General features: G+C 46.1%; 3 protein-coding genes across 6 annotated transcripts; all 3 read left to right on the top strand.

The window, feature by feature from the left end:
- The first annotated feature begins 16,731 nt into the window (after positions 1–16,731).
- On the top strand, positions 16,732–18,481 carry LOC137420881 (uncharacterized). Its single transcript, XM_068106392.2, has one exon. The coding sequence runs from the start codon at positions 16,732–16,734 to the stop codon at positions 17,794–17,796; it is 1,065 nt and encodes a 354-aa protein (XP_067962493.1). The 3' UTR covers positions 17,797–18,481.
- Positions 18,482–30,921: 12,440 nt separating this feature from the next.
- On the top strand, positions 30,922–106,512 carry AUH (AU RNA binding methylglutaconyl-CoA hydratase). 3 transcript variants are annotated; one of them, XM_078771410.1, is made up of 11 exons: positions 30,927–31,343; positions 49,826–49,893; positions 56,294–56,381; positions 66,243–66,329; positions 67,223–67,315; positions 69,501–69,557; positions 94,564–94,751; positions 97,075–97,125; positions 97,899–97,946; positions 105,648–105,728; positions 105,953–106,512. In XM_078771410.1, the coding sequence occupies exons 1-10, from the start codon at positions 31,184–31,186 to the stop codon at positions 105,723–105,725; spliced, it is 918 nt and encodes a 305-aa protein (XP_078627536.1). In that variant the 5' UTR covers positions 30,927–31,183; the 3' UTR covers positions 105,726–105,728; positions 105,953–106,512. The 3 variants fall into 3 exon arrangements, with proteins under 3 accessions (XP_067966968.1, XP_078627536.1, XP_067966976.1); XM_068110875.2 differs by having other exon boundaries at positions 31,083–31,343; positions 105,648–105,761; XM_068110867.2 differs by having other exon boundaries at positions 30,922–31,343; positions 105,648–106,512.
- Positions 106,513–107,109: 597 nt separating this feature from the next.
- Positions 107,110–131,533, top strand: FDX2 (ferredoxin 2). 2 transcript variants are annotated; one of them, XM_068110894.2, is made up of 5 exons: positions 107,110–107,443; positions 126,100–126,151; positions 128,687–128,793; positions 129,036–129,123; positions 130,784–131,533. In XM_068110894.2, the coding sequence occupies exons 1-5, from the start codon at positions 107,335–107,337 to the stop codon at positions 130,938–130,940; spliced, it is 513 nt and encodes a 170-aa protein (XP_067966995.1). In that variant the 5' UTR covers positions 107,110–107,334; the 3' UTR covers positions 130,941–131,533. The 2 variants fall into 2 exon arrangements, with proteins under 2 accessions (XP_067966995.1, XP_067966986.2); XM_068110885.2 differs by having other exon boundaries at positions 107,131–107,474.
- The last annotated feature ends 12,646 nt before the right edge of the window (positions 131,534–144,179 follow it).

The following is a 144,179-nucleotide window of genomic DNA, read 5'->3' as shown; positions in this document are numbered from 1 at the left end:
ATTGGCAAATTTTTGATTTGTTGAAATTTGACGTGCAAAATTGGTAGTGAGCGATGGGCCCGGTGGGTAAGGGTGGCATCCCTGCCACCCTTCCCATATGTGGGGCAAATGCGCTATAGTTTATGGGGTGTATGGCAGTGAAAACTAGCCCGGGTGGGTTAGGATATATCGTGTGTAGGGCCCTAGAAGATGACATTAGGTGACGATAAGGTTAGGTAGTGACTGATACCTGTAGTGGGGACGCAGGTAGTTTAGTGTGGATTATAATGACGAGGGAGCGCAATAGTTTAAAGGGACGACTGGGAAGCGCAAGTTTCAGAGGGGAATAGTTAGATGAGATGATGCTGTGTGAGAACTGGACAGGTGTGTGGAGCAGTGTATGAGTAGTGAGTGTGTGGATCAGCGCGAATGCGCTTCGGGGAGAGAAGGGTGCAGGTGGCACCAGGTGTGAGAGCACAGGTGTGCAAGTAAAAGTGGTGTGGAGAGAGTTGGAGTAAGTGGTACGGAGTGGTGTGCATGGTGCGAAGGTGTGGATGGGGGAAGAGTGGACCCCTTTCACGAGTACCCGGGGCGGGTAGTGTAAGTGTTAGGTAGAGGGTATAGGTAAATTGTGGTTGGATATTGGCATTTGTGGTGCGGTTGCAGAATGGTATTGTGGATGGGTGCATTAGTGTTGTGGAAATGGCTGGGCGTGTAGCCTGTTAGTGTGTGTAGTTGGTTGGGCACTCCACCACTGTGAGGATGTCGGCCAGGTGAGGCCGCAGGTGGGCTCTGGGAGCCGTTAGTGTCAGTGGGGCCCGAGGATCCGGAGGACGGACCCGGGTAGCCCAGTGCCAGAGAGGGCACCGAGTGGGGAGAGCGCCAGAGGGCCTTCCCCAGGTAGTTAGGTTAGGGTAAGGAGCAGGTAAGCTCGGAGGCAACTGCAGTGGTGGAGGTGTGCAGGTGGGTAGACCTGCTGGGAGAGCTACACGTCGCGGCCCAGAAATTGTGCGAGGGCACCGGGAGATGAATCGGGGGAGTGAGACCCCAAATTGAAAAGCACCACAGTTTGGTCAATGGGAATTGGTTTTTAGAACCCATAGTGTAAGTTGGCCAATTGATTGGCAGGGAAAGACCCCGGGTAATGTAAAGTTGTTAAAGTCATTTAGGAAATAGTTAGGATTGATGAACCTGTCGCACCATACGCAGCCACTTACCTGAGGTGGTGATGATGACTCCACACCTGTGTTTCTTTGTTCTGTGTGCAGGAAATGAGAATTGTTGTGTGGATTGGTGAGACGCATCACGACGTGGATGAGACGTTGGGGTGATTCCATCTCTCCCTCCTTAGGAGGGACTGATGATGAATTGGTGATGGCAAATTATGATGTTGAGTTGGAGATGGCAAATTTTGATGAGAGTTGAAAATGGCAAATTTGATTGGTTAGGAGGGAGAGAAGACGAATTTGGTTTATGGGAGGAACGGGGAAGACAGTAGGGACGTTTGTTGATTTGTAAAGTAGATGTTTATGGGTAGTGTTGTGTTTTGTGGAAACAGTAAGGGGTAAGGGAGGGGCAATGTAGGTTACCTGGTGGGGGGGGGGGGCGTACGGTAGGAACGTACCTGTCTCACCTGGTTCCCATGTGCCCCTAGTGTGCATTACCTAATGTTGCGTGCACTTTTGCGCCCTTACCACCTTACTCACTTGTTTTCTTCTTTTGTCTCCCACCTCCGAGGATCTGGCTTTGGGGCAGAGAGAGAGGAGAGAGAGGTGCTGGCTCCGCAGTTGTGGGCCTGCACTTTCGCTGCTTGCTGCCGGGATCGATACACCATATGGACCGCAATGTTTGTGGCCGCCCACCATGGACCGCAGTCTTTTGCGGGCAAGCACCACCCGTTGATGGACCTATTGGTCAACGTGGCACCTATGCCATACAGGTGAACCACTAATAGTTGGCCCCCTGACGGCCACAATACAGAAATGGACGCGGTTGGTGCCTTTCTTTATTTTTGAAAGAAGCAAGAAGGCCAAGGCACCACATGAAGGCAAGACCAGCGGCAGAGCATCGGCCGGCTGCGACACCACCGGTGATTTATGAACGCTTTATTGGTGCACCGGATGGTGCTGACTGTATGTATGGGGTGGTGCTTTTGGTGCTTGGATGGGGTGCTCTGCACATTATTAAAGGCCGTAGGGCCACAGAGCACTCGTGGGTTGGTGTATCGATGCTGGCATGCGTGCTCTCTCTATGCATAACATCTGCATGTGTTCCTCCAAAAACAGGTCCTGGATCGTAGTGTAAATATCAGTGTAGTCTTATGTAAATAATGCTCCCTACCGGCTGTATGTTTAGTTTGAGAATTCTTTCTGCGATTCGGTTATCCTGTGGGTGTGTTTCTGTGAGAAGAAGGGTGCAACGTCGCAGGGGGACATATCTACTCATTTGTGAACATCTGTAAAACTGTCGCACTCAGGGTAGAGTTAATAGTAGAGGGAACTACATCTGAGTGCCACACTAACGTAGGTAAAGATTTATCGGGTCGGGACGGCCCGAGGTAGAGAAGGGTGCAATGTTGCGGATATGGGATTTGGCCTCCATCCATATCCGCTTGTAAATATTCCTCTATTTCCCCAATACTCCCCAACTATCCCCAATTCCCTAGTCCCATTGTCTGTAAACAACACTCTGTAGAACCGACCTTCCCCTTTTTCCCCCATTAAATGTCGTGCCCAGGTTCACCGCATCTCACGTAGACAACTATAGGACATCTTGCTAGTTATTCTTAGGCTATGTCAGTTAAGGACTCGTTTCCATTAATTCTGACTCTTCGTTGCACCAGAATGTGATTGTATGGCACCAGTAGTGAGTTTAGGACCTCCCAATACCTCCCCACAACCTCATCTCCGCATCCTCCCATCATCTCATGGAACTACAACAACAACAACAACTACAACCACAGCGGGGGCGGCGCGGCGGCAGTGCGGGGAGTGGGCGTCCTCACTCCGGCTCGGTTAGCCGCCATTGCCCATGTGCTCCAGGTTACCTCCAGGTTACGGGGTTACCACGAAGGGGCTGACTGTCAGCTCCTCGTCAAGGGCGGAGCCCGGTAACCCCCCCGCACCCAATAAGAAGCGGCGGGCCGATTCCATCTGGGGCGGAGCTAACGAGCCGAGGGCGTGTCACTCCCCGCTGGATATACGCAGCCACTTACCGGAGGTGACGTCAGATGCGCCCCGAGCTTGAAGAGAAACAGACGCCACCTCCAGCGCGACGATACCTACCCGCATCTCTGGACCGGATCGAGTCGATTCTGCCCCTGAGCCAAGGTGCACCTTGAGCCATCGACTGCCTGCCCCTTCCTTGCCATCAATCCCTGTGTGAGTCAGTCTTGTCCCGTTTATCTGTGGTCTGTCGGGGCTAAGATAAGACCGTGTTTAAGTGCCCACCTTCCTGTGCTGTACCTCTTGTCGGTGTAATCTAAAACGTTCTGCATACAAATATTATAACCTCCTCCGGAGGTCTTGAGAACTGTACCCCTGGTGTCGTGTCATTTAACCCAGCCGTTGTGTCCTTTCCTTCATTGATCTAGCATAGCGCGATTCGGCCAACGTTCGAGTGTAATCGGGTAAACTGTGCAGACGCGGTCATACCAAACCGCTCGGTAAACTAACATCCAAAACCGCGTCTGTAACAATATATATATACTGTATATATATATATATATATATATATATAGTATACAGTGCATTCAGAAAGTATTCAGACCCCTTCACTTTTTCACATTTTGTTATGTTGCAGCCTTATGCTGAAATCGTTTAAATTCATTTTTTCCCCTCATCAATCCACACTCAATACCCCATAATGACAAAGAGAAAACAGGATTTTAGAAAGTTTTGCAAATTTATTAAAAAGAAAAAACTGAAATATCACATTGACATAAGTATTCATACCCTTTGCTATGACACTTGAAATTTAGCTCAGGTGCCTCCCATTTCTCTTGATCATCTGAGATGTTTCTACACCTTGATTGGAGTCCACCTGTGGTAAATTCAATTGATTGGACATGATTTGGAAAGGCACACACCTGTCTATATAAGATCTCACAGCTGACAATGCATATCAGAGCAAAAAACAAGCCGTGAGGTCGAAGGAACTGCCTGCAGAGCTAAAGAGACAGGATTGTGTCGAGGCACAGATCTGGGGAAGCTTACAAAAAAATCTCTGCTGCATTGAAGGTTCCCAAGACCACAGTGGCCTCCATAATTCTTAAATGGAAGAAGTTTGGAACAACCAGGACAACCAGGCTTCCCCAGATCTGTGCTTCGACACATTCCTTCCTCTGAGCTCTGCAGGCAGTTCCTTCGACCTCACGGCTTGGTTTTTGCTCTGATGTGCATTGTCAGCTGTGAGACCTTATATAGACAGGTGTGTGCCTTTCCAAATCATGTCCAATCAATTGAATTTACCACAGGTGGACTCCAATCAAGGTGTAGAAACATCTCAGATTATCAAGAGAAATGGGAGGCACCTGAGCTAAATTTCAAGTGTCATAGCAAAGGGTCTGAATACTTATGTCAATGTGATATTTCAGTTTTTTCTTTTTAATAAATTTGCAAAACTTTCTAAAATCCTGTTTTCTCTTTGTCATTATGGGGTGTTGAGTGTAGATTGATGAGGGGAAAAATTAATTTAAACGATTTCAGCATAAGGATGCAACATAACAAAATGTGAAAAAAGTGAAGGGGTCTGAATACTTTCTGAATGCACTGTATATTTGCTCGTATTGGATATGGAATTTTCATCTCAAGTCCATTTTGTGCCCGGGATTTTTCAACGATGCAGGGGCCCTTTGTTAACCAAATACATGAAACGGTAGCTTGCTTCTGGCTCCGATTTCATAGGGCCATGTAGGTCAGAAGGTAATACTTTCAACTGCACAATCAATTACTACCTTTTGTTTTGTAGAACCAATTAAATTTGCATATTTCTTTTTTTCTTTTTTTTTGTACACAAGATCGAGGCTCGTTTAAGAGCTAACATTAATCACAAAAAAAACAACGGACACACAAAACATATAATGAAGGGAGCGGGAGACAAGATGGGAGAGAGAGGGAAGCATAAAAGTACAACAGCAGGGAACAGGGACATTGGGAGATCTGTGGGAGTTAGAGGGCTTGGGGGAAGGAAGCATGGGAAGGGAGGTGGGGTGGGGATGGGAGAGGAATAAAACACATGGACACAGCTAGAACTTCCAGGAAAGAAGTCGGGATTTCAAAAAGTGGATCTGGGGTGAATTAACGGGGGTAGAAAAGATCAAGGTTTTGGATGGGGGAAGATAAGAGATGGTGGTGAATAGGCTGGGCCAAATTGGAGGTGATTTTCCTAATTCAATGTAATTTACCTAAAAGTTGTGAGTGAGTATCAGGAACAAAATCATGAAAAAAAAATTCAAAAATATTGACGTTTTACGGTCAGACAGCCCGTTACCATAGCAACAGTTACAGACGACTCAAAAAATGCCTAAATTGACGATTTCTCAAGCTGTGTTTGACCCCCAGAGTTGATTCTGGTACCAAAAGATGCAGAATTGAAAGCCAAGGATGATTGGATAGCTTAACAATGTCTGTGACACAATTCAATACCACTTTTATCCAAAAAACTGATTTTTGTCTGAAATTTCAAGCATATTTATGGAAAAAAATTGAAAATTTTGCTTTTTAATCATAGGATAACCATTAATCAGATTAAATTTACTTTAAATTGTCTTTTACAACCTTGTATTGTCCAGTTTTTATAACTGTTATAACGTTGTTTAAATTTGGCCATCTTCATTTCAATAAAAAAAAGTTAACAAAAGCAGCTTACAATCATTAATTTTAATGCCTGCTTTCGGTTGTTACTGTAACCATTCATCAGGCAAGTATGCTGTTTTTGTTTACTTTTCTCATTCAAACATTATATTAATAATTGTTTTTTTTATTGCAGTGCATCACATAGGCAATTAGGCATGGATACAAAAGCCAAGACCGTGTTGTGGCTCTTCGAAAAGTGTCCCCCCATCTTCAATCTACCAGGAAACTAGGGATTCACTGGCTCATTCTTGCTCAATAGTGTATGGCCCCACCACAGGACCTAATGAACAGCTGTTCAAGCGACTGCTCAACACTTGGAGTGAATTGGACAAGGGCAACTACACATTGGTTGAGGTGTCTGCTCAACAGAGAGAGCTGGCTGGCCATGTATATGCCACCATCACCTTCCTTCAGACGTGGATGGAGAATAGCACAAAGGAGACTCTTCGACACGACTACCTGGAGCTGGCACACCTCACACTGCTGTTTCTTGGAGGGACTGTCCCTGATGGTATGAGGACCATCACTATCAAAGCTCCTGGGGCATTCCACCACGCCCGTTGGATGAGCAAGACTTTATACACTATAAAGGTGGCACTCTTCCGTCGGCAGCTGGGAGATATCTACACACCCGAAGAGCTGGAAGACATAACCAGTCTCGCTGCATTCATGTCAGTCTTCTACACTAAAGCGTGGTTGACATGTACCAGTGCTGCAGATGCACCATCTAACGACCTGTACCTGATGAAGAACCTCCTCAAGGCTGAGGCCAGTATCGCAAAGAATCCAACAAAGTGACCTGCCAAATTTCTGTCCTTTGTGACTGTGGCCTGAGAGAAGCTACAAAACCATTTGTGGTACCTCTCAGAGAGATTGGTCTCTTTGGCACTCTTCTCGGACAGAACGTCATCTGACAAGCAGACTATGAGAAGGGCTATGCTCAGGTACCATGGGACTGCACATAACATGATACAGGAGATGCCAGCCTCACAGCAATTGGGGAGTAAAGCCCTCAAAGACTTTGTTGGTTACGACTCTTGGAGCATGTTTGAACTCTTGGGTATTGACTCCAGTTTTGTCAAGCTCCCCGTTGCACAGTGGCCCACCTCAGACAGCTATCGTCATGGCAAGGAAGTTGTGGCCAAACTCCCAGTTGTCAATGACGCAGCAGAGCGGACACTTGGACTCGCCACAGATTTGAACACTAACAAGGCCCCCAAATCTGAGGCGCAGCTCCAGGCTCTATACAGGGTTGTGAAGGGCGTCAGGGAGAAGCTGCATGGACTGGCAACATCCACTGAGGTTGTGACTAAGAAGTCATTGGCCTCCATTGATTACAATTGGGACTAGGTTTTTTATTTTGTTATCAATGTTCAATGTCAGACCTTAAATTTGAGACAAAAAAGCTTAATCAATGACAAAAGTTAATTTAAAGTACATTTAATTTGACTATAGCTCTGATTAATGATTATCCTATGATTAAAAAGCAAAATTTTCATTTTTTTTTCAAACAAATGCCTTAAATTTGAGATAAAAATGAGTTTTTGGGATAAAAGTTGTGTTGAATTGTGTCACAGACATTGTTAAGCTATCCAATCATCCTTGGCTTTCAATTCTGAATCTTTTGGTACCAGAATCAACTCTGGGGGTCACACACAGCCTGAGAAATCATCGATTTTAAGGATTTTCTGAGTCGTCTGTAACGGTTGCTATGGTAACGGGCTGTTTTACCGTAAGACGTCAATATTTTTGAAAACAAATTTCATGGTTTTGTTTCTGTTACCCAGCCACAACTTTTAGGTAAATTACAACCTTGTAGTATGAAAAATTGAAAATCACCCCTGATTTGGCCCAGCCTAGACTGGTGAACAGCTGTTTTAAAGACCTGGAGGGAGGAGTGGGATTGAAGAGAGTGAGGGAGTTTGTTCCAGAGGCGGGAGTAAAGAGGAATGAAAGAGTGAAGGTGAGCAGAGAGTCTTGATTTTGGCAGTTTAACCACAAGAGGGTTGCTGACAGATCTTGTGCGACCTGTAAGAATTTTTTTTTTTTTTTACCAATTCAGCTTTTGTCAACAAATCTTCAACAAACCTTTATTATGAGAATATGGAGAAGACAAATTAATAAAATGTACAATTTTTTAAACTGTCGTTTACGTCAAGTTTAGTTCAAATACAAAGCGGACGCGGACGGCCTTTGCATTTTTAGTTGTTTTCTAGTTCTCTATTTATATTGTGCAGTGTTGCAGTAAATTTTTGCAAACTTGCTTTACCTTTGCACGCTTGTCCTTTTGAGTGACAGTCTAGTTTGTCAATACTGTTTTTTGGGAGTTATCTCCATTTTTCTGTCCCATGTGCCTCTTCCTCTCTTTCCGCCTCACCGTTGTTGTTTGGGTTCAGTTGTGGTTGCTTGGTAACAACATTCTGCAAGGTCCATTAAGTAACATCACAGAGATGTGCCCAAATGGCAATGCGGTGAAATTTAATGTGACATTGAGAAAGCCCAAAGACAGAGGGCAATTTGAAGCAGTATAAAAGGCCCAGCACAAATCGAGCAGGGTTTTAGTCCTGAAATAGGACAATAAAAGCTTCTCCATGAGGACATATGGTAAGTTCTCTGCAGGGCTGTCGTATCACGAGATTTACTCTTCTTTCACTACTGAAAATTTCTCACTAATGAGGATGCTTCATATTTGACCTGGACTTTTGCTGATACTTGTAACTATGAGCTCGCACCGATATTACAGAAATTATACTTCTGAAGGTATTTTCCTGCTGTGGACACAACGCGTTCCATTGGAGTGAAACCTTTCCTGTGCTATCAGTATACAATTCTTTAGGACGAATACGCAGCCAGTGCAGGGAATCATTCTTAATAGCCTTGTACATTCATTGTCCCCAAGATGCTTTTAAACACTCATGTCCTTGACAGTCAATCATCAGCAAAATGTGTAGAGATAATCATCTGTAAATTTCAACAACCTTGATAATTTTGTTCACCAGATATTTCACATTTATTTGCTCCTCCGCTCTCAGCACGAAACGCCATTATTGGTATTGGTTAACAATGGTATGAAGAGAAATTCACTGAGAATTATTAATGTACTTCCATTCCTCGATATTTAACAAAACTAAGTCAGAGATCGAATTTGAAACGCCCCCAAATTTTTATCCACAGAAGAGATGTTTAAATAACTTTTGATGGAGTTTCTCGAAGATTATTTCAAGAAGACTCTGCTGATTGCATAATCACAAGACTTTCCATGGAATTAAATGATAACTGCTGGCTTAGCAACAGTATAGCTGCCCCAAAAGAGAGGGTTTGTAGCTTTGCATCATCCATCTGGGAAATCCTTCCAGTTACATCGATTACATCACCTCCAAACTATATCAGGATTGCATATTCTTTCTGAAAACTCCTCTGGGTTACATATAAAAAATGCATTGTCAATCTGCAAATTCCGCTATGTTAAAAGGAAAGTTAAAAAGATTATACGAACAAGATACTCACAATCGAGCAGAACATGTCAAAAACGTATGACGAAGTGTGTGTGTGTGTGTGTGTGTGTGTGAGTGTATGTGTGTGTGTGTGTGTGTGTGTGTGTGTGTGTGTGTGTGTGTGTGTGTGTGTGTGTGTGTGTGTGTGTGTGTGTGTGTGTGTGTGTGTGCGCGCGTATATGTGGATGTATCACATCTTGTTTTTTCTGGTACTCACAATTTTGTCCCTCTCTTTCTCACACACACACACACACACACACACACACACACACACACACACACACACACACACACACACACACACACACACACACACGCACATACACACACACACATATACATACACACACATACACACATACACGCATAAACAAACACACATACATACACACACACACACATATACACACACATACACATTCATCCACACTCATCCACAAACACATACACATACACACATACACATACAATTACACACACATACAATTACACACACATACAATTACACACACATACATACATGCTGTCGTGTTCCTGGCGATTAAAATCTTTCTCAGGAAGAATAGCCGAGTAAGCTTTAACTCGAGGCATTGATCAAACTAGGGCATGCCCGTACTATATATATATCTAAAATTATATCCCCCCCCTCTATTTACATGAAATGGTTTGGTCCATGAAATGTTTTGGTCCATTCGCAACGCCAAAGCGAACGGCGAACGCTTTACATGAAATGGTTTGGTTCATGAAATGTTTTGGTCCATTCGCAACGCCAAAGCGAACGGCGAACGGCTTGCGAGTACAGTGACAATCCCCCCCCCTCTATTTACATGAAATGGTTTTAATTAGTTTTAAAACATAGTTTAACGCCAACATATGGCATGCCCGTACCCGTACTATCCGTAATGGCGCACGCTCTCACAGGAGCTCCGGAAGGTCGCATATCGCAGGAAAGCGAAAGAATCGCAAATTAGTTTTAATTAGTTTTAAAACATAGTTTAACGCCAACATAGCGCCAACATAGTTTGCCGACGGGAAATAAATGAATACGCTCTCAAATGTGCCATCCGAGGCAGAGTCTGTTCGCCACGTTCGGCACACGTGATAGCTCGCTGCTCTCTGATTGGTTGAATCGTTTTTTGGACATAGCTCGGTAACTACTTCTGCGATTAATTTAAAACCTTGAAAAGGCACATCCTCGGGTCCCCAGCAATATACCTGGCAAGTTTCAAGTATATCGGACCGGTAGTTGTCGAGAAACAGCGGTCACAGACAAACATACAAACATACAAACATACAAACATACAAACAAACATACACACAGAGATTACTGGAATTATAGATAGATGAGGATTTAATATATGCAGGGGAAGAAAGGGGAGTGGAGGGATGAAGGGTCTTACCTGTGGTCCGCTGGCAGTTCCCAAACCTGCAAAAAATAACTCACACGAAAACGGATTTTAAAATGTACAAAAATAACAAAAGGATTTATTGAAAGAAAATACCGATGACAAGAAAAGCGCGATGGTAAAACTAAATTCCTATGGGATCCTTTACACCAGACTTCAACACAGACAAAGGGATAAAATAACATTAGATAAAATAAAGATGTGTGGTTGTTTAGTGGAACCTATCTCAGTTCGGCTCGTACGGTCTCGTCAGTCTGCGAACTGGTCCCGGGGCGTGCAGGCCCGACGCCGCTTCTGCCTTGGCAGGAAGAAGGCCTCGATGCGCCCTTGTTCACTAGGCCTCGATGAAGGCCTCCCACGCGAGGCGAACGAGCAGGCGTGCAGCCCGCTTCCCAGCCGTGCCTGTCCTCACGAATTTGGCACGGAAACTGCGGCTCTTCGTTATTGGCGCTCTGCCTCTTTACGACCACCAGTAACATCCCGGAACACGGCCACTGCGATGAGGCCCAATGAAGAGAGAAATGTCAGCGCACAGCCGTCTCCCACCAAAGTCCGGAACCAAGCAGGCAAAAGTCCGCCTTCGTGACGCAGTCCGCCAGTCAATCAACACCCTGACCAATGGTGTCTCCTCAAGGTGTGGCCTTTTGGCCTGTCTGACCCTGTGGTGATGTAGCTGGTTGCCGTGCCATCGGCAGTGCTCAGAACTGGCTTCCTGTTGGTTTTTGTTGTTATTTAAAGCAGTTAATGGGCAATTCCTGCTCTACGTGTCTAATGCGGTGCCATAAGGGACAAGGGATGTAAATTACAGAGGTGTGACGAACAAGGCAGTAGTTAACATAATCCCCACAACTAGTTAACACAAGGGTCATCCTCGTATGGCCACAATTGTTCACTCTTACGCGACAAAACGGCTAAACCAAATCCCTAATTATTACATGGTGGTGGTTCTTCTTCTTCACAATATTCGGAGCATGCTAATTTATACATTCTACCTGTACTACAGTAATCACTACGCCACAAACATAACAATACATACACACACATACATATACACACACACACACACACACACACACACACACACACACATGCATACACACACACACACATACACACACACACACACACACATACACACACATACTGTCACACCCCCGGGGTTAAGACCCCTGGGTGACGGATGTCGGAAACGAGCTTTAACTCCGAGACATACTTTGAACTTGGCGGGATTATCTTTTCGTGCACATGGTAAGGTCCAAAGCCTTATCTAATCGGGAACACATGGGTTAATCCGAACCCACAGAACAAAGAAACGATAACAGGACAGAAAAAGTAAAATTCAACAAATATAAATTTATTTACAGTAATGTAAAAGACAATGAAAGGTGAGGTAAAAAAAAAAACTATTTCCTAATGTGAGACATCGCCAGCTCCCCCGAAAGACACCACAGTCCAACAACATCCCCCTCCTCCAACGTTGCAAAAACTCCACAATGCTCCGAAGGTTCTCTGCACGATCGCGCACGAGAGGAGCAACCTTCCGCCACGCAGCCAGGACCAGAAGAAAAAGACCAAGATGGCGAGATGGCGTCTTTTTCCTTCAGCTCTCGCGACGCTGAAATCACACTCTGTCCAATCACCGAGCGCTATTCCATCATCCATCAATCCGACCAATCACTAAGCTTGGGGCGTGGTCTCCCCTTCACGAGTCGTGGGGGCCAGAGTCTAGTTTCTGTTCGGGAATGTTCGGATGACGTCGGGGTTTCCTTACCAATCGGCAAATGCTGTTTCTGTCGGTCCTGGCGGCGTTGTGAGCGAATGAGTCCACTACATCACTGTTGTTGTTTGACGGGATTTTAATTGTAATAAAGACAGAGGGAAGATCACAGGCGGCAAACTACACACTAGGGAATTAATCTTTAAGACCTAGAATAAATTAACACAAAAACCACGCCTCTTATGGCGACATGCAAACACTCTTAACCTGAACATTTACCCTGCTTATGTACATCGAGATGGGTTTCTCATTCTTCGCGTTACACGGCTCATACTAAAACCTACGCATTCTGACTTCCCTAATGTATTTCTTCACCTACTCTCCTCCCCCCCCCACCCCCTCCCTCCCCCTCCCCCAGAAACGTAACAATACTTTCTGCTTTAGTCTCGTCTTCAGCAATTGATACACATGCTCCGTTGGATTTAAATCAGGATGTTGACTTGGCCAGTCTAAAATCTTCCACTTTTTCCCCTGATGAACTCCTTGGGTGCGTTGTCAGTGTGTTTTGGGTCATTGCCTTGCTGCATGGTGAAACCCCACCCAATGAGTTTGGAGAAATTTTCTTCAACATAGGTAGACAAATATTTCTGTACACTTCCGAATTCATTCTGCTGCCATCATTAGTTCCATCATCAATAAAGACGAACGAGCCAGATCCAAAGACAACCATGAAAGCCCAAGCCATGATACTACCTCCACCATGCTTCACAGATGTGGTCGTGTGCTTTGGATCATATGCAGTTCCTTCCTTTCTCCACACTTTCACCTTTCCATCGCTTTGGTAAAGGTTTATTTATCTTGGTCTCATTTGTCCATAAAACCTTGTTCCAGAACTCACTGGCTCACCTCTACTTCTTGGCAAATTCGAATGTGGCCTTTTTATTTTAGTGCTGATGAGACTTTGTAATTCTGCTGTCGATGTGTTCTGCGAGCGGTACATTATGATACTTTCACACCTGCCCTCTGGGGGTTGTTGGTGATGTCACTGACAGTTGTTTTATGGTTTTTCTTCACAGCTCTGATGATTTGTCTGTCATCAACTGCAGTTGTTTTCCTTGACCGACCTGGCCGTTGTCTATTGCTAACTCCACTAGTGGTTTCTTTCTTTTACAAGATATTCCAAATTGTTGTATTTGCTGTGCCCGATTTTGTCCTATGATTCCAGTTGAAATATTCTGGTCTTTCAGAATTCCAAATTGCTTGCTTTTCTTTCATGGACAGGTATCTGGTCTTCATGTTGGCCTATGCCTCCAAAGGCAGACTCACAAGGTAAAATCAAAGGTTAAAACCAACACTACACATTCACAGCTCTTTTATGTGTGACCAATCAATGCAAGAAGAAACACCTGTCAATCATCTGTTCCAATACTTAATGGAGGGCACTGTGTCTATATATTCGGAATATGCAATCTAGAATGCAGCAATCCAGAGCACCACAATGACTTGGTTTTCAATTGAAATAAAACCCCCAAATGATTGATGACAGCACCAGTGGGAGTGGGAGCCACGAAAAAGCAAACGGACATTGCAGAGTAAAAAGAGTGCAAACTGTTATCAACAAGATAAAACGACAATGAAGAATTGTGACTTTAAAATAACGATTACTAGTCCGGCAGCTAAATAGGGATGTATATACTGTACATGCAAAGGAAGTATAAGGAGATCATTTAAGTATGAATGTATGTTCTGTGTGTTTGTGTGTCATCGGTTGTTAATATCTCTATATGCTGGTTTCACAAGGTGGAATGGAGCCCTCCCAGCTCTCGAAGTATCCAACTTCGTGTGTGTGTGTGTGTGTGTGTGTGTGTGTGTGTGTGTGTGTGTGTGTGTGTGTGTGTGTGTGTGTGTGTGTATGAGTGTGTGCACATATGTGTGTGCGTGCAAGTTGTTGTTAGCTGCTATCTCCACACATGGGTGGGTTTCAGGAGATGGAATGGAGACTACCAGGTCTTAAAGTATCCACCTCCATTGTGCAATCGCATTAGAAGCTTATGGTGTGTGTATCTATGTTGTTTGTGTGTGTGTGTGTGTGTGTGTGTTTGTGTGTGGTGTGTGTATGTATGTTTGTGTGTGTGTGTGTGTGTGTGTGTGTGTGTTTCTGTGTGGTGTGTGTGTTTTTATGTGATGTGTGTGTGTATGTTGTTTGTGTGTGTGTGTGTGTGTGTGTGTGTGTGTTTTGGTGTGGTGTGTGTGTTTTGGCGTGGTGTGTGTGTTTTTATGTGGTGTGTGTATGTTGTTTGTGTTTGTGTGTGGTGTGTGTGTTTTGGTGTGGTGTGTGTATGTATGTTGTCTGTGTGTGTGTGTGTGTGTTTCCATGTGGTGTGTGTGTTGTTATGTGGTGTGTGTATGTATGTTGTTTGTGTGTGTTTGTGCTTGCGTGTGGTGTGTATGTTTTTGTGTGGTGTGTGTATGTATGTTGTTTGTGTGTGCGTGTGTTTGTGTGTGGTGTGTGTGTTTTTTTGTGTGGTGTGTATGTTGTTTGTGTGTGTGTCTCTGTGTGTGTATGTATGTTGTTTGTGTGTGTGTGTGTGTATGTTGTTTGTGTGTGTGTGTTTGTGTGTGGTTTGTGTGATGTGTGTATGTTGTTTGTGTGTGTGTGTGGTTTGTGTTTTTGTGTGGTGTGTGTGTATGTATGTATGTTCTTTTTGTGTGCTTTTTTGTGGTGTGTGTATGTATCTTGTGTGAGTGTGTTTGTGAGTGGTGTGTGTATGCATGTTGTTTGTGTGGTGTGTGTGTATGCATGTATGTTGTGTGTGTGTGTGTGTATTTGTGTGTGGTGTGTGTATGTATGTTGTTTGTGTGGAGCGTGTGTTTGTGCATGGTGTGTGTGTATGCACGTATGTTGTGTGTGTTTGTGTGCGCCTCTTTGTGTGTGGGTGTCTTGGACAGAGAATGGATTGAGTGAATGGCACGAGTGGGAGAACAGATGGGCGGAGAGAGTGTAATGGGGCTTCAGATTTGTGATGTAAGAGGGTTGGCTTTATAAAGAGAGCAGCTCACGTAGATAACCAGGCAGTTTGATTGTCCAAGTCATTTCGCCTCGTACAAGCAGATACTGTACAACAATATAACCAGGTAATTTTATGTTCACACATCTGCTATTCCGTTTTGATCATCTCTTGGTTGATCCAATTGTGACATCTTCTTGCCTATTTTATTGCTTATTTATAAAGCCTCATTCCACCCTCCCTTATTTGTGTTTTCTCTCTCTTTCAGCTTATAGATACCTGTATATGTATATTTATATGATACCTGTATATGATACCTGTATATATGTATACCTGTATATGATACCTGTATATGATACCTGTATATGATTATAGATACCTGCATATGTATATTCTTTCAGCTTATAGATACCTGTATATGTATATGATTAGTAGGGAAATATATAAACGCTGCTTATTTGCTTGTCTATAAACTATAAACTCGTCTATAAACTCGTCTATAAACTATAATTGTGTCTTTCAGTGAACGTTTCGAACGATCCACTTGTGTTTATTCGAATGAATTTCTGTTTCATCCTGCCGTATATATGCTCTGTCGTGTTTCTTCAAGTTTCCGTGTTCTATCCACCGTTCTCTTGTAGCTCGAATGTTATAAACCTGTAATTATACTCTTAACTCATTAATTACTGCAAAATCTTTCTTGTTTCAACAAATTGTTGTAGGATGTAAAGTTTAGAGACAGACTGCACCATTAGCAAGACTTGTGAAAGTTTCATGGCAGGATCATATTATTGAACAACTTGATCAGTAAGTCTGTGGATTGCCATATAAATAGGGATGAATTAAAGGTCAATTTAGTTTAAATTGTAAAATTTTCGTCGATATTCTACGCCAGGCCATGTATTTACTGATCACAGTTTATAATATTGCTGTTCTGGAGGAAAAGTAAATAGTCTTTCTGTAATTGTAAATTTGCGTTGTGCATAGTGTGGTTGAAGCTTGGTTTTCAATAGGGTCATATATTTATTACGTACGCACATGAGGAGGGGTAAGGGGTTGGAGGAGCGGCTCAGGCCTGTCCATACAGGGGACAGGTACACACTAAGGGGTCAAAATCCCACATTTGCACATGTTTGATCAAGGCCCCCTTCAATCTTCAGCAATATTAATTTTCCTGCATCATAAAAATTTGTTGGAATCCTTAAAAGTATTTTTTGTTTTTTTTTGAAGAAGCTAACATTTTTTTTCCTTCTGATTTGGCAGTCAGTCGATATGGATATGCAAAGTCCTGAGGTCGCTGACACCTGCAGTCAAAGCCGACGAAGTGTGATTGGCCAAGGCTGGGACGCCACGTGGGATGTTCTTCACTCACCAAGCCCGGGAAAAGGAGGTGTTGGAGGAAGACGGAAACGAGAGTTTATCCCAGACGATATGAAGGACATTTCATACTGGGACAAGCGTCGGAAGAACAATGAAGCAGCAAAGCGGTCAAGGGAAAAGCGTCGCCTAAATGACCTCGTTCTTGAGGGTCGGGTTGTTGGCCTCCTTGAAGAAAATTCCTCCCTTAGGGCCGAGCTTTCTGCCCTGAGATTCAGATTTGGTTTGGCACAAGCCTCACCTGAACCACCACCAGCACGCCCAACAAGCCTGACATTTGCAGTGACACAGCAACCTCGTGACTCCTTAAACACTAGAGGTGAAGAGTACGCTTCTGCGAGAAGCCCCTGGAGAAGTCTTAGTCCAGTGTACCTTTTTGGAGACGATCGAGGAAGCCATGATGTTGCTGGCACAGGAAATAATGAACCAAACTCGCCGACAACTTCCAATGATTCGGCTTATGGCAGCTCAGCTTCCGAGGGCTCACCGATCGGAATGGCGTCGCCTCCATCATCAATCGCTAACGCAGCGATGGCCGCCCAAGTGTCTGTATTGCGACAGACAAGCGGAAGAGGCCGCTGCTGCAGCCCTGATGGAGGCAAGAAGATGTCTTTGCCACATAAGCTACGGTTCAAAATGGCCACAACTTGCGATCCTCCCGCTTCAAGACCTCGCGACACAGAGATGGCGATAACTGGCCCTATATTGCCGCAAATGGAGATTGGCGGATCACGGTCAGTGAATCTCCAATGTGGCAGGAATCAGGCGAGGAATGGAGTTAGTGGGGTGAATGAGAGATCGAGTAGGGTGAATGAGAAACTGAACCACAGTGCAGTGACAATCAATGAAAACGAGACGCTTCGGAGTGAACTGGATACACTCTCAGCAGAAGTGGCTCAACTGAAATGGCTTTTCACTGAAGGCAGGAGTACAACCACCACTTGCCGTGCTTTGTCTTGACTTTGTTGTACCTCTGAGTTTTAGTTCTACAACATATTTTGGAAGAAAATGACTCTATCGTCTCCAATGGTTCAACCAATTGAGTGTACCTGCTATGTGATGACGATGAGTCATGACACCTTATGTCACTGTTTTCATTCACCAGAAAACTCTACAAACCGTTGCTAATCAGAAATGCAACTTGGACTGGTGGAAGGCTAAAGGTTCTTGGTCACAATAAATGTATGCTCAAGGTCAGCTTGCATCTTGATGGATATTCCTTTCAATGATTCAAAACCTGTGGTTTGAATACCTTAAGTCCATACGTATAAAGAGATATGTATATATTTCTGGCTCTTATGCTTTGGTAAAGTACAATCTTACCAACGCTTAATGCAAACATCTGTATACTAAAAATCATGCCTGAACAATGATTTATGAGGACAAAGTTGCTTGATGTGTATTGCTTGGTCAAAAGATGAAGGATTGGGGTTATCCTCATATTACGTACACAATGAAGCACGAGAGGCGGGGAAGTGGTGGTAATAGAGAGGGTGAGGTAGTGGTGGGAGGGTGATTTTGGCATACACAGAGCGAGGTGCAAAGCATTCTCGTACTTTTATGGATGTAATTTGTAGATGGCTCCTTACAGACCGATATATATATATATATATATTTGGAGCTAAGTGGATATATATATATATATATATATATATATATATATATATATATATATATATATATATATATATATATCCCCTTGTGAAGCGGAGTTGCGTAGAGGGGTATGTTGAATAAGGGGTGGTTTTACTGCACTTTACAATGCACTGAGCTTGTGCACATTTTATTTTGATTGTGCAGTGAGTGGGATGGACCCTTATCTAGTACTTAAGCTAATGCTATTTGGCTTGGAACTTAAACTCAGCAGTGGGACCACCTGCGGGACGATGTTAGGGTCAGTGCAGTACACTCTCCCTGCATGTTAACACATTAATATCACAGTGAGAAACACAAGCCAACAACTCAATGACACTCATCAGATCATTGGGAGGATACTGTTCCACATGCGATGCTAAAACTCAGTTAAACCCCCTCTCCCCACCCCCAGTCCCCCACCCACCCACACTTCCTTCCTTTTGGAAATTTTGAATATGCATCTGAGTTGCCAATATTTTTTAGCATTCAAAATGCAGCCTTAGTGCTTATCATTTATGAGTGTGCAATGTAATAAACATGCTCATTGTTCTTAATTATTACGCGTGATGGTCCATGGGGAGGATTCATTTGCAGTGTACGTGCCTGCTGCTTTACATCATTTCTGGAAGCATGGCTGTGACACTGATCCAGCGCCTCCTGTCGGTTGGAGCAGGAATTTCATTTGTTCAGGATTTCCGGAGATAACTCACCTCCTCGCCGCAAAAGACGTCCACCGTCCACCGAAAAGACAAAAGACGGGATTTTTAACGTCCACCAACCAATCCCAGCAGATGGGACACCCGGTTGAACGTCCATCCAATGGACGTCGCACGCACACACTTCACTGATGACTCGCCCTGCTTGCAAAACACCAGAATGGGCAGTTTTCACTGGGCCAACAAACGAACCAAGGAGCAAATTGGGACATGACACCAATACCATTATCATGTTTCAAAACTCCAGACTGCTAATACATCAAAATTACCATAGGTGGTAGATTGTGGTAATTAGAGTCAATTTTTACCTTGCTAGAAAGGTAGGTGCAAGTATTAGACATACCTCATTTGTTGTGTGTACAGAAAGATTTCTCCAAAAGCCCAAACTGAATATTTATATATATATATATATAATTATCAGTGTAAGTCATCACAAGGCTTATATGGCTGATATAAGACTTCTTAAGATTTTGGAGCTAAGTGGAATTACCATATCCAATTACCAATTGTCAGAGAAAACCCAGCTGGCTCATTAATGACCTGCAGGATGGGAGGGATTCTGTCTTTCCCATCTGTTCTGGTCTACGACATTAGACTTCAGTACACACACTGTGGTTATAGCAACAATGAACCTTGATGCAGGAGGAGGCCATTTGGCTCATCATAACATGGTTTTGGAATGGAGAATGGAGATGATCTTAGATGGTGGTGAACAGCTGTCCTGAAGACCTGGAGGAAAGAATGACATTGAAGGGAATCGAGAAGTTGATCAGGTGGATGGCGGACCGTGTGCATACTGCAGAAACCTGGGGGGAAGGATAGGGAGGGGGGGGGGGAGGTGGGGGAACAATGCATAGAAAGAGCAGGAATACATTTGAATGTCAGGAATACCTGCACAACATGTACAAATGAAAATTCACTGGTTGTAAAAGTATTCAGCCCCCTAGGTCAGTACTTGGTGGAAGTTCCTTTTGCAGCAATGACTGCTATGAGTCTTTCTTGGGATTGTCGATGGACTGCAATCTTTAAGTCTCACCATAAATGTTTAATTGGGTTCAAGTCAGGGCTTTGACTGGGCCACTCCAGAACATCTATTTTCTTCTTATTCAGCCACCCCAGTGCGTCTTTAGCTTTGTGTTCGGATCATTGTCCTGCTGAAATGTAAATCTCCTACCCAGTTTCAGATTCATGGCTGACTCGAGCAGGTTTTCATCAAGGATTCTCCTGTACTTTGCACCATCCATTGTCCCTTTTATCCTGACAAGCTTGCCAGTCCCTGCTGATGAATATCAGCCCCATAACATGATGCTGCCACCCTCCATGATTGACAGTAGGGACGTGTAAAGTATCTCGACAAACTACCATCAATTGTCGTACACGTTTATTCACTCTGCCGATACAGGCCCGATTCACCTCAGCGCCATCCGAGCTCTGGCGTAGGGATACAATGCGGTCGCAGTGTAGGGATACAATGCGGTCACGGTGTAGGGATACAACGGTGAATATTTGCACTTCATACATGACATCCTCCCCTTTAAGTCCAAAATTACCAAGAGCAATACGTGCTAGATTTCAAGAATTGACATTTCAAAAGCAACATTTCCAAAACATGTGAAAATATGTGTGCAAACGGTTATGAGAATAATGAAAATACTTGAAAATAGAACATGTGTCACCGTGAAAATAGAACATGTGTCACCGTGAAAAAAAAACTTCTTCAAAGATTCAACCAGTCGGGTGCTTTTCTCTCACGCATTGAGCGTCGCGGTGTACCAGTGGATACAGAGTCCGAGGTGATTCCTTTGGTCTCCACGAAGGGTGTAGCGTTCGCAGAGGTTTTCGGGGCATCCGAGCCGGTTGGAGCGGCCACGACGATCTCCGGCAGTGGTGGGTCGACGAATCACACAGGACAGTGGACCTGGCTTCTCGATGATGTCCCCCGGTAGCCACGTCGCACCTGCACCAAAATTTCGGGCAAACACTGGATCTCCAATGTTGATACATCGACTGTTGGACGTCTTATCGTGCACCAACTTTTGATTAAGCTGGCTCTGATAAACATTTGATGATATGTCTGGTTTGAGATTGTCAAGTGTCGATCTCAAGTGTCGTTTCATCAATAACTCAGACGGAGCTGCACCGGTTGTTGATTGTGGCGTGATGCGGTATTTGAACAGGAGACGAGAAAGCTTTGTTTCCAGGGTTCCCTCCTGAAGTTTCTGCAATCCGGATTTGATGATTCCCACGGATCGTTCGGCCAAGCCATTTGAAGCCTGGTGATGTGGGCTGACAAACTTATGTTTGATGCCGTTCCGACGTGTGAACTCGGCAAACTCGGAACTGGAAAAACACGAACCGTTATCACTCACGATCATCCTGGGCAGACCATGAGTGGCGAAACAGCGTCTGAGTCTTTCGATGACAATGGCTGACGTAGTACCATGCGTCACATCGGCATCGATCCATTTTGTGTGCGCGTCCGTAATTATTAGAATCATGCTGCCGTTAATAGGCCCCGCATAATCGAGATGTAGGCGATGCCACGGTTCGCTGGGCCATTCCCAGGGATGCAGTGGCGCTTTCGCAGGTGTATTCCGGGTGCTCTGGCAGGGGTAACAATGTCGAACATGATGATGTTCGATATCAGCATCAAGATTCGGCCACCACACATAGTTTCTGGCGAGTGACTTCATCTTCACAATCCCGGGGTGACAGTCATGGATTTCATCCATGACCCTGGAACGCAGATTTTTCAGGATCACGACATGACATCCCCAGAGTAGGCAACCATTTTCCACGCTGAGTTCGTTTTTACGTGCTTTAAAAGTCGCAAAATCTGGGTCACCCTCAGGTAGCAAATGCCATCCAAGCTGTACAGCCTGGACAGTTCTGGACAGAACGGGGTCTCGTCGAGTATGAGTGCGGATCTGGCCGGAATCGACAGCACAATCTTCCAGATGATCCATCAGTGCAATAATGGATCCTGGTGTAGGCGAATCATCAACGGATTCTGGAAGGGGTAACCGACTCATGGCATCTGCATTTGTGATAGACGAACCGGGCTTATAACATATGGTGTAGTCATAAGCAGCGAGAAACAGGGACCAGCGGATGATCCTGGGCGGTAGTGTGTCAGATGTCGCCTTAGTTGGACCAAACAGACTGATCAGCGGCTTGTGATCGGTGCGAATCGTGAAATGATGTCCAAGAAGGTACTGGCGAAATTTGCTGACGCCGAAAACGATTCCCAATCCTTCCTTGTCAAGTTGGGAATAGTTCTTCTCTGCCGGGGACAACGTTCTGGATGCAAATGCAACCGGTCTTTCCGTACCATCAGGCATCACGTGTGATAATACATTCCCCACTCCATACCGACAGGCATCGCATGTCAGCACAAGATCCTTCTCTGGATCAAAATGAACGAGAACATTGGACGATTTGAGCAGATCCTTAGAGGTCTGGAATGCTGATTGTTCAGTGGATCCCCAGCTCCAGGAGACTCCTTTCCTCAAAAGCCGATAAAGGGGGCCCAAAACGTCGGTCACATTCGGGATGTAACGACCATAGAACTGAAGCAAACCAAGGTATGACTTCAATTCGGTCACGTCTCATGGAGCAGGAGCATCCTTGATAGCTTGGACTTTCTCATCTGTCGGGTGTAGACCCTCGGCATCAATCGTATGACCCAGGTACGTGACTGATGGCACCATAAATTTGCACTTGTCTCGATGCAAATGTAGGCCGGAGTCCGAAATCTTCTTCAGAACTCTCTCCAGGTTTTGTAGATGTTCCGCGTCCGTACGATCAGTAACCAGAATATCATCCTGGTAACAAAGGACGTTGCGTTCGGCGGCAAACAAACTGTGCATGACACGCTGATAAATTCCAGGTGCAGATTTCACTCCAAAACTAAGTCGGTGGTACCTGTACAACCCACTATGCGTGTTGATGGTAAGATACTGTTTCGAATTCTCGTCCAAGCAGAGCTGTAGATCGGCGGATTTGAGATCGAGTTTCGTAAAAGTCTTGCCTCCCGTGAGACGAACATAAAGGTCTTCGATCCTTGGGATTGGATATTTATCCAATGAAGAACTCTTGTTCACGGTCATTTTATAATCTCCACATATGCAGATGGACTGGTCCGATTTTATGACCGGAACGATGGGCGCCGCCCATTCGGCATACTGGATTTGCTCGATGATCCCCAGATTTTCAAGATGATCCAGTTCCTTGTCAATCCGCTCCCGCAGGGCGAAAGGGACTGGGCGAGCTCTGCAAAATATAGGATTGGCATCCCGGTCAACCCTGAGATTAGCCGTATGTCCTTACAAGGTTCCAAGCTCATCCTTGAAGACATCTGGGTTCGTATCCAGCACATTTTTGAGTGTGCATGCTGCGGTAGGAGAAACGTTGGCTGCCCGGAGTTGATGAATGCTTTTCGAATTCAGTTGAATTATGCTCAACCAGTTCCTGCCGAGTAAGGAAGGGCCCTTTCCAGGAATGACGATCAGGGGTAGGTGAAACTCACGGTTATCGTAGCCCACCGTGACGTCACATGTACCGCAGGGAACAATCTTCTCACTTGTATAGGTGGAGAGTCCATAGGTAGTAGGTTTCAGATGGGGTCGGTCAGCATCACTCCACAGGTTTGTGAAAACAGCATGGCTGATGAGCGAGACGGCCGCACCAGTGTCGACCTCCATTTGCAATGGTCGATTGTTGACAACAGTGGAAAGAAGAGGGTCCCGCTTATGGTGAGAATCAATATGAAGCAGGTCATACGATTCTGAGTTGTCGGAAACAGAGCTCACCTGGTCAAGCTCAGGTTCCTCCGAACCGATAAACTGATGAATCTTCTTGTCAGCAGCTTTCTCTTTTCCCGATTTGCGAGTGATGCAAGCTGGAGCAATATGGCCAGTTTTCGAACAGAAATGGCAGGTGGCATCTTTGAACCGACACGTCTCCAGAGGGTGCTTTCTGTTGCACCGAAAGCATTTGTTGTGGGTTTGAGACTGCACTGGCTTCTGACGAGGAGCCTTGTTCCAACGTTTTGGCTGAACATGATCCAACCGATTCACAGCAGGGCTGGTACCAGACGAGCGAGTGGCACCGATGTTTGTAGCATTGCGTTCAGCACTTTCCATAGAAATGGCGGTGTCTCTGGCAATTTGGAACGTCAGTCTTCTCTCAGCAAGCAGGCGTCTACGAGTGCGGTCATCGGACATGCCAACCACCGGCAAATCACGGAGCATGTCATCGATCGTGTCCCCAAACTCACACAGATGTGACAGTTTTTTGAGGTGTGCAATGAAGTCTGCTATCGACTGACCTTGCTGCTGTCTGCACATGTAAAAATTAAACCGACACAGGATGACTGAAGGAGATGGATTGCAATGTTCCTTCAAAGCGGCCTTGAGCTCTGCATACGTGAGCTCCTGGATTGTCCGAGGCCGAATCAGGCTTTTAACGAGTGTGAACGTCTCACCTCCGCAAACGGACAGGAAGACGGCCTTCATCCGGACTTCGGTCTTCATCCACCTGCCCATATAGGCAAGCTTTGTGAAGGGAACAGGATGTTGTTGATTGATGAACCCTGACTCTCATCTCGGATATAGAGCCTTGCAGAACTTTCAGTCATTGTTGAATTTACAGTGACATCCCAAACTAGTTTCCTGCTTATCCGGCTGCTGAGTTTGGATGGGCGACCTGATCTGGGTAGAGTTTGGGTGGTATGATACGTCTTCCACTTCTTAATGACCGTAATCACCGTAATCAAAGGGATAATGAGTGACTGAAATCTTCTTATAACCCTCTCCTGAATGGTGCTTCTCCACCACTTAATGTATGACTTACTTGGAAAGCTCATTGGTCTTCATGTTTGCCTTGTTGGTTGATCAAGTGAGTTGCACCTTAAAACTCCTTGGATAAATGGGGGAGATTAATTTTTAAGTTAAACCACTGATTACTTGCAGATGAAACCTATTACACTTATTTTGTAACATTTCAAACAAATAATTTGCTCCTGAAGTAATTTTGGGATAATTAGGCAAAGAGTTTGAATGCTTATGTAACAAAGAATCATCTGATTTTCTCTGTTGATCTCACTTATTCACGTTTTATCTGCATTTTTTAGCTTTTCACTTTGGAGTAGTTTGTGAAGACTCTATATATTAAATTTGATTTGAAACTATCATGGAATATCAGCCCGGTATTGGCTTAGCGGTCAGGGTGCTGGCCTGGGATCTTATGGTCCTGGGTTCGAATCCCAGTCGATCGCTGAATTAACACCAGGGGGGTTGACTCAGCCTGTCATCCTTCCGAGGTCGGCACATTTGAGTACCAGCTTGCTGGGATGAATGATCCCGGTGTGTACCCCGGTTTAGAATAGGTGCACCGTATCCCTGTGCATCGTAAAAGGTGACTAAAGGATGGCGTCAGGAAAGGCATCCGGCCATAAAAACATTGCCTCAACCAGGGAACCATGATTGTCATGGGGCCCACAAGGCTAACCCCTGCTCTTGCAGGGGAAAATGGGCTTAAAACGATCATTCATTCATGGAATAAGCTCAGTTTTCATCATCAAAATGTGAAAACTTTGGAGGGGGTGAATAGTTTCGCAGGCCACCGCAATGGTCGTCTTGTTCTTTTATATGCAGCGCAAGACTGCGGAGTAGCATCATTGGCTGAAGGCACGGCTGTGCCACAGTCGCAGTGCCCTCTGATCGTTTGGGCAGGAATTTCTAACTTGTTCACGGCGCCTGTGATTGCTCGCCTACTCTTTGAGAATGACACCATGGGATCAATTTAACGTCCACCAACAAATGCCGGCAGACGCTATGCACGTTCAACGTCCATCTGAAGAACGGCACACACATTCAATCACCATGCATGTGAAACACCGGGATGCCAGTTTATAGATGGGTCGGGATTCGAACCCGGGCTAGACAGCTCAGAGGCGAGCATGCATACCTTGAGTGATGGTGTTGTCACTTGTTGTCACTTGTGTACTCCCGATGAATCCAGTTTTCGGCAATGTACGCCTGGAGGTCACACGCTGCAGATTGAGAAGACCAATGAAAAGGAATCCAATGTCTTCCATTCACAGTCTAGTATGGAGGTGGGGGTACGGGGTAGTATAGCATGAAAAGTGATTTGTATGGGTCAATGATTTATGGTATTTGTTGAAGGGTGCCTCAATTATTTTGGGTACATCTGTTTTAAAGCCATCGACCATTCCACGGCAGGTATTTGATACTCATATTAGATTCAATTTTGATATCGAAATCACTATTTTTAATTTTTTAATTATTTTTTTGTATACAAGATCGAGGCTCGTGTAAGAGCTAACATCAATCACAAAAAACAACAACAACAAACGGACACACAAAACATACAATAAAGGGAGCGGGAGACAATATGGGAGGAGAGAGAGAAGGGAGCACACAAGTACAACAGCAGAGAACAGGGACAACGGAAGATCTGTGGGAGGGAGAGGGCTTGGGGGGGGAGGCATGGGAAGGTGGAGGGTGGGGGTGGCGGGGAGGGGGTGGGGGGGGGAGAGGTAAAAAAAACACATGGACCCTGCTAGAACTTCCAGGAAAGAAACATCTATCTGGATGGAGATGAAACATTCCTCGTTTCCTGGATTTTCTAAAGGCCAGATCGTAATCACAACAAACACCATTGAGGGCATCTGGATTGTCAGCTGGCAGAAACTTATCAACCCACCAATCTGATGAAATTTCAGGAGTGATTGGGGTAGGCTCGGACCAGGACCAGACGTGAAATAATTTTATTATTGTAAAATAAAGCCATTTTTGTAATAATATTTTCAAACATTATTTATGACAAATATATTGGAGACCATCCATTTATTACATACACACCTGGTACGACGCTCACGTTGAGAAAATAAAAATCGAAAAGAGGAATAGAAAGAAGGAGAGGACAAGACAAGAGAGAAAGAACGTCGGTTTAGGGGATTGTGGGAGATTAAACGTTTCATCCTGGACACCTGATGCACCACAATTGGATCGACACTATTACTATATATTAGTATTAGTATTACCTACTACAAACTATATATCGTTTCGTCAGTGGCACTGAATACCATTTTATTTTTTTATTTTTTTTGTATACTGAATCGAGGCTCGTGAAAGAGCTGACAACCGTGAAGGAAAGACAGCACAGGGGGACCGCGAGGGAAAGACAGCACAGGGGGACCGCGAGCGAAAGACAGCACAGGGGGACCGCGAGGGAAAGACAGCACAGGGGGACCGCGAGGGAAAGACAGCACAGAGGGACCGCGAGGGAAAGACAGCACAGAGGGACCGCGAGGGAAAGACAGCACAGGGGGACCGCGAGGGAAAGACAGCACAGGGGGACCGCGAGGGAAAGACAGCAGAGGGGGACCGCGAGGGAAAGACAGCACAGGGGGACCGCGAGGGAAAGACAGCACAGGGGGACCGCGAGGGAAAGACAGCACAGGGGGACCGCGAGGGAAAGACAGCACAGGGGGACCGCGAGGGAAAGACAGCACAGGGGGACCGCGAGGGAAAGACAGCACAGGGGGACCGCGAGGGAAAGACAGCACAGGGGGACCGCGAGGGAAAGACAGCACAGGGGGACCGCGAGGGAAAGACAGCACAGGGGGACCGCGAGGGAAAGACAGCACAGGGGGACCGCGAGGGAAAGACAGCACAGGGGGACCGCGAGGGAAAGACAGCACAGGGGGACCGCGAGGGAAAGACAGCACAGGGGGACCGCGAGGGAAAGACAGCACAGGGGGACCGCGAGGGAAAGACAGCACAGGGGGACCGCGAGGGAAAGACAGCACAGGGGGACCGCGAGGGAAAGACAGCACAGGGGGACCGTGAGGGAAAGACAACACAGGGGGACCGCGAGGGAAAGACAGCACAGGGGGACCGCGAGGGAAAGACAGCACAGGGGGACCGCGAGGGAAAGACAGCACAGGGGGGCCGCGAGGGAAAGACAGCACAGGGGGACCGCGAGGGAAAGACAGTACAGGGGGACCGCGAGGGAAAGACAGCACAGGGGGACCGCGAGGGAAAGACAGCACAGGGGGACCGCGAGGGAAAGACAGCACAGGGGGACCGCGAGGGAAAGACAGCACAGGGGGCCCGCGAGGGAAAGACAGCACAGGGGGACCGCGAGGGAAAGACAGCACAGGGGGACCGCGAGGGAAAGACAGCACAGGGGGACCGCGAGGGAAAGACAGCACAGGGGGACCGCGAGGGAAAGACAGCACAGGGGGACCGCGAGGGAAAGACAGCACAGGGGACTGCGAGGGAAAGACAGCACAGGGGGACCGCGAGGGAAAGACAGCACAGGGGACCACGAGGGAAAGACAGCACAGGGGGACCGCGAGGGAAAGACAGCACAAGGGGACCGGGAGGGAAAGACAGCACAGGGGGACCGCGAGGGAAAGACAGCACAAGGGGACCGTGAGGGAAAGACAGCACAAGGGGACCGCGAGGGAAAGACAGCATAGGGGGACCGCAAGGGAAAGACAGCACAGGGGGACCGCGAGGGAAAGACAGCACGGGGGGACCGCGAGGGAAAGACAGCACAGGGGGACCGTGAGGGAAAGACAGCACAGGGGGACCGCGAGGGAAAGACAGCACAGGGGGACCGTGAGGGAAAGACAGCACAAGGGGACCGCGAGGGAAAGACAGCACAGGGGGACCGCGAGGGAAAGACAGCACGGGGGGACCGCGAGGGAAAGACAGCACGGGGGGACCGCGAGGGAAAGACAGCACCGGGGGACCGCGAGGGAAAGACAGCACAGGGGGACCGCGAGGGAAAGACAGCACGGGGGACCGCGAGGGAAAGACAGCACAGGGGGACCGCGAGGGAAAGACAGCACAGGGGGACCGTGAGGGAAAGACAGCACAGGGGGACCGCGAGGGAAAGACAGCACAGGGGGACCGCGAGGGAAAGACAGCACAGGGGGACCGCGAGGGAAAGACAGCACAGGGGGACCATGAGGGAAAGACAGCACAGGGGGACCGCGAGGGAAAGGCAGCACAGGGGGACCGCGAGGGAAAGGCAGCACAGGGGGACCGCGAGGGAAAGGCAGCACAGGGGGACCGCGAGGGAAAGGCAGCACAGGGGGACCGCGAGGGAAAGACAGCACAGGGGGACCGCGAGGGAAAGACAGCACAGGGGGACCGTGAGGGAAAGACAGCACAGGGGGACCGCGAGGGAAAGACAGCACAGGGGGACCGCGAGGGAAAGACAGCACAGGGGGACCGCGAGGGAAAGACAGCACAGGGGGACCGTGAGGGAAAGACAGCACAGGGGGACCGCGAGGGAAAGGCAGCACAGGGGGACCGCGAGGGAAAGGCAGCACAGGGGGACCGCGAGGGAAAGGCAGCACAGGGGGACCGTGAGGGAAAGACAGCACAGGGGGACCGTGAGGGAAAGACAGCACAGGGGGACCACGAGGGAAAGACAGCACAGGGGGACCGCGAGGGAAAGACAGCACAGGGGGACCGCGAGGGAAAGACAGCACAGGGGTACCGCGAGGGAAAGACAGCACAGGGGACCGCGAGGGAAAGACAGCACAGGGGGACCGCGAGGGAAAGACAGCACAGGGGACCGCGAGGGAAAGACAGCACAGGGGGACCGCGAGGGAAAGACAGCACAGGGGGACCGCGAGGGAAAGACAGCACAGGGGGACCGCGAGGGAAAGGCAGCACAGGGGGACCGCGAGGGAAAGACAGCACAGGGGGACCGCGAGGGAAAGGCGGCACAGGGGGACCGCGAGGGAAAGGCGGCACAGGGGGACCGCAAGGGAAAGGCGGCACAGGGGGACCGCGAGGGAAAGGCGGCACAGGGGGACCGCGAGGGAAAGGCAGCACAGGGGGACCGCGAGGGAAAGACAGCACAGGGGGACCGCGAGGGAAAGGCAGCACAGGGGGACCGCGAGGGAAAGACAGCACAGGGGGACCGCGAGGGAAAGACAGCACAGGGGACCATGAGGGAAAGACAGCACAGGGGGACCGCGAGGGAAAGACAGCACAGGGGGACCGCGAGGGAAAGACAGCACAAGGGGACCGGGAGGGAAAGACAGCACAGGGGGACCGCGAGGGAAGGACAGCACAAGGGGACCGTGAGGGAAAGACAGCAGAAGGGGACCGCGAGGGAAAGACAGCACAGGGGGACCGCGAGGGAAAGACAGCACAGGGGGACCGCGAGGGAAGAACATTAATAATATTCGAGAAACAAAACTTGCTTTCCCCTTCAAAAGATGTATATCAACCTTTTGAATAGCTCGGTTGATGCATCTCCTTCAAAAGATGTATATCAACCTTTTGAATAGCTCGGTTGATGCTTCCCTTTCAAAAGATGTATATCAACCTTTTGAATAGCTCGGTTGATGCTTTCCCCTTCAAATGCTGTATTAAACTGAATTTTGTTTGATTCTTCGACACATTTAAGTGCATGAGAGCAAAGAAAACACGAGAAATAAATGAATATTCAATTTATATTTGGATGTATATTGGTCTTTTAAATAGTGCAGTTGATGCATCTCCTTCAAAAGATGTATATCAACCTTTTGAATAGCTCGGTTGACACTATGTTCTTTTCCTCTTCTCACGTGTTGGGATTAAATGTCGTCAAAGGAAAGTTAAATTTGTAAATAATACTTAAATATTAATGAGATTACAAAATATAATATTGTTTTAACAAAGTTCATGCAGATATTTGCGCCAAATGACAGTGATAGCCTCCAACATGGCGTGACCGGAAACGAAATGCAGTATTTACAAACCATCATAACCGACTAATCGAGAGCATTTGTGAGGTAAAAGATAAATTTATAATACAACATCGATAATAGTTTCGGGTAAAATTTCACGCCAATAACAACAACAACAACAACCACGAAGTTATCTGGCGTGCTTTGATCGGTTCGGTTCACGTTGTTGTGTGAATAGTGTAGTTGGTTTGGGGTGCTGATCGCCAACACTATGTTCAAGTTGGTTCGGGTGGCGGGTGCAGCCCGCGTCGCGTTTGCAGAGTCGACCAGGCGTGCGGCGGCCGCGGTTCCGTGCCGCTGGTGCAGCGAGAATCCGGCCGTTGACCCGGGAACCGAGTTTGCTGTGCGGCGTCTGGACGGTGATGATCAGGGTGAGTGCACCCGGCTCGGGTCGTTGCCTTTCGCACACCCGGCTCGGGTCGTTGCCTTTCGCACACCCGGCTCGGGTCGTTGCCTTTCGCACACCCGGCTCGGGTCGTTGCCTTTCGCACACCCGGCTTGCCATCTGATCCACAATGACCTTGAATAGTTGAATGTGAACAGGCGATGTCCTGTGGTTGCGTTGGGGTTGTACATGCGGGACTAAAGAAAGTAAATATTTTGCTAAATTGTTGTTTGGTTTCCTATGGAGAGCTTGACCTGATATGACCTTTCCGTCCGACCGTCCGAAAGCAATAACACGTAATAAGCACGTCTGCACGTGATTTAAAATGGCGCTTGTTATATTGTTACACACAGATACACACTTATTTGTGGGATGGGGAACACTTGCTTCCGGATGAAGGAGGAATTCTTGGATCCGAACATCCGGGTACTTTCACCGGAAGCGACCGGTCTATAATCCACTGGGTGAAAACATCTGCGTAGTAACACATAGCAACGAATGCGTTCAGTGTTAGGAAGTGTCGCGTGCCGTGCCGTGCCGTAGCTTTCTTTCCTGTGTTGTCCAATACAAACCACTAAAAATGCCGAAAAGTTGCTGTGCTGTTGGTTGCCACAATCATAATATTGTAGCGGCTGCCGCTGGGGTTACACAATCGCCTTGCACCTATCAAGGACGCGGAGCGATCACCAGGCCGGGCTCGTCCAGGACGCCCGGGCAGGCCCGCGCTCGACTTGCCAGGCCTCGGTCGGGACGCCCGGGCAGGCTCGCCCTCAACTTGCCAGGCCGCAGCCGGGACGCGGGGCCACGCCCCCTGGCGCCAGGCCTGGGCAAACCCCCTGGCGGAATAGATATATATTGCTGACCGTAAAACGTTTTTCCCAGAGTGCCTGAGTGTTTGATTCGAATAAAGCAGCTCAGATGAATTCAAGCTTTTTGTCGCGTCCATTCTTTCGATCGACGTGGGAGCCACAGCTCCTTCATTGGTGACCTACCGACATGGACACGGCAGTGACGCTTAAACTGCCTACCTTCTGGGAGGCTCACGCGGCTGTTTGGTTCGCTCAGGCGGACTCTCAGTTCGCCCTGCGAGGCATCACCGCGGACGACACCCGCTTCCACCATGTTGTGGCGGCGCTTGGTTCCGCCACCGCGGCCCGCGCCTTGAGCCTCCTCGAGCACCCGCCGGCTGCTGACAAATACGGCGCGATTAAGAAGCTTCTCCTCGATGCTTTCGCCCTCCCAGCGGCGGAACGCGCACGGCGCCTGCTCGATTTGCCTGAGCTCGGCGACACGCGCCCTTCCGAGCGAATGGACTACATGCTTTCGCTGCTCGGCGAGCACTCTCCGGCATTCCTGTTCCGGGAGCTGTTCCTCCGTCTGCTGCCTAACCCGGTACGCCTCGCCCTGGCAAGCACGACGATCACAGATCCCCGGGCCCTTGCCAGAGAAGCCGACAAAATCTCCGCCGCGGGACAGCGCATCGCAGCGGCGACATGGGACCCGCCGCCGCCTGATGCACCATCCATGGCGCCCGAGCACCCGGCGCGTTCGACGGCCGAACTGCCGACGCAATTGGCGGCCGCTATACCGAGCCGACCACGTCCAGCACGACGTCCGAAGCCTCCACCCGACCAAGCGTGGTGTTCCTATCATGCCAGGTTCGGACAGAAGGCCCGGACATGCCGACCCCCGTGCACCTTCGGCGGGTCGGGAAACGGCCAGGCCGGCGTTCATTACCTGCCATGAGCGCCGGCCACAGTCACACGGGCAACTTACTGTTCATCACGGACAAAGCGTCCGGACGGCGCTTCCTGTGCGACACCGGCGCCCAACTGAGCGTCATGCCCGCCTCTGACCAGGACAGGCAATCCGCGGTTTGCGGCCCCTCCTTGGTTGCGGCCAACGGATCGACTATCCGCACCTTCGGCCCGCGCAACGTCACCCTCTGCTTCGGCGGCCAACGCTTTGCTTGGACGTTTGTAACCGCCAACGTGCCCATGGCTCTGCTAGGCGCCGACTTCCTCTGCGCACACGGACTGCTGGTGGACGTCCAACGGCGTCGTTTAATCAACGCTGAAACCTTCAGCTCCCTGGTATGCACATTAAGCAGCTCCGCGCCGACCGAGCTGGCATGCGCCGTCCCGGCGGCGAACGAGTTTGCTCGCCTGCTCGCGGAGTTCCCGGCCCTCACGCGGCCGACGTTTTCGGCCGTCGCAGTACGGCATGGGATCGAGCACCACATACCAACCACGGGCCCGCCGGTCTACGCCAGGGCCCGCCGCCTCGACCCAGCCAAGCTTGCCGTTGCGAAGGCCGAATTCGACGCGTTGGAGCACCTCGGCATCGTGCGGCGCTCCGATAGCGCGTGGGCCTCGCCACTGCACATCGTGCCAAAGCCGGGGGGTGGATGGCGCCCGTGTGGCGACTACCGCCGTCTTAATGACGCTACAACACCCGACAGGTACCCGATCCCGCATATCCAAGACTTCTCCGCCCGTCTGGCGGGACGGGTCATTTTTTCGAAAATTGATCTCATACGGGGATATCACCAGGTACCTGTCAGGGCGGCCGACGTCCCTAAAACGGCAGTCATCACGCCGTTCGGCTTATTCGAGTTCTTGCGGATGCCGTTTGGTCTCAAGAACGCGGCTCAGGCGTTCCAGCGCTTGATGGACGGCGTGCTGCGTGACCTGCCGTTCCTTTTCGTTTACCTGGACGACATCCTCGTCGCCAGCACGTCCCGGGCCGAGCACCTCCTCCACCTCCGAACACTGTTCGGGCGCCTCAGCGAGCACGGCCTCATCGTCAACCCGGCCAAATGCCACTTCGGCACGACGGCCGTTGATTTTTTGGGCCACCACATCACCAAGAACGGGGCTGTGCCGCTGCCAACCAAGGTCGAGGCCATCACCACTTTCCCGCGTCCCCGCACCATAAAGGCCCTGCAGGAATTCCTGGGAATGGTGAATTTTTATCACCGCTTCGTGCCCCGCGCTGCTCAACTCATGCGGCCCCTCTACGAAGCCCTCCGGGGCAAGCCGGCCAAGCACGACATCGCCTGGTCCGCAGCAATGGATGCGGCCTTCCAAAGCTCAAAGCGGGCCCTCGCCGACGCAACACTGCTCGCTCACCCGGTGCTCAACGCTCCCATCGCCCTCACCACGGATGCCTCCGACTACGCGGTGGGCGCCGTACATGAGCAATGGGTGAACGGGGTTTGGCAGCCACTCGCTTTTTTCAGCCGGCAGCTCCGGCCGAACGAGCTCAAATACAGCACGTTTGACCGGGAGCTCCTCGGTCTACACCTGGCCGTCCGCCATTTCCGCCACCTCCTGGAGGGCCGACCTTTCACGGCGTTCGTCGACCACAAGCCGTTGGTTTACGCCATGGCCAAGGTCACGGAGCCATGGTCGGCCCGCCAACAGCGCCACCTCTCCGCCGTGTCGGAGTTTACCACGGACATCCGGCACGTCGCCGGCAAAAACAACGCCGTGGCCGATTGTCTTTCCCGGGCCAGCGCGAACGCGGTCCACCTGGGCGTGGATTTTGCACTTATGGCGGCGGACCAAACCACCGACACCACGGTGCAAGCCCTCCGGGCGGCGGACACGGGCCTCCGCCTGGCCGACATCCCCTGCGCGGACACTGTCCTGCTCTGCGACGTCTCCCAAGGCCGGCCTCGCCCCATCGTGCCCGTCACCTGGCAACGCCGCATCTTCGCCTCCCTCCACGGCCTTTCCCACCCGGGCCGGAAAGCTTCCCAGAAGCTGGTGTCGGCGCGTTTCGTCTGGCACGGCCTTCGTCGGGACGTCCGCGATTGGACCAGCGCCTGCACCGCCTGCCAACGGGCCAAGGTCCACCGACACACCCAGGCCCCGCTGGCACCTTTCACCGTGCCCGAACGACGTTTCGACCACGTCAACGTGGATCTGGTGGGCCCCCTTCCCCCATCACGAGGGTTCACACACCTGCTCACCATGGTGGACAGGACCACCAGGTGGCCGGAGGCCGTTCCCCTCGTCTCCACCACCACCGCCGACGTGGCGCAGGCCTTCATCGCCACCTGGGTCGCCCGCTTCGGCGCACCGGCGGACATCTCGTCAGACCGCGGACCACAGTTCACCTCCGAGCTGTGGGGCGCGGTCGCCCGCAACCTGGGGGTCAAGCTCCACCGTACTACGGCCTACCACCCCCAAGCAAACGGGTTGTGCGAGCGATTCCACCGCTCCATGAAGGCCGCGCTCATGGCCGGCCTTCAAGACGGCGGTTGGGCCGACCGGCTGCCGTGGGTCCTTTTGGGCCTTCGCACGGCCCCCAAGGAGGACCTCCAGGCATCCACCGCCGAGCTGGTCTATGGCCAGGTGCTACGCGTCCCGGGCGAATTCGTGCCCGATGCTACCAGCCCCTGGTCCGCAGCTCGCCAGCGCTCGGACCTCCAGGAGGCCGCCCGACGGTTTGCCCCCGTGCCGACATCCCACCACGGTGACCCCCAGTCCTACGTCCCCCCAGCACTCCGCACCGCGGAGTATGTTTTTGTGCGTCACGACGCACATCGGCGGCCACTCCAGCCGCCGTACGACGGGCCCTTCCGGGTGCTGCGACGGGACGACAAGTCGTTCGTCATCGACATCGGCGGCAGGTCGGACCGGATTGCAGTGGACCGCCTCAAGCCGGCGCACGTGGACGTCGACCACCCACCACGGGTGGCCCTCCCGCCGCGGCGAGGCCGCCCCCCGTCCACGGTGCCCCCCACTCGACCGCCCACCACCTCACCGGACCCCCTCCCACGACCCGCCAGGGGTCGCTTCGGCCGGGTCATCAGGACCCCCCTCAAGTTGACCCTGCCGGTGCAAGTCGATTCTGGGGGGACGTGTGTAGCGGCTGCCGCTGGGGTTACACAATCGCCTTGCACCTATCAAGGACGCGGAGCGATCACCAGGCCGGGCTCGTCCAGGACGCCCGGGCAGGCCCGCGCTCGACTTGCCAGGCCTCGGTCGGGACGCCCGGGCAGGCTCGCCCTCAACTTGCCAGGCCGCAGCCGGGACGCGGGGCCACGCCCCCTGGCGCCAGGCCTGGGCAAACCCCCTGGCGGAATAGATATATATTGCTGACCGTAAAACGTTTTTCCCAGAGTGCCTGAGTGTTTGATTCGAATAAAGCAGCTCAGATGAATTCAAGCTTTTTGTCGCGTCCATTCTTTCGATCGACGTGGGAGCCACAGCTCCTTCAATATGATGGTGGGGAAATCACTCATTTTGCATATTTCCCGATCGTGTGAAATGCCGCGAAAGATGGGGGAAATGGGTTAACGCCGTCAGGGGGAGGGGGGGGGGGGGGGGGGGGGAGGAAATGGGTTAACGCCGTCGGTAGGAAAAATCCAGACACCAACAAGCGGTGGGAGCCTTCATCAAAATACACCTACGTTTGTTCTGAACATTTCATTTCAGGTATGAATCCATGAGAGTCTGATCATTATTTGCCATGTTCACAGATTCAATAAAATATGAAATTCCGCCAGAAATATCCGAAATGACGTCAGAAACTCAAGTGCATATTAATGACACGTGGTGGGACTGACCCTCTACCTCCCCTCTACCTCTCAACACTGACGGACAAACTACCACAACTACTGTCTCGGATCCCCAGCTACCTCTCAACACAGACAGACAAACTACCCCAACTACTGTCTCAGATTCCCATCTACCTCTCAACACAGACGAACAAACTACCCCAACTACTGTCTCAGATTCCCCTCTACCTCTCAACACAGACGGACAAACTACCCCAACTACTGTCTCAGATTCCCCTCTACCTCTCAACACAGACGAACAAACTACCCCAACTACTGTCTCAGATTCCCAGCTACCTCTCAACACAGACGGACAAACTACCCCAACTACTGTCTCGGATTCCCATCTACCTCTCAACACAGACGGACAAACTACCCCAACCCAGACCCACGGCACGGAGTTTCTCCTCGTTCCGCTCACGAGCGACAGTATCCAATTCGTCTGCATCATTATACGCCATAATATGTGGTATCAAACTTTGTTGGTCCCAGAATGTTACACTCTTGATTAAAATATACAATGTCTTAGCAACAAGCGATCAAAACACGAAACAGAAGCTAAAAACCGAGGTGAACCAACTGCAGCGCTGACGCAATCAATACAGCGGAGAGTTTTGTTTTCACCCACACCGAGCGTCACTGGGTCGTATCCAGGGCCAATGCCAGGAAGTGATGTCACATCGGATCCGAGAATAAAACGAATCTTGTGTAAAATTCATTCGATTCTCATTCACCATTTTATTACCTCTGTGACCGAATGTGGGCGGAGCTATTGGGCCCAGTGCCATAAAGCATCCTTCAGGAAAAATTTGAGGATTTCCATAACTTTTCCCTTAAGGACATCCTTAAGTTGAGGATGGTTGCATATATGAATATCCTTCAAAAAAATTTCCTGTAGTTTTTTTTCCCTTCCCTAAGTTTTTCCTTAAATCCTTCCTTAAGTTTTACCTCCAAATCCTTCCTTGAGTTTTTCCCTAAATCCTTCCTTAAAAATTTCCTTAAATCCTTCCTTAAGTTTTTCCATAAATCCTAAGGTTTTTCCCTAAATCCTTCCTTAAAGGAGATGCTCCCACCCACTACCCTACCACCCTCTACCCCCACCCTCACCCTGTACCCTCCCACCCAACCCCCCTCCACCCCCCCCCCCCCCCACACCATGCCCCCACCTTACCCCTCCCACCATCCTTAAACACTAACCTTTGATTTTCCAAATGCGGATCTTCACTGTAATCAGTCACAAAGAGGATGATTATCGAAGTGCAACGTCAGAGACTGATACACAAAAACTTTCATAATTTTCACTCTTTAATGACATCCATAATATTTGGGGCAGGGGTGACTTAAGGAATATTCGTATGTCCAACCATCCTCAACTGAAGGATGTCCTTAAGGGGAAAGTGAAGGAAATACTTAAGAAGTAAATACTCAAAACTTTTCTTAAGGATGGTTTATGCAACCGGGCCATTGATCTGGAGGGCTCGCTTATCAGCACACTGGTCGTTGGTGGATATTAAAGATTCCACGGTGTCCTTTGCAAAGAGAAGATAAGTTATCAAATGCACCTGCCCTGACTGACTGTTGGGAAGGCAACAGCAAACCACCCAGCATAAACGAACCACCATGCATCCCAAAAACATCCAGTGTTTGTACCGGAGCAATCCAGCGTGTCTATATGAGCCACCCGGCGTGCATACCTGAGCCACCTGAGCCACCTGCCCGTGCGTACCAGAGCCACCTGGCGTGTGTGTGTGTGTGTGTGTGAGAGAGCTCCATTACGAGTCTTAGACCATGTGATTAAAAAAAGAAAAGTTATTTTGTTTTTTATTCATTGCAATCCCAAAACTTGTATACAACATGCTCTCACACTTAAGAAGTTGTTTTCTCATTTGTGGTTTTGTGGTTTTAAACTTTCCAAGAAGATATCTCAACACAGTGACAGAGAGCCATCCTGAAAGCCCCATCAATTGGATTCAGTACCAGCTATCATTCCCATCGGTTCGGAACTTGAGAAAGTTCCAAAGAGCAGATGTCTGATAATCATTCGTAAAGAACAACACCATTTGCCGTTTTTGTAAAATAAATAACTAAATAATAATCTTACTATAATTCACTAAATGTCCGTCCGTCCGTTCGAAGGTACCGCAAAAACGGCTCAACCGATCGCAACGATATTTTGGGTGGGTATTCCTGGGACCCCTGGGAGTAAAATAGGCTATATTTTTTTCAAAGTTTTCCAGTTTTTCCAAACACGATGGAATAATATATACCGATATGAACAGTGATATATGGCTTTTGTTGAAATTCTACAAATACTGTTTATTCTACGTACCAGGAGAGAGTAGATTGACTCCTGACGAACTCTTCCTATATAAACGTGCGGCTCCGAAGTAACATGGCAGCGTGTGCAAAGCGACTGAGAAACAGGTGTTGCGGCTACTTCCGTGTTGCAGATTCGGCGCGCACTCTTCACACATAAACATGCGACTGAGAAAGACGTGTTGCGGCCGCTTCCGTTTTCCAGAACTCAATCTTTTTTCAAAATGGGCGCCATGTACTGTTTAGCTTTTGATGATTTGCGTGTGATATGAATCGTTTAAAATAAAAAAAGCCTTCAATTTTGATATTTTGCCTTTTAATTTGGGCCTCCCAACTGAAGCCCCACCCATAGGGCAGGGTACCGTTGCTAGTAAACAAAACAAGATAAACAAGAAAGAGCAATCAGAGATTGCGGACCCTTGCCAGGACGTGTTTTAGTGTTTTTTTTAAAGGCTTTTGTGTTAAAACAATTATGGCGGCCGAACCACGTGACCGATTGTCTTCTTTTTTTTTTTTTCTCCACCAATTTATCCTGAGATGACGATCAATAAATTTCATCTTGATTGGATGAAGTTTTGTACTTGTCAAATGATGATGTCATAATGGAGGCACTCAAAACTTGTATACAACATGCTCTCACACTTGAAAAGTTGTTTTCTCATTTGTGGTTTTGTGTTTGTAAACTTTACAAGAAGATATCTCAACACAGTGACAAGAAGATATCCTGTAAGCCCCATCAATTGGATTCAGTACCAGCTATCATTCCCATGGGTTCGGATTCATTGCCATCACATTCCCACCGGTTCACATCAACATTACCCATATGTTATTCCCCATGGAGAGTAGTTTACAATGAGCCATGACTAGAAAGCATTTGAAAATGTAAAGCCCGTCCGCATCTGCTTTGTAATCAGACGTCTTCTTCTTCTTCCATATGCTAAACATGAGAAAAACAGCTAAAAAAAGACAAAATTAAAATGAACAATTTTTTTTGCAACCTTGACCTTTGGCCGTTTGATTGAAAAAAATTTTTAAAAGTTTTTGATTGGTGAATCGATTCAGTAACCTAATATGCAAATTCTTAAAATTTCAGGTCAATTGGATGAAAATTGACGATTTTATGTGATGCTGACCTAATGACCTATGACCTTTGAAAAAACCTTTTCCATATGACCTTTTCCTATGACCTTTTCCATATTCTCATAATAAAGCTTTGTTAAAAATTTGATGACAAAAGCTCAAATGGTAAAACGGTCACAACTCTGACATACACACAGACACGTGCAGATAGAGACGCACCGACAAACACGCACAGACAGACATGCACAGAGAAGTGATTGCAAAACCCTGTTTCCCACTGCGGGCAGAGGGGCTAATTATAACTTTCACTACATAATTACCCTCGCCAGAGGAGAGGGTATTGCATTTGAGTCCGTTTGTTTGTCTGTCTGTCTGTCTGTCTGTTTGTCCGCACAAAATAAATATGATTTTCTCTGCAACCCTTGGTCCGATTGACAGGAAATTTTCACCATAGGTGCAACTCCATGTGTATAATTTTTTAATGATAATTATGACGTCATAGGTCCGGTATGATTCCGCTTCCGGTCCGGTATGAAGAGGACGCAGGCGTCACATGCTCGCCGCTTCTTCAACCGGGCCACTGTCAGTTGCTTTCTTTTTTGGTGGTCGTGCGGATTGGCCATTGAGTCTGCCCTCTGCATAGCCCCGGCTCTGCTCCCTGCTTCGCCTGCCCCGCTCCTTCGCCTGCTCGCTGTTTCCTCGGGCACGCTCTCGTGGGTTGTGACCATCGCAGCGGTTTGGTGGCGGTTTCCCGCCGTGATCTAGATTTGTAGCGGCGGCGGTCGATTGCCGCTGCATTTGCCGCTTTGCCGTGATCAACCTTGGCCTCGTGATCGTCTCTTTGCTCCTGCCTGCCCTCTGCTTGGTCCTGGCTCTGCTCCTGGCTTCACCTACCTGGCTCCTTCGTTTCCTCGGGCCCGCTCTCGTGGGTTGGGACCATTGTTTCACCTCCTCAACCTTGGCCTCGTCTCGTCTCTCCGCTACTGCCTGGCATGGCTCTGCGGTACTCCGCCGCAAGGCTCCTTCTGCTCAATACCCGCTCCACCCCATCATGCATCTCTGCCATCAAATCAAATGGACTCCTCCGACGACCCAGGTACATTCACCGTGGCTCCGGTCGTAAGTTTGTTTATTTGCAATCGGGTCACTCCATCCCCGTCCTCTGGTCGGCTCAGCGCCCTCTCAATCTTCGTCCCAGCGCACCTGGTCACAGCAACGCACACGGTCGCACCTCCTGCCTACGAACCCTGGCTAAATCACCTGAATTCATCCCTGCTGTTCAAAACAACATCAAGCTCACCCTGTTCAACACCCGGTCCCTCAACAACAAATGCCTCATCCTGAACGAATACATCCTGGATAACAAACTGGACTTTCTCTGTCTCACCGAAACCTGGCAACAACCTCTGGACTACTACACACTCAACCTCACCACACCCAATGGATATTCCTACGTCAATAAACCACGCTCGGAGGGCCGAGGTGGTGGAATTGCCGTTATCCACCGTCAAGACATCAAGACCAACCTCATCTCCATCTCATCTGCTCCATCATTTGAACACCTGGCTTTTAAACTCTCTGGTCGCACGCAGTCAGTCATGGCTGTCGTCTACCGCCCTCCCAAACCACACCCATCATTCCTGTCTGACTTCTCCTACTTTCTGACCCAGCTATGTTCCCTCTCCCCCTCAATCCTCCTCCTTGGTGATTTCAATATCCACATGGACTCAACTGACTCCACAATAACCACTGACTTCACTGATTTACTCACCTGCTTTAACCTCACTCAACATGTCGACTTTCCTACCCATATCCATGGTCACATTTTGGACCTTGTCTGCTCCACTGGATTAAATTTGCACCATCTCTCTGGCTCCGACCTCACCCTCTCTGACCACTTAGCCATCACTCTGACCATCAACATCCCCGCCCCAACACCAAGGCATTATCGCACTATCAACTCCCGTAAGCTAAACGCTCTTTCACCTACCTCATTCTCATCCACCCTCTCTGAAAAAATGTCCACTTCTCCCTTCATTGACCTCCACACCCCTTCCGACCTCACTGACTACTACAACCACACTCTCTCCTGCCTTGACGAACTTGCGCCTATAAAAACCAAAACAGTTGCTTTCACCCATTCTGCTCCCTGGTTTACCCCTGAACTCCGCCTGATGAAAACTCGTGCTCGCCAACTTGAAAGACTCCGCAATAAAACAGGTCTTACAGTTCACTCCCAAGCCTACAAGGACCACCTACAACACTACAAAGATGCCCTCTCCCGCGCCCGCTCCGCCTACTACTCTCAAATTATCCACTCTGGCTCCGGAAACCCAAAAGCACTCTTCTCGACAATAAACAAACTCCTCCGCCCCCTGAACACCACCACCCAGTCATTCACAGTAGACAACTGCATCTCCTTCCTCTCTTTCTTCCAACGCAAAATTGACAACATCTACAACAGCTTGACCACCGCCGCACCCGCTCCCCCTCCAACCACCTGCCCCCCCTTGTCCTGCCATCCCCTGTCTCGGTTCTCCCCAATCTCCCCTACTGACCTCTCTGAACTCCTCATAGGAATGAAAACTGCCACCTGCACTCTTGACCCCATCCCCTCCAGCTTTGTCAAGGCCTCCCTCCCTGCTCTCTCTCCACTTATCATTGCAACAATAAACTCCTCCCTATCTACAGGCATCGTCCCACCTTCCCTCAAAATTGCTGCTGTTACCCCCATTCTAAAAAAACCTGGTCTAAACCCTGACACCCTAAAGAACTTCAGACCCATCTCCAACCTACCCTTTCTGTCAAAGGTTTTGGAACGCGCTGTAGCCACTCAACTCAAACATCATCTCTCTGCCAATAACCTGTATGAAACATTCCAATCCGGATTCCGCTCCAACTACAGTACTGAAACTGCTCTCCTCAAAATCACCAACGACCTTCTCCTCTCCTCTGACGCTGGCAACCTCAACATTCTCGTCCTCCTCGACCTCAGCGCTGCCTTTGACACCATCGATCACACCATCCTCCTCACCCGACTTGAATCCACCTTTAACGTTACCGGCACTGCCCTCTCTTGGATTAAATCATACCTCTCTGACAGACGCCAGTTCATCTCCATCAATAACTGCAAATCCCCCACTGCTCCCCTCCCCCAAGGTGTCCCCCAAGGTTCAGTTATTGGCCCCCTCCTCTTCATCCTTTACCTGTCCCCCCTCGGTCACTTAATCCGCCGTCATGGTCTCCAATTCCACTGCTTCGCCGATGACATCCAGCTTTTCATCTCCACCAAGTCCGTCTCCACCGACACCCACTCTATCCTGACAAACTGCATCACTGAAATAAAATCCTGGCTTCAAATCAACTTCCTCAAGCTTAACTGTGATAAATCTGAAATAATCATCATTGGCCCAAAAACGCTCACAAAATCAACCCATAACTTTGCCCTCAACATCGACGGTATCCCAGTATCTACCTCCCCTCACATCCGGAATCTTGGCGTCATCTTTGACCAAACCCTTTCCTTCGACAAATACACTAAACAGATCACAAAGTCAGCCTTCTTTCACCTGAAAAACATTGCCCGTCTCCGCTCATCCCTCCTCCACGGCTGCAGAAACCCTCATCCACGCCTTCATCACCTCCCGTCTGGACTACTGCAATAGCCTCCTCTATGGTTCACCCTCAAAAATCACCAATAAACTCCAATACATTCAGAACTCCGCTGCCCGTCTACTCACCCATTCCCGGACCCGTGACCACATCACCCCCGTCCTTTACAAGCTTCACTGGCTCCCCATCCCCCAGAGAATCCAGTACAAAATCCTCCTCTTGACATACAAAGCCCTCCATAACCTGGCACCATCCTACCTGGCTGACCTCCTCTCCAGACACACTCCCACCCGCAACCTCCGCTCTGCTGGTACCAACCTCCTGACCCCCTCCATCCGGACCAAATTCAGATCCTGGGGGGACAGGGCCTTCTCCATCGCTGCTCCCACCCTCTGGAACTCACTACCTCACACCATCAGAGACTCCTCCTCACTCACCACATTCAAAACATCACTAAAGACCCACCTGTTCAACACTGCATTCAACATTCAACCCACAGCATTTAACCCCTGACTATCTCTTCTCCTTCTCCCTCCTTTTGCTTTAAATATTTCCCTATTGATTCTTGTCTTTTTGCAATTGTTCTTTTCATGTATTGTTATGCATTATGTTTTCCACTCTGTCAAAGCACCTTTGGGCTTCTGGAAAAGCACTATACAAAATAAATGAATTATTATTATTATTATTATAGGTCACGTGGTTTGGCCGCCATCTTGGTAAAACCGAAAAAATTTGCACCTCTATATCTCCAAAAGCGCTGAATAGAAAAAATTGAGACATGGCTCATTGTAAAGAACTCTCCATGGGGAATAAAATATGTTAATGAGGATGTCATAGGTGTCTCCATTATGACGTCATAATTCGACAAGTACAAAACTTCATCCAATCAAGATGCATTTTCTTGAGCGCCATGTCGGCATAAACTGGTGGAGGGGAAAAAAAGATGACGTCATCAGTCACGTGGTTCGGCCGCCATCTTGGAAAAACCGAAAAATGTTGCACCTCTATATCTCCGAAAGGGCGGGATAGAAAAAATTGAGACATGGCTCATTGTAAAGAACTTTCCATGGGGAATAAAATATGTTAATGAGGATGTCATAGGTGCCTCCATTATGACATCATAATTCGACAAGTATAAAACTTCATCCAATCAAGATTAAATTTCTTGAGCATAATCTAGGAATAAATTAGTTTAGGAAAAAAATGATGTCATCGGTCACGTGGTTCGGCCCCCATATTTGTTTTAACACAAAAGCCTTTAAAAAACCACTGAAAATACATCCTGGCGAGGGTTTGCAATCTCTGATTGCTCTTTTTCTTGTTAAACATTGTAATGTAGGAGATTGGATAGTTGTTCAACACGATGGTAAATTTCCAGGAGAAGTTTTGCTTTTTGTTTGTGAAGACACAATGGAGACTGAAATGAAGTCTCTCCACCATGTTCTCTGGGCTCCAGTGGCTGATGCCACCGACTACAAGCCAGTAAATGTTCTCTCAAATAGATCTGTCGGTGTCGGTTTGTTTAGCAACAGCTGAGTATGTTCCATCGCTGGAACGTAACCATTACAAATCCATCGCTGGAATGTAACCTAATTGATGCCATGTAGCACAAGTGACACCCTCTGATCTGTTATTGAAATGCTTTTCTGAAATAATTTTTTATTATGCTTGTCCCAGGTCATTACGGTACCTTTTCTTGTGAGAGTAGGTAAAACCTGAAGAAAGCAACTTAAGTACCATATGTCTACATAGGTAGACAATGCCGTACATGTAATGGTGAACAGCAAAAACAATAAACCAGCTTTATATATGCATTTAACAAACGTTTAATTTTTCGTCATGTATGTTGTGTGTACCACCACTGTGTTGACTTGATCTGCACGGTGAAGCATATAAATTGTGCAAAAGCCCTTGTGTTGACATTGAATTGGATTCCAACAAGACGTTATTATGGTTCCCGGAGGGAGGCATTAAGTGTTTCGTCTTGGTATCCGTGGTGCCCATGTTTTGAAGAATATTTTTTTCGATTTTCAATTATTTCATTTCCAATTGCTTAATTTTCTCCATGTTTCAATTTTCTTTCAATTTTCAATTCTTTGAAAATGACGGTGTTGCCTGGTGTTGACGTAATACACACACAATTGTGTGTTGGTGTTGACCTGGTGTTGACGTAAAATGACGGCATAATACACACACACACACACACACACACACACACACACACACGTAATACACACACACACACGTAATACACACACGAGCCTGGTGTTGGGCTAGAGCCTGGTGTTGGGCTAGCGGCTAGGGTGCCGGCTTAGGATCCTAGGATCCTGGGTTCGAATCCCGGTCGATCGCTGTATTAACGCCAGGGGGGTTGACTCAGCCTGTCATCCTTCCGAGGTCGGCTAATTGAGTACCAGTTCACTGGTAATTCCCTGTTTGTCGTAAAAAGGCGACAAAAAGGGTTGGCGGCAGGAAGGGCATCCGGCCGTAAAACATTGCTTCAAAAAGGGGACCAAAAAAACAACAACAACCACGGTCCCCGAAAAAGGCCAACCCCCGCTTGCGGGGAAAAATGGCCTCTAAAGGTGGGTTTTCAATTCTTTAATTTTTCAATTTAATTTTCAAATATTTAATTTTTTATTATTTTAATATTTCTTTTTTAATTTTTCAATTTTCATTTATTTAATTTTTTTTCATTTCTTTTTCCTATTTTTGATTATTTAATTTGTCCATTATTTCATTATTATTATTATTATTATTATTATTATTATTATGGTTACCAGAGGGAGGCATTAAGTGTTTAGTCTTTATGTTTGTGGTGCCCGTGTTTTGAAGAAGAATTTTTTCGATTTTCCATTATTTCATTTCCAATTGCTTAATTTTCTCCATGTTTCAATTTTTTTTAATTTTTCAATTCTTTAATTTTTCAATTTAATTTTCAAAGATTTCATTATTTATGATTTTAATATTTCTTTTTTGAATTTTTCAATTTTCATTTATTTCATTTTCATTTATTTCATTTTTTGATTATTTAATTTGTCCATTATTATTATTATTTTTTATTATTATTATTATTATGGTTACCAGAGGGATACATTAAGTGTTTAGTCTTGGTGTCTGTGGTGTCCCACTTTTTGGGGGAAAAAAACAAAAAACGTTTGTTTTCATTATGAGGCAGAATTTCAAGGTATAACTAGAACGGGCACTCGGTAGAGCGCATACCTTCGCCGCAGCTACTGTTCTGTACTTGGCATGGGAGTGTAGGGAACAGAACAGTGAACAGTTTGGTGCTGATTTCATGCAAATCGGATAAGAATTGACCGAGTTATGACAAAAAACGCACATTTTGCAAGGTCGTGACCCCCCTGACCTTTGACCCCCAACCGCTAACAAGGGTAATGTCTTCACTGGGTCATGTCGTATATCACAAGATCGGGCATTGAATTCTGAACATTTTGGCATTAGTTGCATGCCATTTGGATAAAAATTGACCGCGCTATGGTAAAAATACGATTTTGACCTTTTCGTGACCTTGACCTTGACCTTTGACCCGATTGCTCCCAAAATCTAATCAAATGTGTCCCGTATAATAACCAATCATCCCACCAAATTTCATGCAATTCGGTTGAATACTTTTTGAGTTATGCGAATAACATACACACACACACACACACAGACATACAAATAAATACACAGCGATCAAAACATAACCTTCCGCTTTTGCGAAGGTAATAACTAATATTGTGAGTTGGCTATACCGGGAACCATTAGTGATCTCTGGTCGCAGCCCTCTAATTTAATTAGTTCTTTATAAGGATAAAATTTATTTTTTAGCCAGGAGCAAGTGTTGAATATTTAGAGTACTTTGTATTCCTTACACGGTGTGGTATTCGAGTAGGTAAAATTTAACGGCAGTGATGTAATCAGGCAGAGATAATGCAATTTCAAGAACCTTGAATGTGTGATTATGAGGTAAAATAAATAGCACCGCAAAGCGGGCGTAACCCCTCAGCCCATGCATGGTGGAAACCAATTTCAAGATGGTTGCCATGGTGGCCATATTGAAAATCGCAGCGTGCCCATTTTCGAAAGGAACCTTCCTCGACTCAACCCCAACACATACTGCAAAAATGGATTTAATCGGACAAGACATTCTCCTCGAAATTGATGGAAACCAATTTCACGATGGCTGCCGTGGCGGCCATATTGAAAATCTCAGTGCACCCATGAACCTTCCTCTACTCAACCCCAACACACACTACAAAAATGGATTTAATCGGACAAGCGGTTCTGCTAAAAATTGACGGAAACCAATTTCAAGATGGCTGCCGTGGCGGCCATATTGAAAATCGCAACGCGCCCATTTTCGAAAGGAACCTTCCTTGACTCAACCCCAACACATACTGCAAAAATGGATTTAATCGGACAAGATATTCTCCTCGAAATTGATGGAAACCAATTTCAAGATGGCTGCCGTGGCGGCCATATTGAAAATCGCAACGCGCCCATTTTCGAAAGGCACCTTCCTCTCCTCAACCCCAACACACACTGCAAACATGGATTTAATCGGACAAGCCATTCTGCTCGAAATTGACGGAAACCAATTTCAAGATGGCTGCCGTGGCGGCCATATTGAAAATCGCAGCGCGCCCATTTTCGAAAGGAACCTTCCTCGACTCAACCCCAACACACACTGCAAAAATGGATTTAATCGGACAAGCCGTTCTGCTCGAAATTGACGGAAACCAAAAGTTGACGGACGCCCGCCCGGACGACGCCCGTGACGACAATACCCCTTCGCCCAATTTGGGCTGAGGGGTGAAAAACTTTTCATCACTTTATATGCGACTTGACCGCTTAACTGTAGGAACACTTACCATTTAATGGGATAAAACTGTAAACGAGTATTGTAGAAGTACACGTCTTTTCATACCTTTGTCCTGCATGTATACTCTTTACAGAGCGTTGGTATTGCTGAAGCAGTTTATTGGCACGGGTTGTGTATGCTTGGCGTCATCCGTTGCCTGTCCAGTAATCAGGCATGGTAGGAATTTGGGATTTGTTCAAAATGTGGGCGATGCCTCACTTTCTCTTCGCCAAGGACACTGTGGGATCTTTATCGTCTACCAAGTACTGCTGGCAAATGGGATGCCAAGTTTAACATCTATCCGAGGGATGGCACACCCATTGATGAATCACCCTGCCTGTAAGACATCAGGGTGAGAGTTTGTCATGGTCCGGCTTCAAACCCAGGCTGGACAGGTCAGAGGTGAATGTGCAATGCTTGTAATATATGTACAGCCAATCCCATGAGTCGTAGACAAAAAAATAGAGAAGGTGTTTATTAATTTATTAAACAATTGGTAACCTGTAATGGATGATTAAACTTCCCAGCGCTAGCATCTCTGAGCGAGTAAAAACAATTGGACGAAATCCCACAACACCCCAATTTCATAACCAACCTCTCGATCCGACTCCATGATCCACTTCCTCATTCTCCTTTCGCCATCATCTCAAGCACAACTGTTGCTGAATACCTGAGAAGCATGTCTTTACCACACAGCTGTGTATTGCATTGCCTCATCATTGTCATTACGATGTTTATTAGTTCCCTACCTGGAGGGGAGTATGTTTTCTCCCCTTCTGTCGTTGTCAGTCCGTCTGTCAATCCCACCTGTGGTTTTCTGCACTTTTTCCCCATACCCTTTGACATATTGAACCTAAACTTGGTACATAGCTTTATTCTGACAAGTTACAGAAAAAGTTTGAGTTTCAGGACATTTCGCAAATTTTTCACCGAGTTGTGCCCTTTTACTTGGAAGAAGAACATTCATTGGGACCGGTAGGGGACAGGTATTGCAAAGTAATTATCCCTCTTGTTGTTTTTGTAGGTATTGTGGTGTTTGGCTTGAACAGGCCAAAAGCGAAGAATGCCTTCAGCAGGAGCATGGTGTTCGCTGTGAGTATGGAGAGGGGGAAACCGGGTTAAATGGGAGGGAGGGAAGGTTGTGGATATTTGTTACGAGAAGTCGAGATCACTGCTAGACTTTGCGCAATGGTCAGAATATTATACAAGGAAGCTCTAGCATAGTCAAACGGCATGAGATGCACCTGCATTCTTTTTTTTCATTGTCTTTTCACAATCTGTCAAAATCCTATTTACTAAATTTTTATAGATTTAGGAGAAGGGGGAAGGGGAGTGGCTCACGTTTCTGAGTGAATGTGGCTCACGTTTCTGGGTTAAGTGTGATGCCGATCAGGAAGAAGAAGAAGCTATACTACCAAATTCGTACACTTCCGGAATTATTTGATTTATTTCTATTCAAATGTCTGGTAATAAATTGTTTTGTATTTATTTATGCGAATGTGTACTTGTGTATAACTGTCATTAATTTAAAAAGGCTTCGGCACTATCGAGCGATTTTTATTTTTATTTTTTTATTTTTTAACTCCAAAAAAACGAACTTTTTTTTTTTTTTTTGGCCTCGAACACTCCCAGGCACTCACTGATGAACCTCTGAAAGTTTGATGAAGATCCGTTCAGCCATCTCTGAATAAAACGTGGACACACAGACAACTCGCGTTTATATATACAGTATATAATTCGGGATTTAAATTTAATTCAAAAATTGATCCAGACGTCTATTCTCTTTCAAACATTCAAACCGACAGAGGTAGTTATTTATCACAACATCTGTAGAATTTTCACCCTTTTACTCAACTCCGTTTCGCTGTTATTTGGTGGAGCAAAAAGTCAACTGAGCTTTATAGATATTTAGATTTTTTATGGGAGAAGAATGTTTGTGTGAAGATTGTATATGATTTTGGGAACCATTAGTTATTTATAAATAATGATTCCCAAAATATTGCATATTATTTTGAGAGCCGTGATTGGGTCTTGTTATTTATATGTTGACTGCTATTGACAATGCATATGGTACATGCTTGTGAGCCGAGGTGGTGCGTGTTTCTGTCTATGCTATCGCTGATGATTCGTTAATAAGCAATGAAACTGTTCTGGTGGTTGAGGGAGTGCGTAGCATCAGGATTCTCATGTATGTGCTTCCAGTGAATGTCTGCAGCTGTGGAGGAACCCAGATAGGGATTGAAACAGCCAAGGGCTTACCTTTTTTTAGCTTTATGCAGCTACACCATTGAGAGCTAAAAGCGATATATACTCAGCATAATACAAAACTTGGTGGATGAGTTGGGTAAGTGACAAGAACAAACTGATTAGATTTTGGTTAAGGTCCGGATGCAGTCCCGGCCTATCAGTGGGGTACAAAATGTAAACTTTTCAGCCTGGAGGAGGTATGTGCTCTACCGCGTGCCATTGTAGTTACCCCGCACACGTGAAGCAAAAAGCGCGGTTAAGCAATTGGGTATGTCCGTCCAACCATCCACAAACATCAGTCGAGCAAAAACTGAATTTCAATCGAATGTTATATTTTCAACACAAATCGGAACATGAATGGGAAGACAAGTTTGCCATTTATCAGTACTTTGGCTCTGAATGCGTCCTGACCGCACATGCGCAGAGATGAGTGAGATAATAATTTTACTCCGTCTGTTTGCTTGGCAGTCAAACAAAATTGAAAAATCATTCCAAACAGGAAACTTACTGTTTTAAGGATGTCATACAGGACACAAACAACAGACATGAAGGAGTAAGGTAATGTGTAAGATAGGGTGGTGTAATAGACACTGCAAAAATGGCGGTAAATTCCGGAATTAATATTTTTTATACTACCTTTACAATCTTTATTTTATTCAAATCAAATTACATACTTGATCAGTGTAGAACACAAATCGCCTTGCCATCACTTCCAAAAACCTCCAGTTTTACAGTACTATACTTGGACATGTTAAATAAGGTGGTCTATAAGACTGCTTCAATAATTCTAAACCTCCTGAATTAAAAAAAAGATCTTTAAAATCATGATTTTATTTCAATTGAAGTACAGTACTATATAAATGCATATACATTAACACTGCGTGGGGTAACATGTTCTATGAACTCCCCAGTTCTGCTACTGCTTCATTTTCAGAGATTTGTGTACTCACAGTAAAGTGAAAGGAAGGTGAAAAGCATGTGATCATTTAATCACGAGGCAAAAAAAATCAACATGAATTTTGGTAAGCCTTTGTGAATCAGACAAAGAAAAATGGCAGCACAACAAAATATGTATTTAAGAAGATAGAAAATACAGAAACTGAATCGACAAAGGGGCTCAGAATTTTAATATTGCCATGAAAGGTAAGTTCATATTGTAACTTGAAGCAATACTTGCATGTTACCATGATTTTGCATGAATGAATCATAAACACCAAGCCAGTTGTGGTCGTGTGTGTATAGCCCTCATAGCTTTTGTCTTCTTGACTCTCATTGCATTTCCTTACTCCTCGCAATTGTCATCTGCAAACGTACAGCGAGGAAATGTGTGTGATTCTTGTGTGTGCAAGTTTTTAAGATCTCAGTGATTCTGTGACTTTCTTCAACTACAATTAACTTTTTATTGGTGATACAACTTCTTGTGATACAACAACAACTCAGACAGTGTGGTGAGTGTGACTAGAGTGAGTGATAGGTTGATGATGGTGAAAATGATGATTGGAAAGCTCTTGGTGAACGTCATCTCCGCTCCACAGGTTGGTCGGAGCGATTAAGAGGACAAGTTCTGGTGTGCGATAGAGAAGCTGATGGAAAACGTGAAAGACGAGGAAGTTGTTGTGGAAGGAGGAGACCTAAATGGACATGTGGGAAGGAGTATGGATGGTTTTGAGGGAGTTCATGGGGGTTATGGATGTGGTGTGAGAAATGGATAAGGTGAAAGGATTTTGGAGTTTGCTGATGGAGCTGATTTGTTGATTTGTAATACTCAGTTCCAGAAAGGGGATAATAAGCTTGTTACATACACGTCAGGTGGGTCGACGACAACCGTTGACTACCTGATGGTGCGCAGGCGAGATAGGGGGCACCTCCGGGACACAAAGGTGATCCCGGGGGAGGAGGCTGTTTCACAGCACCACTTGGTTGTCTGCGACATAAGGGTGAAAGGTGCGAGGAGAGCTTGGCGGGTGAAGTACCAACCGAGAATGAAGGTGTGGAGGTTGAAAGAGGTGACAGTAAGGGAGGAATTAAAAGAGAGGCTGAGTAGGGTAGAGGATGATGCGGTTGAGCTTGAACGTGGTTGGATGTCAATGAAAGCTAGTCTGTTGGGAGCCGTTGGTGAGGTATGTGGATGGACAAAAGGACCACCGAGGCACTCGGAAACATGGTGGTGGGATGATGAAGTTGGAAAGAGGATTGACGAGAAGAGGAAGAAGTTCAAGGAGTGGCAGAAGGCGAAGGGTACGGGAGCAGAATAAGCAGAGCATGAAAGTTATAAGGCACCCAAGAAGGCTGCAAAGAAAGAGGTAGCAAAGGCGCAGGAAGCATGGAGGAAAATGTTCGGAGAATGCTTGGATTCAGAAGAGGGTCAGAGAGCGGTATTCAGGATTTCAAAGCAGATAGCGAAAGAGAGGTATGATGTGATGGGGGTGAGTTGCTTGAAGGATGAAGTGGGACAAATCGTTGTGGACCTAGATGGAATTAAAGGAGGATGGAAGAGATATATGGAAATGCTGTTGAATACAGAGAATGAATGGGGTGGCAACATAGAGAGTAACCCAGTTTTAGGACCGGCAGAGAAGATAACTGAGAAGGAAGTTGAGGAAGCAATAAAAGCAATGAAGAGTAGGAAAGCGGGAGGGCCGACGGGAGTTGTGGGAGATATGTTGAAGGCAGCAGGAAGTTGGGGTGTGAAGAGAATGAGAGAGATCTGTAATCTGGTGGTGAAAGAAGGCCGCATTCCAATGGATTGGGAACTGAGTACCCTCGTCCCTCTATACAAGGGGAAAGGTGACCCTCTGGAGTGTGGCTCATACCGAGCGATAAAGTTATTGGAGCATGGAATGAAGGTATTGGAAAGGGTGTTGGAGAGGAGGATAAGGAAGAAGGTGAAGATCGACGAAATGCAGTTTGGATTTATGCCAAGAAGAGGAACGACAGACGCGCTCTTTATTGTGAGGCAGTTGCAGGAGAAGTACATGGAGAAGAAGAAGTTGTTTCTTGTGTTTGTTGATCTGGAGAAAGCATTCGATTGGGATCCATGCAAAGTATTGACATGGCCATTGAGGAAGTTAGAAGTGGAGGAATGGTTGATCAGAGTAGTGATGGCAATGTACAAAAGAGCATGCACAGCTGTATGGACAAAGGACGGGAACAGTGGTGAGTTTGAGGTGAAGGTGGGAGTGCATCAGGGGTCGGTACTAAGTCCACTACTATTTGTAGCTGTGATGGAGGTGCTGGCTCAGAACGTAAAGGAGGGTTTACCTTGGGAGTTGTTGTATGCAGATGATCTGGTGTTGATTGCGGAAAGTATGTATGGACTGAAGGAAAAGATGAACAAGTGGAAGGAATGTATGGAGACAAAAGGTCTGAAGGTGAATATAGGAAAGACGAAGGTGATGGCAAGTGGTAAAGCATGTGGTGAGGTGGAAAGAACTGGGAAGTGGCCATGTGCTGTGTGCAGGAAGGGTGTCGGAGTGAACTCCATTCAATGTACAATGTGCGCTGAGTGGGTTCATCAAAAATGTAGCGGTCTGAGAGGGTGATTAACCAGTGTGGCAGCTACATTCAAATGTAAGGTGTACACAGAGGGAGCTGCAGATGGAGGAAATGTTAAGTTGGATCTTGGAGACGGCGTGAAGCTGGAAGGTGTGAAAACATTTTGCTACCTCGGAGACATGCTGAATGGAGAAGGTGGATCAGACTCGGCAACGGTTGCTCGAGTGAGATGTGCATGGAAGAAGTTTCGGGAATTGAGTGGCGTGCTGATGAGGAGGGGAGTGTCGTTGAAGCTGAAGGGAAAGGTGTATGCTGCATGTGTGAGAAGTGTTATGATTTATGGGAGCGAGACATGGGTCATGAATGTAGAGCAGCAACGAAGGCTGGAAAGGGTGGAAATGCGAATGGTTCGGTGGATGTGTGGAGTATCGTTGAGAGAGAGGAAGACAAATGATGAATTGCGAAAAATTATGGGAATAGAGCCTGTGATTGATGCTGTGAAGAGGAACAGGTTGAGATGGTTTGGTCATGTGTTGAGGAAGGATGAAAGTGACTGGTTGAGAAGAGTGATGGAAATGAATGTCGAAGGAAGTAGAGGACGGGGAAGACCGAGAAAGACTTGGCTAAAGACGGTGGAAGAAGAAATGCGGGCAAGGGGGTTAACAAGGATAGATGCAGAAAATAGGGCAAAATGGAGAAGATTGTCATGGGGACCGCAAGGGTAACCCCCGCTCTAGCAGGAAAAATGGCCTTAAAATGCATGTTGTTGTTGTTGTTGTTGTATACAACTTCTTGTGATGAGATGCTACCTATCATGTGGTTAATAGATTAATGGAAAAATGAAAAATCACTCTTAGAGCGACACTTGGCAAAAGAGAACAAAGTGGAATGGCACTCAGTAGAGCATACTTTTAGCCTAAAAAATAATCGGTGGTTGATTCAGTGACCTGACATGCAAATCGTGTTCAAATTTAAAGTTAATCAGATGCAAATTGAGGATTTTAGCAATTAGAAAAAAATGGTTTACCTTTGGCCTATTTTGACCTTTTGGCCTATGCTGACCTCAAAAATAGATGGTGGTTGAATTCAGTTTGCTGATATGAAAATCCTATTCAAATTTAAAGTCAATCGGATGAAAATTGAGGATTTTAGGCATTCGAAAAAAGGGGTTGACCTTTGGCCAATTTTGACCTTTTGACCTCAAAAATAAATAGCATTCTGTCGGACCGCCAACTCCACCATTTGGTGAAGTTTCGTGAAGATCGGTTTAAAATTGTGACCTGTAGGCAAGTACAGTATAAGTTAGTGGACAGACAAACACACAAACCGGAGTGATCAACATACTTGTCAAAAAAATGTTTTTGCCAAGTAATAACTAGAAAAATAGCAATCATCATATATCCTCCCCAAACAGCTTGAATGTATGTTCTTCGTCATGTTAGACTTGTCATTGGGCCTCAGCCTGGTTGTTTGACTCATTAATGTTCGATGCATAGACTCGACCACAACGAATCGGTGAGTTTCTGGGTACTGATCTGTTTGGGCAAATCTATCCACACAACTATTGGGTACCAATCATACCAATCAAGGATAACAATCATAGGAAAGCCATTGATTGGTCTGTTGGTGGCTGTCTGGAGATGGTTATTGCTGTAGAAATGTCTGTTTAACAATCGCCATGTATATGGATTAAACCCGAGGGAGGCTGATGTGTGTTTGAAAGACTGTCGTGATCCTGCATGTGCTGCAGATTTATGAAGCAATGGAGTCGGTGAAGCATGACAAATCAGTTCGTGCAGTAATTATTCGCAGTGATGTTCCGGGCATCTTCTGTGCTGGTGAGTTAACGACGTTAATTTCTCAGTCACACCACTGATCTTTTTAATAATGCTTGAAATTTAAAATGTTAGCACAATCTATATATACCGAATATAAAATAGGCTAATGTCGTCTCTGTCTGCCTGTCTGTCCGACCCTGAACACAGAAACATTCCTTCTAGAGGAAAAACAATTCGCCAAAAGTTGCTTCAAGTCAATCAAAACCTTCGGGGAAATTGAAATTTTAAATCGGACCAAAACTTCAACCTGGGCGGTGTAACAGGCAACAGACTGCTGCTTTGATCACTCCAAGATTTTAAAAAAATAATTGTTATTTACTGTTAAGAAATATGCCGCGATATATTTGCTGTTAAGAGAGTTACCGTGCCTTCAGAAATTATTCACACCCCTTGACTTTTTCACATTTTGTTGTGTTACAGCCTGAATTTAATGTGGATTACATTGAGATTTTTTTTGTCACTGATTTACACATAACACCCCATAATTTCAGTGGATTTTTATTTTTATTTTTTTTTAGAAAAAAAAAAGAAAAAAAGAGAAATGAAAACCTCAAATGGCTCGAGTCAATAAGTATTCAACCCCTTTTAGTGGGGGGGCCAATGTAGCAGATTGAAATGCCCGGTGAAATTGCTTGTTAATTTTTGGACACTGGTTGGGCTGTCTTTAGGGATGATATAAGTTCTAGAAAAAATATGTCTCCAATTGTTTCAAGTTCTTTATGGCGGCCATTTTGGATTTTCAAAATGGCGGATGTCGAAAACGTAAAATTCCATTATCTTGGCTTCTAAATGACCTAGAGTTTCGATTCTGGTGTCCAGTTGTACATTTTTGGGGATAGAGAATTGAATGAAACCTTCTTTAATAACCTACAAGGGATAAAAATAGGTTTTTATGGCACAGCCGAACCAGTGTCCAAAATCTAACTTAATGCACATCTATCTTAATTGTTATTTGTTATTTGTATGTTCCATATTCGTGACCCTGAGCTATGATGGAGCCAAAAAGCAAGAAAACCAAGAAAGAAACTGATTTCACACTTTGCATTCAGTGCCAGGATCCCCAAGGTGCACTAGTGACTGAGCCAGCACTGGGCTCATATGCAAAGTTTCTCCAGTTCATCCAGGAGAGGGCACGATATGGTGATGCCGACTTCAAACAGATCAGCGAACGATTAAGCTGTTTCACTGCCACTGACTTGAGGAACAATAAAGCAAAGTGGCACCGGGCATGTTATGGATCTACATGCAACACTGCTCACCTGGAGCGTGCTAGAGTTCGCCACCAGAAAGCCTGCGAACATGGCGACACCCAGCATCTTCATAAGAGGTGTGGACGTCCTTCTTCTGCACCTGCCGCTGCAAGTACCTCAGGTTCTACGCAAGACGAGACTCTTCGCTTCACACGTTCATCATCAACTCCATTCAACAGAGACCTTTGTTTCTTCTGTCAAGAGGTCACTAAGGAAAGTGTACATGTTGTATGCACGTTCAACGCAGGTAAACAGCTGAAGAAAGCTGTTGAAGAAGGCAGCAACCACAAGTGGAAAGTTCAGCTGAGTGCTGCCATCAGTGCACATGATGCTCATGCGATCGACGTCAAGTATCATCTCCCATGCTGGGTGCAGAATGTCCAACGTGCTCCCAAGAGTGGGACATCAAGTGATGACAAAGAACACATACTGCAAGAAACTAATGTTATCAAAATAGCCGCAGACATTGAGTTTGTCAGCCTTGTTCGCTCTCTACTCCAAGCTGGTGAAATTCTCAACATGTCTAACCTGAAGTCGGTTTACTCCAGGATTCTTGACAATAATGGTGTGCACAATGTCCCATCACCTACTACCCAAGGCATGAAGGAGAAAATCAACTCTCACATTGATGACGTTCACTTCATGAAACCAAAACGTCGAAACGAGTCAGACTGTGTATTCTCCACTGCCGTGCGTGATGCAGCTGTCGAAGATGCAATGACGAAGACAAATGAAAAAAACATCAAACAACTGTTTGAGAGTGCCTCTGTTCTCCGCAGTGCCATTGCTTGTCAGAACAAGCACCCATGGCAATTTGAAGGAGAAATGAACACTGATGATGCTGAAAAGCATGTACCCAAAGTACTCTATGCTTTCCTCCGCTGGCTACTGGAAGGACCAGCCACGAGCATTGAGCCAGAGACTATGCGCTCAGCCACTATTCATCGAGATGTTATAACCATCAGTCAGAACATCATGTACGGCTACAAGTCAAAACGCCAAGTCACGTACAAGCCCAAAGAGCCAGATGCACCATTCCGCCATCGCTTAGAATGGCCACAGCAGCTTGCCGTTGCCATTGTAGTCCATCAGTCCACCAGAAACAAGAAGCTTCTGGATTTCCTGCATGGGTTCGGTCTGTCTGTTGATTATAGTCGGATCTTGCGGTTGGAGACACAGCTGGCCAACTCAGTCATAGAGTCTACGACAGAACAGGGTGTATACTTTCCAAGAACCATGCGCATAGGGACGTTTGTCTTCTTTGCAGTGGACAACAGTGACTTCAATGAAGACACACCTGATGGGAAGCGGACACTCCATGCTACAGCCTGGGCACTCTACCAACGACGGGAACATGCACCCTCCACAGATGAACATAGAACACTGACACTACATGACCGAAAGGCCAGACACCGCTCACTCAAGGTTCTGACTGCTCCAGACTTTGTTCCTTGCCAAGCACCAAACAAACAATCTGCCACAGGTACCACGTATAGCTTCAAGACACGGTCAAACCCAGATGTCACCAAGCCGTACTCTGCGACAGACACAGTGTGGCTACTTTCACGCACAATCATGCGAACAGCTGAAGCTGAGGACGTACAAGACGACATCATCCCACCAGATGACCAGCTGCAAGCTGCAGAACCCCAGCATGCTGACCCTGTTGGGTCACTCGTCCACGATCCAAAACAACCACCTGGCAGTAGGATCAAGCATCACGATATCCCAACTTGGACAGCCTACAACTCACTGCTCTCCTCTTCGAAGCCTCTGACAGAGGTCAACGCCCTGCCATTGGTAGCAGCACCAGCCCATGAATGGCAAACACTGATAACAGTCTTGAAACAGACACAGCAAATCAACTGCATGGTCATGGGTCCCGATAGGAAGACAGTGATCACCTTAGACATGGCCCTGTATGAGCGAGCCAAACAGCTGGAGATGACCAGAGATGACTGCAAAGGCAAGTGGGTACTGCGACTAGGGGAGATGCACACTGTGATGGCTGCACTGAGGGCTGCTGGGAATGCCATAGAGGACAGTGGTCTTGACGAGGCTTGGTCTGAGGCTGATATCTATGGCCCAACAACGACCAGACAAATACTGGAAGCCAAGCACATGAAGAGGGCTTTGGAGGCCCACATCACCACTGTCCAAGCCCTCTTCGACCTCTATGTGGACGAATTCTTCCAAGAGCATCCCCATCTGAGGGGCCCATGTACCCAGTCAGCACAACAGGTTGCCCAGAGCTGTCATCTACACAACCGAGAGGAGATGACAAGCGCGCAGAACAACATGCTAGCTGTCCTCGAGTCAAACGAAGTCCTGGAGGCCATGGCAAAGTTTGATGAGAGGAAAGAAGCCAAGAGTCCACTGTTCAAGTTTGTGCGACGCTACATGCGGATGATAATGCTGATATACACATTCATCCGTGCCACCCGTGATGGACAATTTGAGCTTCACCTGTCTTCACTGGATGAGATGTGCATATACGTCTTTGCACATGACAAACAGAAATATGCCAGGCTGACTCCCCGGTACCTTGCAGAGATGAAGGCCCTGAAGATGACAGATCCAGGGATCTACCAAGAGTTCATGGATGGGAACTTCAGTGTCCATAAGAATGAAATCCCCTTCTGTGCTGTAGGTGTGGACCATGCACTGGAGCACATCAACAGGATCATGAAGGTGACAGGGGGTATTGTGGGCATTACCCAGAATGCCAGTGCCCGCGAAAGGTTCTTTCTGACAGCACCAGAGCTGAGTAGGCTTGCTGAAGAAGCCCGTCAGATGGCTGGCTCACAATCAGCTACACGCAAGGAGCACCACGACCTATCAACCACAGTCTGGGCTCGGCAGGAAGACAGCATTCGTCGACTGAAGAATGTGATCAGAGAGTCCATGAATCCCATGACGCATGAGGGTGAAGACCTGACGACTATCATCACCAAGGTGGTGATGCCAGCTGAAGTACAGAAGGATGTCTGCAACCAAGATGAGATTGGTCAGAAAGCGTATAACACGTTTGTTGCAGAGCGCATCAACACAAATGAAATCAACCTTTGGGCCAGAATGGGAAAGGTCAAACTGAAGATGTGGAAGAGTGCCAGGAAAGCTGTGAAGCACAAACTGGCAGACAAGGTTGTAGAGCTGAAAGACGACAGGTCACTGTTTGCGCGCATGCTGATCGTGGCCCGCTCACGACCAGAGATCAACTTGAAGGATGCCATAGGTCAATATGAATTCACCGCGCTTCCACGAACCCTCTTTGCAATGGCTGGGACACTACTACCATGCACAGACAAAAGCAAGCTCATGGGCATCCTAGAAGATCTACCCAAGAAGTCAACTGGCACTGGTCAGCAGCCAGACGACGACAATCCTGAACATACTCCACCCCCTCCCAAGAAGGTGACTGTCATAGACGGCATGGCATTAGTGCAAGTAATGGGTAAGCCACAATGGGTCAAAACATGTGCCCAGTGGGCTGGCCATTTCAATGCAACACTGGACTGCAAGACCAACGGGTATGATGAAGTCCATCTCGTGTTTGACCGATATGATCTGCCAAATTCACTGAAAGAGGCCACACGGGAGAGGCGCCAAGGTGGCAAGCCGCCCACTGCTTACCACGTTCAAGACAGCACCCCGATTGGGAAACTGACAGCAAAACAGTTCCTGTCGCACACCAACACCAAAGATGAGCTAACTGTCTATCTGGCAAAGAAAGCTCTGTGTCACTTTGAGGGGACTACCAAGGTCTTCATCGTCACTTCAAGGCAGGATGTCTTCTCCAACTGCATGGATGTACAGCATCTCCGTAGCTCCCAGGAGGAGGCTGATACGAGGATCTTTCTTCACAGTCTAGATGCCGTCCGAAGAGGTGCAACACAGCTGTACATTCAGTCACCTGATACTGATGTATTCATCCTAGCACTCCACCGGTACCATGAACTATGCAAAGACACATACTTCATCACGGGTGTGGGGAACAAGAAGAGGCAAATCTCACTGGAACCAATAGTACATGAACTTGGTGTCAGGAAGGCTGCAGCCCTACCAGGATTCCATGCATTCACGGGAGCAGACCAGACTGGTCGGTTTGCCGGCAAGGGAAAGCTCACATGTTGGCAAGCCCTCAATAGGTGCTCTGTTGAGGTGGTATCTGCGTTTCATGACCTTGGGGCCTCTGAGGAGCTGAGAGCTGACACAGAAAGTGACATTGAGGCATTTGTATGCCAGCTGTATGAGCCTCGTACTACAGTTGTGGATGTGGGCAAGCTGAGGTGGAGACTGTTTACCAAGAAACAGCTAGAGGCACAGAAGCTGCCACCAACACGGGGAGCTTTACATGAAGCCATTGCTCGTGCACATTTCCAGGCCATGGTGTGGCATCAGGCTGATGTACCGGACCCCCAGCTTCCACAACCAACAGAACATGGATGGAGAGCAGAAGGAGATCAGCTGGTGCCCATCACAACCAAGGACCCTCCAGCCCCAGCTGCCATCACACATCTAATCAAATGTAACTGCAAGAAGACCCAATGCATGTCTCACTGCTCATGCATGTCTCAGCATCTCAACTGTTCTGAGATGTGTATGTGTGGGGCAGATGAAGAGGTGTGTGGTAACACGGGTCAGGAGCGCCCCATGGGAATCGATAACACTGATGATGAGGAGGATGGAGATCCTTCAATGTAACAATGAACACTGCCAACTAAAAATATTGCACAAAGACATTATAAGTGTACATTTGAACACTAAAGTCCAGCCTTTATGTGATTTAGAAGTGAAAATGATGGAAAAAAATATATATATGTGTTGGCATAAGTGCGTGAAAATCCAAGATGGCTGCCATAAGAACCCTTTTGATCATATGTAGGTGTATAAATGTGTGTTTATTGGATTAAGTATCCACAAATATGTACATTTGGACACCAAAATTAACACTCTAGGTCATTTAGAAGCCAAGATAATGACAATTTCGGTTTTCAACAAACGCCATTTTGATAATCCAAAATGGCCGCTATAAAGAACTTGAAAAAAATGGAGACATATTTTTTCTACAACTTCTATCATCCCTAAAGACAACCCAACCAGTGTCCACAAATTAACATTTGAATTCAACGGGAAAACATTGGCCCCCCCACTATTTGCTATTACACTCCAAATTGAGCTCAGGTGCATCCATTTTCCATTTATCATCCTTCAGATGTCTCCACAACTTGATTTGAGTCCACCTTTGGCCAATTCAATTGAATGGACACGATTTATAAAGAAACGCACCTTTCTATTTAAAGTACCACTAAGGAGGACAGTGCATGTCAGAACAGAAACTCTTCCATGAAGTCCAATAAACAATCTGTAGAACTGCAAGATAGAATTTGGAGGAGGCGTTGATCTGGGGAAGGGTATAAAACAATTCATAGAGTGTTGAAAGTTCCCCAAGAGCACAATGAGCTGCAGCATTAGGAAATGGAAATGATATGGAACTACCCAGACTCTTCCTAGAGCTGGCCGTCCGACCAAACTGAGCAACCGGGCAAGAAGGACCTTGGTCAGGGAGGTGACCTAGAACCCAATGACCACTCTGACAGAACTACAGAGGTTCTTCGCTGAAATGGGAGAACCTGCCGGAAGGACAACAGTCTCTGCAGCACTTCACAAATTTAGGCTTTATGGGAGAGTGCCAGACGACGGCAACTCCTGAGAACAAGGTACATGACAGCATGCCTGGAATAAGGCACTTGAAAGACTCTGAGAGCACGAGGCAAAATATTCTGTGGTCTGATGAGATGAAAATTGAACTCTTTTATACAGTGTGAAGCCGAGCTAGGTGTGAGGCAGGAGCACCAGCCCAGAGGGGAGAGCAGTATTTCATCAAGCTGCAGATGAAAGCCTTGTATGTGTTGAGGAGCTCAGGTGTGCCATGGAAGGACTTCACACGATGGAGGATGCCCAGTCGGTGACTGGCTTTGGTGGCCAGCTTGGAAATGTGTTTTTTTTCCAGGAAAGATCATGGCAGATAGTGAGACCCAAAAGCTTGAGTGACAGAACCTCTTTGAGAGGATTGTTGAGAAAGTAACTGAAAGGGTTTTCCAGACGGAGATATATAGTGAGAGTGTGAGATTTGTCAGAATTGAAAGACATGTTCCACTAGTTTGACCAGTTTGTGATTTTGTCCAGGTCTGCAGAGAGTGAAAGGCTGCTGCGTTGAGGGTTTAGGGTGGGGATATGGAGCGGCAGAGGGTAGAGTCATTAGCAAATGGATAAAGAGGATTTTCCATAGATTCAGAATGGATTGGGCTGAGAAAACTGCCTTGGGGCACTCAAGCCTTGACGGGGAGAGAAGATGAAAGGATTCTGTTGAGAGCCACATGTTGGCTACTAGAGTAGAGGAAGCCAGTAAGCCATGTGTGGGGTTGGTCTTGGATGCTACAGGCAGAGAGTTTGGAGAGTAAGTTAGGATGCCAGATTATATCGAAAGCACAAGATATTGTTACGGCCTGGGGTTGGGGTCTACTATGAAGGTGTCAGCCTGAACTTACTGGACCTGAGGCTGCTGCGCACAAATAACTTCGTACTTCGGCAGTTTGCGAACCAGCAACTACGAACGCCAATTGGTCCGTCGCATGATAGCAGGGTCCAATCGTCGAACACTGCTTACCTGTACCACGTGGCAGTTTCAATCGGGGAACATACCCTCCGGCGGTGTGCCACCTTTGTTCCTGGGTGGAAACCTAGACGGCCGAGCAACTGCCGATACCTGCCGGGCTGATGCTAATTGCTCCTGAACACCAAAATTGCCATGGTCGCGGACAATGGCGGACCAATAAAAGAAAGGACATTTGTGGACAGTTGGAAAGGAAATGTTTAACAATTTCATTTAATTGCAAGTATTTGCAGTGAACGTATCGATAGGAAAGGAAAAAGGACAAGAGGCAGAAACTTAGCTTATTCTATGATTTATGAAGATTACAATAAATAAACACAACAAGGGCGCCCAGCACACATTCACGGGGGAAGGGGAGGGGAAACGAATGTTGGGATCCTGTCAGCAAAATGGCCACGATGTTACCAGGACCTTGTTGTGTCCACCGCAACGACTCCGTCTCGTGGCCACCAACGAGCACTACGCCGGCAAGATGGCCACCCCCAGCACGATCACGAAGACGCAAAGGTGATCCCAGCACGAACACGAAGAGGCAAAGGCAATCCCCAGCATTAACACGAGCAGGCAAAAAGCGTCGGGAACTCGGCGGAGTGAGTGTGTCGGGAACCATGCAGGTAAGAGCCAGTACACGTGGAGAGTGCAAACAAAGTCCAAGGCAGCAGAGAGAGAATCAAGCCGTGGCCTTGTGCAGAAAGAGAGTCCATCATGCACACGTGCAGCGGAAGGGAGCAGAGAGAAAGAGAAAGAGAAAGAAAGAAAAAAAAAGAGAGAGAGAGAGAGAGAGAGAGAGAGAGAGACAGACAGACAGACAGACAGACAGACAGACAGACAGACAGACAGAGACAGACAGACAGAGAGAGAGAGAAAGAAAGAGAGAGAAAGAGACACACACACACACACACACACACGGACGGACGGACAGACAGGTCGGCAAGCCGGCAGGCCACGTGCATATGGCGAAAATCACGTGCAGAGTGAACAAAGTCCCAGGCATTTCGGTCTAGCAGAGAGCATCGTGCAGGGAGAACAAAGTCCAGGCCTTTCTGGCCAGCAGAGAGCGTCATGCAGGCGCGTGCAGGGAGAACGAAGTCCAGGCCTTTCTGTCCAGCAGAGAGTGTCATGCAGGCACGTGCAGGGAGAACAAAGTCCAGGCCTTTCTGTCTAGCATAGAGCGTAATGCAGGCACGTGCGGGGAGGGAAAAGTCCAGGCCTTTCTGTCTAGGCCCCCGCTGTTTGTGGGGGGCTGTTCGAGGGTTTTCGGGCTCCCGATTGGTGGAGTTTGTCACCCTGCCCCCACAAGCCCTCTTGAAGGGACTTTTACACACTTTGGCGAAGGGACTTTTATTGTGACGCTCTTTGGCCACGATGGGACATGAGGCTGCCTCATCTCGTGGACTCCAGCACGACAGATAAATTTGACCACGCACTTGGCTGGTGTGCTTTTGAGCCTGCATGCACTGCCTGGGAAATTATCCCCTTATGAGTGGAGGGCCTGTCTTTCCCTTCCCAACGCATAATGACATACTAACCCATGTAAGGGGAAGGGACTAAGATAATGTTCTGCTATGAAATAACTATTCAAAGGGACCTGTATGGTGGTTGCCATTACTTCTTAGCGGTTTCTCAAAACCGCAACAATATGTATCGAGAGATGGCTGTGGTGTCGTCTGACATTGAGGGCCTTCATTCATAAAAACATTTTTTTTGTTTTTAGTCCTCTGTTTTTCGTGGTACTGCATAGCTCAAGTTAGATACATTAGATGTATTGTGAAAGGAAGACCTCAGAAACAGGTTGATCTTCTAAAAAAGGCATTATTCTGTTGATGAAGATGAGAGATTAACTAGATCCATATATATATACTCATCTACAACCTTCACTTGCAACACCGTTTGAATATTGGCTTATTTGTCTCACCTCTGCTTCCTCTCTTTTAGGAGCAGACCTTAAGGAGCGCTCCAAGATGTCTGCCTCAGAAGTTGCACCATTTGTCTCGAAGTTGCGAGGCTTTGTTAGTGATTTTGGTGAGTCCTGTTGGTTCTAGATGAGCTGGTGGGGTTATTTGACTTTTTTCCTTTCCAGGCTCACCTTGCCCTCAAAACGCTTTACTGAGGTGTGCTTAAGAATCTTATTTGTAATATAATTGAATGGTTTATAATTGCATTTGACCTTCCAGACTCGAGTGAAAGGAAGAAGAAAGTGGAGGGGGCTTTAACGTCAAGATGAAACCTTTCCTGATACCGCATTGAATTTGTTTCTCAACTTCTGCTCTGAAACGTCCAAAAAAATAAAATAAAACTGCCCGCAACAACAATTTCGTAATGAGCTTTGTGGGTTTTTATGATTATGGGATCATATACTGTACATTGGTGGTTGTTCCTCCAATGAGATGGCAACATTGAAGTGGTATATGGGCCATTATTCACTGAAATGACTTTCATCATACACAGGCTTTCTCTGCAGTGGAGTTGTACGTGAGCAGCGTACTGTTGGAGTAGGATATGGTAGCACATCTCAATATGTATGGGGCTAACTGTGGGAGAGTTGGAGTGGGCGGAAGGGAAGGGAGGTATTTGGGGGGGTCGGTGGAATGGTGGAGAGGGGTCTTTACATAAATGGCAGAATATTTGATGAAAGTGTATTGGTAACAACTACAATGTATGGATTTGTTCCATTGGTATTTTTATGCAAGGCTGGTAGGATAACCCCTTCATAAATATCATTTAGTGAACCAGCTGGGTTTATCAAAAATTTAATTGTGTCGAAACTTGGTTTAAAAAGCTGCTTTTAGCCAGTTTGGAACGCACAACCTCTGGTGGTATTCCATTGTTGGTTGTCCTCACTACCACACCAAGATGATTAATTGATGGATTCTTCTTCTTCTTCTTCTTCTTCTAACTATCCCATCCTTCCTCAGCAAGACTGCCCATGGCTACGATTGCAGCAATAGATGGTGCAGCTCTTGGTGGAGGGTTGGAGCTGGCTTTGGCTTGCGATATAAGGGTTGCTGGTAAGACATGCGTATTGTGTTAGTTTTGGATACAAGCCAAGGCAATCTGGAGATTACCAAGTTTGTCAGATCAATGTGCTGAATTTAAAAGCAATAGGTAACAACAGTGGCGTAGTGATGGGGGTGGGGGGGAGGGGCGGAGGGGATGACCTCACCAGGCGCGAAGTGGATAGGGCGCCAAATGACACCCTCAAAAAAAACGTTTTCATGCTCCATTTAGTTTCATTGTATATAAATTGTAATACAATGAACTCATGAGATCACGAGAAGCAACTTTCAGAACCATGTTTTACAGTTTAAACTCCGTGCTACGTGTCAATGTGTCAGGTCGATGCTTACAAACTCCTTTCCATCCGGATTCACTTTTTTCCTAATTCCTATTTCTATCACCTCTCACAGTAAATAAATCCATGTTACGGTGTTGCTGTGTAGATCTCTTATCTTGTATAATGAGGTTTAATATGCACTCGATAACATGGAGATCGCCCATTGGCCCAAGGGATGGAGGGGTGTAACTGTTGGACGCTTGTTATGTAATTACGTCGATCAAATCTAGATATCTCACAGTGTTATGTCCCAATCAGCGACGGCCAGGATGTCGTGTCAAGTGAGTTCTTTAACTACCTTGCCTTCCTCTGCTGTTCTGCCTCATCAGCTCTAGTCTCTAGGCCATAGAAATACCACACCTTGCTGCATGCATGTTTGATGTAGTTTTTGTTAACGATTTTGTAGCATACCTGCCTGCTGTACTGCTTCAGCACTAGTTTACCTTTCACCAAGCCCAGGTCTGCTTGGACCAGGGCGGGAATTATACGTTCGTTTTATTATTGCCAAATGGTACGAATAGTATTATTGTTGTTAATATTATTAGTATTAACTAGGACGTGCCCGTACGTGGGTGCCCGTTCCTTGCCAAAAAAAAAAAAAAAAATGTCTTCGCCCATGCATGGGCCCATGGGCGTGCCCGTAAGTGCGTGATGTGACCGTACAATGAATGTATCGTCCCGACGCCGCAGCTCGGATGGCGCTGCAGTTAATCGGGCCTGTATCGGCAGAGTTATTATAAACGTGTACTACAATCGATCGTACCTTACAACAATCAACACAGATTGCAACGTCAAATAAATGAATACGCTCTCAAATGTGCCGTCCGAGGCAGCGTCTGCTCGCCACATTCAGCATCAGTACGTCGTCACTATGACTATCCGTAAGTCCGGAAGTGACGTCCTCATTTGACTGTCCGGAAGGTCGCATATCGCAGTTACGATGAATCGCAAATTAGTTTTAATTAGTTTTAAAACATAGTTTAACGCCAACATAGCGCCAACATAGTTTGCCAACGTGAAATAAATGAATACGCTCTCAAATGTGCCGTCCGAGGCAGAGTCTGTTCGCCACGTTCGGCACACGTGATAGCTCGCTGCTCTCTGATTGGTTGAATCGTTTTTTGGACATTGCTCGGTAACTACTTCTCCGATTAATATGAAACCTTGAAAAGGCACATCCTCAGGTCCCCAGCAATATACCTGGCAAGTTTCAAGTATATCGGACCCGTGGTTGTCGAGAAACAGCGGTCACAGACAAACACACAGACAAACACACAGACAAACACACAGACAAACACACAGACACACACACACACAGACACACACACACACAGAGATTACTGGAATTATAGATAGATAAATGCTTTGTTACAATGTTATCATTGTTTTTGTTATTTATTTTGTAATAGGAATACCATGCCATGGAAGGACCAATTAAACTGCTCCATGCACCTTAACATGGCGACGCGTGTTTAGAAACATAGGAATTCTTCCGGATTCTTTGTAGTTAATAAGCCTAATAATCTCAGGAGATCATATCTAAATCTATTCTCATTTTGAACAGCTACCAGGGCTCTGCTGCTGAGCCCGCTGGGGAAGCTTAGAGCTCTTCCATATGACCCCCTCAATAGGAATTTCTGACTGTCAGTGCCTGCAGGGGGCGATATTTTTGACCTTCGCCCCGAGCGCCACAAACCATCACTACGCCACTGGGTACCAATGTTTGTTAACTGTGTATGTATAGAATCTGTATAATGTCATTATTACCACTACTTTTACTTTGGAAACCATGACAATACTGTATGTAGTGTGGTTGTCAGGCTTTACAAATAACTTCCCCCATACTCTTCATTTTACAGCTGATGTGGCCAAAATGGGACTTGTCGAGACGAGGCTTGGAATCATTCCAGGGGCTGGTAAGATTATATAGGTTGGTTTTACCTCATCTGTACCATCGCCGCCATGTCTAATGATAGTGTGATTACTGCAACCGGCATGGTAAATGTGATTGCCAACTCCTCCACGTTCATCTCCTTCTCTAAGCAATACTGAATAAAGAAATTGTGATTTAAACCCCTTGCTTGACCAAACAGGAATCATCAAGTATAGACTATGCATTTAGCTTCACACATCATGGATTTTTGTACAGAACTATTCTTTGTCAGTATCCAGCAGACCTCGCTGCGTTGCACTTTGTATTTGGGTCATGGACTTATCTGCAAAGGAGGGGTTGTGGGTGGCGGTTGAGAGGGCTGAACAGTATTGGCTAGTGTTGTGGCTTTGAGAATAAAAAGGTTTACAATGAGCAAAAATGGAGAGAAAAATAAAATTGACTTTGCCCTACCCATGTGGATCCAGTTAACCCGAGCTCGATTTAGCAATAAATGCTCTTTTCCGGTTTAGCTTGTGCACTGAGACAGGCTGTTAGTCTGTCCAAAGTTGACTCAGAGCCCCCGTCCCTCCTGTCCACCACCTCCAGTAACCCAGTTAACCGACTACCACCCTGCAGATTGAGCACACGTTAAAGCACATGACCTAAAAGAAAAAGAACTATTATTAGCCACACCGCGGAGCTTTGGGTGGTTGATGGAGAGGTCACAGGAACCGCAGAGAGGCTGATGCAACAACCAATAATAAAGGATTAGCCATACTTTGTGGTCGGTAATTTGAGCCTTTTCACCCACTCACCTGCATGACGAACCGTAACTTGTCTACAAAATAATTTTGTGGTAAATTCTCCCCTCTCTGTCCTGCCTATTGCCCTCTTTCTTCTTCCAGCACACCTACTTCTACTCATGAAAGGGAGTTTGGTCCCTTCTCTCTCCCTGATGCTATACTTTAAGCAACAATGTGCCCCAATGCTGGTAATGTGCCAAACAAGTAAACGTTGGATGAGAGAGAGAGAGAGAGAGAGAGAGAGGGAGGGAGAGAGGGAGGGAGGGAGAGGGAGAGGGGGAGGGAGAGAGGGGGAGAGGGGGAGGATATGAGAGAGAGAGAGGATATGAGAGAGAGAGAGGATATGAGAGAGAGAGAGGATATGAGAGAGAGAGAGGATATGAGAGAGAGAGAGGATATGAGAGAGAGAGAGGATATGAGAGAGAGAGAGGATATGAGAGAGAGAGAGGATATGAGAGAGAGAGAGGATATGAGAGAGAGAGAGGATATGAGAGAGAGAGAGGATATGAGAGAGAGAGAGGATATGAGAGAGAGAGAGGATATGAGAGAGAGAGAGAGAGAGAGAGGATATGAGAGAGAGAGAGAGAGGATATGAGAGAGAGAGAGAGAGGATATGAGAGAGAGAGAGAGAGAGAGGATATGAGAGAGAGAGAGAGAGAGAGAGGATATGAGAGAGAGAGAGAGAGAGGATATGAGAGAGAGAGAGAGAGGATATGAGAGAGAGAGAGAGAGGATATGAGAGAGAGAGAGGATATGAGAGAGAGAGAGAGAGAGAGAGGATATGAGAGAGAGAGAGGATATGAGAGAGAGAGAGAGAGAGAGAGGATATGAGAGAGAGAGAGGATATGAGAGAGAGAGAGGATATGAGAGAGAGAGAAAGGATATGAGAGAGAGAGAGGATATGAGAGAGAGAGAGGATATGAGAGAGAGAGAGAGAGAGATTTTTTGATTTTTGTTCCTCTTTATTGAAAGGTATCATTCAATGTGATTCCAGACAATTATTTCCAAACAAAAGGGTTATGGCTTACTTCAAAGAAAAATACATGCAACACATGCAGAGGAAGAGCATGGTGGATGGGGTAACATAGAAGCAAAGATTCCAGATTATAAATTAATTACTAGAACACCATTGACCAAGCTACATAAAGATTGTTTGGCACACCATCGTTTTCCAAAGACAGCAAAATCATGGGTTTCAAACTCAAAATGGACACGAGATGTAACCGACGCTTTAAAAATCCTTAAAAGGTCATCAGCTAAAATATCAATGTTCTGCAATTTCCGTTTTCTTGAAAGATAAATGGCAAGCTTTGCTTCAGAGCACAAGAAGTTCCCTAAAAAACATTCATTTTTACTTAAATGAGAAATATTAAAACCATATATAAAAACACAATGTGTGAAAATCAAACCGAGCCCCTGAGTCACACGTAATAAAATATTAAAAAGGGAGGACAGTCTCGAACACTCAATGAAGGCATGAAAGATGGTTTCAGGGGCATCGCAGAAGGGGCACAATTCTGAATTTTCAGAACATATGCGATGGGACAGAACATTGCAAGGCAAGATGTAGTGCGCCAGCCGCCATTGTAAATCCCCAGAGCGCTTGACGATTGGCTCCTTATACATCACGTGCCATTTGATTGTTGCGGAAAGGCCAGCTTGAAGCAACGCTTTCCAATGAGCTCGTGGCTCTGCAGGTCTGTCAGGAATGAGAGTGTTAACACTTAGACTATACACCAAGGATTTCTCCATCGAGTTAAAGGAGATAAAACCCCGAAATGAAATTAAAAGACGAGGAAAAGGACATTGGGACAGAGGGAGGGCAGCCTCAATCTCTGGATCCCACTTTAGCCCGGTTAGTTTAAAAGCTCGTGAAATCACAGAGAAAATCCTTCCAATAACTCTGATGGATCTCACACCAGTTGCCACGGCAACATTAGCAGCTGGCTTCCATCTATATGTAAAGGGATTCCTAAGGTGCTTGACCCTGGTAAAGTTGACATCAATGAACTTTTGCACAAAAGAACGGTCACTACAGACCCCTTTAAAAAAGGGATTAAAGAAAATTGGTTCATTGAAAAACATTTGGAGAGTATAGGCACTGGTGTCGCGGCAAAACGCGACTGTCCGCCATGCTTCCAGCATACTTCTGTAAAACAAGGGGATCGATGTTATGTCCACCCTCGCTGCGTCAAGAAGAAAGATTTCGTCACCGAAGCCAAGTCTCCCTGCTTGCCTGAGCAAGCAGTGAGCAAAGGCTTTCCATGGTACATCGGAATACAGCAGCCTTCGTAATGCAAGGAGGCGAAAAGCCATCACTTTACTTGTTACGTCTATCAATCCCTGTCCACCTTCAGCAATGGGCAGACTTATTACGCCGGGCCGGAGCCAGTGCTTCCCATCCCAAAAGAAATTGATAAAAATACTTTGGAGCTTTTTAAGAATAGAACCTGGGGCCTGTAGTGCCATAAACCTATGCCACAGCATCGATGCCGCAAGATTATTGATGACCAGAGTACGACCCCGATAGGAAAGCTGTCTCAATAGTCCCCTCCATTTTTGCAGCCGCTGCTCAGTCTTGGTAATCAGCGATTCCCAGTTTTTAGAAAAGAAATCCTGAGTGCCGAGAAAGACCCCGAGGTAGCATATCCCATCATGTGCCCACTCAAGCTGCATTGGCAGGGTCGGAGGGGGGATACCATTCTGGGGACCTAAGTAAAGAGCTTTGGACTTCTGCCAGTTGACCTTTACGGAGCTAGCCAAGGTAAACTCATTGGTGGACTCGACCAGGGCACAAATATCTTCATCCGAATTAACAAACGCGCATAGGTCATCCGCATAAGCGACGGTCTTTACCGGGTTGGCCAATGGCAGAGGACAGAAACCACGAAGCCGTGTGCGCAACCGATTCAGAAGAGGCTCAATGGAGAGGGAATAAAGAAGGCCGGACAAAGGGCACCCTTGGCGAATACCCCGAGTCACAGAAAAAGGCTGACTTAAAATATTATTCACCTTAAGCAGGCTAAAAATATTATTATACAATAATTTGACGTGACCGATGAAAGTTTCACCAAAACCAAACCCCCGTAAAACAGCAAAGAGATAAAAATGATCGATGGCATCAAAAGCCTTTTCTTGATCTAAAAACACTAGACCAATATTTCTTTGTTCCGCGGTACAAATATCAATCGCGTCACGCACAATAAAAATACAATCATGTATTGTTCTTTTTGGGATACAATATGATTGATCGGGGTGTACAATATCCCCGATGACAGGCTTGAGGCGGTTTGCGAGAGTTTTTGAAATAATTTTATAGTCAGTGCAGAGGAGGGAAATTGGACGCCAATTCCGAAGTTGTTGTAGGTCTCCCTTCTTGGGTATAAGGGCAAGTACAGCCCTACGGCAACTGAGTGGTAATAAGCCTGAATGCAGGCCCTCAATTAAGAGGCCGAGCAGTTCGGGTCCCAGTTGGTCCCAGAAGGCCTTATAGAGCTCCGCAGGGATTCCATCCAGCCCCGAAGCCTTGCCGGTGGGCAAAGTTTGCAAAGCGGCAAAGAGTTCCCCTAGGGTAACTTCTTCGTCCAGTTGCTGCTGTGCGGACTCAGACAGGGTTGGCAGAGAAGCAGTCATTGAAAGAATCACATTCTTCTTTGTGTTCCTAGCACAATACAAATCTGAAAAATATTCTTTGGCCAAATTTCTGATCTCGTTTTGGTCCTGAGTCGTTCGACCTCCTTGTGTGCACAGTGAAGTTATTTGCTGGTTTCTCTTCGCTCGCAGTTCCAAACCGAAGAAGAATTTCGAAGAGGTATCAATGAAACGCAGGTTCTCCATTCGTAATCGTATTAGAGCCCCTCGAGCCTGCTTTGCGCAGAGCTTAGCAAGGAGGGCTTTCTTCTTCACAATTAAAGAACAAGTCCTTTCAGCGCTCTGGGCCGGAAGGTTTGATTGCAGACACAAGATCTCTTTGGCGATGAGAGTTTGCATCGCTGTTTCATTCTTCGTACAAAAGGAGTTATATTGTTGGCAAAATGACCTAATCTGGGCCTTTGCGTTATCCCACCATTGCCCAAGGCAAGAGAAGGAAGGCTTTCGCAACTTTATAACTTCCCAAAAGGCCCGGAAAGCATCAAGAAACGCTTCATTTTGCAAGAGGCTGACGTTGAAAGTCCAGTAAGCAGCACCGCGATTCCGGGCCGGAGAAAGGACATGAAGAATGGCCATATGGTGGTCCGAAAAACCGCTCGGGGCTACAACAGCGTGGCCCACAACATTTAAGGAGTCACTGTTGACATATATTCTGTCCAGCCTCGCAAGAGACAGCCGGCCATTTGCACAGCGGCACCATGTATATTGACGTGCGGATGGATTCTGGAGCCTCCACACATCCACAAAGGAAAACTTGGACAATGCTCCCCTTAGAGGCACCAAGCTTGCTGGATGGGGCTCTGCTCCATTGCGATCAAGAGTGGGGTCCATTGTGCAGTTGAAATCCCCACTCAGACAAACAATACCATCAAAGTCAAGGTGCGTGAGAGTAAAATCCAACTGTGTAAAAAAATTAAATCTTTCTGTGCTATTACTCGGTGAATATACATTTAGGATCGTGTGCTTATAACCATTAAAAAAGAAATTCACTGAGACTAAATGCCCTTTAATAATTTCTTTAAAAGCGACACCCTGTGCACAGAAAGAATGATGCAAATAGACAGCAACTCCAGCACGAGAGCAGGCCAAGCTGCTAAAGAACCACTGTCCTTTCATCATTCTGTTCCATTCACTAACGCAAGAAGGGCTACACCTCGTCTCTTGCAAAAGAACAATATCAAAGCGTTTATGCTGGACAAGCGACTTTACCTGGGCCTTACGCAGGGGGGAGCACCCCCCATTAATATTTAAGGTTACAATAGAAAAGGTCATCTTGTAAATTTAAAGATGAATAATTAAGTGGGGAAGAAGTCAGACTGTGCCTGCAACTCCTTCCTGGCTTTGAGCACACATTTCCTAAGGCGAAACACTTGTGACTCTGTCACACCAAGCTGTTCTGCCTTGAGGAGGAGATGTTTGGAGGAAGTTATGAAAGCAGACAAATCTGGGAAAAAATTATTGATTTTGATTTGTTTCTTTCGAAACGTGTCTTGAAGAAACTTTAAGATCTTGGTGGGTGACACTTCAGCGCCTCCCTCGGAACCTTGAGCCAAACCTGGATCATTCCAGGCTTCAATACTAGCACCGGAGGCAAGCGACGAGGCACCGTCTGAGTCATCATCAGAGTAGTTTCTATTAACATTAACACACTCTGATGTGAGTGTTTCCACAGCGGAAAAATCGCCCTTTTCCAGAGGCAGGACCGGTGTTTCCGTAATGGGGGTTTTAAAATCCAGGTGAGAAACTGAGGTTTCTGCAACGGAGGCTTCGCACTCTACCGGAGAAGAGGTCGTTACATTTTCCGCCTCCATGGTTTCCGACATTTCACACTCAACAGGGAGTGGGGGTGCATCAGGCACCTCATTAGAGGTCACCTTGCCAGTAGTCATGGAGGTGTTTACGATCGGTTCTGGGGCCGTTGTGCGCGGCTCGCAACAATCAGGTGCGGAAACGTCTTCTTCTTCTTCTTCTTCGCCTAAAACACTGAATCTGTTTTGCAAAGCAAAACCAGCCGTGGACGAATCCGTTTCTGAAACAGGAACGTTAAGCTCCTTTGCCGACGCCATTTTTTTCGGACGGCTCGATTGCACGTCCTCACCAACCCCGCCACGTTTTTGCCTCTTCTTGGAGGTCACAGTGATGAAAACCCCGTCTTCCGTCGGGGGTTCCTCAGTTTCAAGCCTCGGAAGTGAAGGCTGATCCAGCGTCCTGGATGTGCCACATGAGGCAGCGTTTGGCTCGGTCCATGTCGATGTGCCACTTGAGGCAGCGTTTGGCTCCGTCCGTGTCGATGTGCCACCGGACATGGAGGTCGGACAAGCACCTTTCAAATGTCCGTGCTCCCCGCAGGTGAAACACGTCATCGTCTCCGTTGCGATGTACATCATGTAGTTTCGCTTATCAGCAACCAGCGTTGCCGACGCATTGAGCGACTGGGCCTTGTTCTTTAGCACGATGTAGCAATGCCGTCGGAACGACATTATGTGACGAACCGTTGAATCGGATCGCAAACGAAGAGGAATCATGGAGACTCGTGACACCACGGTCCCAAACTGTTTTAAAACGGACACAATATCTCCGCTTTTCACGCACGGCGGAATATTCGACAAAATCACTTTCACCGCCGGCGTGTCCATCGGACTCACATTAACAAAAATGTCCGGCGGTACCGACAAACCCGTTTCGACCGCCTGGGCTACGTAGCGCTCCTCTGAAAGAAAAACCACAACTCGTTGGTTCATCTTCGAAGCCGCTAAAACGTTCTCGATCCCAACGAGCTCTCCCAAGCCCAACACAATGTCCTCGACCCGAACTCCGTCGGGTGGACTCACGATGACTCCATTCTTTCGAGTCAGCGACTCATAAATACTATTCTGCAAACGACCGCTTGCCATAGCGATAAATGAACCAAAACTAAGGAAATATTTGAAAAAACAAAACAAAATAGAACCTATCGCAAGCAAAGCCTGCAGGCGAAGGTAAAATGAAAAGAAATAGAATAAAGGAGCCGATAAACGACGATAATGAAGAACACGGCAAGCAGAGCACAGGCCCGAAGAACACAAGGTTCTTTAGGACTCGCACCAAACTCACCATGCGCGCTCTCTTTCTCTCTCTTGTCTCAACAAAGAAGGAAAAACACGGGGAAAACCTTCACAAACACGTACAAGGACACAGAGGGAGTGAAAAGGCGGATGGGAAAGGCAACACCACAACACAGTACTCACAGCTCCTCACACACAGCAGCCATGATTGCCACACCCACGCACGACTCACCAACGACCAGCAGGGGGGAGAGAGAGAGAGAGAGAGAGAGAGAGAGAGAGAGAGAGAGAGAGAGAGAGAGAGAGAGAGACAGACAGACAGACAGACAGACAGACAGACAGACAGACAGACAGACACAGACAGACACAGACACACTTTGACTTTTTATTACAAAAACATAAAAATACAAGCCAGTCGGTGAAGATACTATTCAATACAGGCACAATAATCAAAAATACAGAAAAGAAAAAGAGATAATGACAGGAAATCAAAACAGTACAATGAACTAGAAAAGAAAAACAACAACAGAAAAACCGACCACACACTGAATCAATCCAAACAAACCTACAAATATATCATTAATTCATTCTCCTGCACCATGCAGATCCCATCAAAACACCAGATGTTCATAAACTCATCAATACATTTCTTTCTTTCAGAATCACAAAATTCAAGTTTGAGTCTTGCAGATATCAAGGCATTAAAAAAGAACAAGACATCACATTGCCCAATCGGCTTTCCTTTCAGTTTTTCCTTCCTCGATAAATAAATTGCCATTTTCGCCGTGGCCACTAAAAACAAAAACAACATATGTACATGTTCTTTCATATCATTGAAACCAAAAATAAATGATCGCAGAGAAAAAGTGATCTTCATTTTTCCAGCCATGTAGTTCAGCCATTGAAATAAAGGCACAAGCCTTGCACAATCAACGTACGCATGGAACACATCCTCTGTGTAAACACAGAACGGGCAACACGTAGATGTGGGCACGAAATGACTCACTAATTTATTAGACGGAATGATCCAGTGTATCATTCGCCACTGGAGGTCACCTGTCCTTTTGCTTACCAGCTTACTGTATATTGATTCCCATGCAGGCTCAGATGGGAGTCCTTCCGGCATTAGCCCTTTCCACCTGGCCACTCCATTTAACGGTGAGTTCCCAAGCAGAACTGCAGTGCATAACCGATACAGGTCTTTACTACTGCATTTCTGAAAAATGTTTTGTCCCTCACTAATTGGGGGCAAGTCTCCGTGACTAGGCTGTACCAATAAACCAGGAAAATGCCAGTCATTGGATGTCACTAAAACTTCCTGGGTCCATCTTAGTCCAAGTTGGAAGCTTTTCTTTACTATTTCCTTTAGTACTCTTCCGATTATTCTGTTTGACCATATTCCAGTCATATCAGCTATCTCTTGCACCGTCTTCCACCCCCAACCAGAATCATGGCGGAGGTCCAACACTTTGATTATGCCCGCTGTAATAAAGTGTTGATAAAAGTCTCGGCTTCTTGGAATTGCAGGAAACAGTGGGTTGTAAAAAAGGGGTTCTTCCACAAACATGCTTGTAGCATAGGTTTCTTGCTGGCGACTAGTCGAAAGGCTTTGCCAGGCATTCAGAAGGCTCTGATAGAATGATGGTAGATGAGATGTGTCGACATGTTGGAGTTGGACTAAGAAAAGTTCAAGGCCGTATCCGAGCCCGCTTGCTTTTCGCAGCACGTGATAGGCCAGAAGTCGGCTTGGCAGTCGTTCCTTGTACAGCAACTGCTGTATGGTACACAGCCGAAAAGCCATGATACGACTTTTTATGTCGATCAGTCCCTGGCCACCTTCAAACAAGGGGCTACATATGACATTTGGTAGCAACCAATGGTGACCACTCCAAAAAAAATCCACGAGTAGCCTCTGCACTGCCTTTAGTAGTGCCTCTGGCGGCTGAAGGCAGATAAACCTATGCCACAGGGAAGAAGCCACCAAACTATTAACCACTAGAACCCTGCCTTTGTAGGAAAGGTGGGGCAGAGCTCGTTTCCACAGTCCCAGTCTTTTTTTGACATGCTCAACAATCCCGTCCCAATTTTTGAGGACGTAATGTGGAGATCCCAGGAAAACCCCAAGGTATTTGACTCCGTCTTCCACCCATTTTAACTTTGTTGGTAGACGCACAGGTGGTACCAGCACTCTTCCAGGTGGAATGTTCTTGAGACAGGGAATCCATAAGGCCTTACTCTTGTCCCAGTTACACTTCAAAGAAGAAGCGAGGCAAAAAATATTTAAACATTCAACAAGTGCTGGGATATCACTCTCCTTCTTAACAACCACACAGACATCATCTGCATAAGCCAATACAACTACTGAAGGACTCCCAGGGGATACAGTCACTCCTGAAATATTTTTCCAAAATAAAATTAGGAGTGATTCCATTACCAAGGAAAATAATAACCCAGAAACCGGGCATCCTTGTCTCACCCCTCTTTGAACCTGTACCGGAGAGCTGAGTTCGTTATTTATTTTAAATAAACTAAATATATTGTTGTACAACAAAGTCACGTAGGCCCTAAAATTGACACCAAAGCCACATGCTTCTAGCACACGATACAAAAAAACATGATCCACACTGTCAAAAGCCCTTTCCAAATCAAGGAATATTATCCCAAAATCTTTTTCCAAGCAATCACATTCCATTAAATCTCTAATCAAAAAAATATTATCATAAATAGATCTGTTTGGGATGCAGTAATTCTGATCATGGTGGACTCGGTCACCGATTACCATCTTCAACCGACTGGCCAACACTTTCGACAATATTTTGTAGTCCGTACATAATAACGAGACCGGCCGCCAATTCTTTATCTGTCGTAGATCCCCAGTCTTTGGAATCAGCGACACCACTGCTCTTCTGAAGCTTAGTGGGAGTTCTCCAAGCACCAAGGATGATTCCAGGACATTCAATAATTCAGGGCCCAAAAGGTCCCAAAAAGCCAAGAAAAATTCTGCCGGTAGGCCGTCAATCCCAGGAGCTTTCCCCGAGTCCATTTCACTTAGGGCCTGCGTTAGCTCAGGCAAAGTAATTGTTGAATCCAGGCCCAGGCACTGAGGCTCAGTTAGGGATGAAAGGTGAGAAGTTAAAAATTCCATGGTTTGCTCACAAACATTATGTTTTGCATAAACTTTTGAAAAAAACTCTCTAATGCACAACCTTACATCTCCAGGGTTGGCAACCATGTTTCCCCTAAAGTCTTGTACAGAGAAAAGGGTTTTGGGTGACTTATTTACAAAATCCATTTGGAAGAAAGATTTACTCGGGGTGTCTGATACCTTTAAATTGTTTATTCTTAATCTGATTAACAGGCCTGCTGCTTTCTCCTGAATCAGCTCTCTCAGTTGAGCCTTCTTCTCAACCAATAACCTGTGGTCTCTTCTGATATTATCTTCAGCCAGTTTACACTCTAACCGTATAATATCAGCTTCTAAACAAGCCATTGTTATATTTTTTACGTCAGTATCATTTGAAACAAACTGCTGACAAAACACTCTAATCTGAGCTTTTGTGTTATCCCACCATAATGCTGAAGAAGAGAAAGAGGGCTTTCTTGAAAGTTGGATGACCCAAAAAGCACGGAAGGCGTCTTTAAACAAAGCATCTTCGAGAAGACTGGTATTGAATTTCCAGTATGCACTTTTGCGTAAGGGTTGAGGGAAAAAGAGGCCCATGGTAACTAAATGATGATCAGAAAACAAAGATGGAAAATGATTTGGAGAGATAACCGCATTCCTGAACTGTGAGTTTATGTACCAACGGTCAAGTCTAGCGAAGGTCATTCTCCCATTGGCACATCGTCCCCAAGTATACTCAGATTTGTTGGGGTAATGCAGTCTCCATGCATCTAGCACACCCACTGCCGAAAAATAATTTAACAAATCAGTACTACCTTCGGGATGAGGTTCTGCTGTATTTCGGTCTAAACTGGGTTTAAAGGTGCAATTAAAGTCACCCCCCATGCAAATACAATTATTGAGATCTATCGACTGCATGTGTCGAATTAAAGATGAAAAGAAAGCTCTTCGTTCCACACTCTCACTTGGTGCATAAACGTTGAATAGTGTAAACCGAAAATTATTAATGACCAGTTCCAATGAAATAAACCGGCCTTTAATCACCTCCTGGAAGAGGCATGACTCAGGTACTAGGCCTGGTCTGAGTAAAAAGGCTACACCAGCAGAAGAAGAAGACATGTTACTAAAAAAACATTGTCCTTTAAAGAGGCGACACCAGTCATACTCCCCATTTTGAATTATATGGGTTTCCTGGAGTAAGAGTACATCAATTTTCTTGCGCTCAAATAAACTTTTCACCTGCACCTGGCGGTTTTGGCTTGCACCTGCGCCATTCATATTTAAGGTTCCAAAGGTGATTTTTTTCATGGATTATCAAAAGGCGTGAGCGGTTGTTGGGAAATCTCGCTCCCTGCTTTTGTAACAGCCTTTCTAAGCCGATGAAACAGCGACCTTGTTAAATGAAATTCATCCGGCCTCCTAATTATGTCCTTTGCAGCCTGGATGAATGAAATTAAATCAGGAAAATGATCTTTTACAATCACATTTCGGTGTCGGTAGGTGTCATTCAGAAAAGAAATAACAAGTTGAGGGGCTATGGATGACTGATCTGATGAAGATTGAGACAACTCAGTCATCTCAACTTCATCCTCTGAATCTGACAAATCAGAAACAGCTCCGCCCAGGTCACATATATCAGTCTGCACAGTCCCCATTTTGATTCCAGCCATGTCCGAAGATTTGCTGGAATGTTCTATGGTAGAGTCATCCTCACTCTGGTACCCAGGACATTCAGCAGGAGCTGAAATCTCGGCTTCACCCTCCTGCAGGGAGATGTTCACTGGCTCAGTTGACGAACCAGTGTCATGATTTAGATCTTGCAGTGGTAAAGAGGAGCTTGGGGCTGAGACATTCCCAATGTGCTCGGTCTCAGCAGGTAGTGAAGGTGGCGGCTCACTAATGAGCTCACCATCATTTTTTGTCTCACCATCTACTTTTTCTCCCAGGTTTTCGGTGCTGCCCGATAATGTTTCAGAATTAATTAATTCAGGTTCCTTCTCCCTGGTGTCAATACAGCTTGTGGACACCTGAGAAAGACGTTCCAGGGCGTCTGCACCCACACTCTCTTTATCCAACACTACCTTTTTCAAAGTAATGTTGGAGTTACAAGCACCAGGTGCTCTTCGTTTTTTTGTCACCACAATGGGATTTTCTTCCATCTCCTCACTGCACGTAGCATCTGCCACAACAGGTGGGTTATCTGGGATTATTTCATTATTTACCGAATCAGCGGTGTTGTCGTTTTGACTAAGACGAACAGGAGTATTATCCCTACTCCTCGAGTGCGAGGGAGCGGCGGTAGGAACCGTTCGGGTATTTCGGTTTACGTTGTTTCGTACGTTAGAGACCGGGGTGTTATCTCTTTTACAATCAGCGTCACTATGACCTGCTTCACCGCACCGTACACATGATACCTTTGGACAAAACCTTTTCACATGGCCAAAAGCTCCGCACTGAAAACATGTTAATGAGGCCGATGACGCATACATCTGGTACTCATGGTTGTTCACCTTTACCTTGAACGTGATGTTTAACCCCGTGTCATCGCCTCGATCCGGAAGCACCATATACACCTGCTGTCTGAAGCTCATCACGTGTTTAACACGTTCATCCTGAGACCGGAGCGGAATCATTGTGATTTTCGACACAGCTGTTCCGTATCGGGACAAAACGGACATCAGCTGGTTGCAGGTTATAAATGGGGGTACGTTAGATATGACGACCCTCATCGACGGAGTGTCCATAGGCGACGCCAAGACAAAGAGACCTGTCTCTGTGGTTAAACCCGCACTAACAACATCGTGAACGAATTTTTCATCGGACACAAATACAACAACTTTTTGATTCATTCATCGACGCTGCTCGTACATTCTCACAACCGATTATTTTCCCCACCGACAAAACAATGTCCTCAGTGTAAGTTCCTTCGGGTGGAACACACACAAATGCATGCTTCCTTGTTAAGTTGTCGAACGCCTCTAACCGAGGGCGTGCATTCACCATCCCAGTGAATTAACACCCCCCCACTTGTCCGAACCGGACAAGTAGGTACCAAACCGAAATAAATCAAACTAGAATAAATAATAAACGTGCATTATAAGCAAAAAAAGGCTTACAAAGCGTCGTCGAAGCCGGTAGGCCGCACCCAAAATGGGTCCGCTCTCAAACCTCTCTCTCTTGAAGACAAAGGTGTAGAAAGGATGAAAACAAAATGCCAAAGTACACAGGATGGAAAGGAGAGGGAGGGGGGGGGGGGGACAGGGGAGGGCAGGAGAGGAGGAAAACTCACAAAGAACTCACTACACCACAGAGCAGTTGCTCCCAGCCGCCATGACGCCACGCCCACCACAAAACGGCCTGCAGGGGGCGAGAGAGAGAGAGAGAGACTTTGACTTTTGACGTCCTTTTATTCCAAAAAATATAAAGTGCATGGATGTACAGTGTATAAAATCAACAAAGCCAAAAACAAGAGAAAACGATGAAGCGAGGAAACAATACAGATACATGCGTTGATCAGTTCAAATTTTACCAAAAACAAATGCAATCTTCTGCAGCAATACTACGAAGTGTAGAAATTATGAACAATCAAGAGAAAAATAATACCAACTCGTTTTGGTGGACTTCACAGACACTTTTCAAACACCATTTTTCTACAAATCCATCAATTTCACCCATGATCTTGGAAAACTCAAACTCATGTTTTAGCCTTGCAGCACACAGTGCATTGAAAAACGTCATGACATTGCATTGATGAATGGGCTTACCAATCCGCTTCTCCTTTCTGGACAGGTAAGTAGCAAGCTTTGCTGTAGCTACAAAAAAGCACAACAGTTCATATTCTTTGTTGTGTTGCCGTCTCTTTTTGAGCCCAAAAATAAAGGATCGAAAAGTAAATCTGAAATTCATTTTGAACGACACAAAGTCTAACCATTCAAATAAAGGAAAAAGTCTTTCACAACCAATAAAAAAATGAAAAACATCCTCATTTACAGAACAAAAGGGGCAACATGCAGATATTGGGGCAAAATTCCATACATATGTATTGCATGGGATGATCCAGTGGGCAAGGTGCCACTGAAGATCACCTGTTCTTTTGTTAATCAGCTTACAATACATTGATTCCCATACAGGTTCATTGGGGGGCCCAGCAGGGAGTAGCCTCTTCCATCGTGCTACTCCATTTAGCGGAGGAATACCAAGAACTTGAGATAACCACCACCTATACAGGCTCTTGCTGCTCTCAGCGTGCAATACACTTGTCCCTGTGCTAACAGGTGGAAGTTCCTTGGGAAAGCAGTCAAAAATCAGTTTCGGAAAAGGGGACTCGTTGGGGTGTCCAAAAGTATTCCAATTCCAAAGTTTCTGTAGCTGATGACGTTTTTGAACAACTTTCCTCAAAATCGTTCCAATTGTCCTCTTGGACCGAATCGCCGTCATGGTTGAAATTTCCTCCACATTCCTCCACCCGACACCAGAGTTTGGCCGAAGGTGCCATACTTTGTTTATGCCTGCCTCAATAAAGCGTTGGCACAAATGACGACTCTTGAGAACATCAGGGAAGAGAGGATTGAAGAACAGGGGTTCAACCTCGAACATCCCTGGGGAGTAAGTGTCCGCTTTACGGCTCACGGAAAGTCTTTCCCAGGCACTGAGAAGGCTCTGGTAAAATATGGGGAGCGTTGATGTATTCATGTACTTAAGGTGAGTCAGGAATACTTCGAGACCATAGCCGAGTCTACCCGCCTGCTGTAAAATATGGCAAGCCAAGGCATGGTTTGGCAGGTTTTCACCAAATAGGAGGCGTTGAATGGAGCACAGGCGAAAAGCCATGAGACGGGATCTCACGTGAACAAGGCTCTGACCACCTTCAGATGAAGTATGGCATATTACGCTTGGCCGCAGCCAATGATGGCCTCCCCAAAAAAAGTCCACAAGTTTGGCCTGTATCCTGTCCAGCAGCACTTCTGGTGGTTGCAGGCAAATAAAGCGATGCCACAACGTTGTAGCAACCAAGTTGTTTGCCACTAAGACTCGGCCCTTAAATGAGAGGTGCGGTAGGGTTCTTTTCCACAGGTTCAGCCTCCTGTCTATTTCTCCAGTCACACCTTCCCAATTCCTTTTCTCAAATTGTGTAGAGCCCAGGGACACACCAAGGTAATCAACACCATCTGCTTTCCACTCTAAGTTTTCTGGAAGAGCAGGCAGATGTGTTGAGACAGGTAGGCAACTATTAAGGTATGGCACCCAAAGAGCTTTGCTTTTCGTCCAATTAACCTTCAGAGATGAAGCCATGAAAAAGGTTCTTAAGGACTTTACAAGAGCAACAATGTCTTGGTGGTTTTTTATAATGACGCACACATCATCTGCATAGGCCGATATAGTCATTGGTGGGCTTCCAGGAAAACAGGTCAGGCCAGAGATATTCTTTCTCATTGTGCAAAGTAATGGCTCCATTGCTAACGCAAAAAGCAAACCTGAGACTGGGCAACCCTGCCGTACCCCCCTCTGAACCTTTATGGGGGGAACCAGTTCATTGTTCACCTTGATTACACTGGAGATGTCAGTGTACAATAGAGTTATAAAGGCCCTGAAAATTACCCCAAACCCACATGCTTCAAGAACATGGCACAAGAAAACATGGTCAATGCTGTCAAAGGCTTTTTCAAAGTCTAGAAAACATATTCCAAAATCATTTTGGTCATGGCGAGCATACATTAAATCCCGCACGAAAAAAATGTTGTCGTAAATCGAACGACTGGGGATGCAGAATGTCTGATCAGGTAAAACCAGATCACCAATGACTTTTTTCAAACGATTTGCCATTGCTTTCGAAAACATTTTATAGTCAGTGCACATTATTGAAACCGGTCTCCAATTCTCCATCCGCCGGAGATCTCCTGACTTTGGGAGAAGACTCACCACTGCTCTCCTTAGACTTAGTGGCATTACACCTTTTCGCAAGGATTCTTGGAATACAATCAATAGTTCCGGGCCCAAAATGTCCCAAAATTCCATGTAAAACTCAGCTGGCAGGCCATCAATTCCCGGAGCCTTTCCAGATTCCATTCCAACCAGGGCACGCTGTAACTCATCAAGGCTTAAAGGCACATCCAGCTCCAGGCGTTGAGTCTCAGTTAGGGTTGGGAGATGGGAGGTAAAACATTTTATTTTATCCTCATATATATCTTTTTTAGCAAATAGTTCAGAATAATACTTTCTAATAGTGATTTTTACCCCATCAGAATTTGTAATTTCATTCCCACTGGGGTCCTTAACTGATAAAATAAGCTGGGGAGGCTTCGTTTCAGCTTCTAAGTGAAAGAAGGCTTTGCTAGGACTATCCGATACTTTAATACTTTTTACTCTCAGTCTAACTAGTAGTCCTGCAGCCTTCTCCTGTAATAGTTCCCGGAGTTGGGTCCTTTTTTCAAGGAGCAATTTATAATTTGTCTCATTTTCTTGCTCTGCCATTTTGTTTTGCAGTTTTAGAATTTCGGTTTCCAACCGTGCCAATGTGATTTGACTTTCATGAGTGATGTGGGAATTAAACTGTTGACAAAACAGTCGTATATGAGTTTTCATATTATCCTACCAAAGGTTAGTGGAAGCAAAGAGGGGCTTTTTTCCAACTATAGCTATCCATAGGATGCGAAAGGCTTCCTTAAACAGGGTATCATCCAAAAGACTTGTATTGAATTTCCAATAGGCGCTCCTCCGTTTGAATTGAGGGAAAGATAGGCCCATCGTGACCATGTGGTGGTCAGAGAAGATGGAAGGGGTAATAGTTGAGGAGGTTACAATATTCCTTAATCGTGGGGTGATGTACCAGCGGTCAAGCCTCGCTAAGGATACTTGGCCATTGGAGCATCGACACCATGTAAACTGCCGGTCATTTGGGTGCATCAATCGCCATACATCCAAAAAAGCCCCACCTGAAAGAAACTGGGAGAGGTCACCATGGGACTCGGGATGTGGTTCCGGTGAATTTCTGTCTATTTTGGGCTCTAGCGTACAATTGAAATCTCCCCCCATGCATATGCACTGATTTGGGTCAAACAAATTTAAATGGTTTATCACTTCAGTAAAGAAGGCTTTATGGTCAGTACTCTCACTTGGTGCATATACATTAAAAATAATAAGCTTCAGGCTATTGATCACCAATTCTAGGGAGGCAAAACGTCCCCGAATCACCTCCTGAAAGAGGCAAGATTCAGGTACAAGTCCTGGTTTTAACAAAAACCCAACTCCAGCAGATACAGATGACATATTACTGAAGAAACATTTACCTTTGAACATGCTGCACCAGTCATGTTCAACCTTCTCAATAATATGAGTTTCTTGCAGTAATATTACATCAACTTGTTTCCGTTTGAATAAACTATTCACTTGGATCTGGCGGACATGACTGGCCCCACCACCATTTATATTGAGTGTTGCAAGATTCAGCGTCTTCATCACTCATTAGTAAATTTTGTCTGACACTGTGAGTACTCACTCTTTGCCTTTGTTATGATTTTCTTTAGTCGATGAAACTGCGATTTTGTTAGGTTTAGTTCCTCAGATTTTTTTATGACTAGTTTTGCAGCCTGAATAAAGGGAGCCAAATCAGGGAAATGACCCCCAATGATGACATTTCGCTGTCTATATGTTTCATTGAGGAATGAGAGAACAATATGGGGAGGGGTTGGGGGTTGATCTGCCATTAATTGTGATAATGCTGTTACCTCCACCTCCTCTTCCGATTCTGATAAATCAGAAAGTGGTCCAATGGGGTCTGGGTCAATACCGTTTTCTTCTCCTGCTATGCAACCTAGCCTTCCCTTGTCTGGGGGGTCCACGCAGTGCTGTGTTTGGGAAACATCAGCACATTGATTACTGATTTCCTCAATTGGCATGAAATCATTATTCCCACATTCCTGTGGAATTATGTTTCCACCCTTATCTGCTATATTGGCAGATTTATTCTGGATGTCAGCCTGTTCGGCGACATTCGCTTGGATCAATGATGCACCATTCACGGTATCGTGGCCTGAATTATTTACATCATTAACGTCGTCTGTGTGAGTAATGGAAGCGCGTTGTTTTAGCGGCTGAACCCTGATACTCTTTTCTGGGTTTTCCTCTTTATTTATTTGGTCCACGCTTTGTAGAGAGATTCCAGGTGCATCCTGAAGAGTTTTTCCACCAACAGCCTGCAAATCGAGCACAACCTTTTTACCTGCTCCAGATGAGTCACTATCATCCGGAGCCCTTCGTTTACTCGTCCCCACTTTACTATCAGTGTCCATTTCAACATTTTGCTGAGGAGGAATAAATACGTTCACGCTTGGAACACTGGATTCACCCTCATTAGGAATTTTAAGCGGTGGCAATGCGTTAACCTCCCCCCCACTGGGAATCTCAATTAGTGGAGCAACGTTAACCTCCCTCCCACTGGGCGTATTCATTAGCAGAGCAACCTCCTCCTTACAAACTATGGCAGTGTGACCTGTCTTGCCACACCTGACACACGAGGCTTTGGGACAAGAACGTTTTAAATGTCCATACGCTCCACACTGAAAGCATGTTAAGGTGGTGGACGATGCGTATAGCTGGAAATTTGCCTCTTCAAAATTAATTTTGAAAGTGATGTTGAGGCCTGTGTCGTCCCCACGGTCTGGAAGGACCATATACACCTGTCTGCGGAAGCTCATTACGTGCTTAACACGTTCATTCCGACACCCAAGAGGGATTGTTGAAATCCTCGATACCATTTTACCGTACCGTGATAGCACGGTCATTAACTTGTCATTTGGGATAAATGGTGGTACGTTAGAAATAACCACTCTCATCGCGGGAGTTAATAGCGGCGACGCCATCATAAAGTGACCGCTTTCCGTGGTTATTCCCGCACTTACCACGTCATGGACGAGTTCCTCGTCCGAAACGAACACCACCACTTTCTGGTTCATACGCGAAGCTGCACGTATATTTTCATCCCCAACAATGCTCCCCACAGTGAGGATGATGTCCTCGACAGGGACTCCATCCGGAGGCACGCACACAAACGCGTGCTTCCTGGTTAAGCCTTCAAAGTCATCGCGACGAGAGCGTGCATTCGCCATTCCGGCGAAAATACCCCCCCCCCCCCTCCCCCCGCTTGTCCGAGCCGGACAAAAGGGTATCAAACCTAAATAAACGAACTAAAGTAAATAATAAACGTGCATTATAAGCACAGAAATGGCTTACAACGCGCCGTCAACGCCAGTCGGCCGCACCCAAAATGGGCCCGCTCTCAATCCTCTCTCTCTCGAAGGCAAAGGTGTAGAACGGATGAAAACAAATGCCAAAGCACACAGGATGGAAAAGGAGAGGGAGGGGGGGGGGCAGGGGAGGGCAGGAGAGGAGGAAAACTCACAAAGAACTCACTACAACACAGAGCAGTTGCTCACAGCCGCCATGACGCCACGCCCACCACAAAACGGCCTGCAGGGGGCGAGAGAGAGAGAAAGAGAGAGACTTTTTTATTTTTTTTATTTTTTTTGACTTTTTAGGCCTTTTATTACAAAAATATAAAAAGTAACAATATACACGTTTTGCAATGAAATCAATAATGCCAACAAAAAGAAAAGGAAGAAGCACCCAATGATCATCAAATAAGAAACAATCAGTATCTCACAACAGTATTCTAAGTTCGTTTTCTTTAACCTCACAAAACCCACCAACACACCAAGTATCAACAAAGTTTTGAAAGAGATATTTGATTTGAGATTTGATATATATATATATATATGAGATATTATATATATGAGATATTATATATTATATTATATTATAATATTATATTATATTATTATATTATATTATATTATATTATATTATTATATTATATTATTATATTATATATATTATATATATATTATATTATATATATTATATATAATTATATATATATGATATATAAATAATATTATATTATATATATATATATATATATATAATATATATTATATAATATATATATATACAGTGGAACCTTGACTTACGAGTTTAATTCGTTCCGTGACCGAGCTCGTAACTCAAATTGCTCGTTTCTCAAATCAAATTTCCCCATTAAAATGCATTGAAATGCTATTAATCCGTTCCAGCCCGCCAAAAACCACACCAATTTTTTTTTAAATATACAGTATATATAAAAATATCTCGCGCTTTATATTTCACCTGTATGCAGCATACAAGTTGGCAGGATGGCCTGGACTGGAGGTACGCACACTTGACTCTAAAGTCTAAACTGTCCAGCCTGGGTTTGAATCCCGACCCAGCTATAACCTGTCATGGGTGAATCACAGGCAGGGTGATTCATCAATGTGTGTACCGCTAAACTGGGCGCCCCGTTTGCGTCCCATTAGTTGTTGGATGTTAAGGATCTCACCGTGTTTTCCACAAAGAGAAGGCGAGCTATCGCCGGCACTCTGAACAAGTTGTGGCCTGGCATGCTCTTCTCCTCTGCCGTTATATACGTCCTCCTCGGCACCTCGCTCATGTTTTTCGACGATTGCGTGTTTTATATCCAAGCACAAGTTTTATATAAAACACGACGATTGCGTGTTTTATATCCACAAGTTGTGGCCTGGCATGCTCTTCTCCTCTGCCGTTATATACGTCCTCCTCGACACCTCGCTCATGTTTTTCGACGATTGCGTGTTTTATATCCAAGCACATCATCCTCTTCTTCTTCTCAGTACCGTGTTTTCCACAAAGAGAAGGCGAGCTATCGCCGGCACTCTGAACAAGTTGATGGCAGAGATACTGTACTTGCACGGCAAGATAACCACGTGACCAGAACCCACCTGGTGGCGTAAACTCAAAATAACCAACATGCGAAAACAAAAATGCAGCGCTATACGGCAGAGATACTGTACTTGCATGGCAAGATAACCACGTGACCGGAACCCACCTGGTGGCGTAAACTCAAAATAACCAACATGCGAAAACAAAAATGCAGCGCTATACGGCAGAGATACTGTACTTGCACGGCAAGATAACCACGTGACCGGAACCCACCTGGTGGCGTAAACTCAAAATAACCAACATGCGAAAACAAAAATGCAGCGCTATACGGCAGAGATACTGTACTTGCACGGCAAGATAACCACGTGACCGGAACCTACCTGGTGGCGTAAACTCAAAATAACCAACATGCGAAAACAAAAATGCAGCGCTATACGGCAGAGATACTGTACTTGCACTGCAAGATAACCACGTGACCGGGTGGCGAAAGCTCGTAACTCAGATCTCGGCTCGCATCTCAAAGCAATAAACCGCCCGAGCGACGGCTCGTATCTCGAAAAACTCGTAAGTTGGGGCACTCGTAAGTCAAGGTTCCACTGTATATATATATATTATATATATATATATATATATATATATATATATATATTATTATATATATATTATTATATATATATTATATTATATATATTATATTATATATATATATATATATATTATATATATATTATATATATTATATTATTATATATATATAGATATTATATTATATGATATATGAGATATTTGATTTGAGATTTGATATATATATATATATATGAGATATTATATATATGAGATATTATATATATGAGATATATATATATATGAGATATTTGATTGCGATTTGAGATGATTTGAGATGATTTGAGAAAGAAAGAGAGAGAGAGATAGATAGATAGATAGAATAAGAATGAATGAGTGTGTTTTAGTGTTTTTAACAAATGAGAATAAAAGATCAACTACTAAATATGCACAGAAAAAAAAATGTATAGAAAAAATAAATGCATAAAAAAAATAATCTTTAAAAGGCCCTTGTTTTCCTGAATAACTAACCTTTGGATTGCATGTGTTATTCACTATTGTGCCCAAAATGTGGTTTCCATACAATCTCTACCGTTGGTGAAACTTTTTAGAAACCTTGTTTTTTGCTTTTTTTAATCAAAGAAAAGGCTTCACATAGAATCAATTTGGATATATCTATAATAATAAAAGGCAGTATCCATCTGTCCGCCCGTCCGTCTTTCTCCTCCATAACTCCAAAACCATGAAACCTAGCAGCCCCAAACTTTGCATGCATACACCTGGACCTCCAACAGATTGCATTGATGAAAACTGGGTGTTTGGGTGTGTTATAACACACTTTTTGAAGATGATTAACAAGATGCCCATAAGAAGAAAAAAAAAACCCCCAAAAAGGCTTACCAATATGGCCGCCTGCCATCTTGGTCAGTCCACTGCCACTCGCTGGTTCTTAAGCCGCCATTTTGCTTCGGGCTACTCAAACGTGCCTTGCTTTGGAAACACGATCGATTATTATCATTTCATAATTGAAGCATATCATCAAAATCTGGATTCGGATATGAGGATTGGATGCTGTAGACTAAATCAATGAACAAATCTGGAGTGAAATCTGACCACATTTACCATATATAGCGATTTTTATATCTAAGTGTATATATGCATTTATTTAAGTGAGGCTGTCATTCTCATTCTGGGGTTGGTTTTTTGTAATTTACCTTAATAATAATTTTAACTTAATTCATACTTCCATGGGATAGGGTGTCACTCCACTGTACCTGCGATCTGTTTTTAAAATTCCTCGGCTATTTCAACCAGAAGCAATCAGCTTGCTATTGCTTGCCAAGCCAGCCGTTCCTTATCACCCATTTCGTTGGAGTGCTTGCTAGGGTGGTTAAGCCGCTTCGCGAGGGCTCTTGATTAATTAGTCACAAGGTCGGGGAAGTTTAGGTGTATTATAACACCGTTTTTGAATATGGTTATTTTTAACTTAATTAATACTTCCATGGGATAGGGTGTCACTCCACTGCATGCACTAGCGTAGCGAGGCATGAAGGTGGCGGCCGCCCCGAGCGGCACTTTTGGTACGCCAAACACCACCAACACCACCCGGAGACGCGTTTTTTGAATGAAACGTTTTTAGCAAATGAACACTTTTAGTAGTCGGTACTGCTGTTAATGTTAAACACAATTCTGCAGTTTAAATTTTGAAAATCGGTTCAAATTAAGAGTTTGTAGAGTGCACGCATTTTAGTTTTTAACCGTGTGCGGAAATGAAATAGAGGTACGAACACCGCCCGGTGAAGTCCAGAGAGTTGTATGAGGGTGGAGGGAAGAGTGGGAGGGGTAGGAGGGATTCAGGGAGAGTTGTTAGTTATTAAGTTAAGGGAGAATGATTTATTTTCGTTCTTCCAATGCGTCAGAATAGGTAGAGTTCTGGAACAAGGTTTTATGGACAGATGAGACCAAGATAAACCTTTATCAAAGTGATGGAAAGGCAAAAGTGTGGAGAAAGGAAGGAACTACATTTGATCTTAAAGCAGACTACTTCATCTGTGAAGCATAGCAGAGGTAGTGTCATGGCTTGGGCTTGCATGTCTGCCCCTGAAACTGTCTCATTCATCATTGTTGATGATGAAACTAATGATGGCAGCAGCAGAATGAATTCGGAGGTGTGCAGAAACATTTTGTCTGCCAACGTACAAGAATATTCCTCCAAACACATTGGGCAGCGCTTCACCATGCAGCAAGACGATGACCCAAAACGCACTGCCAACACAACTAAGGAGTTCATCATGGGGCAAAAAGTGGGGGGTTTTAGACTGGCCAAGTCGATCTCCTGATTTAAATCTAATGGAGGATGCGTTTCGATCGCTGAAGAGACTAAAGTCAAAACCCCCCAAAACAAACAACTGAAAATGGCTGCAGTAAAGTATGGCAAAGACTCTAAAAGGAAGATATTGTTGATGTCGGTGAGTTACAGGCTCGATACAATTATTGCATGCAAGGAATATGTAACCTAATACTAACTATTATACTACTTTAAATTCCTTTAAGTTAATCTGTTCCAATACTTATACTTACCTAAATAGGGGGGGTTCTGAACAGAAAAAGTGCTATTGTTCTGCAATGAGCCTGGTGTTGGCTTAGCGGTTAGGGTGCTGGCTTGGGATCCTTGGATCCCGGGTTCGAATCCCGGTCGATCGCTGAATTAACGCCAGGGGGGTAATTCCCTGTGTGTCGCAAGAGGCGACTAACAGGGTTGGCGGCAGCAAGGGCATCCGGCCATAAAACATTGCTTCAAAAAGGGGACCATGGTGCCCGAAAAAGGCCAACCCTCGCTTTGCGGGGAAAAATGGCCTATAAAGGTGGTTGTTGTTCTGCAATGGTTAAACATGTATGCCTAAAAATACCAAGAAACAAAAGCTGACATATTCTGTACTCTTGCCTCATATTCATTTTTTATCTCAAATCTCAAAGTATATAAAAATAATAACAAATTTGACCTCATTGTTCCAATACTTATGGAGGTCACTGTATGTGTTGGTAGTCAATGAGGTTGGAAACTGCGTTCATGGTTTGTTTTATTTATTCTAGGTGGCACGCAGAGGCTGGCGAGGATTGTAGGTGCTGCCTGTGCCAAGCTCTTGGTGTTCTCGGGCCGTGTCATAGATGGTGAGGAGGCTCATAAAATTGGCCTGGTTGCCGAAGCAGTCCCTCAGCAACCCACGGGAGATGCAGCCTACTCAGCGGCACTGCGGATAGCACGTGAAATTGCCGAACAGGTATGCCTAAACGTAAACCTAGTTATTAATTTTTCCGAGTCTTTTTCTCTGTTTTCTGGTCATTCATCTGTTCCTCTTTAACGGATGAGGGTCAAGCTACTTTTAATAGGCAGTTCTTCCAATTCGTTGATTGAAAGTTTGTAGCTGTTTCCATCATGTTCACCACCTGTGTCCCTCGCCTTGCCTCATTCTTCCCCATATCCCTTATTTTTCCAAGTCTCCCTCTATTTTGTTCCTCAACCCTGCTGTTAGTAGGCCTCCTCCCCACTCTCTTTCTACTGTTATTTTCGAGCTATTACATCCTGATCCGTTCTATGTTGCAGCTCCTCCATGAGCCTCGACACAAATTTTTTTTTTTTTTTTTTTTCCAGAATCGAGGCTCGTGAAAGAGCTAACATTTATCACACAAACAAATCAAACAGACAAACAAAATATATAAAAAGAGGGAGTGGAAGACAAGATGGGGAGAGAAGGGGAAGCACATAAACACAACATTTGAGAACAGGGACATCGGGAGATGTGTGGGAGGGAGACGGCTTGGGGGGAGGAGGCGTGGGAAGGGGGGGGGGGGGGTGGGAGAAGTATAAAACACAAGGACACCAAAGACTTCCAGGAAAGAAGTTGGTATTTCAAAAAAGTGGATTTGGGGTGAAATTAGCGGGGGTAGAAAAGATCAAGGTTTTGGTTGGGGGAAGATAAGAGATGGTGGTGAACAGCTGTTTTAAAGACCTGGAGGGAGGAGTGGGATTGAAGAGAGTGAGGGTGTTTGTTCCAGAGGCGGGAGAAAAGAGGAATGAAGGAGTGAAGGTGAGCAGAGAGTCTTGATTTTGGCAGTTTAACCATAAGAGAGTTGCAGGCAGATCTTGTGCGACCTGTAGGAATATTTGGGGGACAGAGCCCAGAGAGAGAGCTGGGGGGCAAGGCCGGAGAGGAGTCGGTAGAAGACGGAAAGACCACCAACCTGCCTGCGGTGAGTGAGTGAAAGGCCCTTGGAGTTAACTTCATCGCGGGAGATTCCAATGATTCTGAACGCTTTGGTTTCAACAGCGTGAAGACGAGCTAGGTGTGAGGCAGGAGCACCAGACCAGAGGGGAGAGCAGTATTCCATTGAGCTGCAGAGGAAAGCCTTGTATGTGGTGAGGAGCTCAGGTGTGCCAAGGAAGGACTTCGCACGATGGAGGATGCCCAGTCGGCGACTGGCTTTGGAGGCCAGATTTGAAATGTGGTTTTCCCAGGAAAGATCATGGCAGATTGTGAGACCCAAAAGCTTGAGTGACAGAACTTCTTGGAGAGGATTATTCAGAAAGTGGATGGGAGGGTTGTCCAGTCGGTCTTTTCGGAGAGACATCGTAAGAGTGAGAAAGATACAAAAAATACAAAAGATACAAAACTATACAAAAAAGAAAGAAATAAAAACGTACTTGGCACCCATCCTAAGTTGTCCCGAGGAAATTTGAGAGTCGACCATAGAGTATGGATTGCAGGCCAGAGCGGGCAAGGTAAGAATATTATCACCTCTTTCTAATACCATTAGTGAGCCAGATGGGTTTTATTAACGGCGCAATAGCAACACGAGATTCTGATTTTATTTATCTATTTTTGTATACAGAGTCAAAGTATACAAAGCTTATGGTATTTCGGTATTTGTATACAACGCTCGGGGGAGAGCTAGAACACTGAACGGATCAGGATGCAACGGAACAAAAGTAACAGTAGAGAGAGGGGGAAACACCAACAGCAGAGTTGGAGAGAGAGAGAGAGAGAGAGAGAGAGAGAAGAGAGAAGAGAGAAGGACAGAAGGACAGGGAGACAGAGACAGACAGAGAGGTGTAGAGGTAAGCAGAACACTGAACGGATCAGGATGCAACGGAACAAAAGTAACAGTAGAGAGAGGGGGAAAACACCAACAGCAGAGAGAGAGAGAGAGAGAGAGAGAGAGAGAGAGAGAGAGAGAGAGAGAGAGAGAGAGAGAAAGAGAAAGAGAAAGAGAAAGAGAAAGAGAAAGAGAAATAGAAATAAGGGAAGTGGAGAGAAATGAGGGTAGGAGGTGGACAATATGGATGATTAGCTCTTTTTCAGATGCTTAGAATCAAAATCATTTATACTGGTGTATTATTTTCATCACATTATGCTCTTTTTAAACTATGCTATTTCTATTTTCGTTTGTTGACGTAATCCTCGAAAGGATCTTGTTTGGTATTTCTATTTTCATTTGTTGACATAATTCTAAAAATTTTTATCTTGTTTGCTCTTTCTATTTTAATATGTTGACATAATTGTCGAAAGAATCTTGTTCAAAAATAACTTTCTGCTTTTTCTTAAGGGACCTTTTGCTGTGCGAATGGCCAAGGCAGCGATAGACAGAGGTGTAGAGGTAAGCAGATTAAGAGCAGATTTGGCAAGTTTGGAGCCTCGCGTTTGTTTATAGCCAAGACTTTGATAAGAGCCTAACATTTATATTCCCTTTTCCTTTTCCTCTCCTCTTTTGGAAACCACCTTCTCTAATATGTAAGGATAGCAGAAAGTCCTTTTGCAAGGATTTAAAAAAAAATTAGGAAACCTGGTCTCATGGAGACTCATTTACACAGCTCAGAAGTGAGAACACTTCACACTGTTTTCTCCCTGCTTCCTGTAAATTGTGGGCTAGCAGGAGAGCCTAAAACTACAGGTATGTGTACCTCTGAGCTGTCTAAACTTGGTTTGAATCTCTGTTCACCTATAAACTGTTATCCTGGTGTTGTGCAGTCAGGGCAATTCATTCTAAACCTAATGTGTGTGCCGTCCCTCCGACAGTCCTTGATCTGGGTTGTGCGAGCATTAATTGGTGGACGTTAAAGATCCCATGGTACCCTTTGTGAAGAGTAGGCGAGTTATCGCCGGCACCGTGGATAAATTAAAAATTCCTTCTTGGACTGCAGGTAGTAGTAGCAAGTGATCTGGTCTTCTTGGAGGTTCCTTGAAGACCAGTTTGCACTGTGATATCTTAGAGTGTGGTTGCTATCTGGGTAGGAATTTCTGCTCGATCGAATATTGCACCAGATAATTCACATATCCAAGTGAATGCCCTACCTCGGATAGAAAGGGTAACCAATTCATCTTCTTTGTATTTATTTGTTTTGTTTTCCCTTCTCTGCCTTGCTATTGCAGGTCGATCTGGGCACTGGGCTAGCGATCGAGGAGATGTGTTACGCGCAGGTGACATTCTTGCACCCCTTTTGATACTGATTTCTATATCGGCCCATTTTCGTGGGCCCAGCACAACACTTGCAATCGACATTAAAAATCACTCGTTGAAGATTTTTTTCTTTTAATGAACCATCACATCACTTTCCCAATCAAGCTAAATTTATTGATTGAACTCTTTTGTATTGCCTCAAATAACTGCATTGTTTGTGAATATACAACTTAAATATGCTTTTTACTTTTCGGCCTGGATGCACCTCATACCATCATATCTTTGAAGCTGAGCAGAGTCGAGCATGACTATTGATTTGATGGGAGACCTCCAAGGAAGACCAAAGCTGATGGACAGCAGCATGCGAGGGTTGTTCAAAAGGTTCTCAAAACCAGATTATGCAATACTTCAAGAATCTCAACCAATTTTTATTTTCAATAAACAAGCCTTTAAAAAAAAAAAAAAATTTTTAACAATATTTTTTAAAATTAAATGTACCAGCAACGGTACCCGCCCTACGGGTGGCGCTTCAATTGGGAGGCCCAAATGAATAGGCAAAATATCAGAAATTGAAGGCTTTTTAAAATTTTAAATGATTTATGTAAACATCCGTTAAATCATATCATACGCAAATCATCAAAATCTAAACAGTATTTGTAGAATTTCAATAAAAGCCACATCACTGTTCATATCGGTAAATATTATTCCATAGTGTTTGGAAAAACTGGAAAATTGGAAAATTGGAAAAAATTCGAAAAACAATTTCGCCTATTTTACTCCAGGTGGGTCCCAGGATTACCCACCCAAAATATCGTTGCGATCGGTTCAGCCGTTTTTGCGGTACCTGGGAACGGACAGACAGACAGACGGACATTTGGTGAATTATAGTAAGATTTTGAATGTTGAAGAATAAGGAAACGTTGGTGTTCCTTGGATTATTATGAGTATCTCGTTTTGGGAACTTTTTGAACACCCCATTTAGGTCATTTGGAAGCTTACTTGCTTCTGATCCCTGTGGTCATGGATTTGTTTCCATATAAAGTCAAATCTCACTTGTAATTGCCATCCTATTGCAGTGTCAGCAGGAGTACGACATATGGATTATACCATCCTTTCGAATGGGATGCCAAGATGACTGTCCTGTCTGTATTTCGGTTGTTTAAGAATCTACCATTCTGTTTTTACAAGATGGCACAGGGTAGTGCATTCACCTTTGAGCTGGCTTTTCTGGGTTTGATCTCAATCCGACTATAAACTGTTAGTGGCTCGCAGGCAGGGCATTGCCTCACAAAGTGTGCCATCCTTCACATTGTTGTTGAACCAGGTGTCTAATCTAGTTGGTAGACGTTCCTGTGATGTCTTTCGTGAGGACTAGGTGAGTTATCGCTAGCACCTTGAACAAGTTGCAAATTCCTGTCCAAATTGCTCCAGTTGAGCATCAGACCTGGCCAGCCGGTTCATGAAAGTCTTGTGCCAAAAAGCTTCCTCGTTCATCTCAACAATAAGGTGGAAATAGTTGGGGCCATTAAATAATTCGGCTGACGCCAAGCAAAGCGAGGTCAAGGCCGTTTATTCCTGATACGTGAAACACCCTGCAACCCATGCCTACAGAAAACAGATTTTTGTAACGCTGGCTGCATTTTCCATCCAATCATCATGTAACTTTGTTAAACATTTCTCCATGGGTAGGCGCTCCTACGTTGAAAGTTTTGTGTCAATCCCTCAAGTAAATTTAAAAGCAAATAGAAGTGAAAAGTGAATATTTTGAACATGAATCGGGAAAACGAACCTGCAGTTTATCAGTACTTTGGCTTTGAATTTGTCCTGATCGTGCAAGCGCAGAGAGGAGTGAGAAAATATTTTTACTCTGTCTGCCTGTCTGGCAGTCAAACGGAATTTAAAATCATTCCAAACAGGAAACTTACAGGATGCTATAAAGGACACAAACACCAGGCATGAACGACTACTGTAATGTGTTAAATAAGGTGGTGTGAAAGATGGTGCGTCAATGGTGGTAAACTTCCTGAATTTTTTTTTCTACAAACTTTAAAGTCCTTTTTATTTTATTTGAAAGTCCATTTTATTTCGAAGTTTTAAAGTTGTCTGAAAGTTGAAAAGTATTTTTTTTTTTTTAGTTTTATTTTATTTTGAAAGTCCACTTTAAAGGGCATTTTATTTTAGTCAGGTCAGTCTCTTTCTTGACTGCCACTGGTAACATGTAACCCAGTGCTACCTGCGCATGGTCGGGTTGTCAGCGACGCAACTGACTACTCTCACTGGCTCACCAGTCGGGAGGATGACTGTGACACCCTGCAACACTAAAAACAATACCTGTTAAAGGGCGGATGAACTCCCTTCGGGAGCCAATGGCCATCCAGTAAGGAGATGGTGTCTCCTAAAAAACGCCCATCCGATTGGACCAGTTTTTTTCGGTAGTAGGTTGTCGTTAGAATCTGCTCAGGGTTGGACTACCGTTTGGACTTCGGAGCGTTAAAGCGGTACCTGGAACTCTCCGTGTCAGGATTGTTGGTCTTACTTTCTGTCTCACTCAAACTATAGCTACTAGGTTCAATCTCTCTTGCAAACAAACATCATATACTTGTCATCATAGACTTTTCTTACTCATTTTCACTCCACACCTTTACATTCTCTCTTTTATTTCTCTTGCTCACATTTATCGATGTTGTTATTTTATTTAAGGCCTAGCCTCGATGAGGGCTATATAATCTGTGACTGGAGCCTGTAATGTTTAAAAAAGAAAAGGTTCAATCTCAACAATATAGCATCCTGTAAGTTTCCTGTTTGGAATGATTTTAAATTCCGTTTGACTGTTAGACAGGCAGACAGAGTAAAAAAATTATCTCACTCCTATCTGCGCTTGCACGATCAGGACAAATTCAAAGCCAAAGTACTGCTAAACTGCAGGTTCGTTTGTCCGATTCATGTTCAAAATGGACATCTCTCTGGCCATTCTCAGAGAGCCTCCTCAGCGTCGACGAGTCTGGCATTTCACTCAGGCTGACTGGCACGGGCTGCAAGCAGCCATCAATCATCTGGACTGGTCTCCCATCTCTCCTGCCTCTGACATCAATTCTTCCTGGGAATTCTTCCAAAGCAAACTGCTCTCTCATGCACAGATTTATCCCATCTCATCTTCAGTTGTCTTACCCTTCCTCCCATCCATGGTACACTGAATCTTGTGGTGAGGCAGTTGCCCTGAAACAACTTGCCTTTGCTTCTTGGAAGGCAAATCCAACTGAAGGCAATCTCAGTTCCTTCCACCAAGCTCGGAACAAGTGTGTGTCTACCCTCAGCAGTGCCAGGAAGCACTATCTCGCCACACTCAAGAATGAACTCTCAAACCTGTCTCCTTCCTCCAAATCCTGGAGGCATCTGGTCAAACCCGTTTCTGGTGTTTGTTCCCCCTCCATCCCCTCCTTCACCTCAAATGGCTACACAGTTGACACGGCACGTGACAAAGCCGAATGCCTCAACTCTGTGTTTGCCTCAAAATCTTTTGTCCCAAACCCATCTCTCTCTGTTCCCATCTTACCCAGTCGAACCCAACTGCTCCTGGACTCTGTGTCCTTCTCTCCTGACAAGGTGGAGAAGTTTTTGTCAAACCTCGACTCTGATTCTGCAACTGGACCAGACGGCATCAGCCCACGGGTCCTAAAATCCTGCTCTGCCGCTCTATCTCACCCTCTCTCTGTTCTTTTCACCCTCTCTTTTGCTCAAGGTCATCTGCCAGCATCTTGGAAATCAGCAAACATTACTGCTTTACCCAAAAAATGTGCAAAAACAGATCCTCGCTGGACATGTCGCTTCTGCTGTCTCAACAATGGATGGACGTCCTCAATGCCAAACAGGAAATCAGAGCTGTCTCCCTTGACATATCACGTGCCTTCGATATGGTCTGGCACCCAGCTGTGCTCACCAAACTCTCCTCCTATGGTATCCATGGAAATCTCCACGCTTGGCTTGCGGACGTCCTCTGATCGAAGTCAACGTGTGGCCCTGAATGGATTTCTCTCATCGCCCCTTCCTGTTCTGGCTGGAGTTCCCCAAGGTAGTGTTCTGGGCCCTGTGCTTTTCTGGTCTTCATCAATGATCTCTCCGACTCTCTGGAAAATCCTCTCTATCTCTTTGCTGATGACTCCACTCTCTGCCGCTCCATTCCTCATCCCTCAGATCGGTAGTCTGCAGCCTCCTCACTCTCTGCAGACCTGGACAAATCACAGACTGGTCAAACAAGTGGAACATGTCTTTCAATCCTGACAAATCCCACACTCTTACTTTGTCTCTCCGAAAAGACCGACTGGAAAACCCTCCCATCTACTTTCTCAACAATCCTCTCCAAGAAGTTCTGTCGCTCAAGCTTTTGGGTCTCACTATCTGCCATGATCGTTCTTAGGAAAACCACATTTCCAAGCTGGCCTCCAAAGCCAGTCGCCGACTGGGCATCCTTCGTCATGCGGTCCTTCCTTGGCACACCTGAGCTCCTCACCACATACAAGGCTTTCATCCGCAGCTCAATGGAATACTGTTCCCCCCTCTGGGCCGGTGATCCTGCCTCACACCTAGCTCGACTTCACGCTGTTGAAACCAAAGCTTTCAGAATCATTGGAATCTCCTGTGATGAAGCTAACTCCGAGGGCCTTTCACTCACTCACTGCAGGCAGGTTGGTGGTCTTTCTGTCTTCTACCAACTCCTCTCCTGCCTTGCTCCCCCAGCTCTCTCTGTGCTCTGTCCCCCAAATATTCCTACAGGTCGCACAAGATCTGCCAGCAACCCTCTTGTGGTTAAACTGCCAAAATCTTGGCTCTCTGCTCACCTTCATTCTTTCATTCCCCTTTTTCCCCACCTCTGGAACAAGCTCCCCCACTCCCTTCAATCCCACTCCTCCTTCCAGGTCTTTAAAACAGCTGTTCACCACTATCTCTTGTCTTCCTCCATCCAAAACCTTGATCTCTTCTACCCCCACTAATTCACCCCAGACACACTTTTTCGAAATTCCAACTTCTTTCCTGGAAGTCCTTGCAGTGTCCATATGTTTTATACCTCTCCCACCTCCCCCCAAGCCCTCTCCCTCCCACAGTTCTCTTGATGTCCCTGCTCTCAAATGTTGTTCTTGTGTCCTTCCCTCTCTCTTCCCATCTTGTCTACCGCTCCCCTTATTTTGTGTTTTATGTGTCGGTTTGACTTTTTGTGTGATTAATGTTAGCTCTTTCACGAGCCTCGATCTTGTATACAAAAAAAATAAAAATAAAAAATACACTTTTCACTTCTATTTGCTTTTAAATTTGCTTGAGGGATTGACACAAAACTTTCAACGTAGGAGCGCCTACCCATGGAGAAATGTTTAACAGTCCGAAGTGGAAGCTCTTTTACGGAGAACTTATATCTTAAAAGGGAGGGGCATGGTCGGAGGGGAGGGGGGAAGGGGAGGAGAGGAGGAGGGGGGGAAGGGTGGGGAGAGGGAGAAGGGGAACAGTCAAAAGTGGAAGCTCTTTTACAGAGAATTTATATCTGGAAGGGAAGGGAAGGGGAGGGGGGCAGGAGGGGAGAGGGGGGGAGGGTTGAGGTGGGAGAGCTAGGGGAGTGACTCACGTTTCTGAGTGAATGTGGCTCATGTTGCTGAGTGAATGTGGCTCATGTTGCTGAGTGAATGAGGCTCATGTTGCTGAGTGAATGTGGCTCACGTTTCTGAGTGAATGTGGCTCACGTTTCTGAGTTAAGTGTGATGCCGATCAGGAAGAAGAAGAAGCCGTACTACCAAATTCGTACACTTCCGGAATTGTTTGATTTATTTGTATTCAAATGTCTGGTAATTGTTTTGTATTTATTTATGCGAATGTGTACTTGTATATAACTGTCTTTCATTTTAAAAGGTTTCGGCACTATCGAGCGATTAATTTTATTTCATGTTTTTATTATTTCATTTTTTTTAAACTCCAAAAAACCAACTTTTTTTTTTCAAATTGTTTGTTTAGCCTAAAACACTTCCAGGCACTCACTGATGAACGTCTGAAAGTTTGATGAAGATCCGTTCAGCCATCTCTGAAGAAAACGCGGACACACACAGACAACTCGCGTTTATATATCTTATATATAAATCGGGATTTAAATTTAATTCAAAAATTGATCCAGACGTCTATTCCCTTTCTAGTGTAGCAGCATAGCAAACCTGTTGTGCATTTTGTGATACAAGCACCAAATTTGGTACACTAGTAGACTATCATATTATGAAAAGATCTGGATATTGGGCCATCTCAGATTCAGAGATTTGATTTTTGCAAGATTTCGATTCGATTGGGATCGAAGAGAACACCTTCTTCGTCTTCTGTACAGTGAAGTTGCCAGCCCTGAATTCTCTGGCTACATCTGGGTGCTTCATTGGGAGTGCAACCGTGTCCCTCAGGTGAACAGGGACCCACCTGGCATAGTGTGTGTGGTCTAAGGCATGGAACCATGGGACCAGTTCCGTCAGGGCATCAAGGTACGTCGTGAATGAAGCCTGCCGCAGAGAACGCACGTAGACCAGTACCAACATCTCTAGTTCCAGCACAGTTTCCCAGTACTGAAAGTTGGGAATGTCTTGTCCTCTCTGGTGACACCAGTCTTCGAACTCAGGCAGGTCTTCTGCATCATCAGCATATGTCATACAGTGGCGTTCATACGCACGGTGTTGCAGGATGTGCAGTGCCGCTGCAGTGATTTGATGAGCTCTTCTTGTGTGGGTGACGTGGGCAGCTCGTAGGAAGGAGTCGGCCGTCCCTGGCGTTGCAATCTCAGCTTGCAAAATCTGCAAATCTTGCAAAAATCAAATGTCTGAATCTGAGATGGCCCAATATCCAGATCTTTTCATAATATGATAGTCTACTAGTGTGCCAAATTTGGTGCTTGTATCACAAAATGCACAATTCTTTTGAATATTTGGGCTAAGCCGCCCCACTATTCAAACATTCAAACCGACAGAGGTAGTTATTTATCACAGCATCTGTTGAATTTTCACCCTTTTACTCAACTCCGTTTCGCTGTTATTTGGTGGAGCAAAAAGTCAACTGAGCTTTATAGATATTTAGATACCTGAATACTGTAGAACACAAATCGGCTTTTTAGCATTTTCAAAACACCCATTTAGCAGTACAGTACTTGGATAAAATATTCTGGATTTTACATCATCTCAACCAATCAAATTTGTCGTCTGTAGGCCCCGCCCATGTTGTATTTTATTTTTCCTCTAGTTATATTATTATAATATTTATTTCAGGATTGTGCAGGGTAAGGTGTTCTATGAACTCTCTAGTTAGTCTCGCCCTGAAGGGGATGTGTGTGTGTGTGTGTGTGTGTGTGTGTGTGTGTGTGTGTGTGTGTGTGTGTGTGTGTGTGTGTGTGTGTGTGTGTGTGTGTGTGTGTGTGTGTGTGTGTGTGTTCCACTGCAAGCCTTAGATCTTGTATAAACGAAAACACCACAATGTGTGCCTATTTATAATAATGTAAGCAAAAATTATTATTATTTTTTTTTTTTGTCCATCACATCTTAATGCTCATGCTAATTTTCATAAAGTACACGGATAACTCATCACGTCCTCATCACACGTGTGAATAAAAGTACGAATCCGAGATGACTGTTAAAAATTAAGATTTTGAAAACCAAAAATTCAGCAGGAGAATTCACGTGCTTGTGATTTCTGAGACTATTTGGTTCCTTACGCAGGTTATTCCAACACAAGATCGTCAAGAAGGTCTGGCTGCATTCCGCGAGAAAAGACCACCAAGATATACTGGAGAATGATGGGCAAGGCGCTCCTGGATTTTACTTCTTTTATTCGTAATTGATATTGCGACATCTCATCTGTCTGTTCTTCTCCAGACTTTCCTTTTGTTGTTTGGCAATGACTTGGTGCATCCATCACGAGGTTGCATTTACATATCTGAGCATTTTACAATGAAAAGTCTCACTGGCGTCTATAAATTACAGTTGATCTGAGATTCTAATCGATGTGCCATACTTTGTTACAGAGCGTGGGTTCTGTTGAAGCTGTTTCTCGGCCTGAGGTCGTGCTCGACGGTCTGCCATCCCTCTCCCAGCGGTTAGGGCAGAAATTTGGAATTTGTTCATGGTGCCGACAATGGCTCGCCTTCTCTTGGTGAAGGACACCGTGGGATCGCTGACGTCTACCAACTTATGTTGGCAGATGGGGGCACCCGTTTAACGTCCATCCGAGGGACGGCACCCGTTTAACGTCCATCCGAGGGACGGCACACACATGGCTGGAGGATCATCCGGCCTGCGAAACACCGGAATGAGTTTATAGCTGGATCAAGATTCGAACCCATGCTAGACGGCTTAAAGGTGAAAGTGTGTACTACTAGGTACCTCCTTTTAGCTCTGATCGACAAATTAACGATATACATTAAATTAGGTCTGTGTACAGACTTGCACAGACACACGGACTGATTGAACCCTGTGGGTCAGGTCATTTGGGCCAAAGACGTTATAATATCATACAATGTGTACAATTAATTTTTGGGTGGGGTGAGGGGCAAATCCAGATTGGAAATAAAATGTATTCATTGCATCTGTTGCCCCTTTGCTTATTGTTCCATCGCCGGTTTGTGGCTGCATCATTTTCTGGGGGCACGGCTGTGCTGCAGGTGCAATGCCCTCCATTCATTACCAGTCGGCACATGTATCGTGATTGTGACGTATGTGTGGGACTCTTTTAAAGGTGAATTGTTCATTCCTCAACCTACAATCTCTTCATCCTCACTCCAAATGAGAAAAATCCCTCCGGCGGTGTCCTCATTGCTTTCCTCGCCACAATGACGTCGTCATTACATTTATAGATTGTAATGTTTTGATATAGCGCAGGTATGATGGGCCAAATGGTGTGTTTAGGTTCCTTGTGTAAATGTATTATTATGCAAGCCTCAGTCGCTGGAGCTTTGTGTATTTAGAGGTTTACTCAATCGCAAAAATAATACGTCAACCGCCGTGCGTGTGACGTCACTTCGTCCCACGAACAAACGTGGCTGTAGCGTTGCGTGCGTGTGACGTCACGCTCGCCTGATTCGTGCCAAAAGGTGAATTTTTAACAAAGATCATTCATGTGTAACTTAACACGTTATAAAATAAATGTCACCTTTTTGAAATAATAATCAACCAATTTAAGCTGGGATTTCGATTTATTATGGTCGGTGTATGGACTACATTTATGGCGCGGTGGTCTCTTCATGTTCCTCAGGAAGTAATAAATTTCACGAATGTAGCCGATTTGAAATGATGTGCAGCGACAGACCCATAGATATTCATGAAATTGTAATAATTCGTGTGGTAATAGTTTCCCGCTCCTCGAGCGGTTCATGGTAATGCCTAATGGATGCTCATGTAGGTTATTATTATGGCGTCCCGTGTTCTTGACCAGCTATGTGGGACCTTTCGACGGTCCTCGGCGTTTCTTCGCCTCCGGATCCCGGCGGGGTCGAGAACGAAGCTTCACGAGTCCCTCGGTACGACCTCCGAGGCACGGTATTCTAGCAGGTAGTCGAATACTTTAAGCTCGTACATGAAACTTCGATAAACCTAAACTGTACGTGGTATTTATTTATTGTACTGCAGTCTTCCGTTTTCAGTTGAATGCTTCACGATTCCGGGGTTTGCTCAGTTCGCACGTTTCTTGTAGATGTAGATCGGTCGCCAAGTTGCTTAAGCGCTCCATTCGAAACCGTTAAGGAACGGCTCGCTTGGCAACTGAACACACCCCGGGTGTACGTATACACCGCATAAACCAATTAAAGCACTCGTATCGGATCATTGTTCAGTTGTTGTTGTTGGTCATCTCGATTCACCTTTCTTACGTGGACCGAACCGTTTCGGGAAATATGGTTATGCACCCATGACCATTTGTGGGGTGTGGTGGGTGTTCGTATTGGGGGGGGAGAGGGGAGTAGGGTGGTCGTTCGGAGGGGAGGGGAGTGGGGTGGGGTGGGTGTTCGGAGGGGAGTGGGGTGGGTGTTCGGAGGGGAGTGGGGTGGGTGTTCGGAGGGGAGTGGGGTGGGTGTTCGGAGGGGAGTGGGGTGGGTGTTCGGAGGGGAGTGGGGTGGGTGTTCGGAGGGGAGTGGGGTGGGTGTTCGGAGGGGAGTGGGGTGGGTGTTCGGAGGGGAGGGGAGTGGGGTTGGTGTTCGGAGGGGAGGGGGGTTGGTGTTCGGAGGGGAGGGGGGTGGGTGTTCTGGGGGGAGTGGGGTGGGTGTTCTGGGGGGAGTGGGGTGGGTGTTCGGGGGGTGAGTGGGGTGGGTGTTCGGGGGGTGAGTGGGGTGGGTGTTCGGGGGGTGAGTGGGGTGGGTGTTCGGGGGGTGAGTGGGGTGGGTGTTCGGGGGGTGAGTGGGGTGGGTGTTCGGGGGGTGAGTGGGGTGGGTGTTCGGGGGGTGAGTGGGGTGGGTGTTCGGGGGGTGAGTGGGGTGGGTGTTCGGGGGGTGAGTGGGGTGGGTGTTCGGGGGGTGAGTGGGGTGGGTGTTCGGGGGGTGAGTGGGGTGGGTGTTCGGGGGGTGAGTGGGGTGGGTGTTCGGGGGGTGAGTGGGGTGGGTGTTCGGGGGGTGAGTGGGGTGGGTGTTCGGGGGGTGAGTGGGGTGGGTGTTCGGGGGGTGAGTGGGGTGGGTGTTCGGGGGGTGGGTGTTCGGGGGGTGAGTGGGGTGGGTGTTCGGGGGGTGAGTGGGGTGGGTGTTCGGGGGGTGAGTGGGGTGGGTGTTCGGGGGGTGAGTGGGGTGGGTGTTCGGGGGGTGAGTGGGGTGGGTGTTCGGGGGGTGAGTGGGGTGGGTGTTCGGGGTGTTCGGGGGGTGAGTGGGGTGGGTGTTCGGGGGGTGAGTGGGGTGGGTGTTCGGGGGGTGAGTGGGGTGGGTGTTCGGGTGGGGGGGTGTGGGGTGGGTGTTCGGGGGGGGTGTGGGGGGGTGGGTGTTCGGGGGGGGGGGGTGGGGGGTGGGTGTTCGGGGGGGGGTGTGTGGGGTGGGTGTTCGGGGGGGGTGTGTGTGAGGTGGGTGTTCGGGGGGGGGTGTGTGTGAGGTGGGTGTTCGGGGGGGGGGTGTGTGGGGTGGGTGTTCGGGGGGGGGATGTGTGGGGTGGGTGTTCGGGGGGGGGATGTGTGGGGTGGGTGTTCGGGGGGTGTGTGTGGGGTGGGTGTTCGGGGGGGGTGTGGGGGGGTGGGTGTTCTGGGGGGGGGGGGGGTGTGGGGGGGTGGGTGTTCTGGGGGGGGTGTGGGGGGGTGGGTGTTCTGGGGGGGGTGTGGGGTGTGTGTTCGGGGGGGGGTGGGGTGTGTGTTCGGGGGGGGGTGGGGTGTGTGTTCGGGGGGGGGTGGGGTGTGTGTTCGGGGGTGTGTGTTCGGGGGGGGGTGAGGGGTGTGTTCGGGGGGGGTGTGGGGTGGGTGTTCGGGGTGGGTGTTCGGAGGGGGGGATGGGGTGGGTGCTTGAAGGGAGAGAGGGAGGGGGAGTGTGGTGCATGTTCGGAGGGAGGAGGAGTGTGGTGCGTGGTTGGAGGGAGGGAGGGGGAGTGATATGTGTTTGGAGGGAGAGGGGGGTGGGGTTGGACCCAGGAGATTTGACAGGGGGAGGGGTGCGAGGTGCGACTCGCAACGTCGGTTACGCTGGTAAATTCTAAACAGGAAACTTACTCTTTTCAGTGAAATCATAAATGACACAAACAACAAGCATGGAGTTCTAATATAACATGTTAAATAAGGTAGTGCAAAAGTTAGTATAATATAACACCAACTCTAATTGGAACAAGTCAGGAGACGACGATGGTTCACGAGCGAGTGGTATTCAATGACAAAGGACGGACTGTAACCGAAACAGGCCCGGACAGGCCAATCCTGGAAATGTCAAAACGAAGGTTACTGACCTTGAAATGAGATAGAAAATAATGTATAATCAGTAATGAGGTTAGTTAGCTACACAATACCGAAAATTTGGTGAAAAATGAAATGAAAAAAAAAAAAAAATGAAAAAAAAAAAATGAAAAATCGAGCTCGGTGGGGCTAGACACATGACATTGGCGTAACCAAATACCGAAACCCCTGTCAGATTCCACCAAACCCTTCGGAGAAGATGTAGCTTGAACTCAACCCCACTCGGTCCTTAAAAAGACATCTTTTTCGGGCGTGGCTCCGCCCACAATGGGCGCAATACGCCCACTCTCGGCAGGACACAACTAGATCATGATATCAACCTCCCACCCAAGTTTCATCAAGATCGGATGATATCGGGTAGTTATGCTACGGACACACACACACACACACACACACACACACACACACACACACACACACACACACACACACACACACACAGACACACACGACGAATATAGTGGTCACTTGATAACTCGTGAACCAATATACTTTTTAGTCGTTCTAATACTTGGTAGAAAAATGGGGGTGGAGAGGTGGGTTTTCCTGATAATAAGGTTTGGTGTTTCACAAATGGGATGTTGCATCACAGTGTGTCATTCCTGGGATGAACATTAATCTGTTAACATTACTTGTTGGCCCGCGGTGTCTTTCACAAAGGATTAGGTGACTTGTTGCCTGAACAAGCCAGATGGTATTCATAGAATACTTACCCCACACAAACAACTTGGTGCAAGCCAATTCTTCTGTGTTTAAAGGCTTTTGTCCTTTGATCCAATATGGCTGCCGGACCATACAAGCGATGACATCATAAGTTAATATTCTCAAATATAATTGTTGTGTAGGTTGCGCTCAATAAATTTCAAACTGATCAGATTAAGGGTTGTCCCTGTCGAATTATGACGTCATCGTAAACAACACTTATTCCCCATGCGGAGTTTTTTTTCCGTCACGTTTAAATTTTTTCCATGGAGCAGTTTCAGACATATAGACTATAGAGGTGCAAAGTTTTCCAAGATGGCTCCTGTATCACGTGACCTATGACATCATAATTATCACTAAAAATTATACAGGATGTGACGCTCCCATGGTGAAAATTTAGTGTCAATCGGAGAGCCGGTTGCAGAGAAGAAAAAAAATTCATACTGATTGAATCAGCTGTTGTACTTGTTAAATTATGACATCATAACGAAGGTACCGATGACATCATCAGTAATATATCTCATTCCCAATGGGGAGTATTTGACAATGTTCGTTTCAATTTCTTCCATTGATTGGTTTTCTAGATGTAGAGGTGCAACGTTTTTCCAAGATGGCGTCCGTACCACGTAACCTATAACGTCATAATTATTATAAAAAAAACAAGACCGAAAGTCTAACAGTGGCGTAGCCGGGCTTGTAAGATATTATAAACCAAAAACATATATGATTAGCTTTTTAAACAGTCGCTAATGCTGATTATAACATTAAACAAAGAAATTTGGAGGAATCCTGACATCCGTGAGGTAAGTTTTACTTACATAACTGAGGGAAGATCTACTGTAATCTATATACCCCACAAGGATTGGGTTAATAACATGCCATCAAAAAAATGGAGGCGAATTCCTTACTTCCGTGGTTGTTAGTACCGTACACCACTTATCATTGATTCATGTACCATACACCACTTCAATCCATTACCTTTGTATTCACGATATTGGGATTAAAGTGTTATGGTCATATTTACTCTATTATTATTATTACTATTACGAAAACGATAATACTGAAACGATACACGACTGTATGAAGAAACCTGGGCTTAATTTGTCTGAAGCGGTCCGAAGGTGAGGTATAACGCCGAAGGCCTATACGCACCGTATTGTCGGAAGACCCGTAACGTCAATGATTTCGATATTTGATGGTCATTTTAACAATCGGTTTGATTGTGTTTCACACTGAATAAAAAGCGTAAAGGTAGAGCATGGCGATTGTGATATATGACGGGTTAGACGATATGTTCGGCATGAACGAAATTGGAATCAAAATGCCGGAATGTGGAGAGTCAGCCGCTGTACCGCCTTAATGACATCAGACCAGACGTAATGACATCACCCTGTCATGTGGGCAGATCCTCAACTCTGATTGGTATACGTTTGAGGGGACAAACATACATACATACGTACGTACGTACATACGGACGGACAAACATTGTTCTAGAAGTCTTTGCCCTATGGACTATTCCGTAAAAATGTACGGGGGGAGGAGCTCCTATGGTAAAAGTTCATGTCAATCGGACCAACGGTTGCTGAGAAAATGAATTTTAAAAACTAGCAGCGGTACCCACCCTATGGGCGGGGCTTCCATTGCGAAGCCCAAATGAAAAGGCAAAATATCAGAAATTGAAGGCTTTTTATTTTATTTTAAACGATTCATATAAACATCCGTTGAATCATATCACACGCAAATCATCAAAATCTAAACAGTACATGGCGCCCAATTTGAAAAAAGATTGAATTCTGCAAAATGAACCGGCCGCTACACCTGTTTCTCAGTCGCTTTGCACACGCTGCCATGTTATTTCGGAGCCGCACGTTTATACAGGAAGAGTTCGTCAGGAGTCGATCTAGTCTCTCCTGGTACGTAGAATAAACAGTATTTGTAGAATTTCAACAAAAGCCACATCACTGTTCATATCGGTAAATATTATTCCATCGTGTTTGGAAAAACTGGAAAATTGGAAAACTTGGAAAACTTGGAAAAACAATATGGCCTATTTTACTCCCAGGGGTCCCAGGAATACCCACCCAAAATATCGTTGCGATCGGTTGAGCCGTTTTTGCGGTACCTTCGAACGGACGGACGGACATTTGGTTAATTATAGTAAGATTCAGAGATATACGCCACACGTACATCGCACATACGCCACATGTACGCACATAACCGATCACTTAACCCTGATTTTAGCTTCGCGGGCGCAGGGTAATTACAAATTTGTGATACTTTCGTGCGAACGCCATGCCTGACCAACCAGTTCGTGAAAGACTTGGACCAAAACCTTTCCATGGCCGACCCGTGTGCGTCTTTACTGCTCGACCCATGCGCAGCGTAAAGTGGGGTTAAGCAGTTGCCTCAGTTTTTCTCGTGTGACATCATTCTATAATTGAGGAACTAATAATATTGAAGGAAGTCCTTCCTTGACACACCTGAGCTCCTCACCACATACAAGACTTTCATCCGCAGCTCAATGGCATACTGCTCTCCCCTCTGGGCTGTTGCTCCTGCCTCACACCTAGCTCGGCTTCACGCTGTTGAAACCAAAGCTTTCAGAATCATTGGAATCTCCCGCGATGAAGCTGATTGTGAGGGCCTTTCACTCACTCACCGCAGGCAGGTAGGTGGTCTTTCTATCTTCTACCGACTCCTATCCGGCCTAGATCCCCCAGCTCTCTCTGGGCTCTGTCCCCGAAATACTCCGACAGGTCGCACAAGATCTGCCAGCAACCCTCTTCTGGAGAAATTGCCAAAATCAAGACTCTCAGCTCACTTTCACTCTTTAATTCCTCTTTTCTCCTGCCTCTGGAACAAACTCCCTCACTCTCTCCAATCCCACTCCTCCCTGCAGGTCTTTAAAACACCCGTTCATCACCATCTCTTATGTTCCCCCATCCAAAACCTTGATCTTTTCTACCCCCGTTAATTCACTCCAGATCCACGTTTTTGAAATACCGACTTCTTTCCTGGAAGTCATCGCAGTGTCCATGTGTTTTATACTTCTCCCATCACCCCCCGCCCCCATTCCCATGCCTCCTCCCTCCAAGCCCTCTCCCTCTCACAGATCTGCCGATGTCCATGTTCTCTGCTGTTGTACTTGTGTGCTTCCCCTTCTCTCCCCATTTTGTGTACCGCTCCCTTTATTGTATGTTTTGTGTGTCCGTTTTTTGTGATTGATGTTGGCTCTTACACGAGCCTCGATCTTGTATCCAAAAATAAAACAACAACTCGTGAATATAAATTGTATGTTAACTATATTTTGAACATTAGAACACATTCCAAACAGGAAACTTAGTTTTTAGTGACGTCATTAATGATACAAACAACAAGTACGAGGTACTAATGTAATGTGTCAAATCAGGTGGTGCAAAGAAAGCTGCATCAATGGCAGTAAACTTTGTATTCAATGTTTTGTTCGTGCTTTTCTTCTGCTTTTGTTGTTTTCTCCAAGCGTTTAAAACTTATATTTTATTCAAATTGAACTATATATTTGAACACTGTAGAACATAAATTTCCTTGTTTGCATTTCCAAAAACCTTCAGTTTAGTAGTATTTGGGCAAACCTTTATGCCGTTTGGACCAATCAAATTTGTCATGCGCTCCGAGGACGGAGTAACAGCAGGCTTCACATAAAATGGCACCGCTGAGGGGTGCAACCACAGAGCTAACTTTGTCCAAAACATCTGTTTGTTTAGTGCATTTTTTTCTCAGTTAGTTCAAAAATCGTCGGTTTTCTGAGAAGAGTTGGTGGAAGGTCCAGCTTTGGACTGTTCTCTTTGACCCATGGGCTTCGTATGGTTACCATTGCTCCTGTTATTCAAAGTTCACGACCAAAGCTAATATAGATGGTACTCAGAAACGCCAAGCAAGAGTTGAAAATACCCTTCAAATGTCCTTTTTCTCAGGGTGGGGTAAGGTGTTCTATGAACTCTCTAGTTTGTCGTTTTTAATAAAACCCAGGAAGATGTAAAATGGACCCTTTTTAAAAAAAACCATAAACATTGTAGGATGTGGTGTGGCACATGGGGTCCTTCTCGTAGCAGAAAGCCAAGGCTCCACATTTACGGCTGCCTTGGTTGGCCAGAGCAACCAAAATTTGGCGTCGGACAACCAATGTAACTTTTTGTTTGCCCGATCAGACAACCAATGTAACGATTTGTTTGCCCGATCAGACAACCAATGTAACGATTTGTTTGCCCGATCAGACAACCAATGTAACGATTTGTTTTCCCGATCAGACAACCAATGTAACGATTTGTTTGCCCGATCAGACAACCAATGTAACGATTTGTTTGCCCGATCAGACAACCAATGTAACGATTTGTTTGCCCGATCAGACAACCAATGTAACGATTTGTTTGCCCGATCAGACAACCAATGTAACGATTTGTTTGCCCGATCAGACAACCAATGTAACGATTTGTTTGCCCGATCAGACAACCAATGTAACGATTTGTTTGCCCGATCAGACAACCAATGTAACGATTTGTTTCCCCGATCAGACAACCAATGTAACGATTTGTTTGCCCGATCAGACAACCAATGTAACGATTTGTTTGCCCGATCAGACAACCAATGTAACGATTTGTTTGCCCGATCAGACAACCAATGTAACGATTTGTTTGCCCGATCAGACAACCAATGTAACGATTTGTTTGCCCGATCAGACAACCAATGTAACGATTTGTTTGCCCGATCAGACAACCAATGTAACGATTTGTATGCCCGATCAGACAACCAATGTAACGATTTGTTTGCCCGATCAGACAACCAATGTAACGATTTGTTTGCCCGATCAGACAACCAATGTAACGATTTGTTTGCCCGATCAGACAACCAATGTAACGATTTGTTTGCCCGATCAGACAACCAATGTAACGATTTGTTTGCCCGATCAGACAACCAATGTAACGATTTGTTTGCCCGATCAGACAACCAATGTAACGATTTGTTTGCCCGATCAGACAATCGATGTAACGATTTGTTTGTCCGATCAGACAACCAATGTAACGATTTGTTTGCCCGATCAGACAACCAATGTAACGATTTGTTTGCCCGATCAGACAATCAATGTAACGATTTGTTTGCCCGATCAGACAACCAATGTAACGATTTGTTTGCCCGATCAGACAACCAATGTAACGATTTGTTTTCCCGATCAGACAACCAATGTAACGATTTGTTTTCCCGATCAGACAACCAATGTAACGATTTGTTTGCCCGATCAGACAATCAATGTAACGATTTGTTTGCCCGATCAGACAACCAATGTAACATTTTGTTTGCCCGATCAGACAACCAATGTAACGATTTGTTTTCCCGATCAGACAACCAATGTAACGATTTGTTTGCCCGATCAGACAACCAATGTAACGATTTGTTTGCCCGATCAGACAACCAATGTAACGATTTGTTTGCCCGATCAGACAACCAATGTAACGATTTGTTTGCCCGATCAGACAACCAATGTAACGATTTGTTTGCCCGATCAGACAATCGATGTAACGATTTGTTTGTCCGATCAGACAACCAATGTAACGATTTGTTTGCCCGATCAGACAATCAATGTAACGATTTGTTTGCCCGATCAGACAATCAATGTAACGATTTGTTTGCCCGATCAGACAACCAATGTAACGATATGTTTGCCCGATCAGACAACCAATGTAACGATTTGTTTGCCCGATCAGACAACCAATGTAACGATTTGTTTGCCCGATCAGACAACCAATGTAACGATTTGTTTGCCCGATCAGACAACCAATGTAACGATTTGTTTGCCCGATCAGACAATCTCATTATCGTGCCTTGAACATTCATATTGACAATATTGAAGATGTATGTACAAAACGATGTATGGTATGTACAAAACAATGTTTTGATGTCCAGAAAAACCTCCTGCAATGATAATAAAAGTTAGCAGTAATCTGGTTGTCACACATGATTACCTCCGCCACCGAAGGTGGTGGAGGTTATCTTTTCACTCCTGTCTGTTTGTTACTTGCGAAAATCGAAGATTTTTTCATTTCAATTATATTGGTTCGTCTTGTGCATTATTCTGTCTGTCTGTCTCTATGTCTGTCAATCGCCTACAGGTCACAATTTTCAACCGGTCTTCACGAAACTTCACCAAATGGTGAAGTTGGTCATAAGCAAGAAGCCTATTGTTTTTGGAGTCAAAAAGTCAATATGTCAACATAGGCCAAAGGTCACCAACTTTGTCAGATTTCTAAAAGCCTAAATTTTCATCTGATTGACTTGAAATTGTAAGAGGATTTGCATACCAGGCCAATGAATTCAACCACCAATTATTTTTGAGGTCATCATAGGCCAACAACTTATTTTAGGGATTTCGCAAGTATCGTGCTATGCACGACAGATTTCTTGTTTGTTACTTGCCGGAAATTTTTTTCCGGCAAGTATGTTGATCTGTTCGTTTGTTTGTCTGTCTGTCTGTCTGTTTGTCTGTTTGCAGCACTACGTCTACACCGTTGCACGTAGAATCGCCAAACTTGGCACACATATTGGTCTTGCCCTCTAATATACTGTGCCCAAATGATGACGTCATCGATGACGTGGTTCGGCCGCCATCTTGGAAAAACCGAAAAACTTTGCACCTCCATATCTCCGAAAGTGCTGAACAGAAAAAATTGAGACATGGCTCATTGTAAAGAACTCTCCATGGGGAATAAAATATGTTAATGATGACGTCATCAGTCACGTGGTTCGGCCGCCATCTTGGAAAAACCGAAAAACTTTGCACCTCCATATCTCCGAAAGTGCTGAACAGAAAAAATTGAGACATGGCTCATTGTAAAGAACTCTCCATGGGGAATAAAATATGTTAATGATGACGTCATCAGTCACGTGGTCGGCCGCCATCTTGGAAAAACGGCAAAACTTTGCACCACGATATCTCCAAAAGTGCTGAACAGAAAAAATTGAGACATGGCTCATTGTAAAGAACTCTCCATGGCAAATAAAATATGTTAATGATGACGTCATATGTCACGTGGTCGGCCGCCATCTTGGAAAAACCGAAAAACTTTGCACCTCCATATCTCCGGAAGTGCTGAACAGAAAAAATTGAGACATGGCTCATTGGTAAGAACTCTCCATGGGGAATAAAATATGTTAATGATGACGTCATATGTCACGTGGTCGGCCGCCATCTTGGAAAAACCGAAAAACTTTGCACCTCCATATCTCCGAAAGTGCTGAATAGAAAAAATTGAGACATGGCTCATTGTAAAGAACTCTCCATGGGGAATAAAATATGTTAATGATGATATCATCGGTCACGTGGTTCGGCCGCCATATTTGTTCTAAATGGCCGATAAAAAGTACATTCCGGCAAGTCCTCGGTCTCTGACCGATTTTTCATTTGTCTGTTTGTCTGTCTGTCTGTTTGTCTGTTTGCAGCACTACGTCTACACCGTTGCACGTAGAATCGCCAAACTTGGCAAACATATTGGTCTTGCCCTCTAATGTACTGTGCCCAAATGATGACGTCATCAGTCACGTGGTTCGGCCGCCATCTTGGAAAAACCGAAAATTTTTGCACCTCGATATCTCAAAGTGCTGAACAGAAAAAATTGAGACATGGCTCATTGTGAAGAACTCTCCATGGGGAATAAAACATGTTAATGATGACGTCATCAGTCACGTGGTCGGCCGCCATCTTGGAAAAACGGCAAAACTTTGCACCAATATATCTCCAAAAGTGCTGAACAGAAAAAATTGAGACATGGCTCATTGTAAAGAACTCTCCATGGGGAATAAAATATGTTAATGATGACGTCATCAGTCACGTGGTTCGGCCGCCATCTTGGAAAAACGGGCAAACTTTGCACCACTATATCTCCGAAAGTACTGCACAGAAAAAATTGAGACATGGCTCATTGTAAAGAACTCTCCATGGGGAATAAAACATGTTAATGATGACGTCATCAGTCACGTGGTCGGCCGCCATCTTGGAAAAACGGCAAAACTTTGCACCACTATATCTCCAAAAGTGCTGAACAGAAAAAATTGAGACATGGCTCATTGTAAAGAACTCTCCATGGGGAATAAAATATGTTAATGATGACGTCATATGTCACGTAGTTCGGCCGCCATCTTGGAAAAACCGGAAAACGTTACACCTCCATATCTCCGAAAGTCCTGAATAGAAAAACTTGGGACGTGGCTCAATGTAAAGAACTCTCCATGGGGAATAAAATATGTTAATGATGACGTCATCAGTCACGTGGTTCGGCCGCCATATTTGTCCTAAATGGCCAATAAAAAAGTACATTCCGGCAAGTCCTCGGTCTCTGACCGATTTTTCATTTGTTTGTTTGTTTGTTTGTCGGTCTGTCTGTGAACAAGATATCTCAAAAAGTTGTGGATTGATTTGGACAAAACTTGGTAGACAGGTTGTGTGTGTGACAAGGAAGAATCGATTCGATTTTGGTCACTATCTGAATATGGATTCGGATACGCGAATTCTTTAATTTTTTAAGTCATTCTTCACCATTGAGAGATAGGGCCAAAAGCGATATATAACATTGTAGTGGCTACCTTATGCACATGTCGTGGTTACCTTATTCACTTATCCGCATGTGACGGTTACCATTACGATGGGTTTGGTATAACCCACGCACACGGGCGTTTGGTTGTGTCGTCGTGACGCATGCGCGGCTGTTGGAGCCACGCCCTCCGAAGAGGGTGCTTGTTTTATATAAGCCGTTACGACTTCCGTTCGTGAGCAGTTGCTGGAGATTTCTGTACAATAAACTACCTTTTGTACCCAACGAAATGGCCTCTTCTTATCGTCTTCGGCAACCGCTAAACTGGTGACCCCGTTGCCCCCGAACGTATGCGGGGGCCGAATGAACACGGCAGAATTGCGACCGCAAGTTCTTCCACAAGACCTGAACTCGATCTGCCGGAGTTTCACCAACGACGAGCGGCCATGTGGTTCGCGCATCGCGCTCGGTTCCTCCTCTACGTCTGGAGGGGCGAACCAGCTCCGGGACCCTCCGAAGGAACGCCGTTACGGGGCGTTGGTGGCACGGCTACTTCGTCGCCTTCGCGCACACAGGCCGAGTACTGCTACTTCGTCGCCTCCGCGCACACAGGCCGAGCACCGCTGTCCGCTGCTTGCCGCCTCCGCGCACACAGGCCGAGTACTGCTGGCCGTCGCCTTCGCGCACACAGGCTGAGTACTGCTACTTCGTCGCCTCCGCGCACACAGGCCGAGTACTGCTGCTCGCCACTCCTACTACTGCTCCTACGGCGGATCCCGAGGCTGATGCTGCTCATCTCTTGCGCACGCACGGCTGCTTTGTTACCTTCGCGTGCACTGGTGCTCGCCACTCCCGCAATTCCTACTACTGCTTCTACGGCGGATCCCGAGGCTGATGCTGCTCATCTCTTGCGCACGCACGGCTCGCGCGCACTGGTGCTCGCCGCTCCCGCATTTCCTACTGCTGCAACTCCAACTGCTACCGCTGCTCAGCACCCGCGGCCCGGCTCGGTTCCACCCGCGAACTACGTACACGCCCGTGGCGTGCCTTCTGGGGGGGGGGGGGGGGGGGGCGCATGTAGTGGTTACCTTATGCACATGTCGCGGTTACCTTATTCACTTATCCGCATGTGACAGTTACCATTACGATGGGTTTGGTATAACCCACGCACACGGGCGTTTGGTTGTGTCGTCGTGACGCACGCGTGGCTGTTGGAGCCACGCCCTCCGAAGAGGGTGCTTGTTTTATATAAGCCGTTACGACTTCCGTTCGTGAGCAGTTGCTGGACATTTCTGTACAATAAACTACCTTTTGTACCCAACGAAATGGCCGCTTCTTATCGTCTTCGGCAACCGCTAAAACATGATATTTAATAAAGTTGTGGACGAGTTATGACGAAACTTCGTGTATGGGCTGGATAGGTGACAAGAACAAGCCGATTCGATTTTGGTTCAGATCCGAATCCAGGTCCTGGCCTATCATTGGGATACAAAACAAACTGTTCAGCCTGGCGGAGGTACGTGCTCGTGCTCTACCGAGTGCCATTCTAGTTACTCCCTGGCGGGAGTAATGCATTCGATCGTGTGCGTGTGTGTGTGTTCGTGTGTTTGTGAACAAGATATCTGGAAAAGTTCTGAACGGATTTGGATGAAAGTTGGTGGGATGATTGCCCTTGGGATAAGGAAGAATTGATTAGTTTTTGGTGAAGCTCAGGATATTATTCCGGATCCAGGAATTTTTTGAAGGATTGTTTACCATTTTAAGATAGGGCTCATTTTTTTTTAAACATTATCTTCTATATATTCTATATTTAACATTGTGATATGAAAATAGTTTTCATATTTGTTGTAAATGTAGTTTAAACTCGTTGTTATGCGTTAGAGCGGTGTATTTTGTTAGCAGCGTCGTCTTCAAGGTTCTTTTTTTTTTTCTTTCTAATAAAGACATATTCTGTCATTTTAAAACCACCAATGTGTGTAATCGGTTTCCCCGTTTCATAAAATGTATCGTTTGATACGTATAATTTGCTTTAAAACTGTTTTTTGTTTTTTTTTACCTCAGAAGAGATATCAACATTTACCTCAGCGAATGTCAATCGCGGTGTCAGTATTTGATGAACTTATAAAGATTTAGGAGAGTTATAAGTGTGAAAAGCATGTGCACGGAATTCTTCCCAGAAGAATGGGTGGTCACATGAGCTTGTACGACTTAAAATGAGCGAGTTTTGTTTTGACGTTTGGGCCAGTTTTACATGTTGTATCCCTAAGGAACGAAAAACGAACGTTTTCCTGGCTTACAATTTTATTTGAAGTCACTCATGCCTCAAAATACACTCACTTATATAGAATTGAACGCTGAATCCGAAAATGTAAGTGAAATTGCCTTGTTTTTTTAAACATTATTTTCTATATATTCCAAATATATATCTGTGCAGTGTCTGTCTTGTGTTGTCTTGTCTTGTGTTGTCTTGTCTTGTGTTGTCACTGAACTACTCCCTCAAACTTTTGTGAAATCGTACTATTCCAACTTGACCTACGGCGGGAGTATGCGCTCTACTGAGTGGCGTTCTAGTTCTTGTTTGTTTTCCTGTTTGTTCGTCTGTTTGTTCGTCTGTTTGTCTGTGAACAAGATATCTCAAAAAGTTGTGGACGGATTTGGAAGAAACTTGGTCGATTGGTTGTGTGTGTGACGAGGACAAATCGTTTCGAATTTGGTGAAGATCTGAATGTGGATTCAGAAATGAGAATTATTTAATTTCTAAGCGATGCTTCACTATTGAGAGATCGGGCGAAAAGCGATTATATAACATGATATTGTAAAAAGTTATGGACGAGTTGTGACTAAACTAGGTGGACGAGTTGGTTATTGGAGCTCGACGAGTTGGATCATGTTTTCATGAGAAAGACTTGTATTTATTATGACCACAATTACTAGCAGGCACACCTGCCCTTCTCAGTTTATTGGAGTGCGGGCTGGAGTACGTGCTGCAGTATAGTATGTGTACCTGACGAAGGATAAAGTACTTGCTCGTCTGCTGGCCTTAGGTGGCCACTTAAAGCCAGTATTAGGATTGCAATCGGAGGTATAACCAGGTTTGTAACCTCTACGTAGCCCCAATAACTGTAAAATATCAATTTTAGAGTTTTGGTGACATCCACGTTAGCTTCAATATAGTAAGACGAGCAGAGGCACCTTGTACGGAAGGAATTGAGCGTTTAGAAAAAGAGAGCCAGGTACTATGTATAAATCTAATTATCATTGATTTGTAATACCGGCTACCACCGGGTGGCGCTATATGATACACATTTGCATCGAGAGATTGGGGTCTTTGCCCCACCACCACCCCCATGTTTATTCTCATGTTCATTCTCATGTTCATCCGTCATGTTCATCTGCTTCTATGATCACAGCTAGCCCTCTCCCAGCACCTATAGTGGAGACTCCTGTTCGAAGAAGCAGAGTGCGTTTGAGTACAAAAATAAATGGCAACAGAAGTTCCAGGCAAAATGGAAAGAAAAATTAAAGTGGCTTGGATATGATGAAGAGGGGGATGTTTTGCAACATGTACCGCAGCTTCCCACCCTACGCTGACGCATCTGAACCCTTCTTCATCTGATCTTCAAACTTTAAAAAACCCAATGTACAAAAGCACCATGCCTCCCACCACCATCACAAGTAGCTTGCAATAAGAGGAAAAAACTTCTTCTGTGATTGTGACACTTCTGTGATTCTATGACTGTGACTTTTCCTCATCATTCATAACATCATCCAAATGGACAAGGTGTTAAAAAGCTCTTTAATACAGTGTACTGTACCTCCTTTCACCTATTGGGGAGTTCTTGTTCTCAGGCGTCTATTCCCTCCCAACACCTGCAACCTTAACTCCTTTTTATTTATTTTGTACATATAGTCTAGGCTCTTGGAACAGCCAGTTACAATGAATGGATCAGGACGTAACAGGACGCAAAAGGAATGGTAGAGACGCACGCAAAATGAACAGTATATACAGACTTGGAATTTAATATGGAATATATTTTTTTTCTTGACTTGGGTTTACTTTCTTAACTCAGTATATCAATCTGGTGAGTTTCTTTTACACTTTGGTGATTTATTTGTTAAAAGAACCATGTCACTGATTGTCTGTCGCAGCAAAAAGTCAACAACAGGATTATATCACAGGTGGCGTGGCAAAATGTATGGACAGGTGCATTTGATGATTGGCTTCACAGTCGGGTATACAATGGTTGTTGCGTTCTGTATTAGTGGAAAACAACTGCTGCACATCTCCAAATGTTATTGCCGCTTCCTCTGGAGATGGTCCGTCAACTTGACAATGCTGTTTGTCATGGAGTGGTGGCTTTACGAAATTCTGGCATGAAACAGCATGCTATTGCTCGGCAGTATGGCATGGCATCACTCAAGGTCAGGTGTCAAAGATCCTGAAACGAAATGCTCAGAGGGGTGTCCCTACTCCAATACCGAGGCCAGGACGTCCCCGCAGAACCACAAGGAGGGATGATCGCCAGCTGCACCGGTTAGTCCGCAATGGCCGTACCACGTCAGCTAATCGGCTTCGGGCTGAGTGGCAGCAACTGACAAATGTGCCTGTATCCAGAAGGCTAGTCAACCAACGACTGGTTCAAGCAGGCTATCGTGCCAGGTGTCCCCTGAGAAAGCCACGTCTGACCAGACAACACCGCCAGCGCCGATTGCAGTGGGCCAGAGAGCACCGACAATGGCAGCCAGGACACTGGAATCACGTGATCTTCAGTGACGAGTCTAGATTTCTGGTCTATCGTCAAGATGGCCGCGTCCGAATGTGCAGACAAGTGCATGAAGCCCACAACAAAGATTGTGTAGTGCCAAGAGTCCAAGCTGGAGGTGGTGGGGTGACCGTTTGGGCTGCTTTTCATGCAGGGGGCAAAACTGACCAGGTTGTTCTGAATGGAAACCTGAACCAGTTCAAGTACAGGGCCATTCTGGAAGAAACATTGCTTCCATTTGCTCGTGCAGCCTTTCGAGGAAACTTTGTCTTCCAAGATGACAATGCACAGCCTCATCGTGCTCGCATGATCCAACACTTTCTTGCTGACCGTGGTTTAGAGCATATGGAGTGGCCTGCCATGTCCCCGGATATGAATCCGATAGAGAACTTGTGGGCAGAATTAACGCGTCAAATCGACCACTTGGACCAGCACCCGACCTCTGTGCGTGAATTGCAGCAGGCTATTGTCACTGCATGGCAAGCGATTCCTGTCCAAACCTTGGCAAACCTCGTGAACAGCATGCCTCGACGTGTACGTGCTCTCCTGAATACTCGTGGGGGTTACACAAAGTACTGAACTGTAATTATACTGTCCGTAATCCCAGTCGTAATTTAACTTTTGTTTTTGTTCAAAAATTTTTTGGCTAATGTGCAAAATAAAGAGATACTTCTGGAAAACGTACAGAAGTTTAACACAGTACTGTCCATGAATTGAGTTCGATATCAGTTTACATCACTTTCAAGGATCAATTTATTTGTTTCGAAATGTCAAATGTGGTTTTTGTTTCTTTTAAAGGTCACATTAACAAAATCTAGAATAATTTCAACATAATTCCAATGAACTTTTGGCTCTAGGTCATCTTGAAAAGTAAGTTCACCCCCACAAAAAAAATAATCCATATTAAATGCCAAGTCTGTATGTATATACACTACTCACAATAAGATAGGGATATTGGCAGGTTCTTTGGTGTGGTTGATTTTTTGTATTAATTCTTTTGAAAAAAGTTGTTGTTCCTAATTCTATGGTTATTAATGAGTGTGAAAAAACACAGCATTCTTGATTTCAATAACATAACCCTAACCCCTAGAAAAAAAAGAAACTCACTTCCACAATATCCCTAACTTATTGTGAGTAGTGTATATATAAGTATACACAGAGACAGACACACAGACAGAGATGGGGGGGAAAAAAAATACCACCTGCAGAGTTGAAGACCAAGATAGAGGGAGATTTGGACAGACAAAGGGTTTGGGGAGGAATGGGACTGGGGAGGGAGAGGAGAGAGGACCCATAGGGGCGAACAAGATGGATACAGAAGGAGAAACTGGAAATTTGGAAGGAGGAGGGATTGGGGGTAGGGATGACCATTGGCGGGGATAGAAAAGATAATGGTTTTCGATGGGGGTCGATCTGAGATGGTGGTAAACAGCTGTCTTGAAGATCTGGAGGCAAGAATGAGATTGAAGCGAATGTGGAAGTTGATTCCACAGGCGGGAAGAAAGAGGAACAAATGAGTGGATATGAGGTGACGGATAGACGGACTGTTATTCGTTCGTGTGCTGTTATTCATTCCTTTGTTTTTACGTGCTAAGTTGAAACTGTAAATAAAAGTTATGCTAGTTCTTTAGAAATAAGCATTTCTTGTCTCTTAATTAATCTTTTTAATAGGCATTTATATTTTGCAGCTATTAGCGTGTACAGGGTGAAACAAAAAGGACTAAATATTTTTTAATAAGTTGCCTTTGTCACATTAATAATTAGCAATTATATTTATTTTAATTGAAAAGTTGTTCTATTATTTCATTCACAATGTTAAGCCAGTTTTATGTCATTCTGAAGTTAAATAAAGTTGCAACATAATAATTATAATACTGTATAGTCCTTTCTGTTTCACCCTGTATATATAAATTAACCATTTGTTCCAGTGAAGGTTATTCAGAAAACGAGTGGGAAAAAATTTACAATAAAATTTCCGAACAACCTAAATTTGATTTCGGGCAACCAGAATTTTGAAATGGTTGTCTTGCGGGGCCACTTCCCTCCCCCCCCCCCCCCCCCCCCCCCATAAAAGTTAGGGTAGAGAACAGAGATAGCACATGTAGAACTGTGATGTCAGCTGAAGCATCATTAATGATCACCTGGTTAAAAATGCTCGAATGCCTTTCCTTTTTTTGTATTTTTAATGGAGCATTTGGTACAATGTACACTTGACCAATGGAATGCCATTTCACCACTCTCCGCAGCTCTTTCCACCAGCGACTTTGTGAAAGAAGAACCCGTGTGTGCAGATGAGGTGTAAGTTTATACTGCAGAGACGAGGCCTGTTGCATTTGCTTTTGAATTTATAAATTATGTTCTTTGTACTACTTTTTTTTTTTTTACTTAAATGCATTTAAATTATTATTCCCACACTTTTTGAAAAAAAAAAAGGGGGGGAGGAGGAGGGGATATTATGATCTGCTGTGTCTGTCCGTCTTTCCACCTTTCCATCATCTCTTAAACGATTGTGCAACTCAACTTGGTCATTATGGAAACTACATCGCAAGAAGGTAGGAGAGCAGTATCTTTTTTTGCCCCGCCCACTGTGGTGGGGTCAAAAGGTCAAATACAATTACGGGCACGTTTTAAAATGAAACTTTGTATATGCAATCAACGCTAGGGACACGTGAAATATGCCAAGGTGTTTTTGGATTTGACCCCTGAGTTCATGCCCCAAGGTGGGGACTTGGGGTCACAGGGGTTAAAACGGGAGGGGGGGGGGGGGGCGGGGGAATGTTTAATAACTCAAAATTTGATATTGGTTCATTCCTGATGGAATGTTTTTCCATCTTTCAACTTTGCTTTAAATTGGAAGCGCGGGGCTTTGCAATGGCATGCCATCGACTTCGCTCAAGTTACCTTTGGCTTCTTATCTGTTATTGAATACTAGCCGAAAGCACCCGGCGTTGCACAGGTTCTTTTTGAATGAATTTACTACTTATAATTCAGCTTTTACTCGTGGCCGTAGAAGATTGACTACTATAATTCAGCTCAGCTTTTAATTGCGAAATGGCCCCAACCCGGCCGAGGCAGCCTCGACCGGCCTCACCACCGAGCCTATAACCTTTCCGGGGTCCGTCCCGACATTTTTAGTTCTTTTTGAATGAATTTACTACTATAATTCAGCTTTTACTCGTGGCCGTAGAAGATTGACTACTATAATTCAGCTCAGCTTTTATTTGCGAAATGGGTCCAGCCCAGCCAAGGCGGCCTCGACCGGCCTCGCCACCTAGCCTATAACCTTCCCGGGGCCCGTCCCGACCTTTTTTTGTTTCAGAGGTTTCCTCCTATCTTTCACCATTCGGGAGATTAGTGCGTGCAGACAAACAAACAAACAAACAAGCAAACAAACAACAACTTTCTTTTATATATATACTAGCTGAAAGCACCCGGCGTTGCCGGGGTTATTTTTGAATGAATTTACTACTATAATTCAGCTTTTACTTGCGGCCGTAGAAGATTGACTACTATAATTCAGCTCGGCTTTTAATTGTGAAATGGGCCCAGCCCGGCCGATGCGGCCCAGTCCGGCCGATGCGGCCTTGACCGGCCTCACCTATAACCTTCCCGGGGCCCGTCCTGAAATTTTTGGTTCTTTTTGAATGAATTTACTACTATAATTCAGCTTTTACTCGTGGCCATAGAAGAATGACTACTATAATTCAGCTCAGCTTTTAATTGTGAAATGGGCCCAGCTCGGCCGAGGTGGGCCCATTTCACAGCTCGGCCGAGGTGGGCCCCGGGAAGGTTACCTTGCCGATAACCTTCCCGGGGCCCGTCCCGACATTTTTTGTATTGGAGGTTTCCTCCTATCTTTCACCGTTGAGGAGATTAGCTTGCGCAGACAAACAAACAAAAACTTTCTTTTATAATATCGAGAGACTTGCTGAATGCACCCGGCGTTGCCCGGGTTCTTTTTGAATGAATGTAATCTTCTGTACATAGGTCTGACGCAAGCCCAGTATCAGTTAGTGCTCAACGATTCCTTGTCCTTTCTTCTGTCGGGCCCCGTGAGAGAGAATTTTGAAAGCATGTGTTGCAATCAGTCAGATATTCCTATTAAGTGCATAAGTTGTACTTCAAGAGAATTTTGGAAGAAGAAGAAGAAGATTTATTGCGAAATGGGCCCAGCCCGGCCGAGGCGGCCTCGCCACCTAGCCTATAACCTTCCCGGGGCCCGTCCCGACATTTTTTGTTTCAGAGGTTTCCTCCTATCTTTCACCGTTCAGGAGATTAGCGCGTGTGTTTGAATGAATTTACGACTATAATTCAGCTTTTACTCACGGCCATAGAAGATGGACTACTATAATTCAGCTCAGCTTTTAATTACGAAATGGGCCCAGCCCGGCCGAGGCGGCCTCGACCGGCCTCACCACCTCGCCTATAACCCTCCCGGGGCCCGTCACAACATTTTTTGTTCTTTTTGAATGAATTTACTACTATAATTCAGCTTTTACTCGTGGCCGTAGAAGATTGACTACTATAAATCAGCTCAGCTTTTAATTGCGAAATGGGCACAGCCCGGCCGAGGCGGCCTCAACCAGCCTCGCCACCTCGCCTATAACCTTCCCGGGGCCCGTCCCGACATTTTTTGTTTAGATGTTTCCTCCTATCTTTCACTCTTCAGGAGATTAGTGCATGCAGACAAACAAACAAACAAACAAACAAAAACTTTTTTTATATATATATATAGAAGATTATTTTCCTGCAGCTTTTTCATTTAATACTTTCCTATATTGTTGTTTACTAACCATGAGGTTTGTGACGGAGTGTGTGGTGCACTGCATTTAGGGTACAAGTGGAGTTTGTGACGAAGGAAGGGGAGAAGGTTCTGGTGAACGGAAAAGTTGGAGACAACGTGATGTATCTGGCCCAGAAACATGGCGTTGACATCGAAGGTTTGAACTTGTTGGGCCAACGCAAGGGTTTTGCAGTTGTTTTTGGCAAAGGAAGCTCAGGCTTTTAGCTCTAACGAGCCTCAATGTTGTATCCAAAAAAAAAAAAAAAAAGCTTCTTGGGTTACATTTGAAGAGCTGAGTGGTTGATGTGATCAAAAACAGATTAGCAAGTCATTTATGTATTTATTTTAAATCTCTCTAATGCTCGTTATTGACTTGCCTTTTCCATGTTGACCCAACAGGCGCCTGTGAAGCTTCACTTGCTTGTTGCACATGTCATGTGTATGTTCACCCGGACTTTGTTGACCAGTTCCCTCCTCCTGTTGAAGAGTGAGTGTCAGAACCTTCATCTCTCACATCTTTGTATTATCTTTATTAAACGTATATAAATGTATATAAGCGCTTGTTTTAAGTGGTCTTCACTCTTCAACATGTTTTCTCTTATTGAGCTTTCGTTCTGGCCTTCCTAACTAATATCTTACCCTCACTTTTTATTTCTTCCTTTGTAACCTGAAGTCCAACCTGAGTTCGCATCTCGGCTCAGCTGTAAACTGTCGCCCTGGTGTTTCAAATGCAGGGCAATACATCAATGTGTGCTCAGATGGACGTTAAACTCAGTGTTCCGTCTGCCGATATTAATTGGTGGACGTCAATAATCCCACTGTGTTCTTCACGAAGAGTATATGATCTATCGCCGGCACCATGAACAAATTGCACAATCCTGCACTTTTTGAAGAATATCCTGTGTAGGAGTGACGACCCATCCAGGATATCAGTTCACCTTGTCTGTCGAGAAAATCTGTGTCTCTATTCGCGGAAAAGTGTCCCGCGATTTCGCGGTTTTATTTTTCTATTTGCGGCCGTGTCCTGCGTATTCGCAGTTTTTCAGGGGCACAAAAAAGAAATTCACCAGCAGTTCCTGCTTGACACATTTATAAATCCCATCTTTCACCAGCCATGTATAAAGCAGCTGGACATACGCAAAAAAAACCATCTTCGAGCCGCGAACATGATGGTGTTGTGGTTTTTTTTTTGTTTCACGGTGTGGTATGGTTAAGCTGGTTAAGGACTCTTATAAACTGTAAGCGCATTGCTTCAATAAATTGGAAATGGTACCTGGTGTTGTCGTTTTTTTATTTATTTGTAAGCATTTTTTTAATGAAACTGTAATCATGTGCATTTGTGGTTTAAACTTTTAAAACTTTCCTCGAATAATCAGGAACCGCCGGGAACCTATAACCTATCCCCATTTTCCCCATTGAAACAATGGCACGGCATACATTCACGGGATTTTCATCGACCATCGCAGATTATCATCGACATTAGTGGGATTTGCCTTGCCATTTGCGGGATTATTGCCTACATTCGTGGGATTTACCTCACCATTTGTGGATTTTGCCTCGCGGTTTGCGGTTTGTCCCTCTATTCGTGGATTGTTGCGATTTGGGAACCAATCCCCCCTTTTTCCATTGAAACAATGCCCCGCCATTCGCGGGGTCTGACTATTTTGAATGTGCGCAGAGAGCAGCGAGATCATTTTATTATTCTGTTTGCCTGTCTAGCAGTGAAACAGAATTGAAAATTATTACGAACAGGAAACTTACTGTTTTAGGGACGTCTTCAAGGACACAACCAACATGCACAAAACTACTGCAGCGTGTTAAGATGATGTGAAAGATGCTGCATCACGGTAAACTTCTGAAATTTTTCGACCACCTTTAAAATCTTCAATTGAATGAAATACGTGAGCGCTGTGGTGCAGAACACAACTTGTTTCATTGGCACTTTCAAAAATATTTCGTTTAGCAGTACTTGGACAAAATATGACACCATTTTGCATCATCTCAACCAATCAAATTTGCTGCTCGTTGACCCCGCCCGTGTCCTTTTTTCTCTCAAGACTGCATGGGGTAAGGTGTTCTGTGAACTCTCTAGTTGTGCTGTATTCTTATTTCCATTCTGTTTGGTTTTGTTTTTCCTATTTCCTCAGGGAAGAGGATATGTTGGACTTGGCTCCGTTCCTGCAGGAAAACTCTCGCCTCAGCTGCCAGCTTCTGCTCACTAAGGCAGTATGTGGTGTGTCCTTGTGTCTACCCCGTTGTACCCGCAATTTCTACGTGGATGGGCACACACCGCGCCCTCATTGATGTGCACTACTAGCAACAGCTCCTTGTGCTTGTCACGTATCATCCAGAAGCTGGTTATTGATTGACTACTTTACAGGCCACAACTTTGCCAAATGAAACCATCTCGGATTGAAGCATTTTGGAGAAGGCAAAGCTTTACGCTGCATGCCAGGTAATTGTAAATAATGAATGCCTTAAACGCACAATGACTATCACAGACTATTGATCTGTGTGATGTGAACGGCAATTTAAACATATCGTTCAAAGCTTTCTCGCTGAAGGTGCTGCTCTGACAACAGAATTGGTGATCACAGGAAGGTGAAATGTCCGAGCTGTCCCCACCTCTGTTCTCTATTTTGTTTTTCAGAAGAAAAAAAAAGTTCAATGAGGTGTGGTTATTTGCTTTGAACAATTTTAATCATTACAATATTGGATTACAGTTTACTTTCTTGCAATCAATGGCACACTACAATAAGGTGTCTTTCTTGCGTATTAATTTATCTCGCGTCATGGAGATTTTTCTTAGGTCCACTGAAATAGAGAGAGCTTCATATTTGGTTTCTCTAAACGTGTCTTCATTACTGTTTACTGCAATAAAAACTTAGAAACGAAAATTCCAGTGTATTTCAGATGTGCTCCCAAAATCTGTTGCTGGTACTATGGAGAACAAAGCTGGTTATTGAAAGCCTGGTGTTGGCTTAGCGGCTAGGGTGCCAGCTTAGGATTCCTAGGATCCTGGGTTCGAATCCCGGTCGATCGCTGAATTAACGCCAGGGGGGTTGACTCAGCCTGTCATCCTTCCGAGGTCGGCTAATTGAGTACCAGTTCACTGGTAATTCCCTGCTTGTCGTAAAAGGCGAAAAAAGGGTTGGCGGCAGGAAGGGCATCCGGCCGTAAAACATTGCTTCAAAAAGGGGACCAACAAAAACAACAACAACCACTGTGCCTGAAAAAGGCCAACCCCTGCTTCGCGGGGAAAAATGGCCTCTAAATGTGGTGTGTGTGTGTGTGTGTGTGTGTGTGTGTGTGTGTGTGTGTGTGTGTGTGTGTGTGTGTGTGTGTGTGTGTGTGTGTGTGTGTGTGTGTGTGTGTACTATGGAGAACAAACATCATGTGACCTTTTTGCATAATCTCAAGAACGTTCTTGCATCTGGAAGTGGGTCACGGTAGAAGTACGTTGGGCCCATGCTCACTCTAAAACAGCGATTTTGTCTTTGACTACAGAAAGAAGAAATGAAAAGAATTCGCAAGTTTTCCACCGAAAATATAGAATGCAAGCTCGATGCATCGTTGCTGGTTGTAGCAATACAGTCCAATATGGTATCAGCTTACACACATTCCAAAAATGTCAATCTCTAAGGAAAATTTTGACAGCAAAAAATCAAATTTACAACAGGAAAATCATTCCTGATTCAGTCATGTCAGGAGCCATCTGCTTTGAGCGCTCACTTATATGAGGCATTTGACACTGGGCTGCAATTCCGGTTTGGCATAACCAAACTGAAGCGTTTGAAAGCCGAAGCAATCGCTACAAAAATTAAAATTCAGTCTGACTTTGATGAAAATAAGAGAAAGGACAGAACAAGTGACAATAAAAGCAATAACATGACTGTGAGTATTTGATTCTAATGTTTACATGGCATTTCTTTTTGGCATCAGCCTCATGTCAGACTGTAGCGGATCGGCACAGCTGTTCTGTAGCGGTTGGGCACAGATGTTCAGTAGCGAGCTAGGCCTAGGCCTTGGCCTGGCCGCCTGGGTCCTAACACGTTAAAATGCTTATGACATGCAATGTCGACGGGTCGACATTTTAAAATTCGCATTTTTATTTTACTTCTATTATTGTGACAGATAAAGCTGTCAGTAATCAGTAATTTAGACTTCGAGACCCATTCAATGTCCATCCTATTTTTTATATATATATATATATATTTTTTTTTTTTTTTTTTTTTTTTTTTTTTGGTTACGGTCCGCGGATTGGATGTTATTTACCGAGCGGAGGTAACCGCGGCCGAACAGTTGTTCCCCGTTTCTTTCCGATTCACCCAGACGTTGGCCAAATCGCGCTATGCCAAATCAATGATAGAAAGGACACGACGACTGGGAAAGATGAAACGACGCAAGGGGGGTACAGTTCTCAAGACCTCCGGAGGAGGGTATAATTACAGTGGTGGAGAAAAGGGGGGTAGATTACAAGGCAGAGTGAGGTAAAGACACAGAAGAGATGGGCACTTAAATACAGTCTTATCTTGCCCCAGACAGACCACGGACAAACGGACAAGGTAGACTCACACGGGGATTGATGGCAGGAATGGACAGGTAGGTCGCTGGCACAAGGTGCACCTTGGCTCGGGGACAGGATAAAGCACGGTTCAAAGATGCAGGGAGGTCTCACAGCGCTCGGAGGTGGTCTTGCTTGCTCCAAGCTCAGCGCGCATCTCTGACGTCACCTCTCTCTCACTGCGCATGCTCAACGGGGAGTGACACGCCCTCGGCTGGTTAGTTCCGCCCCAACTGGGGCCGGTCCGCCGCTTCCATTGGGTGCGGGGGTTACCGGGCTCCGCCCTTGACGAGGAGCCGACATGGAGCCCCTGTTTGGTAACCCCGTCGAGCACCTGTCCGATGGCGGCTCGTTGGGAAGGCCTGGTGCCCTCCCACCACTCCTACCAACCAAGCCGAGTGAGGACGCGCACTCCCTGCGCTCGTTGTTGTTGTTGTTGTTGTTGAAGAGAGCTGTGAGGAAGAGCTGCGGGGAGGTATTGGGAGGTCCTAAACTTCCTAACGGTGCCATACAATCACATTCTGGTACAACGAAGGGTCAGAATTAATGGAAACGAATCCTTACCTGACATAGACGAAGAATAACTAGCAAGATGTCCTGTAGTTGTCTACCTGAGATGCGGTGGACCTGGATGCGACATTTAATGGGGGAAATAGGGGGAGGTCGGGTCTACAGAGTGTTGTTTACAGAAAATGGGACTAGGGAATGGGGCATTGGGGAGAGTTGGGAAGTATTGAGGAAATAGGGGAATATTTACAAGCGGATATGGATGGATGCAAATCCCATATCCGCAACACTGCACCCTTCTCGACCTCGGGGCGGCCCGACCCGATAAATTTTTACCTACTTTAGTGTGGCACTCAGATGTAGTTCCCTCTACTATTAACTCAACCCTGAGTGCGACAGTTTTACAGATGTTCACAAATGAGTAAATATGTCCCCCTGCGACGTTGCACCCTTCTCCTAACAGAAACACACCCACAGGATAACCGAATCGCGGAAAGCATCCTCAAACTAAACATACAGCCGGTAGGGAGCATCATTTATACAAGACTACACTGATATTTACACTACGATCCAGGACCTGTTCTTTGAGGAACACATGCAGATGTTATGCATAGGGAGAGCATGCATGCCAGCATCGATACACCAACCCACGAGTGCCCTGTGGCCCTACGGCCTTTAATAATGTGCAGAGCACCCCTTCCAAGCACCAAAAGCACCACCCCATTATGCACAGTCAGCACCATCCGGTGCACCAATCAAGTGTTCAATAAAAATGCACAATCAAGTGTCCATGGTCACCGGTGGTGTCGCAGCCGGCCGATGTTCTGCCGCTGGTCTTGCCTTCATGGAGTGCACTTGGCCGTCTGGCTTCTTTAGAAATAAAGAAAGGCGCCAACCGCGTCCATTTCTTAATTTTGGCCGTCAGGGGTGCCAACTAAAAGTGGTTCACCTGTATGGCACAGGTGCCACGTTGACCCAGAGGTCCATCAACGGGTGGTGCTTGACCGCAAAAGAACTGCGGTCCATTGTGGGCGGCCACAAAAATTGCGGTCCATATGGTGTATCGATCCAGGCAGCAAGCAGCGGAAGTACAGGCCCATAACTGCGGAGCCAGCACCTCTCTCTCCTCTCTCTCTGCCCCAAAGCCAGATCCTCGGAGGTGGGAGACAAAAGAAGACAGGTGAGTAAGGTGGTAAGGGCGCAAAAGTGCATGCAATATAAGGTAATGCACACTGGGGGCACATGGGAACCAGGTGAGACAGGTACGTTCCTACCGTATGCCCCCCCCACCCCCCCCACCAGGTAACCTACATTGCCCCTCCCTTACCCCTTACTGTATCCACAAAACACAACACTACCCATAAACATCTACTTTACACATCAACAAACGTCCCTACTGTCTTCCCCGTTCCTCCCATAAACTAAATTCGTCTTCTCTCCCTCCTAACCAATCAAATTTGCCATTTCCAACTCTCATCAAAATTTGCCATCTCCAACTCAACATCAAAATTTGCCATCACCAATTCATCATCAGTCCCTCCTAAGGAGGGAGAGATGGAATCACCCCAATGTCTCATCCACGGCGTGATGCGTCTCCCAAATCCAAACAGCAATTCTCTTTTCCTGCAACACAAAACAAAGAAAACACAGGTGTGGAGTCATCATCATCACCTCAGGTAAGTGACTGCGTATGGTGCGACAGGTTCATCAATCCTAACTATTTCCTAAATGACTTTAACAACTTTACATTACCCGGGGTCTTTCTCCTGCCAAACCATTGGCCCTCATTACTCTATGTGGTTCGAAGAACCAAAATCCCATTGACCATCTGTGGTGCACACCATCAATTTGGGTCTCACTCCCCGATTCAACACTCGGTGCTCCCGCACAATTTCGGTGGCTGGGTCGTGTGACGCTCCCAGCTGGTCCGCCCACCTGCACACCTCCACCACTGTTGTTGCCTACCGAGCTCACCTGCTCCTCACCCTAACCTAACTAACTGGGGAAGGCCCTCTCGCACTCTCACCCCCTCGGTGCCCTCTCTGGCACGGGCTGCCCGATCCACACCCGGGATCCTCAGGCACCCACTGACACTAACGACTCCCAGAGCCCACCTGCGGCCTCACCTGGCCGACATCTAACAGTGGCGGAGTGCCCAACCATTCACACTCATACTAACAGGCCACACGACCAGCCAATTTCACCACACCAATGCACCCATCCACAATACCATTCTGCAACCGCACCACAAATGCCAATATCCAACCACAATTTACCTATACCTTCTAACTACTCTTTAAACTACCCTCCCCGGGTACTCGTGAAAAGGGTCCACTCTTCCCCCATCCACACCTTCGCACCACGCACACCACTCCGTACCACTTACTCCAACTCTCTCCACACCACTCATTCTCTGCTCCATATATTCCACACACCTGTACTTGCACACCTGTGCTCTCATACTTGGTGCCGCCTGCACCCTTCTCTCCCCCAAGCGCATTCGCGCTGATCCACAACACTCACTACTCACCATGACACTCATCCGCAATGCTCTCTCATTCATCACTTGTACACTCACACACACCTCGGAGCATTGCCTCACCAATGCCTCATTTGAAGCTGCTCACCAGCACTTTCATTCACACTGCATCATCTGCCCTGTCTACTCCCTTCTAAAACTCGCGCTCCTCCGTCTTCCCTTACACTCAGCGCTCCCACGTCATTATCAAACACTAAGCTACTACGTCCCCACTACAGGTACCAAGTCTCCTACTTAAATCTTCTCCTACTAACCTACTCCTACTAACCTACTCCTTCTAACCTACTCCTACTCCTAAGTCTGCTACTAACCTTCTAGTTTCCCGGGGGCTGGCGGGGGGGGGGGGGGTGTCTGGGGTCGGCTAACCCGCTCCCCCCTGGGCGGAGTTAAGGACCTCAACCGCCAGGGATCATCCCGGCGCGTGGCTCGACAGTGCCGCGCCAGGTGACCCAGACGGTTGCAAGTATAGCACCTCACCTGATAAGGTGCTTGTCTCCGGAATTCCAAATTTTCCCCCCTGAAGGTCCGAATTGGATTACCCGCTCGTGGTCCACCGCGGGCCACCTCCGGGGCCGCCTGCCATGGTCCAGGTCCCGCCAGGCGCTGGTCCACCAGCCTCCGGACCATGTCCGCCAGGTCAGGACTCACGTCGGGGGCGGGCCCCCTAAGGGGTCCTCCCTCCATCGGGGGTTCCACCTGGCGGACCGCCACTGCATGACGCTCGCTCCCCCGGGCCAGGGGCCTCGCTGCTTCCCAACGGGCTGCAGCGTCAGCCGCCTGGCTCAGAGTCTGCGGGCGCCACATGGCGAGCTGTTGCCGGAGCTCAATATCCGGGAGGGCCTGGATAAAATGGTCCAGCGCCAGGCTTTCCTGGGAATCCGCTGCCATGTTAGCATGTGCGATCCCCACTGCGTGGCGATTGTCGTGGGCAAGTTCCCCGATGGCTTCCTGGGGCTTGCGTTTTCGCAGCGCGAGCTGAGCTTTAACAAGCTCGCTCTGCTGTTCAATGCCGAATCGATTAATTAGGGCGTCGCGGAGGGCTGGCAGGGTGAGAGCACCCAGTGGTAATGCCGTCAGCACCTCCGCTGCCGCGCCGCGCAACGCGGCCACCAGGTGTACTCCACCTTCGTCCTCACCCCAACCGTTGCCCTTACACACACAGTCAAACTGCGCCAGGTACGCTCGTAGATCACTCTTGCCGTCATACGGCGCGAGTGGGACCTTGTGGGACCACCTCGTATGCGAGTCGTTGCCCGCCTGCCGGACCCCGTGCGTCGCCCCTTGCGGGGTCAGCGCGGGGCCGAACCGGCCGGGCCCCCACAGTACATTACCCCCAAGGGGCTCCCGTGCCTCCCCTGTCCCTCTAAAAACTACCCCTGTTGGTGTCGATGCATGGGTCACGCTTCCGCAACCCGCTACCCATTCCATACCACCACAACCTTGCTCACTCACACCTCGCACCTCTCCCATCACCGGACCCTCTCGCTCGCACCCTCGTTCCATACACTCCGGACCAGCCATACACCTCACTCTTGGCCTCTCACGAACATCCGGGTCCATCTCGACCCCCAAGCTTATTAAATCACCTGGCGCATCATACGCATGACCATATTGGTCACCACTTACACCGGGTCCTCTTTCTCTTAGCTTCTCCTCCATCACCTGCGAATCCCTCATCCGGTTAATGAGCACATCATCACGATCCGAACACAGACTTTGGACCAATTCTTTTACTTCCTCTTTTATCTCTTTCTTATCCTCTCTCCGTCACTTCTTAATTTCGCTCACCCCTTCTTCCACTTCTTCTAATTTCTGCTTCACCTCCTTCATCTCCTCGTGCGCCCCCTTAATTTCTTCCTCTAACTCCACCTTATTTTTTTCTATGTGCTCCCGCACCTCCCGCTCTTTAACCTCCATCACCTCTACCACCTTGTTCATTTTCCTCGTCAGGTCCTCATGTACCGTCTGACACTCTTTTTTAATTACCCCTACGTCCTTTTTCATCTCCTGTGTCGATTTTAAACCCTCTATTACCGCTGTGTTCTTCTTTACCTGGTCCCCCAACTCCTTTTGTCCCACTGTCAGCTGTTCTACTCCCAGCGTCAACTCCTCTATACCACCTTGCAATTTTACAGTCCCCTTTCTCACCTCCTTCTCCATGCGCTCCTCACAGTGCCTCACCTCCTCGCGCACTCCTCCGACCTCCTCACTCACACCTCTTCTGATCTCCCCTCCCATCACTTGCATCTCCTGCCCAGATGCCACCCTCATCTGCTCCATTTCCTCCCTGTGAGCATCCAATTTAGTTTCTACCCCCATTCTGACCCCCTCTATCTGCTGCCCCATTTGTTTAACTTCCCTTTCCGCTTGGTCGCTCATGTCCCTCAATTTGCCTTCCATACTGTTTTCTAACCCCTCTAACCCCTTTTTCATCCCTTCCATTTGATTCTCTTGAGCGGCCATTCTGTTTTCTACCCCCGTTAACCCCTCCTGTATTTCCCCTAATCTATTGTCTAATCCCTCAAATTTGTTGTCTAGTCCCTCAAATTTGTTTCCTAATCCCTCTATTCTACTCCCTAACCCTCCGATCTGGGCCCCCATGTCCTCCCTCAATTTCTCGCTATTGGACCCCATGTCCTCCCTTAATTGCTTGCCCAACCTTTGTTCCAATTGTTCGCTATTCTGGGCCAACAGGGCCCCTATTTGCGCCATGAGGACTTGCATGTCCATCGGCGACACGGGTACAGCTACCGCAATCCCCTGCGCGGCGCCGACCTGTTGTTCGCGCTCCTCTTCCCCATGCCTAGCGCCGCCATTTTGCGAACCTGCCGCCCTCACTGCTTCGCTCTCCTCATGTCCCTCAATTTGGTCCTGGATCGACCCTGCCTCACTCTCCTCTACCGGAACCCAGCCGTCTTGATCTCCCATAGCGCGACTTTCAAAATTCGGGTTTTTGTAAAACAAAAGCAATTTCGGTACTTTGTAATTTTGACCAAATTTTGTCAAGCTGTTTTAAAAATTTGGTTCGGGCCTCGTATCTCACTCCCCGACACCAATTGTTACGGTCCGCGGATTGGATGTTATTTACCGAGCGGAGGTAACCGCGGCCGAACAGTTGTTCCCCGTTTCTTCCCGACTCACCCGATTCACCCAGACGTTGGCCAAATCGCGCTATGCCAAATCAATGATAGAAAGGACACGACGACTGGGAAAGATGAAACGACGCAAGGGGGGTACAGTTCTCAAGACCTCCGGAGGAGGGTATAATTACAGTGGTGGAGAAAAGGGGGGTAGATTACAAGGCAGAGTGAGGTAAAGACACAGAAGAGATGGGCACTTAAATACAGTCTTATCTTGCCCCAGACAGACCACGGACAAACGGACAAGGTAGACTCACACGGGGATTGATGGCAGGAATGGACAGGTAGGTCGCTGGCACAAGGTGCACCTTGGCTCGGGGACAGGATAAAGCACGGTTCAAAGATGCAGGGAGGTCTCACAGCGCTCGGAGGTGGTCTTGCTTGCTCCAAGCTCAGCGCGCATCTCTGACGTCACCTCTCTCTCACTGCGCATGCTCAACGGGGAGTGACACGCCCTCGGCTGGTTGGTTCCGCCCCAACTGGGGCCGGTCCGCCGCTTCCATTGGGTGCGGGGGTTACCGGGCTCCGCCCTTGACGAGGAGCCGACAGGGAGCCCCTGTTTGGTAACCCCGTCGAGCACCTGTCCGATGGCGGCTAGTTGGGAAGGCCTGGTGCCCTCCCACCACTCTGACCAACCAAGCCGGAGTGAGGACGCGCACTCCCTGCGCTCGTTGTTGTTGTTGTTGTTGTTGTTGTTGTTGTTGTTGTTGTTGAAGAGAGCTGTGAGGAAGAGCTGCGGGGAGGTATTGGGAGGTCCGAAACTTCCTAACGGTGCCATACAATCACATTCTGGTGCAACGAAGGGTCAGAATTAATGGAAACGAATCCTTACCTGACATAGACTAAGAATAACTAGCAAGATGTCCTATAGTTGTCTACCTGAGATGCGGTGGACCTGGATGCGACATTTAATGGGGGAAATAGGGGGAGGTTGGGTCTACAGAGTGTTGTTTACAGAAAATGGGACTAGGGAATGGGGCATTGGGGAGAGTTGGGAAGTATTGAGGAAATAGGGGAATATTTACAAGCGGATATGGATGGATGCAAATCCCATATCCGCAACAATATATATATAGATAGATATATACTTATATATATATATATATATATATATATATACATATATATATATATATATATATATATATATATATATATACATATATATATATATATACATATATATATATATATATATATATATATATATATATATATACATATATATACATATATATATATATATATATATATATATATATATATATATATATATATATATATATATATATATACATACATATATACATACATATATATATATATATATATATATATTGTTACAGATACGACTTTGATGGTATGGTGGGCCGAGCGGGATGGCCGCCGTATCCGTACAAGTTACCCCGATTGATTGCACCCGGGGTTGACTAATCGCGCTATGCTGGCTCAATAAGAAAAAGAAGACACCCGGCTGGATTACAATCACACAATACGACACCAGGGATACGGTTCTCAAAGGTTGTTATTACAATTGCGGAAGGTTTAGATTACAGGGACAAGAGGGAAACATAGGAAGGTGGGCACTTAAACACACTTATATTATCCCCGGACAGACGACAGGTAAACGCGGGACAAGGCTCACTCACACGGGGTTTGATGGCCAGGAAAGCGGGTAGCGATCGCTCCAGGTGCACCTGTGCTCAGGGCAGGATCACGTACGGTGGTGTCCAGAGATGCGTGAAGGTATCACAGCGCTTGTGGGTCGCGACTTTGGTCTCAAGCTGGGGAGGTCGCTCAGCGCTCGGGAGGGTGGCGTCTTTTCCTTCCAAGCTCGGGGCGCATCTGACGTCACGTCCGGCGCGGGGCCGCGTATATCCGGCGGGGAGTGACACGCCCTCGGCTCGTTAGCGCCGCCCCAGATGGCATCGGCCCATGGCTTCTCATTGGGTGCGGGGGTTACCGGCTCCGCCCTTGACGAGGGGCCGACAGGGAGCCCCTTCGTGGTAACCCCGTGGAGCGCGTGGTCAATGGTGGCTAACCGAGCCGGAAGGAGGACGCCCACTCCCCATGCCGTCACCGCGCCGCCCCCCTCTTTTGTTGTTGTTGTTGTAGTTGGCGCTTCTTCATGGGGAAGAGATGCGGAGAGGTATGGGGAGGTCCTAAACTTCCTAACAGGTGCCATATAATCACATTCTGGTGCAACGAAGAGTCATAATTAATGGAAACAAGTCCTTAACTGACATAGATTAAGAATAACTAGCAAGATGTCCTATAATTGTCTACGTGTGGTGCGGGGGACCTGGGCACGACATTTAATGGGGGGATGAAGGGGAAGATCGGCTCTAATGGGTGTTGTTTACAGACAATGGGACTAGGGAATGGGGTAAGGGAGAGTTGGGGAGTATCGGAGAAAATAGGGGAATATTTACAAGCGGATATGGAGGCCAAATTCCATATTCGCAACATTGCACCCTTCTCTACCCTCGGGGCGTCCCGACCCGATAAATTTTTACCTACTTTAGTGTGGCACGCAATGTAGTTCCCTCTACTATTAACTCTACCCTGAGTGCGACAGTTTTACAGATATTCACAAATGAGTAAATATGTCCCCCTGCGACGTTGCACCCTTCTCCTCACAGAAACACACCCACAGGATAACCGAATCCGGAAAGAATTCTCAAACTAAACATACAGCCGGTAGGGAGCATTATTTACAAGACTACGCTGCTATTTACACTACGATCCAGGACCTGTTTTTGGAGGAACACATGCAGATGTTATGCATAGAGAGAGCGCGCTTGCCAACATCGATACACCAACCCACGAGTGCTCTGTGGCCGACGGCCTTTAATAACGTGCAGAGCACCCTTCCCGAGCATCAAAAGCACCACCCCACCACCAATCGGTGCAGTCACCATTGTTCATTGGAATAAAAATAAATTCGACAACCCCTAACCCTGCAGGTGTCTCTTGCTCTTCTTGTGGTGCACTTGGTGTTACTTAAAAGTGGTTCACCTGTATGGCATAGGTGCCACGTTGACCCATAGGTCCATCCCCGGGTGGTGCTTGGCCGCAAACGAACTGCGGTCCATCGTGGGTGGCCACAAACATTGCGGTCCATATGGTGTATCGATCCCGGCAGCAAGCAGCGAAAGTGCAGGCCCACAACTGCGTCGCCAGCACCTCTCTCTCCTCTCTCTCTACCCCAAAGCCAGATCCTCGGAGGTGGGAGACAAAAACAAGACAAGTGAGCAAGGTGGTAAGGGCGCAAAAGTGCACGCAATGCAAGGTGATGCACACTGGGGGCACATGGGAACCAGGTGAGACAGGTACGTTCCTACCGTACGCCCCCCCCACCAGGTAACCTACATGGCCCCTCCCTTACCCCTTACTGTATCAACAAAACACAACACTACCCATAAACATCTACTTTACAAATCCACAAACATCCCTACTGTCTTCCCCGTTCCTCCCATATACCAAATTCGTCTTCTCTCCCTCCTAACCAATCAAATTTGCCATTTTCAACTCTCATCAAAATTTGCCATCTCCAACTGAACATCAAAATTTGCCATCACCAATTCATCATCAGTCCCTCCTAGGGAGGGAGAGATGGAATCACCCCAATGTCTCATCCACGTCGTGATGCGTCTCACAAATCCAACAGCAATTCTCATTTCTGCAACACAAACAAAGAAAACACAGGTGTGGAGTCATCATCATCACCACAGGTAAGTGGCTGCGTATGGTGCGACAGGTTCATCAATCCTAACTATTTCCTAAATGACTTTAACAACTTTACACTACCCGGGGCCTTTCTCCGGCCAAACCATTGGCCCTCTTACACTATGGGTTCTAAAAACCAATTCCCATTGGCCAAACTGTGGTGCTCTTCAATTTGGGGTCTCACTCCCCCGATTCATCTCCCGGTGCCCTCGCACAATTTCTGGGCTGCGGCGTGTACCTCTCCCAGTGGGTCTACCCACCTGCACACCTCCACCACTGCAGTTGCCTCCGAGCTTACCTGCTCCTTACCCTAACCTAACTAACTGGGGCAGGCCCTCTGGCACTCTCCCCACTCGGTGCCCTCTCTGGCACTGGGCTACCCGGGTCCGTCCTCCGGATCCTCGGGCCCCATCCACAACTCTACCGGCTCCCAGAGCCCACCTGCGGCCTCACCTGGCCGACATCCTCACAGTGGTGGAGTGCCCAACCAACTACACACACTAACAGGCTACACGCCCAGCCATTTCCACAACACTAATGCACCCATTCACAACACCATTCTGCAACCGCACCACAAATGCCAATATCCATCCACAATTTACCTGCACCCTCTACCTAACACTTACACTACCCGCCCCGGGTGCTCGTGAAAGGGGTCCACTCTTCCCCCATCCACACCTTCGCACCATGCACACCACTCCGTACCACTCACTCCAACTCTCTCCACACACCTGTACCTGCACACCTGTGCTCTCACACCTGGTGCCACCTGCACCCTTCTCTCCCCAAGCGCATTCGCGCTGATCCACACACTCACTACTCATACACTGCTCCACACACCTGTCCAGTTGCACACCTGTGCAATCACACCTGTTCAATTCTCACAAACACGGCATCATCTCAGCTAACTACTCCCTTCTGAAACTTGCGCTTCCCAGTCGTCCCTTTAAACTATTGCGCTCCCACGTCATTATCATCCACACTAATCTACCTGCGTCCCCACTACAGGTATCAGTCACTAACTAAACTTAACGTTACCTAATGTCAATCTTCGCTAGATCCCT

This window comes from Myxine glutinosa, chromosome 1 (assembly GCF_964187855.1).
Source record: "Myxine glutinosa chromosome 1, kmMyxGlut1.1, whole genome shotgun sequence".
In the NCBI taxonomy this organism is placed as follows: Eukaryota; Metazoa; Chordata; class Myxini; order Myxiniformes; family Myxinidae; genus Myxine; species Myxine glutinosa.
The sequence above is the reverse complement of the archived record's forward strand: the minus strand, read 5'-3'. Positions and strand labels throughout refer to the sequence as shown.

Excerpts from the sequence above, each read along its gene's own strand:
- LOC137420881 (XM_068106392.2), top strand. The coding sequence starts at position 16,732 with ATGGATATGCAAAGTCCTGAGGTCGCTGACACCTGCAGTCAAAGCCGA.
- AUH (XM_068110867.2), top strand. The coding sequence starts at position 31,184 with ATGTTCAAGTTGGTTCGGGTGGCGGGTGCAGCCCGCGTCGCGTTTGCA. Across the intron at positions 66,330-67,222 it reads AGGCTTTGTTAGTGATTTTG|CAAGACTGCCCATGGCTACG; the intron begins GTGAGTCCTGTT and ends ATCCTTCCTCAG. Across the intron at positions 67,316-69,500 it reads TTGCGATATAAGGGTTGCTG|CTGATGTGGCCAAAATGGGA; the intron begins GTAAGACATGCG and ends TTCATTTTACAG.
- FDX2 (XM_068110885.2), top strand. The coding sequence starts at position 107,297 with ATGGTAATGCCTAATGGATGCTCATGTAGGTTATTATTATGGCGTCCC. Across the intron at positions 107,475-126,099 it reads GAGGCACGGTATTCTAGCAG|CTCTTTCCACCAGCGACTTT; the intron begins GTAGTCGAATAC and ends CACTCTCCGCAG. Across the intron at positions 128,794-129,035 it reads ACATGGCGTTGACATCGAAG|GCGCCTGTGAAGCTTCACTT; the intron begins GTTTGAACTTGT and ends TTGACCCAACAG.